General features: G+C 43.9%; 5 protein-coding genes and 1 long non-coding RNA gene across 16 annotated transcripts in view; 2 read left to right on the top strand and 4 right to left on the bottom strand.

Moving 5' to 3' along the window:
- Positions 1-15,484: 15,484 nt before the first annotated feature.
- LOC147248427 (uncharacterized) lies at positions 15,485-17,135 on the bottom strand. Its single transcript, XR_015119495.1, has 3 exons — positions 17,105-17,135; positions 16,049-16,146; positions 15,485-15,517 (listed from the first exon to the last, which is right to left on the bottom strand). It is a non-coding gene; the product is annotated as an uncharacterized LOC147248427 (long non-coding RNA).
- Positions 17,136-48,183: 31,048 nt separating this feature from the next.
- Positions 48,184-64,441, bottom strand: macroh2a1 (macroH2A.1 histone). Of its 4 annotated transcripts, none has more exons than XM_086226142.1 (9): positions 64,268-64,441; positions 62,497-62,705; positions 61,033-61,139; positions 60,683-60,874; positions 59,764-59,871; positions 55,689-55,779; positions 52,949-53,038; positions 49,898-50,072; positions 48,184-49,376 (listed from the first exon to the last, which is right to left on the bottom strand). In XM_086226142.1, the coding sequence occupies exons 2-9, from the start codon at positions 62,666-62,668 to the stop codon at positions 49,211-49,213; spliced, it is 1,101 nt and encodes a 366-aa protein (XP_086082268.1). In that variant the 5' UTR covers positions 62,669-62,705; positions 64,268-64,441; the 3' UTR covers positions 48,184-49,210. The 4 variants fall into 4 exon arrangements, with proteins under 4 accessions (XP_086082268.1, XP_086082265.1, XP_086082266.1 ...); XM_086226139.1 differs by lacking the exon at positions 55,689-55,779 and adding an exon at positions 57,266-57,365 and having other exon boundaries at positions 64,268-64,440; XM_086226140.1 differs by lacking the exons at positions 55,689-55,779; positions 64,268-64,441 and adding exons at positions 57,266-57,365; positions 63,715-64,160.
- A 3,036-nt stretch (positions 64,442-67,477) lies between these two features.
- faxdc2 (fatty acid hydroxylase domain containing 2) lies at positions 67,478-77,021 on the top strand. Its single transcript, XM_086226143.1, has 9 exons — positions 67,478-67,568; positions 68,855-68,892; positions 70,303-70,400; positions 70,948-71,051; positions 72,107-72,228; positions 74,320-74,525; positions 74,703-74,808; positions 74,905-75,071; positions 75,339-77,021. The coding sequence occupies exons 1-9, from the start codon at positions 67,547-67,549 to the stop codon at positions 75,493-75,495; spliced, it is 1,020 nt and encodes a 339-aa protein (XP_086082269.1). The 5' UTR covers positions 67,478-67,546; the 3' UTR covers positions 75,496-77,021.
- Positions 77,022-77,901: 880 nt separating this feature from the next.
- larp1 (La ribonucleoprotein 1, translational regulator) lies at positions 77,902-123,007 on the bottom strand. 5 transcript variants are annotated; one of them, XM_086226134.1, is made up of 21 exons: positions 122,368-123,007; positions 106,419-106,483; positions 103,143-103,208; positions 99,669-99,740; positions 95,545-95,695; positions 93,996-94,130; positions 93,624-93,776; positions 89,366-89,528; positions 87,772-87,916; positions 87,177-87,345; positions 86,724-86,905; positions 86,095-86,199; positions 85,383-85,709; positions 83,546-83,669; positions 83,189-83,394; positions 82,924-83,030; positions 82,092-82,249; positions 81,842-81,986; positions 81,570-81,679; positions 81,304-81,431; positions 77,902-80,719 (listed from the first exon to the last, which is right to left on the bottom strand). In XM_086226134.1, the coding sequence occupies exons 1-21, from the start codon at positions 122,744-122,746 to the stop codon at positions 80,501-80,503; spliced, it is 3,309 nt and encodes a 1,102-aa protein (XP_086082260.1). In that variant the 5' UTR covers positions 122,747-123,007; the 3' UTR covers positions 77,902-80,500. The 5 variants fall into 5 exon arrangements, with proteins under 5 accessions (XP_086082260.1, XP_086082262.1, XP_086082261.1 ...); XM_086226136.1 differs by having other exon boundaries at positions 86,095-86,184; XM_086226135.1 differs by having other exon boundaries at positions 86,739-86,905.
- An 11,173-nt stretch (positions 123,008-134,180) lies between these two features.
- LOC147248423 (15-hydroxyprostaglandin dehydrogenase [NAD(+)]-like) lies at positions 134,181-140,123 on the top strand. Its single transcript, XM_086226959.1, has 7 exons — positions 134,181-134,388; positions 135,884-136,007; positions 136,974-137,080; positions 137,621-137,717; positions 138,445-138,521; positions 138,899-139,056; positions 139,806-140,123. The coding sequence occupies exons 1-7, from the start codon at positions 134,296-134,298 to the stop codon at positions 139,924-139,926; spliced, it is 777 nt and encodes a 258-aa protein (XP_086083085.1). The 5' UTR covers positions 134,181-134,295; the 3' UTR covers positions 139,927-140,123.
- A 594-nt stretch (positions 140,124-140,717) lies between these two features.
- LOC147248422 (15-hydroxyprostaglandin dehydrogenase [NAD(+)]-like) overlaps positions 140,718-143,842 on the bottom strand; it is a 4,054-nt gene continuing 929 nt past the window's right edge. For 2 of the 4 annotated variants that reach the window (XM_086226962.1, XM_086226961.1), the window contains 7 exons: positions 143,633-143,842; positions 143,117-143,240; positions 142,434-142,540; positions 142,006-142,102; positions 141,553-141,629; positions 141,207-141,364; positions 140,718-140,918 (listed from right to left, as the gene is read on the bottom strand). The exon at positions 143,633-143,842 is cut by the window's right edge and continues 23 nt beyond it. In XM_086226962.1, coding sequence (XP_086083088.1) covers positions 140,792-140,918; positions 141,207-141,364; positions 141,553-141,629; positions 142,006-142,102; positions 142,434-142,540; positions 143,117-143,240; positions 143,633-143,725 — 783 coding nt within the window. In that variant the 5' untranslated portion in view covers positions 143,726-143,842 and the 3' untranslated portion in view covers positions 140,718-140,791. The remainder of the gene's footprint in view (positions 140,919-141,206; positions 141,365-141,552; positions 141,630-142,005; positions 142,103-142,433; positions 142,541-143,116; positions 143,241-143,632) is intronic. The other 2 variants (XM_086226963.1, XM_086226964.1) reach the window with 2 other exon arrangements.

Here is a 143,842-nt window from a genome sequence, read left to right as displayed (position 1 = left end):
ACTCAATCACACTGGTACATGAGCTAAAACTACCATGTTTATCATCTTGGTTAAGCATGTTGACATGCTAAAGCTAATTAGCATGTGACTCCAATGCTAATCTGTTTTGCAGGTGTCTTAAGGTGACCAAACCAAGCTGGGTGCCCCCCTCCACCACCACCCCCCCAAAATTTTTTTTAAAATAAATACAATTTTGTACAATTTCAGAACAATTTAGATGGACATTGACATCATCACGTTCTGGCCTGCTCGTTATTGTCCAACCCTGTATGAAAGTGTGAACGTCACACATCTGAATCGGACAGATCTCTCTTTATGCGTGTAAATCACTCTGTCATTGCCGAGCGTCGTAGGCCTCAACACCAGCAGCTCCCCCAGGATGCTAACAGTTAGCTGTTAGAGGCTTGGTTCTTCCTTTGAGATCTACCCAGCACCTGAAGTCCTGCCTGGTCCGTGGTGTTCTGTAAGGCGTGCTGGGTAGATCGGCGGAGTGCTGAAATAGCTAATAGTTCTGTGTCGTAAAGACAACGGTGCATGAATGAGTGCATACATGTTAGTATAGCAGTCCGTTAACATCTTAGACTTTTCACTCAAACTCCAAATGAGAACTTTATTGGTTTTCCATCGATTTAAAAAAAAAAAAAAAAAAAAAAAAAGGCTGAGAACCTCTAAAGTTAGAGGGGTTTATGCTCAGAGCACCATGAATATCGGCTCAGTTTTTTATTGCAGTGTAGTTGCTGGACTCTGTCGTTCTGGGCTGAAGTGGAAGACTGAACAACCTGCCGTCCCTGGGGCTCGCCGAAGCCACCCTGTCGAACTAGAAAGACGCCAAAAAAATTGGATTGAATTCAGCTGCAAAGTCTCCTTTGACCCCAGTGAACCTCTTGAACATGAACAACCGTGTAAATGAAGTCCTGTTGCCACTTGATCATTCAGGAGATGCTCGTCGGTCACAGAGGGGTTAAACTGAGAGCTCCTGTCAATCAAAGCAGAGAAAGATGAACATCTCTGTCAAAAACATCACCCCCCCTCCCCCCACCACCACCACCGTGTTACACCGCTCTCATTTTGACATCTGTGTTAAACAAGGTCTCTGACAAATCCTCCCTCTGCAGGCTAAGAGCTGCTATCTGGGGAAATCACAGCTGCCGGCGGATGTGATGGCGGGAATGCATGTGTCATACATATCCATGATGCCACTGCTCCGCCGCCGCCACGAGAATGCGTGCGTGCATGTGTATGTTAGCAGCATCTCATATGCGTTGGTGCACCAACTCCTGGGGGTAATTGACAGACTCGGGCTCCCTTGTTTAGACCGGTCTCCGGGGGGGCAGTTAGGCTGCCTTCGCTCGGAGCTGCGGACCTCCACTCATGGAGAATGCATAAAGGGATCTCTGGTGTATCTGAGGATTAGCTGCGTGGTAAAGGGCAAGAGGGCAAACAAGGCCAACGCAGGTGAACTTACTTGTCATGCTGTAAGTGCGACTTGGAAACCTGCTCTGACATCCACACGCCGGAGAAGATTGGAACTACAGATGGATAACAAGGCGTAAAAATATATATGCATCGGTCGGGACGCTCTCTGGGTTTTTAATTCTTCTCATAATTTTTGGGGAATTCACTGCAGTTTTTGATGAGTACATTTAGTTTGGGAAGAGATTAGCAGGGAAAAGGATGAACGTACTTCCAGTTCTAAGACGGTTGACTTTGGTCACCATTTGAATGAAACGAGTCAAACAAACGTATTTATTTTCCTATTTTTTCATGCTTTTCTCCCCTCGTGCTTTAGGATTTATCTGCTGCTGAATGATAACAGGAGATTTAATGGTCCCACGACTCTGAAATTGGGATGAACGGAATATTTTCTATTTATGTGAGGGAATTGTTTTAAAGCACTCCTGATTGAGTTGCTCAACACGAGCGATTATCTGATGTCGCTCGTTATGAAAAGGAAACAAACAGCCGCCTCCGTCAGATAACGAGATGACTCATCACGTGTTTTTGAGCTTATGGGATATGGAAAAAAACAAACGGGGAGCGTCTCGGTCATTTAATCCCCAATTTAAGGCCCCAAGATTTATTGTCGGGCTGTCAGAGAGGATTCATTTCTATAAATAAATAACCAAAATGTCAGCCAGTCGGCCTCTTTATTTATTATATCATGCTGTTATATGATTTGTGTTTTTATTACTGAGGTCTTATTAAATATTCTTGCTTGCCCGTGTATTTCAACATGTATTTGTATAACCATTGTTGCAGTATTTGCACTGTTTTTTTTCTAAAGACACATAAAAACATGTTCGTCTGCTCTCTCTCCTTTATTTTTCAAAGACCAGACCTCACACAGCTCCTCCGACAATTAAATTAATCATCACAAAACCTCACCTGACCCCCCCGAAAGAGCAGAAGAGTGGCGCGTTATCACGAGAAGTCACTCATGACTATATTAAAGGGCTATCCGCCGATGGCTTCTTGTCAGCGGCGTTAACCGAGCGTGAGAGATCACGCAGGAGATATTTCTTGTCTCGGTTTCAGCCTGGCAGTCACGCTCGGCTGCAGCAACACTTCTCAAGCAGAACGCATTCTCATTTGATGAGCTGATGACGATCCAACACGGCGTGGGTCCGCAGACAAGACTGACAGATGAGTGAGTCATCACCTGAAGGCAGATGCTCTCATAACTGCAGGTGATCGTCTGTTTTCTTTGAATTTAAAGCGATTTTAAAACATGTTTATTCCCCCCCCCCCCCCCCTTATTCTCTACAGGTGCGGCTGAAGTCCTCCATTACAAACACAAGCTTGTGCAAACATAATGCATTCAGACAAAAGTGTCTCACTCTTTGCTTTTCATTTCCCGATCACAATCAAAACATGACTTGAACCCTTGGAGACGTATCCGTTTTGAGTTGTACACATTTGACCTGTAATAGCATTTAATTTGGCGTCACAGGAAAATTCTTCTTCGGTCTAAATCACTGAGAAAGCATGCAAGAACGTTCAGTTACACCTCGTAGACTCGGACGTCGACCCTGAAGGCCTGGCAGGTTGTTGAAACCACAATAGTTGAAGTATCTTGTCTTATTTTTCTCTGTTGAAGTGATAAATCAAACTACTTTCTTCTTTTACTGCAACGTTGTCAATAATCGTGCAGCAAGACGAGCTCATGGTTTCCAGTCTTCTAAACTCACCAAAACCATCCGATGGTTATCAGGCTTCGTTTCACTGTTCTGTGCTTATTAGAAATACTTGACATTTTATGAGAAACACACATTGAAGAAGTTCAACCCACCAACGCAGGTTCAAGCCGAATTGCTTCTTTAGAACCCATGACAAAACACGACGGACTTGTACACAATGTGCTTTTTTTTATTTTCCTCCTCAATGTTCACATCGAATGTGTGATGGGTGACGATGAAAGACTCGACGTACACCGTTTTTTTTTTTCTTTTTTGGGGGGGGAGAAAAAAACAAATGAATCAACCAACATTTGGCCGGTGAGCTAAAAATGTCCAACCCGGACAGATATACATCCCTTTTGATAATTCCAAGAGCATTGCTACCTTCTGTTAATATTCACAGGAAGCTCCTGAAATGATTCAACGGTCACACGTAAGCACATATGCAGCTGATACTGAAACTCCCGTCTCTCTGAGAGCTCAATACGGGGTTTGAGGCTGAGCTCTGGGTCCAGCTCAGCAGGCGCTGGGACCAGGAATGCGTAGGCGCTGCTCTGCTCGCTAGGTTTGCCCTGGCACTTGACGGATGGCCTTTTCCTGCAGCAAACAAAGACATAATCTCTCCTGGCTCGGCACATCCTTAACCTTTGTTATTTGATTGTACATTCTGGCACAGTAATGATCAACATGGAGCAGCATTTTATTTGTTTATTAATTTTTTTTTTTTTTTTTTGGTCAGAGGCTGCCAAACCCCCAGGTGTGGTTTCCCGGTGTGGATGTTTGCTCGCCACGTTGGATAGTCGACAATCTGAATGTCTGATTGATGGCTGGCGTGTTTGTCGTCTGAGTGGATTGAATGTTTGTCAGAAGGTCTTTCTGTACAACCGGTTGGTTGAATCACTGGTTGACGATGTGGTCTTGTGTAAATTATGTTGTTTTTATTGACCTTTTTTAGGGAGGGGGTGGTTTAATGTTTGATCACATGATAGCGGCCACGTTGCTATGAACACATTCGTATTTACAATGGCAGCCTGCGAAAGATGAAGGGGGTCGGAGGTAAAAGGAAATGCCATAAAACGGCAAGCATCCAGATATTTCCAACACGTCTCCCCCAAACCTCGGCCATGCGTTTGACTGTAACCAACGGTGCTCGTTGGAGAAGAGTCGGCTGCGACGGTCATGTGACAGTGGTCACCTTTCGCTTGACCCTCCTCAGCTGCAAAGAAAGGCTTCACTCTATCCATACAGCAGATTTTTGGGGGCGAGGGATCGGCCATTGAACACGACAGAATACCAATACTTAGGATTCCTACATCAAAATATTGAATTCAAGAGTTTTTTTGTTTTATACCTCATACTGAAAATGCAGTTGGAGCTCAGGAGAGGCCTGATGAAGGGCAGTTTATTGAATGCAGGGGATTTCAATGTATAGATTTCTTTAACCAGTTTTTACAGTAAATATTACAAATATGTAGCCTTTCAGACATCATCTGATTTACTCTTTTTCTTGACTATGATAGGTAGAGTTTGGCCCACAGTCTCGATTACAGCTGATAAACAGCCTTTTAATGGCACGATAACATCTGTTGGGGGCTCTTTTGTCTCTCTGGATGGATGACGGACAGCATCGTCACAACAATGCAGCTTCTTCCAGACAAACCGCTCATGCGTGAGACTTAAAAACATAATCTGAAATTGGACCCTGTGATGGGAACCACATCTGGCCGTACACAAGAAAGCCAAACCATAAGCAGCCAAGCAAAATAATACACACACTTAGTAATTTGTAATCTCTGTCAACATACAAAGGAGCCAGGCACTGGATCAAGATAATAGCTTATGATCTGGATGTGTATCGGCTTGTTTATGCCGTCCAACGTGCTGAGAGAGAGAGAGAGGTAGGAGAAGGAAAGACAGATGATGTTTAAAAAGTATAATCCTTAGGTTTGTGATGGGGGTTCGTAGCCCTGCTGTCTGTCACAGCTCAGGCTCTAACTATGTATGGCAGCTTCATTGAGGCTCGGCTGCAGGCATGTCAGAGACTTGAGTGATCATGTAGCGTCACTGACAGTGACACACACAGACTAAATATGACTAAAGAGTGCGGCAAGAGTTCGTTTTTATTAACGTCCCAAATCTAAACATAGAACAGAGCAGGAATGAGGAAATAAGTTATCTTTTTTTAACCTCTCAACTCCAGGTCAGTGAGTTTTTGATGGTTAATGCGGGGAAAAAAAAAAAACAAACGTGGCGAACACACGCTTGAGGGAGATGATTTATAATTCTTTGAAAAGAACCTTGCTGAACGAGACTACGGGGTCAAGAAAGGGCCGTGAACGTCATCACGCTGAACACGTAGAGGAAGATGATGAGGTCACCCGTCAGTGGTGTAGTTCGCTCCTTCTTACGCCTCCGTCAATCCCAGTGTCTGAAAAGATTTTTATAATCCAGTTTAAACTCCCACTGGCTTTTGGTCAAGGAACCCCCCACCGCGATGCTAAGTTGCAGGTTGACCAACAAAAACAAGTCATTCCTGCGACATGCTGTTGTTGGAAGATTGTCTTGAGCATGCAACAAAGGGTGAGTCATAAAAAGAGTGTCAAATAAGCTTCAACAGTTATTCACCCATGCACAGGACAAGTGTGCTGTACGCATGCCTGAATGTAACTTTATGAAACCAAATAATATAACAGCTCTTGGAGGATCCATGATATTCAGCACTCAGGAAGTCAGTGTTAAAACTAGTTTATATCTACCACCTTTGCGAGTGTCTGCCTCCACAATTCTGCCGTGTGCCGGCGGGTAAAAACATTCTACACAGCAAAGCAGAAGAGAGACTCGCTATCGGATCAGTAAGCCTGACTTTCATGGATCATCAGCTGCTTCTTTAGTTGATCCAACATCAGTCAAGACGTTCATGGGTGGGTTGCTGTCAATCACCACTGTGTAGCTTTAGCACAGGAGAGAAGCTAATGCTACGGCAGTAAGGTAATGGTTTACAGGTTAAACTCCTGGGCACAGAATCTTACGTAACCTGCAACTGTATTTTTAATTTAAGTACTACATTTGTACTTCATTTTCAGTCACTGTTGCGTCAGATATCATCAAAGGATGCTGCCAAACATTGGCAAGTATAGAACAGGTACATAAAGGTCGTTGAAGCTAACGCTTTAAAGTATCAATGAAGAAAGGAGATCCCAACTCTATAATTATAAGAGTATGTAATTATGATGTGCATTCTGGTCTTTAACGAGCCTGTGTCCTCAAACATGCCAGCACTGTTCTCAGACATTTTTATTATTGCTATTGAGCAACCGCTCATTCATTAATCTCACTACCCTCGACCCAAGTGTTTGCACAGGATGAAGGTGTGTGTAGCCTGTGTGTTATTTCCTGTCCTATTGTGTGTCGGCCTACAGTGACGGTGGGAACCTTGCAAACGTTGTGTTGTCCTTAAACAGGAGGTATTGTCTGTGTTTCTGTGGGTCTGGCTGGCGGACGTTCTCGATACAAACTAGTTCCTTCTTGCCCTGCGGCTACATCTGAGGTTCGGAGTGTGTGTGTGTGTGTGTGTGTGTGTGTGTGTGTGTGTGTGTGTGTGTGTGTGTGTGTGTGTTATGCCCGGCTTTAAAGTGTCAATCCAAGTTAAATCCATAGATAAAAGGTGGGGGATGCCCCTCCCTGTATTTTAATAACATTTGTGGTGAAAGAGTCAGGAAACTCAGATGCTAATGTGGCGTACAGTCACGCCCACCTGGTCAGGTAGACCATACAGCTCCCTCACTGGGCTGCTTAATAAATCATTTACATCGCAGGGAGAGAGTGAGAGGTGCGACGCTATGGAGAGCCGAGACAATACCAAATACAGACAAGTCCAGCGATGCTGGTGACTTCATTGCTTTGAAGTCTTTTTAGGGTCTCAAGGAGGGGAAGCTGCGATGGCTGTTTGACAAGGGAGAAGGTAGTTGTCATGGTAACCTGGGTATATACTATATTGTTGTAGGTTGAGGGGAGAGGCCGGAGGCAGACAGGTTAATCCTCTCCAAGCAACCAATTACAGGCTTCCATCTCCTATTTTCATCCCCAGTGTCATCTCGTTGACTCACCCTTCGACTCCCGTCCATCCTCTGTCTGTCTCCCACAACACGGCCCAGTATTCCTGGGAGTAATACCCTCATTGGATGAGTCCTCTTCTATCCAAGCAGTAGGTCTTCTTTTCCTACCTGTAACTGCACTGACGTCATCGTCCAGTTATACCGTATCAACTCTTACATGCTGACACCAAATAACATAAAATTTGGCTGAAGTCTTGTAGAAATGTCGTTCAAAGTACAGAGGGAACAGATGACGCCGTGGATGTGAATCCATCAGTAACGATTAAGCGCTCTGTTTTCCTGTCTAAAATTTTGTTGTAGTTTGCTGCACACATAAAAACCTGCAATCCAAGTCATAGAAAAGTATATTATATCCAAACTAAAAGCACAGGAATGGGAATGATCCCGGAGTATCTGATCTGATCTGACTTGAGAGGCAGGTACGATGTCGTGAACGTTTTGCTGGTAGGCATTTATGCGGTGTCATGTAATTCACTTTCTCATGCGCGCATGTGAATGGAATCGAGCTTTCAAATCCTCTTTTGTTCCGTCGGCCCTCGTGCGTGGCTTCATTTCACGAAACAACGTGGGGCAGAAAACACGGAGGAGCAGAGGAGATAGTTGGCGAGGCTTTGATGTGTGCAGCGGCAGCAGCTCTAATCCCTTAATGGGAGGATGCTGAGTCATCCTGACACTCGTCGCACTGGAAACCATCTGTCACACACATGCAGCAGTGTGAGTGGGAAATCAGGTTTGAACCAGATTATGATTGAAAGTCAAGCGAAGAGAGCGAAAGGGCGGAGAAAGAGGAATTTGTCGGTTCTGTTTATCAGCCCTCTGCTCGCGAGCAGCTACCTCAGCAGCCACACATTTACTGAACTACGCTGTACTGTTGAATTGGAAAACAGATGTGTATTTGTGTATGTGGGGGCGGGGGGGGGGGGGTCGCACTCTGTTGCTTACCTCTCAAACGGACATCACGTCTTCGGGGTGAATTTGATGCAGATTAAGATGAGATGATTCCTTTGTTCGCTGTTTCAGACGCCAATGTCCGTCAAACCATGTGACCGCAAGTTGGTGCGGGCATGAGCTGAGAATAGTTAAAGGATAAATGCTTTAATCCAATAAGTTTTAGTTCACTTATTCACTTAGCTTTAATAACATGCAGGGAAGGCAACAATCTCCTTAAAATCCTCTTTGTGTGCCACTAATAAGTTCGTCCGCCACATATTTGAATTCTGGAGATGTGGTTTGCATCATCAGTGCCCCGCCTGGTGAGGTTTGGGCAGCAAAAGCATTGAGGTTAAAATGGGAAAACAAAAAAAACAAAAAAAGATATTGGTCTTCTTAAATGTTTATGAAGTAATCTGTCTGAAACTTCCTGCCATTTCTGTCTCCTTCTGTATCAAACCAGCATTTCTGAACCTGACACGGGTCAAAATGTCGTCTCCAGATCGTCATCATCAGCTCCCTACGACAAAATGAAGCCTTTGGCAGATTCTTGCTGATTGATTGTACTAAAAGACAATGTTGGCCTGACTGTCTTCTATCCACTGATGCTGAGACACCCCCCCCCCCCCCCCGGGGGCCCCAGTCTTAGCTGAAAGTGCTAACTGTGGCTACAGGGACCCCAATTAAGCCCCTGTTTGTAGAGTGAGAGCACCTCAGGTAGACCCTCGCCATGGAGACACCCTCCCCTCCCGTCACTGCCCAGATCCCTGTGCAGGGATTAAAGGTGGCTGGTTTTTGTTCTTGTGTGTGAGGGTGTATGGGGTGGGGGTGTGTGTGTGTGTGTGTGTGTGTTTGCATAACTACATGTCCTCTGCCTATGAGTGCGGTATCTCTTTTTTTTTTTTTTTGCACGTTTTCCCTCGCGTGTGGCGTTCTCTCATCGACTTATCTCAAGTCATTAGTGGGGCGATCAGCTCCTGTCCTGTTCCGTCTGCTTACGATCGTAAAGCTGTGCGGGCGAGTGTGAGACGACGGTATTAGAGCACCGCCACATCCGTAGCGCTAACAAGTATTTCATGTGTGACGCTGACCTCAACACGTAGGAAGAGGTTTCTGTCTCCCACCTTACAACTGCACCGGTGTTTGGTGACGCCAGCTTCCTCCGGGGTTGGATCATTGGAGCATCCAACAGCTATAAAATGATCACATCTGCAGTGATTTAGTCCAGGGCGATTTGAAATATACTCCCAACTGGTTTGAGTTTTCAAAAAACAAGGTTCTACTACTTCTACTACTACTACAAAGAAAATGAAAATCCCGCACTTCAAGAGATAAATTCCGGTTAAATTTTCAGAAGGAAAATGTTTTTTCCGACCTTCCATCATCTGGTTGAAGCTGAAAATGACCTCTCGCTCTGATTGTGTTACAGTAGAAAGCACAAGTACAGAGGAGCGACTGTGACTTCATAAATTTTGAAATATAACTCACCCTCTTTTGTTTTCAAGCGACTCACAGCAGGGATCATTTGCGGGGGGGGGGGGGGCGGATATATAGTAATACAGTTTTATGTTCAAACTCTAAACAACTCGGATTGAAAGTTGCCTGTTTTAAGACTTTTCTCTCCTCTTCAAATGTTTTATGAAAATATCTTCTTCTTCTCTCCTGGTTTCAATCAAGCCAGAGTCAAGTGGGCGGAGCCTCGTGACATGAAACACACACTCGTGCTTGTTAGGCTCTGGCAGAGAAGAGAAATAAACTGAGGTAGCAAAGCAGGGAGGAAAGGGGGGGGGGGGGGGCATCCCAGAGGTAACTTGTAAATTGCACTGGAATGCCGATGTAGCCAATCAGTTCGTAGGAGATGGAGCCAAAGTGGGAGGGGCGGGAATCCAGCAATGATGATGATGCTAATGCAGCCAATTAGGGCAGGGCCAGCCACTCTCCATTTTTTTTGCCCCCCCTCCACAACGTCAATAGCAACATTTATCCCTCAATAAAACAGACGTGATCTCAGGAGCCGGGGCCCGATCAGGACTTTCCCTCGCTCCAAATTTGAGTTGATTGAACAGCGGCGGGCCTGGAAGCTCTCCCAGGGGGTGATTGCTCAGCTTGTGTTACATCTTTCAAAGGGAGATCCCAGTACTTTAGGAGTTTTCTTGCAACAAGTCGGAGTTCCGTACGACACAAAACATGCGGAAGATGCGTAGATGCATGTATGCACACACACACACACACACACGAGAGACACACAACCTCTCAGACTGCAGGATTAACCGCAGGAGGAAGGACACCACAACAGCCTGACATCAGGAATTCAAATCTCTTTGAGTAGAAGAGGGGAGCTTATTGCCGCTGTCTGTTGTGAGTCCAGTGTCTTAGTGGTAACACCCCCGAGTGCCGCTCCGCTCAAACGGGAGTTTTACCGCCTGGGCTGAGGGAATTCACTTCACGCTGGAAGCTGCTTTCACTGATGAGAGGGTCTGTGGTGGGAACGTCGAAAATACTGCGTGTTCCAACAATCACAGTGTCCACCACCGAGGAGGCCACGTTTTCGTCTGGTGAGGCCAGTTTCCGGCAAACACGTTGGAGGGGTGTCACGGACCAGAGAGTAACCCGCTACATTTTAGAGCGGATCTGTTTTTTTTCTGTTGTTTTTGGCTGAGTTGCCTCGGAAGAGGTTTGCACTCTCCTCCGAGCCTTCCGGTTCTCTGCTGCTTTTTGCTGAAAATCCGCGCTGAAGAGGCGGGGCTATGATTTGTGACATCACAAGCAGTCTGGACACTGATCCTGGCTCAGTATTCAGCGTACAAAAACTATGACACAGAGACAGCCAGAATTGACCCGGTGAGGTGGGAGACACCTCGTGTTCGGCAGTCAAACTTGAAACACGCTTGCGTAGGTAGACTCTGGAATGTGTATGGAGGACGACTTTCAATGAGGTCGTGCTTCTTTTTAACGTCTTAATTCAAAACCGGAGGATAACGATTAGGCGTGCGTGGACTCCCCCCCCCCCCCCCCCCCCCGCACTTCTTCTTCTTCTTCCTCGCCACAGATGTCGGTGACGAGCATCAGCAGCCTGACTTGTCACTCGCGAGGGTTGAATTCAGTGCTCGGTTGCGGCCTGTCTGTTCTGCAAATGTCGCAGCTTATTTGGATGCTGCCGCTAATGTTTTGATCCACACGACAATAGTCCCGTAAGCCTCGTAAGGCTGCTGAATTAGAAGTGACAGCACGCATTCCATCATGCTGTCAGCTTTGATTGAGACTTCGGGAGAGTGTTTACTCCCGTGTTTACTCCACAGATTCAAACGCTGCCTCTCTCAGGTGACCAGGACCAGCAAGCCCCTCTGACCAGTAACTGCGGGGCCTCCAGACGTTTTAGTAGCCGGTCCTACTGCCTGTTTCTCCCATTCCATGTCCTGTCATTTTCCATCCCTGTGAAATCCTGCTTTATTTTTCCTCTTAATTTTGAATCTAAACTGAAATGCACAAAAACGTAGACATAATGTTCACCACGTCACCGTTGCAACCTCAAGCACTTTTCAGTTCTCCTGAGAATTGAAAAAAGTCCAGCATTATCTGTTCAGAGCGCTGCAGGCCTGTTTATACAGAAGAAATCTCATCTGGTGGGAAACTAAATGAAAAAACGTCTTTCATTTCTCCAGTGTGGGCTGAAAAATGGCAGCATCTGTGGACTCCTTTTGTTTTACTTAATAACAAGAAAAACTCTCGCCGAAATTCAAACAGACTGGCTATTGACCTGAACTACTAATGAGAGAACAATAAAACAAATGAGTAAATCACATTAAATAAGTGCGGTTGCAATTGTTGACAACAAAAAAAAAAACTGGCTGAGCTTGTTTTTGTGGAGAAGTCCCAACCCCCGGGTCTGTAGGCTCTAACTTTTATAGAGAGTATTGAGGTGACGTCAGTGCTGCGTCATAACCGCACTCCAGCAGCGATCTGCACCTCTCCCCTGACGTCAGCGGCGCCGTTGTCTCCCTGACTCAATGCTCCATCGCTGGATTAGACTTCAATTTGCCGCATCAGCTGCCTGCCTCCCCCGCAGCTCTGCGGCAGCCGTGGTCTCCGACGCCTCGCCGTCCAGGAGTCACGGACCACCAACAGTCAGCAGGTAGCTCGCTGGGAATTATCTACGGCGGCAGCTTTTCTCACCTGTTAAGTCTCAACCTCGTAGCCTCCCCTGATGAAAAGGACCAAAAGAAGGCAGAAGGAAGAAGTGGCCCCAGGCAAAGCAACTGCTTCTGGGGCCCTTTGGCCTATACCACCCTGAGAGACTGGATTTATGAAATGGCTTTTTTTTTGTTTGCTTGTTTCTGAACAATGACACATAGTCTTCAAAGCGCTCAAACATCCTGACATCTTTCAAGCTCACAGTGTAACCATCAGGATTTACTTGATTTGAGGCTCGAAAGGCTTTATTTTTATTTACAAAATCTCCTATAAAGGCTAAGAAGTCAGAAAATCATCCTGTAAAGAGCTTCCAGTGTCCCATGTGACTTTTTCTTTCTCCAAAAACGGCTCATTGACAATGATGCTGAATTACATCAACGTGTAATAATTGCTCTAATTGATGAGGAATTAGAGATTATTAATGGGTTCAGGGTGAAGCTTATAAAGAGCCACAGCTCATCCTAACCAGAGTCTAATGGAAGGCCCTGCAGCACTGACCCCACATCTGCTGCACAAGACGCCACAGCTTCAGTGTGTGTGTGTGTGTGTGTGTGTGTGTGTGTGTGTGTGTGTGTGTGTGTGTGTGTGTGTGTGTGTGTGTGTGTTGCCCAGGAGAGAGGCGGGGGACAACCTACCAGGGTTTTTAAGACAACAATTACTACATTATAAATCGGTCTTCCTTCCTGTTCCGAACTAAATGTGCTTTCTTGCTGCAGCATGGATTTACACTCCGTAGCATTTGAAATGTGCCCTTTTCATTTTTCCTTTGATTTAAAAAAAAAAAGATTTCTTTGTTAATCTTAATGTTTTGTGTCTTTATAGCACATTATTTCCCCTAAAATCATTTCCCACATGGGAATTTTCATCACTCTTTGCTCAGTGAGTCACAGTTCTGTCCCCTGTTGTCTTTTTCAAGCCTAAAAGGATCATAAGATTTTATAAAAGTAATTTATTTTGAATTTTTAAAAAAAATTATAAAGGGAAATGAAAAAGTAGCAGCAATTTTCCTTTTATTTATTCATGTTTTGTTTTTTTTTTAAAAAGGGGGAGATTTACCTCCTGTAATTTGAAGAGAGAGAGCATCCTGCTTGTGGATTGAATGAGTGGCCCTGATTGGGTATTTTATGCACACACACACACACACACACACACACACACACACACACACACACAAAAGATTGTTTACTTAATTCACCTCAGACATGTTTATCACATAATAAGTCAAACAGAACCAAATATCAACCTCAACACAATAGACAAAGAACCTCACAAACAGAGTTGGCGGACGAGGGTTACAGTTTGGGAGAGAATCAGTTGCACACACACACACACACACACACACACACACACACACACACACACACACACACACTCACACAGATGATTCATGTCTATCAGACGTCCCCCGGTGGAGACAGTGGTCTAAAGCCTGGAAATGGATCCGTGTCCATCAGATCAGGTGACGTTTGCAGCCTCTGATAGTTGATCACTCACTCCTGACATGTTTCACTCTTTTTATCTTCCTCCTTCTCCTGGCGTTCTCCGTGGGTTCCCACCGGATCCTCTCTCCTCAGCTCCCGTGAGAAGCCCCGCATGTCCCACATGGATCATTTACACGTTTCTACTCTTTTAAAATTGTTTTCTACTTCTTTCAGGAGGGTTTTTTTTTTGTGTCCTGATCTGATCTGTAACGTTTTTTGTGTCCAAGTGTGGCTTTTAGAATATTGGTTGTTGCCCATGAGGACCCGTCGGGACATTTGTCCTGGTGCTGCTGGGACGTGTCTGGCGAGGACGGTGTGCTTTTATCAGGGTTGTGTTTCTGTGGTCGATGATCTGACCTCTGCAGGCTGGAGACAGTTTCAGTCTCCCCAGGAATCTTCGTCTCAAAGAGGCTCAAGTGTGGAACAATAAGGTTGTTAAGTCCCCTTCCTCCTGGGAGAGAGTAGACACACGCACACGCACACGCACACACACACACACACACACACACCTCGCTCCCACATTCATCTGCAAAAGCGTAGAGAGCAACTTAAAACTTTACCATCATTTATTAGGTGGAATATTTCCTCGACACGAGCTCAGACATTCCCATTAATTTTGTAACCCGGAAACTAAATACAGTCTCTGAAGGCCTCATTCACTCACGTTCCAATAAAATAAATACAAAAAAATGGTTAATGTGTCATAACACAAATATATATTTTTCTTATAAAATCATATCTGAACATTTTCTATTTTACTCCGTGGATTTTGAAACCTGCTTAAATCGAGCCTAACTTCAATATAATAATAATAATAATAATAATAATAATAAAAATAATAATAATAATATTGTTATTAAAGTACGTTACCAGATGATGAAGTGTTCAATTATGATTGTTCAATTTCCATCATCTCGTCTCTTTTATATTTTAATCCTCCGACTTCGTTTTCAGTCTAAATTTAGTCTCGACTTTAGCGACTTCTCTGCTTATAAACTGCTCTTTGAGTCTTTTAGTTTTCGTTTTGTCTGTTCTTTTGTTGTTGTTGTTGTTGTTTTTTAAATAAAAGTCGATTTCAACGGCTTGAACAGATCATGAAGGCCGATGTGTAAATCCCAGCGAGCTCAAACGAAGAGAATTTTTTTTTCACATCGTTTCTCTTTTTATTTTAATGCGGAGTTTCTTTCATATTTTATTTTTTCAAATTCAACTTATTAAAAATGCGGCACGGGTTCCAAAATAAAAGCGAAGGTTTGCTTCTAAACTGAATCAAATGTGCACGATTCATTCCGTATTCAACACCGATAGAGGTTTTAATTATGAATGATGCGTTAAAGTCAGAGATCCCGCAGCTCCCGCACTTTCTCTCAGATGTCTCTTAAATATTTACAGATTTAATCAGAATCAGAATACTTCATTCATTCCCAAGGGAAATTCTTTATCATTATTATTGGGTTGTTGTTGTTTTTTTCCTTTTCCCGGTAAATTCCAGTTCTCTCCTTGGTCCTTCCCACCGCGCGCCGGGTTCTGGGTCCTGGGTTCTGGACTGAGGCCTGGAGGTCAGTTCTGGAGCTCTGGAGTCCTGGAGTTAGTCCAGTAAAGCGTCCCCTCGACTCCATCAGCTCTGTGACCGACAAGGAACAATATCACCCTCGGAATAACGGAGATTTTTATCGACCCCCCCCCCCCCAACTGCTCTTTTACATTTTTTTTTTAAATGGAAAAGAAGAAAATTTCAGTTGGCTAAAAGGTGTTCAGTTTACAGAGGATTGGAATAAATAATAATAAATAAATGTATATATATATACACACACACTCACATACATACATATATATGTATGTATGTGTGTGTGTGTGTGTGTGTATATATAAATATAAATATACATATATATACATATATATGTGTATATATGTGTATATATATGTATATATATGTATATATGTATATATATATGTATATATGTATATATATGTATATATATATGTATATATATATGTATATATATGTATATATATATGTATATATATGTATATATATATGTATATATATATGTATATATATATGTATATATATATGTATATATATATATATATATATATATATATATGTATATATATATATATGTATAAGGCATAGTGGACAGAACTTGTGTACACGTAAGTGTCCGTCCATCAGCGTCTCGGTGTCCCTCCTCCGGGTCCGGGGGCTGTGTTTGAACCACTGCCCTCTCATCCAGTGGCTCATGGGTTTTCCTGAGAGAACACGCACGTGTGAAACTTGGATCCATGGTTTTGTGTTTTTTTTTTTTTTTTTTTTTTTAAATCCTCCTGCTGCTGGGTTTTATTTTGTTTTTCCTCGCTAAATCGAAGAATTGGAGTTCCAGTAATTTGTTGTTTCCTGCAGCGTCGCGGCTGCGGAGGAGAATCTTAATTTAATCCCATTTTAATTTACGCGGTGCCTCTGAGGAGCCAACACACCAGTGTCAGTCTTAACGTGCCTCTGCACGATGGGGAATTGGAATAAAGACCCCTCATACGTAGAGCACCTGTTAATACACTGGTTTTGTTTTGTTTTTGTAAAAGAAAATAAATAAAAATCCGTTTTCATTTTACATTTTTATGTTCATCAAAATCCCAAGAAGATTTGTTGTTGTCGTCGTGGGACTGAAGTTCCTCAGGAGACTTGTGCACAGTTTCTACTATGAATTTCACTTTTTCTTTCGAGTTGTACTACTTATATTTCTCTCCGTATGTTGTTTTATTTTTAATTGTTAACAAAAAAAACAACAACTGAGATTTACTGCTAAAGGGCTTAAAAATCCTACTTCAAAAAAAGCAGCATTTTAGTTTCTTTCGGTCATACTTTCCTGGAGTTTTATATCTTCAACATCACCAAAGTTCAGACACTACATTTGCTGAACAGATTAAAACCCAATAAGAGCCTAAATTCACATCTGCACACCGTAAACCTCCGTGATGTGTCGCAAACAAAATTCCCACACATTCAGTTGTGCTTTTAGACGTCAAGGCCTCCAAAAATATCACACCTCACGTGTATTATTCCTTAAATACATGAGACACACAATGTTGGATTTGTTTTTCTTTACCCCCCCCCCTCAAAAAAAATGGAAAAGTCTATAAATGTGGAAGTAGGCAAGTCAAACTGTTCCAAAAAAAAAAAAAAAGTAGGAGCAGGTAGAGGTAATGATACCTGTAATTTAGGTGGTCAAAATATTACAGACCCTGGCGCGCAGTCTCCGCTTCACCTTGAGGGGCGAAGGCGTGATGTCACTGCGGCGTCTGCCTGCTGTTAGTCATGCGGAGGCCTCCCGTCCTGCCTCCAGCTCTGGCAGACACACAGGCACTTTCTCAGGGCTGCAGCTCCACTCTGCTGTGCCGTGATAATGATAAGGCCTTAAATCCCTCTGTAGATTTGACCTTTGTCCTCCCTCTATTTTTAAACTGTCTTGTGCGTTCAAGAGTTGCGATCTTGCCAGCGCTGGGAGGATTAGGTGTATGTTTGGGCAGAGGTGACTCCAGGAGCCCCCCCTGTGTTTGGTTTGGCAACCCCACATCCACCGCGCAGCTGCCGGCAAAAGCCCTCTTGATCTACCAGATACCTAAAATCATTATGTGCAAAAGTAAAGAATAAGAAACAAAAAGAAAGGAACTGTTTGCTTTTGATGGAGGGAGAAGGTTTGAAGTCGGTCGCTCAGGCATGTGACAGATGTCCTTTAAAACTCGAGATGTTTGCGTTAAACTGCTATCAGAGGCCCGAGATCATGTCACCGCGCACCAAACGATATTTTTCAGGAATGATTAGAAGCACGAAGCCTGCAAAATGGCACGAAAACGCCTGCAGCGATTTCTTTTATTATGGGACATCCGGAGTTAAACAGCCATCCTTACACGTAAATTAGTACAGAACAAACCTAAATCAGATTATTAAGTGAAAGCTGCAAATAGAAACCCCGCATTAAAAGTCGAACCAAGGTGCAGTGTTGGTCCGTTCATCGCGAACGTGGCGCGGGAGCAGCGTTTTGTGACGTCAAGCTTCTCGTCTGCGGTCATCAATGAAAATGACCCGCAGTCCAACACGAATGTGGAATTACAACTCAGAGCCAACAAGCAAGAAAGTTTCGTGTTCCGCACAGAAAAGTTCTCGTCGGACTGCAGGCCGCTTGAGCGCACGTGAAGAATCCGTTCACACACGGCGACGATTGCACACTGGACGGTAACACACTTGTACGTGCAGGGTAGCACTCTCGATGTTGACGTCATGATTATCTGATTGGAATCTCAAAGTCAGGGACAGGACGGAAAGCCAAAGCAGGGCATCGCGATGACTTCAGAAGGGACGGCGAACCCTCGTGAGCTGTGGACCGTCAGGAGGCGTCGCTCGGCCTCACGGGAGCTCGCCGTCAAAGTTCAGAACCTTCTGATGTCAAACATTCCTCATTCTCTCACCTCCAAATCAAAACCCGTAAACGAACCAGTTCTGATTCACTTTGTCACAACAGCCAGGAGTCGGCGTGATGCGTTTGAGAGCCGTCCGTCATTCTAAAGAACACAAACTTCTCTCTTTCTCTCTCTCTCTCTCTCTATCTCTCTCTCTCTTTCTCTCTCTATGTCTCTCTCCCTCTGATTAATTGTGATGAATGGGAGCTCATTCATAACCCACAGCGCTGCTGGCCCTGTCACTGCAGGAGCTGCTGCATGAGGAGGCAGTGACTCAATGTTTTCACAGCAGAAAGAGGCCAACTACTGCCCCCTGTTGGCTGCAGACATCCACTGAGAAAACAGGAAGAGGGTTTTTTTTGGGGGGGGGGGGCCGGTTTGGGCTGCAAGGTTTCTCAAGAAAGTAAAATCTAGAACATGATGGTGACATTTTCTGTACAGATAAACAGGAAGACACGAACCAGCGCGCATAGACCATTAATTAGAAATAGGATATTTATCTCCTGTCAATTCTTGTGGTGATATGAAAAACACATGAAAAATGTAGCTGCAAGCAGCGATCAGGGGGTTTAAGCCCATATGGGAATGTTAATAATTTAAGGCTGTCAGGGGTCAAGAGCTACAAGGGAATGTTGGGAATGTTGAGAGCAGAGTTTCTGGCAATCACAGCGACAGACATAATGATATGGAAACCATCCACGCAGGAAATATTCTTTTTATCATTATAAGTGAGTTGATAACAGTGTTGTTGTGATGGGCTCTTGGCTGTCGTAGGAGTCAGCACGTCCAGGGGTCGACGTCTCCTCGCGCGCGCTAAGAGCATCTGAGATGATGTAAATAGTAGCAATACTACGCTGATGTGTCTCCAGAGTACTGCACTGTGCTTGGACAATACTCTCCAAAGTAGACTCAAAACTCTTGAGTCTCACTTCCATGACTCGTCTCCCGTAGAAGAATGAATTCTCTGAGGATACAAAAACAAAACAAAACAAAAAAAATTTTGGTAACTGTTTTGTTGATGAAAACTACACCGAAAATTGTTTGATTTTGTCAAATAAAACCAGACTTCAATTAACAACAATCAAATCTCGAAAGCTGGACTTTGACAGATCCGGACTGGAGATTTGTAAACAAGCTGATTGAGTGGGACGTCTCTAACGTCGTTAGCTCCAGCTACGCTAAGCCCTGTATCAGTCTGCAGGGCAGCTCTGTTGGCTCGCTAGCGGGCGTTGTTAGCGGGCTGATGATGTGGTCTGTTTCAACTGTTTCTAATATCGTCGGGGCTTTTATTTTGCAGCTTAAATGTTGTAGTGATTGCCAGACAAATGTGATTCGCACAAAAAATGATTCAAACAATTAACAGATTCATCTTTTCAAAATAATAATAATAATAATAATAATAAAAAAAAGGAACATGACAACAGTTTTCATCAGAGGCATTTAATTATGACACTGACCAAAAACCAGCCGGTCTCTTCACAGCTGTATTAGCACAGTAACCCTCTAAGGTTCCTGTAAATGTCTCTAGAACTCTAGAACAACACACGCCCAAAGTGAACTGAGTGCTTCTTGTCGCACCGATGCTTTTGGTGTCTTACGAAAGGGAGCAACACAATCGCTCTTTGTGTGTGTGTGTGTGTGTGTGTGTGTGTGTGTGTGTGTGTGTGTGTGTGTGTGTCCCTCCAGACGACTTCAGCTACAACGTATTAGCATGTGAAACAACTGGACTGCGTTGGTTGATCATGTGATCACACGTTGAGGTGATTTGACCGACTGATAGTTTATCAACAATGGGTTGCAAACTTTGGCAAGCGCGTCTGTGGTAGAGCAACCGACGGACCGCCCTCTTGCCCTCCAACCGGGGTTTCTTTACCTTTTGCCTTCATCTGGTTGTGTTGGCTCTTGTCAGACGATGACATCATCTGTCAATCAAACCATGGTGGGCTACTTTTCCTTTATCTTTGGTCAGAAAAGTTTCAGGTTCTGGAAGAGTTGTGGTGACCTCACTGTTTATGCTAATCCAGGGTTCGTTTAGAGGCAGAGGTGGCAGGTTGAAGGTGGGAGGTGCGTCTTTCCTGGACCGGTTCCATCTACGGAAAGCACTGATATCTGTTGTGAAGTTCTATTGTTTAAGTACGGAACGTAAGGAATAGTTCAACAGTTCGGAACGGCGCTTGTCGGCCCTCCTGCCAGGAATTAGATGAGGAATTTGAAACTGCTCCTCTATGTGTGCATTGATTGTGGCGCTCTAGCCAGCAGCTGCTGAGCTCCGGGGAAACATCCAGCTTGGCTCTGCAAAGGAAAATGTAGATTTGACTGAACACGGGATGCTGACGGAGAAAGAACCTGAGGCACCGACCGCTTCTTATCACGGCCGCCGCTGGGACACTTCCGGGTCATTTCACTCGGTTAGGAACCTTTGCAGCTACAAAGGGAAGACGAGCCACACACAGAGTGTTTATGAAGGCTTCCGCAAGGTGACTTTGCTCAAATTTGATCGAGAACAGAAAAACAGACATTTGTTTACATGAACATGTTTGGGGTTAATGTTTCTACCTCTTTCTTTTCCTCCTCCTGTTGTTTCCGCCACACTCTCTCACTGCCTCCCTCTCTCTCTCTCTCTCTCTCTCTCTCTCTCTCTCTCTCTCTCTCTCTCTCTCTCTCTCTCTCTCACACACACACACGCACACACACTGCACCACACGGTTCCACAAGATCTGAGGCCAGATATTTGATTTACAGCGGCGGGGTCAAAGAGAATGCATTAGGGCCTTTTGCAGGAGAGGTGCAGGGAACAGCAGAGAGTTATGAAGTGGATGGAAGGATGCTGACTCTCGGCCCTTCATAACAATCAGTGGAAGAGTTAGATGCACTGGCCCTGACCTCCTCCTCAGTAACACCATGATCTATACACTCCAGCTCCTATATACACCACACCCCGCCAAACACGACAACTCCCATGTCCTCCCTGTAGGAATCTGCCTAAAAGCTCACGTTTTACTCTCCCCTTTCCCCGCTTTTACAAGCTAAAAGTCTTTAATCTCATGAATAATTGTCACCTTACAGTGTGATGCACATCTGAGGTCTGTTATTCAGAGTATAACCCTGGCAGAGGCTGCGATACTCCCATTTTAATGAGTTAGCTAAAGGTCTTGTGAGTTTTTATGTCCACCACCACGGCTCTTTATCTTTGTTTGAGCTGGTTACACAGTAAAAAGATCCCTTTGTGTGTTTAACACACATTCAGTTTGTGAAATAATCAAGAATAACACCCAGGTTAAGGCCTAACGCAGGCTACAGATTGAGGCAGTTGCAGAAATGGAACCAGGAATGTTTCATCTTCCATCTGTGCGACTCTAAAAACTGCCCTCCCATGCTCTTGGCTGTTGTTTAAACTTCCCTGTTTGATTTTTCTCCACTTCAAGTGGAGTTTAAAACATCACGAGCGACGGCAGTTAATTGAAAAGCTTCCGCACAAACTCGTTAAATGTGTCGTAGGCAAATTAGAAATGAGCCTTTTTACATGAAATGATTCTTTTATGTGATATCCTCTTAAAGGAGACCTCTCATTATCAGAGGGAAAAAGGGGAGATTTCAGCCTGCAGAAGGATTTGCAGGCGTAAACGTTACAGCTTCAGGTTGTCTGTCTTTCTTTTTTATATTCAAAATGGATACATTGTTATTGTCTATTCAATCAAAACACGCACCTGAAGAGAAAAAAAACGTTTTTCCGAAGTTGGGCGGCCATAATATTCTCTAACTTGGGTGTAATATGAGAATCTGCAATAATTATTAAGAGCGTGAGCCTGATATTACTGGTGGCAGCTCCTCTCTTTAATTATTGAAAGCTTTGTTATCCCACCTTCTCTGTCTCACCCTCCATCTTTGTATCTCTCTTCCTCCAGCGGCATCAAGCTCAGCTGAGCCCTCCTGATATTTTACAAAGCTATAATATGATAGCGTGTAAATAAACACAGGAATTGCCCTTTAAAAACTAAATTAAATATAACAGTTTTAGTTAAAAAAATAAATAAAACAGAAAAAAAGAAGGAAATACTCCTGATGATTCCGGAATGTAATATACAACATTTATTTTATTTAGCTTTAAATAAAGAAGAATTTTTTAAAAAGTCAGCCTGCTCCTGCAAAATAATGTCCTTCCCTCTCTCTCTCTCAATGTTCTCATCACTTTTTATAACTCTTGGATGACAAACACAGACCCACTACAAGCCTAAAGTACTACACACACACACACACTCACACACACACATGCACAGACACACACGTTTGTGTCTGGACAGTGTCAGGCAACACTTCAAAGTGCAGGATCCCCCTTTTTACAAGCCATATTAGGCCCACATCAAAGTGCTCTCAGCGCTCGGACCAGAGTTTTCTGGTCAAACCAACGTCTTAGAGCGCGGTGATGAAGTACCGCGACACGGCGCGTCGTGTCCACCCTGATACCAGAATGTCTGCACAGAGATGCATGGTGTCAGCGCAGGGCAGGCAGGGGCACAGTGGCTTTGACCTTTGACCTGCCCGCATGTGTTCGTAGCGATGCAATGAATTAAACTGCGTCGTGTTTGTTCCACAGTGTGAGGGCCTGTAGACGCAGTGGAATGTAGACGTGAAGGTTGGACTTCTCCTAGAAGACCTCTTGGTGCTTCAACACGCCACAGTTTAAGAAAACTCAAATAAAATGAAGAGAGGTTTTGACGACAAATGGACAGGGTTTAGAAACTGTACCCACAAGGCACTACAGAAACACTGCATATTCCATTAGATGACAACAGAAGTGTTTCCAGAGGGCAGTTAAAAGTGTTACACATCTGGAGTCGTTTTAGGTTTTTTTTTTTTAGTTTTTATTTTATTTTATTTTTTTCAAATTTGGCATTTAACGTGTTAAAATTCACCAAAAAACATAAACGTATCTATCGTTTTCTAACACCGACAGGCAGCCCTCTGGAACAGTCTCATGAGCTCAGCAAATCATGGCTAAACATCCAAAAAAAACAAGCAGTTTGCAGGTGTGTTCATCGCTTTAACGTTCCCCTGGAAACGCGCCTGTGCTCATCTGAGGGACTTTTCAGTGGGTTCCTGGAACCTGTTTCGTCACCGTGCACTCAAGAAAAAATCCAAACGATATCTGACGTGAGGTCATCGTCATACCAATGTCCGGTAAAGCGAGCGATGAGAGTGCCTGCGCGGTTGAGAAAGAAAATTGCAACATGTCAAGATCTAGTTCTTTTGGACACATAAAAGAGAAAGAGACTTGGGTCAATTATGAATAAACGAATCACATCGGCTGCAAACCTTGAGGTTTCTCTACAGTTTCCTGTTTTTTGGTCCCTAAAACAACAGTTATCCAGTACAATCGTCCACTTCTCTATCAACCCCCTCGTGAGTTTATAAATGTTAGGACAGGTTTGCTGTTGTTAGCCGTCAGTCGCTATAGCTTAAAGCTAAATATACATAGCTGGTTCTATCTGCACTCAGAAGTGACACCTGATGTCTTTTTGACCTCAAGGCTCCTATTTTTGAGTACTTGAAAGACAAAATAAGCTCTTTTTTTTTTTTTGGATGAACAATCACTTGAGTTTCTTGTTTAAGTATTTGGATTAGTTTTCTCATGTAGTTTCTAGCTTTACAGAATAAAACTGAGAGTAGCAGTGTCAGCGATCCGTGCTTGAGGAGCTGCTGCAGCTGTCGTCTGGTCAACGTGGTCCGACTGTCGCCAAACGGCGGAAGCGACTCTGCCCAGTGAGCTGACGCGTTCATTTTGGCAGCAGCTCTTTAAGACCACGAGGACTCCACACTACATCGCACTGTCAAATCTACCTCAGGCCTAAGAAGATGATGCTTATTCGCCGTAGTGGCCTTATAGTTAATTTCCTGTCTTGGTGTCACTGAAACTTGTGTGTGTGTGTTCGCACAAGGTGTCAAACAACAATGAGGTATATTTCAGGACGATTGCGTGTGTGTGTGTGTGTGTGTGTGTGTGTGTGTGTGTGTCTCTCTCTCTCTCTCTCTCTCTCTCTCTCTCTCTCTCTCTTCCTCCTGGCGATGATCCCCCGATGAAAAGCACTTCAAAGCGTCACGCAGAGCTGCGCTGAGCCGTTGTTGCTTTAGCGCGTTTCATGCCTGAACTCTCATACAGTGCCGAAATCCCGCTTGAAACACTGGGACGTGTCAACAGAGAGAATGGCGTTGTCAGAGCGCCCAGAAACCCCATACATCACGGCCGCGCTCTGTAGCCATGGTAGCAAGCAAATAAATAATGGGGGTCATTACGTAGAATCACGCTGACAAAGAGTTGCTATCTGTCTTTTTGACAACAGTTGAGTCCTTTAATAAACAGAGCAGCACCCGCAGCAGCCCACTATACTGTAGGCTTTGTTCAAAAACCATTTTGCCCTCCTCAGCAGGGGATTCTTTGGAGGAGTGTACACAAGGAAGCTGGTCACCACCTTAAGTTGTAAGGGCGTGAGTGGAACAGCCACAGCTCATGCTGCTGGACATAATTGTCCTTAAATGTGTTGACACACTCTTTTATTGCCATTTTTCAAGCTTGGCTGCTAAATACTGCATCATTATTGGACTGAAGCAACATTAGCTTGACGTCACCGCAGCCCGGCGGGAAATGACAGCAAACTTTGTCCACAGTTCAAAAAAATGTCGGATGACATTTTTTTTCTGCCGTGTTTCACTCGCCACTCCTCGTCCTGCTGAACTCACACAGGCCACCTATTCAGCTGCATTTGTTGACTCTTTGTTTTAGCTTGTTTTTCCAATGAGCAGCATTTTAAAGGGGAACTCCCATCCCAGAAGTTGATTTTACCTGAATCGAGGTCAATAATTCATCAGTTGCCGTCTGTCATCCGACAGGTTGAACCGCCCTCGCACCTGACGGCACCCTCCACCGGGTCACGAAGTTGAAACCACGACTTCTGTACATCCGTTCAAGAAAACAATTCTGTAATATGCGTGTTGTCGTTTCATAATGCAGAACATGCTCCCGCGCGACATTGCTGAAACGTGACACACCAGCTAGAGAACTACCGCCCGTGTTCAGAGCATTTGGTTTCTATTCCCTTTAAATTTCTTCTTACGAGAAGGTTTGGTACATACAGTATGTGTCATTTGTCAGATGTACACATTTCTGAGGGTCTTTTTATGCAACAGTTGTCTTTCGCGTGTTTTAATAGCAGAAAATCAACTGGGCCGATATTTATAATGTGTTCTGAAACTTTCCCATTTGTCGCTCAATCTCACGATGCTCGTTTTTTTGTTTTTAATTCTAAACAATCTTTAAAAGGCGGGAGACCACAGACAACGTAGATTTAACTGTTGGCATTCATGCTGAATCATGTCAGAGCGACGATTCCAGGGACTCGGGATCTCACTCAAATACAGCAAGCAAGCAGTGAGATGCCGATCAGGGCCGCTCACACGTGCTTAAAACGCCGATAATATTCAGCGAGGAAGTATTCTTTTGCAGCTCGGTTTGACATAATTTCTTGAATTAATAGAAATGTAATCCGGGCTCAAACTCTGTAGTTACTGGAAGGCGCAACTAAACGAGCAGCAGTTACTGTGTGGCTGTCAAAGAGATGCTGGCTCAGCAGGGTAAAACAAAAGGCCCACACCTCTGACGTCCCTCAGGGCAAACACCATCCATCTGCTGCTAACAATGCCGGTTTGTACAGAAATAGATTTGCCGAGTTATTGAGAAATAGTTTGTGAAAATGTGAAAAAGCTCTGAAATAACTCCATCCATTAAACACGCTGCTGATATTTCTGATGTCTCTCTGACAGGGAACAAAAGCCATCCTCATTTTTACATTTCATACACACCCCCCCCCTTCTTTTTTTGGGGGGTGGGTATGAAAAATGAGTCACTCCAAGGCGTTTTCACTGCAGAGTAAACTGGGCTGAAACTCCCATTCATCAAACAGGTATGCGTGTGTTGTCTTTGCTCACAGGAGGGATGCGGCGAAAAAAGGCTGGTGAGTTATTTTAGCAGTGTTTGGGCTTCCCTCCAAGCCTTCATACCATCTCTGGGCCGTCCTATCTCCCACACAGAGGCCCGGGGCGGCGGGGAGGGGGGGGGGTTGGCCCACAATCCCTGCAGGATTAACACAAAGTCCTCTAATGGAGCCCGAGGTGGAGAGACCCTGCGCACGGCAACAAAGTTTAAAGATGGCCACTTAAGCTTTGGGTTCTTACAGTAGGTCAGGTACTCTGGTCTGGCTCCTGGTGTTCAGCAGCGTGGGCTGTGTTTGTGGCCCCTGGTGGCCTAATAATTAAGCGATTGTTAAAAGCGAGGCTGTCGAGGGCTGGTAGCGTGTCACTGGCTCGTCGGTCGCTTGTTATTTAATTCAGCGTTTTTCGACTCTGTGGCTGTAATCGTGTCTCACCCTACCCCTCACACCCTCCTTTACCTTTCTCAGTATTTTCAAACACAGAACTTTTGCTACTTGTGGTCTCATCAGATTCTACCTGTCATAAATTTCAAGCCACTCATCAACCAGCTTCCCAAAACCAGCTCGGCGCAGGCCAGCTATGAGGAAATGGTCACCCGCTGCTCTTTGAACAGGGATTCCTATCTGCTCTGAAGGAGACAGACGCAACAAAGAGGTACAGAGAGATAAATCCTCCCAGATTCATTCACCCAAACTATCTCCAAGTCATTGGGCATTAACAAGGATCTAATGGGCAAATTGCCATTAGTAATGGTTGTTATCAGTGGGGCTTAGGTGGCCTCAGCCAGCGTCATGTGTGTTCGTGCGTGTGTGTGTGTTCGTGCGTGCGTGTGTGTGTGTGTGTGTGTGTGTGTGTGTGTGTGTGTTCCTCGCCCTGAGGAGAGGCTCTTGGGTAATCCTGTGTTGACCAGAGGGCTTCGTGGTCCATTACAGGTCACAGTTCTAGACTGAGGATAAACAAATTCCTAACTAACGAGGGAGGAGGAGGAGGAGGAGGAGGAGGAGGAGGAGGCCAGCCTTCCCCCCCCCCCTTCTCCTCCTCCTCCTCCTAACTTGTGTTTGGACGTAACAAATTACTTACAAATTATATTTGTTGTATTCATATTTGCCTCTTGTGTGTAACTACTTCACCTGACTGTGAGCCTATGAGGAGGAATTTTTTGGGATCGATTTAACAAACAAATCAATACAGGAAACCGATATAAGTCCGAATAAAGATTAAATTAAGAATAAAAATCTCATCACAAAATTATAAAAATGACAATTTATTAGAAATGATGGGAAAATCCAATCTTGAATATTTATTAATTTTGCTACAATTAATACATATGAAAACTGATAACATTTTGAATAAAAGTATGAAATAAAATGATTAAATATTTATTACATTTTTCATATTTTAAAAATAGCTTAAGTAAATTGCTCTTTTTTTTTAAAATAAGCCTTTATTTCTATTCTGCTGTTTTTGTCTTCATTCAAATAACTCTTGTTCTGTATTTATTTATTTCTATGTTATATCGTATGTTTTATTCATTCTTGGCCTCATTTTGTCACCGAGGACCAGATGAGAAATTAATTAAAATGCTGACCGTTCTTGTGTTTTCCTGGTTAATTTTAAAATTAATGTTTATTATTTTTTATTTTTTTATTTTTCGATGAATACAGTAATATTTCCTGAGCAAAATACACTTAAACGCTTGTGCAGGAGCGGAGGCCGTTTTCAGGGCTTTCCTTTCTCCTGCCTGATACGTGATGTGCTCGCTGGCTCTCCCTCTCTCTCATCCAGCTCTGGACTCATGCACAGACCTGCACTCGCTGACTGGGCTGCTTCACGCCACATTCACGCAAGATCAGAGTAAACGGAACTATTTGCTGAGCTGATGCCACCCAAGAGATCTTAAGAGGGGAAAAAAAATTTCAAAAAAAAGAAAAAGCTGAATCAATGTAGTTTCCGTCTGAGAAATGTTGACGGGTGCCATAAAAGATGGATGATCTTTTCTTTCCTGCAAATCGAGCACTCACTTCGACTTGTTTGTAGATGGTCAGTGACTGGTGGCTGACACAGGTTTGCATGTTTAGGGGCTTTCCTGTAATCGCCTCCAAACCAGGACAGTTCCACGATGCGGTCTGTGCTTCACTTGAAATAAAATGGGTCCACAAAGAGAGTCACCTCAGCAGCAGAGGTGGTTGAGTCATTTTTAGATTCAGGCTCGTCCTGCATGTCTACGTCTTTGTTCGAAGCCTGACGTTTCTCTTCAGGTGTTTTGTTTGTCTTCGCACCTCATTTTGATTTAGCTGTAGCATTTTGATGAAAGTCATATTTTACTCATTAACTTATTGCTCATTTTAGTCTAGTTTTTGTCAACACAATTTACTCGAAAGCAGGAGGTTCATGGCTTCTGAGGTCTTCATTCAGGCTCGTGAGAGGTTGCAGGTTTTGAGTGAGTTTCCCTCTGAATAACAGTTTGATTTTCTTGACTTTCCATATTTTGAATTGAATTGATTGTTCTGCTTTTCATTTTTGAGGAATCTGCCCTCTCAGCGGCTCGCCGCGGCATCAGGAGGTGATTGTACTGAAAGCTTTTAGCGCGTATTCCAAATGCTCTTTAAGCCCACTCAGTACACATGTTGACACCTCCTCTGGTCCTGCGCTCCACGCCTGATTTACACAAGCAGCTGCTGACAGTGGATTGTTTCCTCCACACTAGCATGCAGATCAGATAAGGACAACATTCCCGCCCTGGCTAAGGCTCTGGGAAACAGTAACTTACAAATCCATCCACTTAGACTGTGACAGCAATGGGATGTTGCAGCGTTACACAACATTTGTCGACTCATCTTCAGCTGACAATGTGTCATTACAACATTACGGCCTCTTGAAAGGCTTCAGGAGGCAATGGGGATGCAGGCTATTTTGGGAATGTTGGTTTTGTAGAAGTTAGAAGGAAAGGAAAAGTTCAAATCTCTGATTTCAGACGGTTAATTGAAAGACATTCCAGTTATAAGCTCCTGTATTCATGCTATTAAAGGCTTGTTTTGTATTTTGATGACTTCTCTTAATACCTAGAACTTTCTAAATTTATCTTAGCGACCTTAAGAAATGTGATCATTTCCCTTAATCCTGAGTTTTCCACCCAAAGAAAACACACATTTGGAATGTCCAGTTCTCTGCTGTCGTGTTTTAGGTTTTCATTCACATTTTTCGGTGTGTTTGGAGCAGGATTTACCCGCGTGATCACGTCACGTGACTCAATACAGCGATACCTCATGTTTATGTCAAACTGAAAAACTCCGTTACGGGTCAGAGAGGTGATATTTTGCTGAAAAATATGATTAACATTTTTAATTTGGTATTGAAAGGCAAAAATCAAAGGTACCGAAAAAGAGCCGAGACTCTTGAGTGTTCCCCCGACAGCTGTTAACAGTTTACATCCTTTGTAGATCACGTGATTTGAGTTAAATCAGTTTATTCGCAGATTGAAGGAGGAGATAGCTTCAATGCCGGGGAGCAGCAAAACACAAACTCAAACATTCTGATCCCATTCGCCCGTGAAAATATTGGCTTGCTGGCTGGCATCTCTCACTGGAAAGTCAATATTCTGCATGAGGACATCAGAATGTGTCATCAGGACTGTTCTCAGAGCAGCTTCAGGAGCCCCCTCCCCTCAGACCCCTCCAGCGTTGGAACCGCGGCAGGTGAAGCATCTGCGTCTACTTTCTGTTAAACAAGGTGACATTCGGTGATTGGCGGCGGTGAGTAAAGTGCACTTTTCACACCCAAATATTCATTTAACGATGTACCTGATATTTACGCTCTCATAGGCTGCATGAGGAACAAACACTCGTAAAACAAATCCCCTCTGTCACTCCTGAACAATGACGCATAACTCCAGCTCCTGTCTTTGAGTCGTAGACAGCGCGGTAGCCGGACGCCCTGGAGCGGCGTCTCCCTCTGACGCCACTCATGTCATACTAACATGCCACTCATGTCAGCTCCATTTTAACACCTTGGGGAGGATGTGGGTGTAAAGACAGCGGTCCGGCTGACAGACAACCTCCTGTGACCTGACTTTCACCGCCAGCCTTCCGGTAGAGGCTGTGACATCATGACCTGGATGAGTGAGCATCCCCACACAAACAGGTATTAAATAATATTTCAGTTAAACCCAGACAAATGCCCTCTGACAGTATTTCCATACAATAATGCAACATTTTACGTCTTTCATATCTGAGTCTACAGTTTTTGGCAGGTTGCATGTGCGTAGGCGATCGTAATTTGACCCCGCTCTTCTCTGGAAGTCAAGTGTGGAATTGTTGGTTTTGAAAATGCAGGCTTTGTTGTATCCTTCATGACAAGCAAACACACGGGACTTCATCACCGTGCAAGCACGAGAGCAAGTTACACGGCACGCCACGATGAGAGAAAACATCATCGTCTGCCGACAGGGAGACACACACACACACACACACACACATTTTTGGAAGTTCTTTACATGATGAACCTCTTTTTCTCATGAGATTAATGATTAAAGAACTCCTTCCTTGACATTTAGGTCATTAAACTGATCAATAACCAACCCGTGTAACCTCCCCGCTGACACAAAGATGGAGTCGGTAATGATCGCCGCACATTCGACGGCACAAGCGTTTGCGACGACAGCTTTCTGTCTGATAAGCAAATAACTTTGGGATCGGGCCGCTGCAGTTCCTGTCGCAACACAACGCCGAGAGGTAACCATTCACCAAGAGTCAAACACCAAGACCCCTGGACAAACACAACACACACAGGTATGTATATAAAATTACACGCTGGAATGTCTTTAGAGAGACGGAGAGCAGGTGAACGCAGGTCAATCCTATAATGACTGAGTGACAGATGAAGAGAGGAGGGGAGGAAGTTTTGAGTCTGGAAGGAAAAACTGATATCAAGTTTTAGCTGAGCAGGACTTCAAATCAGTTTTGTGATACTTCCACTGTTTTCGGTAAACGTGCAAGTTCAATAAGAGGACTTAATACACATCACCATCACAGGGTTTATCTCCACCATGACTGGGGGGAAAAGCAGCAAAAAATGTTGTAATTTATTGCATTGCTACCTTAAGAAGCATTTCCACCTTTACTGTTCTTCACATTATGTTTTTCCTTTTTTACTGTAAAAACACTTTTCAGTTGCACACAAACAGGCCACTCAAACAGGCAAGATGGAGGTTTTCAGTCTCCTGACACCAATCTGAAAGGACGATCTTCGCCTTCATTAAGATTTCAAGTATTTACTTGCGAGTGATTCTAACACTGCGGGTGAATTGAAGATGGGCTTAAACCTGCGTACCAGTAAGTGTCTCTGTCAGCGGAACATCACCCACACGTTGTCGCATCACGACGTCGATATCGTCGCTGCGTTTTCATTGTCGCCGTCGGTTCCTCAGACATGTGTAACCAATAAAATGTCAGCATAGTCCCAGATGAATACATCTGCTTAAGGAATCTCCAGATTCTTCCCTCGCGTGTGTGTGTGTGTGTGTGTGTGTGTTCAAAGTGTCAGTGATTACTCTGGTGTAATCAAATGGTGAAGTTACCGCAGTGTTTAGGGTCCGCGTCCCACTCCTCTCCTCACTGTCTCTCTCTCTCTGTGGGCCGAGAGGGATGAAACAAAGCTCATAATATCTCTCATTGAGGAAGGGAATGCACCTTAACAAGGTAACTCTAGAGGCCGCCTCAGCTCAGCCGATGTGGACCAGCTGTGCAGGCTAATCTGTTACCTTACAGGGGATTTGGGGCGACTATGTCAAGTTTAATTGAGCATTAATTACAAATAGCGCAATTTCCAAAAGGGATGGATCTGGCGCCTGATTACGGGGTCCCTGATTTGGATTCAGCGCAGCTCCTCTTTGTATCTTCGGTCACTCAAACTCATTCTTCCTGTGAGTCGGTCTCTGGTTTCACTGGGTATGTTTAACTCCTGCTCTTTTCCTTTTTTTTTTTCTTAAGACAAAAATCTGCAGTTTTGAGTGTTTATTTGGAGTATTCAAGTAGAAATGACCCTTCAGTTTCCAAGGAGTACTGCTAGTTTTCCTCTGTAAACGACCAACAAATCACGCACCGAAGCGCCACTTCAGGAACAAAGAGAGATGCTGACGGTGACGTTATTGCAGCTTTGCCAATTCTGTCTTTTTATATTCTCCAGTACGAAACATGTAACTACACCTGGAGCACACAGAACCATCCACCCCTGGGGTCAGAGAGGACAAACCTGATTAACATCCACTACTGGGACAGTTTTCCTTCCCATCCGCAAACTCAGAGACGTCAATAAGGTGCACATGTAACTGGAGGATTATTCATGATGATAGGTCAAGCAATTTTAACTTTCAGTAGGGAGTTGGACGTAACATCCATCCATCCATCCATCCATCCATCCATCCATCCATCCATCCATCCATTTTCTACTGGTTATTCTGTTAAGGGTCACGGGGGGGGGGGGGGGGGCTGGAGCCTATCCCAGCAACCTTCGGGCGAGAGGCGGGGTTCATCCTGGATGGGTCGCCAGGTCGCCTGGATGTAACCATCACTCTGAAAATTAGAAATAGTCATTGTTTTTCCAGTTTATTTCTGTTATTATCTGTGTATAAGTTTTGTGTTTGTCTACCAGTAGAAAAATATACGCTGGGTTGATTTATCACGGTGCTGCGCCGTAGAGGTACTGCATCAGTTATCTGCTGGATAATGGATAATGCACACACACACACACACACACAGATATTATTTGACTGGGCTTCATTCAGCTCTTATCACGTTTCAGCTGAAGTGTTTGTTTCACATACAGCACTTGACCTGGACCTCTGCTGTATTATGTGTTTATATTTCTATGTGTGTGCGTGTGCGTGTGTGTGTGTGTGTGTTATGTGTGTAAGCGGTATATGTTTGTCTGTAGTACTTGTAGAATTATATTAGCGTTGGTCATGAGAACATGTCAGCTGATCCTCACTGAGACGCAGATCTCCATTAATCCGACACGTTCGCCCTTTAAACTTAGAATTGCTGCAGTTTGGTGTAAAGAATTCAGTTTTATTGGCTAAAGAGACTAAAATGTTGTCATTCCATGTGCTAACAAAGCCTTCCGAGCATCTATGTCAGGATTTTATCCGTTTCCTGCCACATGCAGATGATCGGAAACACCTTCTGACTACTCGCTGCTGAATTCTGACAGCACTCGGAAGCACTTAAAGACCTGGCTCACACACAGCTCGTGCATCTCCCGCCACGGTCAGCCTCGACTCCATAAAATACAAAAATGACAAACATTCGGCACTGCACTTGACATCTTTTTAACGCTGTAACAGGCTTGGATGGTTGACTGGGAGAAGACCGCCACCACCATCACCACGGAGAAAAAAAACTGCCCAGCGAATGGCCATTTCAGGCTCACACAATCCTAAAACTGGCATGGTGAGTTGGGACCACCACACCTCCCACCTCCACCCTCCTGACTCAATTCAAGCCAATCCATCCATGCAACGTCCGACTTCAGAAAGAAGTAAACAAGTGAATTGAAGCCATCAAGAGGTGTTAGAATCAAAAATAAAAATTGAATGCATAAAGGACTGAAAAAGGGTGAAAAAGGTCAGAGAGGCTGATGAAGCAAAATGTGTTTGAAAATAACGTTCCGGATGCTCATGCTACAGTGCAGCGTGCTAACTGCCGCAGTGCTAATATTAAGAGTCCGGCAGCACCAGGCGAAGAGGAAGACTCCTTCGAATCACAAGGAGAATAAGGCAAAAAGTCTCGCTGAAGGATTTCTGGGTTAAAAATAAATTGCAGTCTGATTCTAAATAACCTACAAGTCATGTTCCTTTCAGTAAATGCAAAAAAAAAAAACCTAAAAACATTGACCTTGTGAAAAACTGAATTATTATTATTATTTCCTCACACATGCATGTGGATTGAAATTAAAGTCTGAACCTAAACCAGAAGAAACTTTTGACACAACCGCTTATTTTTCTTCATTCTGCAGTTTTAAAATATCACTCAGGTAAAACATTCGATTGAATGAACCGACCTGACCTGAGAAGAGAAGGGAGGAAATGAGAATATGATGAATGGAAAGCTGGAGGGTGGAGGGACAAAAGCAGCGTTGGTTTATCTTGACCAGCTCTGAGTGGTGACCCCCTCAGTCAAATATACATGTCTGACCCCGGCGCTTTCATCTCCACTTGCAGAGAGAGCTGGAGCCGCGCTGCTGGCCAAGAATATACAGTGAAAAACAAGCTAGTCTCAGCTCCAGCAGCCGGGGATGGCCGACTGACACGAGAGGGGGAAATGAGAGGGTGTCATAGTGTAAACACGACTCAATCCTTTGAGGCCATGATGTACTCTTTGTGAGGACCCACAGTCAAACTGGGTGTAGCGTGTTGGTGTTTTGCCTGCTTTCAGCTGAGTGGGAGGTTCAGCGTTTATAACTTTGAATGGCTCAGACAGAAGCAGGGGTTGGATCTTCCCTGTAGACTGGTGGAAGTGTAATAAAAATCACATCTGAGGAAGAGGAAATGGAAAAATAAGGCTCAACAGGCATTTACGCATTGTTGCGTAAATGCACTGTTCAACTAAGTCCATTGTTTTCTGCAGCTAAAAGCAGACATCGATCATATTGGGCTTCATGCTTGTCTACAAAGTTGTTCATGACCACAAGACACAAAAAAAAAAAAAAAATCTTCAGTCGTCACTGAGGCTCCTTTTCGATCTCTGGATGTCCAGGGAGCAAAAAATCAAGTGAAACGTCACTCAAAATACTCCTCTGAGTTGATCTAACAAGGTCACGAAACTCTCCAGTCGTCTGCAGATTGAAAAGAAGGACTCAGACCTCTTCTACCTGCGTGTGCGTGCTTGCTCGCTGACGTCTCGTCGGGACTTAGCTGGAGTTTGTGGGGGAGCTACGTGGAGGAAAAATGGCAAAGCGGTCAACTTTTGAGGGGTGGATGTACTCATTACATCATATTTTTGCTATAAAGGACTAGAAAATCTAGTCGGACTTGTGTTGATAGTAGTGTACTGAGGTACCAGTCCACTGGAGGAATACAATGAAGTACTAGTAACATGTAATAAACTACATTTTTGGAGTACTGAACCCAGCACTGGTAGTACTTTAATTCAGATTGATCACTCATCTTGATCCAACTCTCTTTGTTCATGTCATGAACCACAATCATTTCAACTGGACTTCCTGAGACTAATATCCTGGGTTTTTACTGGCTGTCATTAACAGTAATTTACTGTTTAACAAGGAAGTGAACGAACTGCACGCTTCAAAATAACACATCCAGTCCCCAGTCAGGAAATATTAGTTCCTTAATATGTGTTTTTATTCTTTGCTCTTCTATTTCTAGACAAGAAATCACTCCTCTTGTCAGACAGTTGTCTTATTTTATTTGCGGCGGCAGGCCTGTGGTTCGGAGTTTTAGTTTCAGACTAATGATCCCGATTCATCTTCAGACTGAGGCTGAGAAACAAAGTCCCAGAGAGAGAGAGAAGAAGGAAAAAAAACCCAAGACAAATGACATACATGACATCCATGTTGGCTCAGAGTCATTTGGCCATGTCTGCCGTGCCATCTGTTTCGTTCTCCTCTCCCATCATCCCTCTGTGTCATGTTGTAGAACGCGGACGTAAAGATGATCTGAGCTTTGTCAGCCTTGTGGGGAAAATAATTGCTCCATCACGGTCTAGACATCGTTGACGTTTCCCAACCGTTCACATGTGGTCTCCTCAGCCGCCATGTGTTTCTGCTCGTCAACATTGTCAGTCTTCATTCGCTCGGGGTCTTTTTCTCCTGACGACACACTACTCCAACCCCACCCCCCCACCCCCGCCGCCATTGATTGTGTTCAATGAACGCATGCAAAGTGGACGATGCTTTGAAGTGGCAAAAACTACTGGTGAGAAGCTGCTGACGTGAATCTGCTCGCTGCTCCGTCACGATGTACAGACACTTGTGACTTTTGTGACTGACTCTTCTCTGTGTTGCTCATATTTCAGACATGGTTGTTGACACTGTAGACCCCCCCCCCACACACACACACACACACACACACACACCAGAAGACTTTTTCCTGCACTCTCCTTGTCCAATATCCTCACATTATCCATGTTTATATGGGTGGCATGGCTCAGGGGTAGAGTGGCCGTCTAGCAACTGAAAGGTCGCTGGTTCGATCCTCAACCCCGGTAACCATGTAACCAAGTGTCCTTGAGCAAGACTGAACCCATAATTGCTCCTGATGTGTAGGTTGGCAGCCTTCACCATCAGTGTGTGAGTGTGTGTGTGTGTGAATGGGTGAATGAGATGACACTGTAGAGCGCTTGGAGTGCTGCTAAGGTAGAAAAGCGCTCTGCAAAACTGAGTCCTTTTACCATTTATATGTCGTCTCTGTATTTATGTTAATATAGTGTCTGTATTTCCTGATGTTTTACTTCATTTTTAATTTTTACTTGCTCCTGTCGTATTGTAAATTTCCCCATCATGGGACCGACAAAGGATTATCCTCTTTTTCAAATCCAGGAGCCACATTTGCCTTCATCAGCCACCAAGACAAGATGGAGGTGCTTCCTTCTATTTTTGAATCCCTGATAACACCATCACATTATTTTCACATTGGTATACTTGTAGGAGCGTACAGTAGTATGATAAATCTAAAAATGTGGGTATTTATTGTGGGTATAAAAACACAATATCAATAGTCTAGAGTTAAAATCGTTAGAAAGATCAAGCCAAGATGCGCCAGTGCTGTGTTCAGTAGCCGATTATTTATGACAGTCTTATCAATGATGATGGTCGGTGGCGTTTCCACTCTGGAGTTTCATCGCTCTGAGGCGTCGATGCTCAGCACCTCCAGATCAACACACTGACATCAGCTCCCGCGTGCCGGTCAGCGTCTCTTATTTGTGTGTTTGTGTTGTCGGGCTGCTAACAGGGGCGATGGCCGTCAGCTCTCTGGTTTCAGATTGATTCAGCTGCATGTTTCTGAGGATTAGAGCCAGTAGCCAGCCAGTCTAGACTGGGCTCCAGTTACACTGGACACACACAATGACTGGGACACATGGACACCAACAGACAGGACAATACGCTCGATGGGTTGAAGACGGTGGGGTGGAGGTGTGTACCAGTGGCTCAGCGCACTTTTGACTATGAGATTCTTGTGTGGAGGCGATGTGTGTAAGATTTAGCCTCGGTAATAATTCAACTCAGAGGAAAAAAACGTATCAAATCTCTGTTTAAAAACTGCATAAATGTGAGTATCACAATAAAGTTTAGGCTCCCACTCAGGGATAGTTTTAACATGCAAGGACTTTTCTAAATGCCTTATTTTATCAAAATTTACAACATCCACAAGAGCGACATACCAAACACACCATGAATCTGCTGTTAATGTGTTTTTTTCCCCGTTGTTTTTTACATTCATTGATTGATTCGCATCATATTTTTCCTACAACACCCATTAGTGTGGGTTTTATTTTATATTTACTCTCTCAACCGTCAATCCCCCTTTAAGTATTAATTTTAACGTCTACTCATGTGAAGCGCTCCCTATTTACTCTGCTGAAACCTAAATCCAATTTTCTCAAGATCATTGTTTTAGCTTTTCCTTTAATATGGACAGACAGAAGAGACTCAAACAAAAAGACAACAAGAAGCCAAGAAGCACACACATTGATAGGAGGACACACACACACACACACACACACACACACACACACACACACACACACACACACACACACATACACACACTTTGCAGGAGCTCCTCTGTCAGGGTCTGGGGAGCCGGCAGCGAAAGGCCCAGATCCCCTCGGTAAGCTGCTAATTGTGTCTCATTGTTCTGCTGGACTTTGAACTCAAAGGGGAATAGATGACACCCAGGCCTGCTGTCTGAGCTCGCCACACACACACACACACACACACTGCATGTGTTTGTGTGTGTGTGTGTGTGTGGGTGTGTGTGTGTGTGTGTGTGTGTGTGTGAGAGGCAGGTTAAGACTTAAGGTCCCGTCTTCCTGAAGGTATAAAGGGAAAAGGCTTAAAGCATCAAGACCATGACACCCAAAACACACAGACAAAGACGTACATGTGTGGCCATAAAAAGACACACAGACAAACTCTGCCACCTTACATCTCCAGAAACACATTTTCTACCCACAGATTCAGTCTCCTTTCTGTGCCCAAGACCACCGGGACGGTTCTACCTGTCTGTCTTCCTGGGAAGATTAATCCAGAGATAATCTGTCTTTAGGGGAGTTCACCCCCCTCACGCTGGTGCATGTCTGTCTAATGCGTGTGTGCCACATGCAACATGCATGAAGACCCAGAGATGGAGAGGTAGTTACTCTTAACCAAGTATAACGCTTTAAAAGAAATTACGGTGACTGTAGATTCCATTGATACCAGGGTCTGGGTTGTCGGCGTGGTAGCGGTGAAACAATCTCATCCGTGTGTTCTGCGTTTTTTTTTTGCACAAAACAAAGATGGCGGACAGTTCCTGTTGCTTCCTGCTACACGTCAAGTGGTTAAAAACATTCAAACTTTACTGGTAATTCAAGTATAGTCGTTCAACTGAAGGAGTAACTGGGCTACCAGGTGGATGAGCTTGCGTTTCCCATCAGCTCATGTGTTTGTTAAATTTTATTGATATGAATGTTCCGGCGTCGGATCCGTCCCACTCATTTGATCCATGTGGCGATAAAACTGTTTTGAATGGAATAATATTGTTCTATCACAGTTAAGCTGAAGTGGCTTTAATCGCGCATCATCTCCTGTTTGATCAGAAGCGGTCGTAGCAGTGGTGGTCAAACACTTCCACATCACCACCGACTGCAGCTTCAGAAATGACGACTGACACCAATGAACGGCTTTTCCGAACGCCGATCGTCTGCGTGTGTCTTCTCCTCTTCAGGCAGCTGCTGTGGGGTTTGAGGACATCAGCCGGGGGAGGACGGTGGCGTCAGAGGGGCTGCGTGGCTCCAGCCAGCCTGAGTGGATTTAGGGTCACACCCTCGCTCTTGAAATTAACACCAAACAAATGCTGAGAAATACCTCATCTGCAAAAGGTCCTCGACTTTTTCACCGCTGGATGTGGTAAACCATAAATGTTCTACACTTCGAGGTGTGGAAACAGAAATGAATATGTAAAAATATATATATTTATGAGGACAAGATCTGATAAACAGTCAAATGGTCATTTATCAGCTCAGCCATCACATTGAGAGTCGCACAATTACAGTCGTATAGATTTGTAAGTGTTAGTAAGTAAGTAATGACGTATTTTGTGTCAAGGTAAATTTACTGTGAAAAGGCAGACGGAGGGAGAACTGCGTGTCGACTGGCTGCTATTTATCAAGTGAGGCAGTTATTGTTTATTTATTTAATGACAGAATATTTGGTTTTCACAATTGACACACCTAATAAAAGATGTCTTAACTATTGAAACATGTGTCAATGTTGTTTTGAGTAATTTATCAAACCACAAACGGTGGGAATCATGTTTTGCCTGTGAGACATTTCTAAACAGTTTGTCATTGTTGTCAGTGTTTTATATCGCGGCCACGCCCGGTTACACACCCTCTTAAATACCTGGACACGACAGGTGGAAGCATCGAAGACACACTCACCTTTCTCAGTGTGCAGGCTTCTACATGAATGCACACAGACACACACACACACACACACACACACACACACACACACACACACACACACACACACACACTATGCTATTGCAGCATTCACACAAACACTGAGATGAACCTGAGTCATGATGCCAAAGCTCGCCCTGAGGTGCACCCTCATCTTACCTCCACCTTTCTTCCACCCCCCCCCTTTCCTCTCTTCTTGGGTGGGTGGCGACCAGGCATCACCTGTCTCTTTCTAAAGGTGTCAAAGAACTGAGGCGTGAGACCTGTCACTCCTCTGAAGAAGGTTGGGATCCCAATTAGCCGGAGGTCGAACTCCCAGCGCTCGGCACAGGTAAGACAGGGATGAAGAACAGCCCTGACAGGAAGCTGGGAGACTCTGGCAGCCAGTCACCTTGATGGAAACTACATTTGTGTTGAAACGGTGCCCAGCTGTACCTTCTTCTCTTCTGGCTCATTGTCTTTTCTTCCACCACTTTTTTTTTTTGCTGTTATCTCTCCCATGTTTCTCCTTTGCTGCCTCTTTCTTCTCCTTTTCCCTCCTTCTGGCCATCCCTCTGCGCTTTGATACCCTTCATTTAGCGTGTCAGCAGCGATGACACATGCTCCCATTCATCCGCCAAACATTGCCAGAAGTATATTCCAAATCAAGCACGAACAAGCACACCCTTTTGCTTCCCATTCAAAATTTTCTGCCCAATAAAGCCTCCAGACATTCATCCAGCTGAATATCTGGGCCTTTCAAAAGGATTCCTTCTTGGAGATCCCTCATACAAAGCCAGAGGAGAGTTTAATTTGCATGGTGTGTTCTCAGCGAGATCCCACCCTGTCAAGGATGAAGGATCCTTTATCTCTCGGGGTGTCTTGAGTGGCTCTCGCGTCTGGTTGCAGCATGCAGAGGCTCAAAGCCCAGAGACGGCGAGTGGCCGTGGAGTCCGTAGCGATGGCTCGGACAGTTCCTCCTCTATCTGGCAAGGAATCCTCCCAGGCTCATCTGGGAGCTGCCGTGAATCACCTTGAGCTTAATGATTTGCAGATATACAGAGAGAAGGAGGGCTGGAACCTCCAGGGCCGGAGTTTATCTCCTGGACCTGACCCTTTGATCTGGCCCACAGATTAACCCTGCAGACAAAGAGATAGAGGCTCTGTGCATGTGTGTGATGTTTCAGCCTTGAATAACCTCGCTATAACCCCAAGACCTCGGCGAGTCCAATAAAAGCAATTTACAGCCGTCCAGTGAAGCATTACCTGACCCTGCTGTCCTGTTCCCAGGACGACTAATTCACCATCATGCTCTCTCTGTTTACTTCTACATCCTTTAAATGCTCGGTGGCTAATTTTGTTGCTATTTCAACACCGTATTGTATTTTGATTTAATCAGCCGCCCCCAACTCACCCGGTGAGACCATCCATATCCCCTGAGCTCTGCAGTGAGGTACGGATCACCTCCTATCTAGAACGACCCTGAGAGCCAAAAGTACACGCTGCTTCAGCCAATCAGCGTAACAAATCTTCAGCTTTCTTTCAAATCTTCAACTGCTTATCTGAAGTCAGGTAGTGGACATAGCAACTCCAGCAGGGGACCCCAATTTTCCTTTTCCCTGGCTGCATCAACCAGCTCTGATTGGGGGATCCTGAGGCTTTCTCAGGCCAGCATGGAGATACAATCCCTCCACCTGGTCCTGGGTCTGCCCTGCAGCCTCCTCCCAGCTGGGCAGGTCTGGAACATCTCTCCAGGGAGGCGCCCAGGAGGCATCTGACTAGATGCCCGAACCACCTCAACTTGCTCATTTTGAGGCAAGGGAACAGTGGTCTCACTGGATTAGCACGCGCACACACACACACACACACACACACACACACACACACACACACACACACACACACACACACACACACACACACACACAAGCTCTTAAAGAGATGGTTTGTATCATTATTTAGCCTGAACAAGCTAGCATCAATCTGCCTTGTCCTGTAATACCACTTTGCTCCTTAGGAGGCAACGTTGAGGCACGACAGAAGCAGCGGCTGCACCAATGAGCAGCCTTTCGTCAGGCCATTAAGGCTTTTTAATCTTTTTGGATTAAAAGTTCTTACAGTTAACAAATCTATTGCAGTTTTGTTTTCATCGTCCCCAGCAAACTTGGCAAGAGCGAGACACAGGCAACCCGGTTGCTCAGATCAGCAGTCGGAACACACGTTACAGGCCTGCCGTCCCCCTCGGCCATAAGACCGGTCGCTCTGTTAAAGCCCCTCACACTGTGAAAGGGCATCACGGATCAGGATAGTTGATCCACCGGGTGACACATCCCCATCCCTGTCCACAGGAGCAGCAGTTACACCCCTCCTCTCCTTCTTTGACTCCTTGCAGTGACTGACAGCAGCCCTGCCGTTTTATTATGGCCGAACGAAAGCCATATTTTAAACCATATTCACCATTGGCCTCAGTGGGCAGGGGTGCTGGTGGGTGGATGAAGGAGGGTTATGGAAGAGGAGAGCAGGAAGGGAGGGAAAAGCTCCCCAGATGAAAATCCTAAATCAGTATGCCCTGCTGCTGCAGCTGAGGCCTAGGCGGGGATTGCATTTAATTTATTCTCCTAAGCCTGGGAATCAGGCCATCAAAAGGAACCAAACTATCAGGTTTCCTGCACTAAATGGCCCAACAGTTGAATGTGGCCAGCTTAGGATCTGATTTAACCCTTTCGAGGTGGCAGGCGAGTGTCAGAGACAGCAGCCGTCCCTGTCTGGACTAATTTATGTCCAGAAGCCCTCCAGCTCAGTGAGGAGGACTTGTGGACCGAAGGGGACATGGTGGGGACAAGTGGCAGTCCCTCCCAATGTTGCATATCCCTCTTTTAGCCTCTTTTAATGGTTGTGGGATCAGGGAATTAAGGGAAACTGGCCCATGTAGTTTGTAGGGATGTAGCTTAGCTCCTTATTAGCAACCTGATGACACAAGACACAGGTCAGTATAAAAAGGACCTGGAACTGCAGAGAGGCCAGCAAGACCTTTAAAATCCACTCTGGCTGCCCCGTGAACATCCCTGCCCTGAGAGGTGGACGCTGTTTATGCAGATGAACCGGACGTGTGCGAGAAACATAACCAGCCTCCTCGCAGAAAAACAAAACAAAACAAAACTAGAAGAATCGGATGCCTTTGCTACTGAGATCTGACATCAGCGTGCACCAACAGTGGGAAAAACACATTCACAAATGAAACGCCCATGATAAGCAACATCCTTCTGAGTTCAACCCATCACTTTTGGTAAAAATCTGTTTGGGAAAATTGTGTGTTCAAGGCCTTCAGAGTTTGCTGGCATCCAAGGTTAAAAAACATGGCTGAACGTGATCCTGGTTTCACAGGATGAGCCAATATCAACATTCTGTCGAGTGATAGGGTTTCAAAATTAAGAATAAAAAGAAATTGTATATTATGCACCAAGACTTGCAATTACATCCACATTTTAGAAATTTAGCCCAGATGTTCTCCAAACAGGGACAGACAGACATGTAAATTGAGTGTTACAAGGGGGATTCTACCGATGAAGTTTTCAATTAAAGGATGGTTGCAGTACAAGATACTTCAAATCGGGTTGAAATTAGGGGGAAAAAAAATAAAGTAAAAGAGAACAGGTGAAAGGTGAAGAACATTTATGGGCGATTTTTACAGCCTCGGACACAATCTGAACTGTCCTCACGTGGTTACGCCAGATTTATCCAATAATCTCAATCTAACACAATAAAGACTCCTCGTCGAGAGCCCAGACTGCACAGTCTCTCAAAATAAGAGATTTCAGTCACACGAGGTCAAACCCTACCCTTTTCGCTTACGTGTAAATCCGTCTTCTCGGTTCTTGGAAATTATCGAGTTTCTTGTTGCGACTTTGTCCTCGACCACATGAATTTTAGGCTCTGACCCAAAACAACCAAACACCACTGTTCTACCATCGCTGAGAAGCGCGGAACACCAACCACACTCACAAATACACTTCACACAGGCTTTATTTCCTGCTCAACTTGAAAACCAGTTTCACCACAGAGGGGTTTCGGAGGTTTCTATCAACTTATCCTCACATGAGGAGTCATCTGGTTTCCCAGGGGTCTCCAGGGGTCACGCTGGAGGTTAAAGGAGACAGGCTGGATTTCATTTGAAAACCAAAATACACGCATGTGGTGACAGTTCTCATGGATCGTGTACAGTACGTTGTCAGAGTTTTAATTCTATCGAGCGATCGTCTTGAAAACCGTTTTGTTTTTTTTTTTGTAAAAGAAAAAGCTTAAAATCATAATCTGTTAAAATAATTAACTAAATGAAAGGCATCTGCGGTATCAGTTGAGGTTTTCAGCCTCACAGCTAAAATTCTTCTCTAAAATCGTCACCCTTCTTTCTTGTCGTTGGCAGATTTCTGAATTGTACGTGAAATAATGAAAAACATTTTGAGACAACTCCAGTCTTTTGTGTTCAAAGCCAGTTGGAAGCAGACTGTTGTTGTTATCATGCACCCGTCATGATTCACGGCCATAAAGACCTTAATATTACTCTCCTCTTATGAACACACTGCAAAGCGAGGCAGATCTCTGATGACCAGCTCCTTACCCCTCATCTCTTCTCCTCCTTGATCTTCCCCCACTGTTTGCTTTATTTTATTTTTTGTTTTTTCTCCCCCTCCCCCTGTAATATTTTCGTGCAAAGAATAAAATTTCATCTGCGCGGGCTCTGGGAAAGGCGGCCCTCGGATTGGCCCTTGCCCGTACAGATGCTTTGAATTTACGGGGGCTTTTCTGTCGGCAAGGAGAAGCAGGAAGGGATGGATGATGGGATGGGGTGAAAGAGATGGGAGGGGTGGAAGGGGGTGAAACCTGCCTGTATTTCCTGGGGATTAGGCGTCAGATGGGCGCCCTCAGAGGAGGTCTCAGGTCCCGGCCTCCCTGGATGGCTGGGAAACTGACCCCCATCTGACTCCATGGTCCTCCTTGAGCCCTGCCAGCATGTAGCCCCAGGACAGGACCACGGCCTGGGCTCTGTGGGCTCTGTCCAACAACCACGCAGACTCGTTCATCTCCACGGCAGGCTGAACCTCCTGTGTTCGGACCTTATACACGGACATATGTTCAACTCAAAGCTCCGTCTTTAAGCGCTACCATGCTAACACATCAGCAAACAACTAGTTTCTGTGGGAAAAAATATTGACACGAGTCTTGGTTAACTTCGGTAATGCTCGTGCGTGTTTGTGCACGTGAGTCCCTCCCTGTGATAGCACAGCACTGAAATCTTCAACTTAAACCAGCAAACTTTGGCCTACAACACGTTTTACTAGATGTTTAGGTAACTGACAGCTAGCAAGCTAAGAATAGCATCACATGGACTGAGGTGAGGACAGGTGAGACCTACACCAACCTTTGTTTGGCGCTCTCGTGGCAACCATCTATCATACCTTCAGTTAAACTGCAGCACTCTTTCTGAATTAATTCTCCCAATAATCTAAATCTTTTGCTATCTGAGTAAAAAAATTTTAAAAAAAATCCCAATATGGTGGTTTGTGCTTCCAGAGTTGTTGTGTTCAGGAATCCACACTGACTGAATAACCATCCATCACCCCCCCTGTCATTATTTTTACAGTGGAAATAAATCCAGTTCGTTAATCCCACAAGTACAAACATTTGCAGTAACTAAAATACTTAATATTTAATCAGTAAGAAAACATTTCTTCATGTCTGAGCACAGTAAGAGTCAGGAGCTCTCAGCCCTGAGAATGTAGGCTTTTAGCCCAGCACGCATGTTACCTCAAAATTATTTGTGAATAAACACAAGATTTGTACAATGTTGCATTTTGAAAAATTAGCCTGAATGAGCTTTTTTAACACAGATAAACCAACTTAAAAAGAGGTGATTAATCGTGACGAAGGTTAAACATGAATACAAGCAGCAAACTTGACATTAGCACAAAATTAGCATCACTTCGCTTTAAAATAAACCCAAAACAACGCCGCCGCTGTCACGTGGCTCATCAGCTCAACACCCACCGTAGTGGCGTAGCTTCTCCCCATGTGAGGTAAATGATTCCAAAACCAAAAATATAACAAACAAACCCAGCTAAATTAACCAGAATTGTCTTAACTACCATCTTTAATTAATACCTCCAACTTTCAGGGTTGGTGATCGTTTATTTATGTACACAAAAGGCCTCACATGGATCAAACCTGGCTGGCATTGATTGACAGGAATGCAAAATAGACCACAACGCCTCAGCTACACCAGCAGCTGTCAACAATATCTTTATATCAAGAGTGAAACGTGTCTTTATACCCGCACAGCGATCACATGACCCTCTACGGCTCCCTTCAGCTCCACAGGGCTTTCTAGTGTCCTTCAGCTCACTGTTTTGATTTCCCAACCTGCAACTTCTGAAGCGAAAAGGCGAAGGAACACTGGACCGAGAGTCATCAGGTGAACCCAGAATTAAAGCAGCATGTCATCTGAATGTGTGACAAGGCAACACTGCGGGATTAAACCTGTACAATGTCAGCGTCACAGGGACATGGAGGTGTGTTTGCAGGTTATTTCAACTGTCCCGCATGGACAAAAACCCCATGTGGGAAATACAAAAAAAAAACAACAAAACAGGAGTCATAAGTGGGTTTAAATTTGGTTTAAAATTGTCTTCATGTTTGAAAGAACATTAACAAATGCAGTGTCAGACTTTTTACACAGTCACTACAACAAGTTATGGAACAATGAGGACGAATTAGGGTCATTTTTATTTTTGAGCTTTTGAAATTTCAAAAGTAATTTCACAGCTTTCACGTGGGGGGGGGGGGGGGCGGTGTGTGTGTGTGGGGGGGGTCATCTGAATTTTTAAAAATACCAAAACAATTTTTCAGATTTTCCTTGTAAAAAGTTTTACGCACATTTGCATGTGTGAAAATGTTTTATAGCCTGTAAAAGTGTTTCCACCCCCCCCCCCCTATTTTTGATAAATAATTGTGAATAACATTTCACAAGCACAATGATTCTTGTTTGATGACATACAAGAGCTATCAGGGAAGTATTGGATGACATGTAGTTACAGATCTGCGATCAACGACACGCGATTCTTGGCTGGGAGAAAAAGGAGTCTTCGATCTCTCGAATGTGACGTTCTCACAGATTTAACTGACATGCATGTGTGCTCCTAGCTTGTCAAAGCCTTGATCATGAGCATCATTTCAAAATTGACTCATTCTCTCTGTTGCTTCTTGTCAGGAACGCGTCACGATGACTGAAACCACAGCTGAGCAAAGTCCTGACACACTACTGGATTTTTCCTTTGTGAATCACAGCTGTCCATTTTCTCTGCTAGGTGTAGCAAATAGGAGAGCAGTGAAGGACACCTGGAGTTTGCGTGTGCAGGTTCCTGCGAAACTGGATCAGGTGAGAAGATGGTGCACAAGACAAAATATGGTCAGAGTCCTTGAGCAGCCGTGGCACACTGCTGGCGTGGAAGCATCTCTCTTTATGCTCCACTCAGGGATTTGGGTAACGTGTGACCCTGAATCTGATCAAATATATATAAAAAAAAAAAATTCTTAGATTATTCTCATGCTGAAAATCTTCGTCAAACCACTTGGTCCTTTTGAGTACAGCTGGGGAGTGAACCCACACGCTCAGCTAGACACTGAACGTGGCTCAGCGTCAAGCCAAACAAATGTAGCGTGTCATTCTTCTGCCATTTGTTCTGCAACATTTCAAATTAGCTTCTTCTTGCCACAGTGGAGGTGGATTTATTAGTACGTTCAAGATCAACTTATTTCCAAGAAGGACAATGAAGATTTGGCTCACAATTTATCTCCACATGCGCAATTTAATTAAAAAAAATATATCTTATGGGCATTTAAGTTACTGGCAGCATTCAAAATGTATTCACAATATATGAAATGACCCCCAAGAGATGAAAAATGGCATTTTCCAGAGTATTTTATTACTGGAGTGTGTACAGACCTTTGTAGAATCATCAATTGTAGCAATTCTTTAGAAAGCATTTTACTTTTTTTTTTTTTTCCATACGAAAGTTAGGCTGTTGAAAAGTCTGAATGCAGCACAGCAGTCCAGTTCCTTGTGTATGTCCATCAACTCAAATCAGGCTGCATCTGAGTTAAGAGGCCTGCCGCTGCACAGGAAATGGTTGAGATGAGAGAGAGAAAAAAAAAAATTAAAGTAAATCCAATTCTTGATTACGGGGAGCCATCTAGTGGTGGCTGGATGCAAGAGCAACACAAAGCAACAGCATGATGCCTCCACTCCCTGCAAAAAAGAAAGAAAAAAGGAGCCAAAACACACACAGGAAGAAAAACAATCTCTTACATTGAAGTCTTCCAAATCAACTGTGCCTTTTAGAATCAATCTAGAATAGCAAATAAAATACTATGATACAGACCAATATACCATTAACTTTCCACAAATACTCCATCTATATAAACACTGATAGAAACACACCTTAGAAACCATCACTGCGCTGCAAAAACCTTCACTTATATTCCAGTTTATGTCTGATACACTTGACTGGAAACAGTTCTGTTTACAGTATAAATTATTTCTTAATGTTGACTGAGATTCTTTTTTTTTTTTTTTTTTTTAAACTGAAGGTCTCTGCAGGACACAAAGGGAACAAATGCAACACACAACGATAAACACAAAAACCAGAACCCGTTACCCGTTATCCTGTCATGTTTGAAGAGCAAACCGGACGTTTCTTCGCGCTTTCTAGTTTGATGATACAGTATTCCCCAGATGCTGGCTGAGCCAATCAAAGACACTCAGGGTCAAAAGGAAGAAGAGCTGCGTTTACTGCCGTTCATGCACGAACCCACGTTGATTAGACTTCTCGTTAAGCCTTGTAATTGAAGCATCTTGTATACACCCTGAAAATTAAATCTTACAGTGAGTCTTCTCACTCGTTCAATATGTTTTGCGGAGCACCGTTTGTATTGTTAAAAGACTGCAAAATGAACAGTGCACATTTAAACACCAGAGGTTACCAGTAAATAAGAAATTAAAAACAATCGAGGAAAAATACAACGTAATGCAAAAACTGATTCCCGGCCTTAAGAAAGATTATTCTTTTTTCTTCATTTTCAACGAATCGTTAGTAAACACCATCTGATTTCCTTGCAGGGAAAACAGTGGCGGGGGGGGGGGGGTGAGGAGGCTCCCAGCTCTTCTAGCTGGTCTCCAGCTTGGCCATTTCCTGCACGTAGATCCCGATGCTCTCGCTGTCGAACAGCACAAAGTAGACGGTCTTGATGGTGGATGACATGGTGGCCACGAAGTAGCTGGAGATGGCCTTCAGGATCAGCTGGGCTGCCGTCTGCTTGGGAAAACCATTCCTGCCAGGAGAGCACACAAATTTGGTGAGTTTGGCTCAACATGAAACTGACTTGTTGTTGACATGACCGAGGCTGTTGCGTTCATGCTGGGAGGGCTAGCAGTGTAGCTTAGATGCTACTGTTTACTATACTAGCAGGATTAGCCAAGTCTCCTCGGAGAACATAAGGTTTTAGCACCTTTAACGACATGAAGCTAAAGATTATTGACTTTATTCACTCTCATCATCTCCATGAAATTTGGTTCCATTGCATTTGAAAAGTCTTTAAAAGCAATAAGATTGTTTTCTTCCACATTCAAGTTAGCAGAGGGCAACTGGAAGTAGCTGGCTGTGCCAACAGAGCATGCTCAGTGTGCTCCGTGTGCTCAGCGGCGCTGTCAGGTTGGTTTGGTCCAGTACGTTTTCAACTATGTTTTGTTCAAGAATCAAATAAGTGACTCGTGACATCATTAATATGAAAATACTTTAAAAGGATGGCATGATACGCTGTGTGTGTGTCTGTATGTGTTTTTTTCCCCCCACCTTCCACTTCCAATGGAGGGGAAAGCCACAGACTTGAGTTTCTTCTCGTCGGCCAGAGCCAGACAGTTTTTCACCGTCTTTTCCAGCATCTCCTCACACTTGTCGGAGCCCCAGCCCGGACTGTTGCAGTGGATGACGTACTTGGCGGGCAGACCATAGCCGGCGGTCAACACAGCTGAGGGACAGACAGAAAAGGAGGGCATTTGAAAGGTGACAAGAAGTTATGTTCTGTCTTTGTTGCAATACTACAGAAAGACGAGAGACCGCGATGTCTGAAGTCAAAGTCGGATGCAACAATCGGAAGAAATCAAGAAAACTTCGGAAAATATCTTGACAAAATAAATTTAGCATACATGTGAACTTGCACCACACCGAAAATATGATAGAACTAAAATGAATGAGTGAGGACATACACAGCTGCTGCTTACATTATTTAGTGAAATCAGAAATTGCAGTAAAAATATATTTAAAGAACAGTCGACAACTTCATCGCTGGCTGCTTTGACCTGCCCAGTTTCTGCGCCTCACATCCACCATCCACTGTCAAATCAACTCCAATAATCCGTTCAGTCAAGTGAAAAGCCGAAAATTGAGTTTGGGACTTGAGATGCAAAAAGAGCACTTTGCTTTGTGGAAAATATAAATAGCAAATGTAAAAGAGCTGAACTGGTTTGACCTGGTGAGATCGGCCGGAGAAATTACAAGAGAGGAGGAACAGAGAAAGAAAAGAAAGAAGACAAAGAGTCTGTTTTCTTGAGTAGAAGTAGTTTCGTTCAAACCAGCAGCTGTAGACGGCGTGACGCAGCCAAAGTCTCGATGCTGTGAAGTGAGAAAGCCTCCAGTCAGAGTTTATTAGCCTGCTGTGAGTGTGTGACTGAAGCGGAGTCAAAGCTGAGGATGAGCTGATTTCCAGATGGTCCACAGAGATGAAGAGAGCCAGGCTCGCTGCATGTGCAATCTGTGGCTGGATGTACTAACGATGTGTACGCACAAAAACCAGCTGTACGCCTTCTCCCCCACACATGTACTGGTGTGTATAAAGGAAGAATGGCTCGTACCTCACACACACACACTTCACACACTGCATACACGTTTTCAAGCAAGTCAATTCTAATGTGACGTGGAAGAACAAGGCGAGAGAACTGAGTAGATTTCACGGAGCTTTCGTTTCATTGTCATCTTACAATTTCACAATAAACCTGAGGACAACGTGTGTGTGTGTGTGTGTGTGTGTGTGTTTGTGTATACATGCACTCTTACTGGTTCAGCTCCTGACTCATCCACATGTATCTAAGCAGTAAACAAAGCCAAGTTCTCATCCACCAGGATTCTTCTGCACACATTTCATCAAGAATCACCTTCGGCTGGCCTCTTATTGTGAGGGAATGTCTATGGATTCTAAAGATGAATTTCTGTTGTTTGCTGGCCAAAGCATTTAGGAAAAAAAAAAGAAAAAGAAATATATATGTTTTAAACATCCTGAAGAACTTGTCTGATAAATGTTCTGAACCAGGCCTGGCCATGATAACCATTTGGTCCCCAGAATCCCGAACAGGCCCTGCTGGCTGGGCGTTCAGTCACCTGGTAATCTATTTACGAGCTCCACACACAGGCTGGGATTAGAGCTCTGAGCTCACTTGGCTGGATGTGAGCGGCACAAGTAGTGAAGTTGGGGAGGGTTTGAAAAAGTGAGTGAGAGTGATGGATAATGAGAGACGGATGGAGAACAAGAGAGCGAACAGAGGGAGGCTGAGGAGACAAATGGAGTCAGAGATAAAATAAACTGTGAAGGCTTAAACAACATGGCTCTCTGAAGACTGATGCCTTTCCTGCAAGCTTGACCGCCAAAACACATACTCCACAAAATCCCTTTTACCACCTCCATGACACAACTATCCCAGTAATCTCAGTTCCTATAAAAAGGTGAAACTGGCACTGGGGAGTTTCAATGCAGCATTTAAAGAATGTGAAATTAAACCCCCTTTGACTCTCCACCGGTTTAATGATAAATAAAGGAAGGTGACATTTAAGAGATTGCTTCTCCAATTGGAGTGTGTGAAACTTAGTGGTCGTATCTGAAAGCACTTCATCTTAACTGCAGTGAACTGACGTCATTTGCTGAATGTGAAGCAGAGAACAAGAGGATCCAGCGTGCGGAGAGATTTAGCGCTGACATCACTGTCATGGGAGCTGGGTGGTGCTTGAATGGATCAATAGGCACTTTGCTAACTGTTTGATAGCAACATTAAAATTTCAAGGATAAACAGATGTGAAACCGAGGCAGAAATGATTATTGTTGTTGTTGTTTTTTTTTAAATTTTGCTTTGTGGTAAATTACTGTTCATATGAGTGCCAGTATTTATCGAGCATCAAAATTTTATCAAAACAAAATAGGAAAAGTATCCAGATTGATTACGTCGGTGCTCAGAACTTGAGGTCTGTGCACAACTCCACAGCAAGTTCTAACCATGTTAGCCTCGAGTAAATAATCGCAGGTCAAACCTCAGCTCTACATGTCTGGACCCCGTTGGTCAGTGACGGAAAATGTGTCCAATTTGTCACCGGGCGTCTGCTGCATGACTTCCTGGATATTCGGCTGTTGACTGGCTCGCTGTGGAAAAGAAAATTTGCTGAAATCTGGCTTCACTGTTGGTTTGACCCGTAATCAGCTGCTTTTGACCTACAGTTTACTCGCCACGTGGCCGGCCTCTGATGTGCATCACTTCACGCTAATTCATTCTGAACTACAAAGCACTAAGAGGGCACACAGCTCCACCACAGAGGCTACGAGGGTACAGATTCATCAACACTCCTCCGTTATCTTTCCAGATGTCCCATAAACACACCAACAGACACACCAGAGGATAACGTTACGTCCTGGAGGGAGGTAAAGAGCAGCAGCTGATGGAGAACTCAATGGCACATTCCATCATCCAGCTGCTAGTGATGTCCCGTTCTCCTGCCCAAAACAACTGGCTGCTGATACGATTCCCATTGATGGTAACAAGGTAATCTGTTGGTTATCAAGATCCTCACAACCTCTGTACTTACCACCGGCCACGTCCAGAGGGCCGTTTTTCTTCTTCAGCTCCTGCAGCGCTTCAGCAAACTCTTTCCCTCCTTTCTTCTCCAGAGCAGAGCCTGTGAGATCAGAAGAAGGGGAAGAGGGTGAAGCCATGTACCACAGACAGGCAGAAAGAAGAGGTGACGCTCATGCAGACAGACAGGCAAGCAGGCACACGCGGAGGCAGACGGATGGACAGGTAGGCAGGCTGACAACGATGCTGTCAATCACGTCACCCGGCCTCTCTCTGAAGCTCTGAGCTCATATCTCTCACGCAGCGCCTTTTCTGTGAGATTCTTTCACAAATTAAGATTCACAGCCGCTACTTGCCTGGCTCAAACTGAGTCAATTAATCTGAAACTATTTGATGCTACTGTTAGAGATTGACTTAGAGCTAAAGAGAGAAGCCACAAAAGGAAGGAGGGAGGTGAGTCTGGTCCAGAGATATCAATATTCTGGCTGCAAAATCATTAGAAAAACAGGCAGAGAGAGAAATATCATTGTGTTAATGATAGCCTTGAAAGAAACTTTGAAGGTCATTTAACAGCTAACACAAGCAAGCAGTTAAAGAATCGGGTTATTTTAGCCATTTATGATTAGAGTTCAGTCACTCAATAAACATCATAAGCTGTATGCTTCCAGAAATAAATGTCTCACTCAGAAACTGAACTGACAGCACGATCGTGGGGACGCCAGTAGCTGGAAACGTCAGCCAACGTTACAGTCAAACGTGGAGCAAAGCAACAACAAGCAGCAGCAGCAGCAGCAGCAGCAGCAGCGGTTCAGGGTTACACACACATACTGTTGTGGTGTGTATGCATTACATGATCCACTCAACCTCCCTGTGTAGATCACAGTATACCTTACATGACTAGCAGCACTTGGTTATATCATGACTATTGATGACAACACTCTGAGGGGCTGTACACATGCAAGTATTTTTACGAGTATACTGATTTTCTTCAGTGGCTCTAAAGGTGAAGCTCTTGTGCACATCGTTGTGAGGAGGCCGTTCATACTGGACTATGTGGTTTGCAGGATGGCTCTGTTTATGCCCCCATGTGAGAGTAAGCTTGAAGAGACTTGAAGGTTGCACGACAACATAATGGATGACGTGAGGGAGGATTGTGGAGCCTTCCTCTCAAAGCAGGATCATCAGGTTGTTGGGTGTTTACCCTGCAACACTGGGCGAGATGGTGAGGGTGTGGCCACTCGGGTAGAGACAATGGAGGGTAGACGAGGAGGACTGCTATGAGTACGAAGGCTTACGTGGCACCAAACACGGCCTAGCAGAGGATTTACCACCTTAGTAGGTCATCATCATGGGTGCACGTAAAGAATTACCACGACTCACACTGCTGTCATTAACTACTCCTCCTGGGTACTTTTGGGATTCTTTTTTTCCCCTTTTAAGTCTAATTTTAGTTTAATTTTCAATTCTTATCCATTACAACATTTAGTCTAAATTGTTACTTTTAAAATCTAAATTTTCACAATTTAGCCTGATATCACCACACAAAGTCACACCTGCCACAGCAAAAACATGAGCTAGCAGATTTGCCTGAATCCCAGGTGGAGTACAATTCGGCTCATACGCAAATCTTTCATCTACTATTTTATGACCAATGACTTAAAAAGGGAAAAAATGACAAAAAGGCAGAGGATGAGTTCTAATAGATGTACCTGGAAGTGTGTTTGCAGTGGATTGGGACAGACCTTAATTATGTGAACTGCTTTTAACAGACAGGAGTCCTGATTTTTCTGGTTATTGCTTCAGTTTTATAAGAGAGAAATGTGCTTTTCTCCATAGATCTTCCTCTCAATTTACTGCATTTTACTGCAGTACTCAAAGATTTCCAGGACTCTGTTCCCCTCAGTTGTTGCCTCAGCCTCTTAAGCTTTAGCTTTTTATAGTAGCACTGACGCGTATATGAAGCATTTTCAACTAAATAGCCTGCCATGAATACACGTTTGCTCAACGATGGACCACCAGAAAAAACACTGGATGGTGCTGCAGGAAAATGTGAACCCAGTTGAACTTTTCTCAACGGACGTATATGAATGAGCCGTCTTTCCTCGCAGTGCTGTTATCGGTCTGAACATTTTATCTGAGTAAAACTGCACGGCTCTATTGGCTTCAGTCCATGTTGGTGATTCGCAGGGTTCCAGGTTATCAAGTCAAGTTTGTACAATCTGCTTTGAGAGAAAAAGCCTGGTTGGGAGCATGAACCTCTCTGAAAACATTTCTTTGCTGGTGCATTTAAGTGCAGGAATCTCAGACATCTAAGAAAAGAGACTCTGCTGCCAACCAACAGCCTCTTTTCATGTTTTGAACTGCCAAAAATCAAATTATCCTTTTCACATTTAGTTTGTCTTCTGGGTTAGTTTTATTGAAACCACTGCCTGTATACCCAACATGCTTTGGCAGCTGACATTTAAATTCTGGAAACAAAAGTTTCCCTGAACGTTTCAAGCCACGCCAAGTTAATTTTCTCTGGAAAAACAGGTCTTCCACTCATTGTTTCAACAAATTGCATGAATGCTACATTGAAGCATGTGGAGTAAAAGAATAGGGAGTTCTATGCAGAAAAATAAACGGAAATAAATAAAATAAAGCGGAACTGTGATGCTGCTGCGATCTTTGTCCACAGACCAATCAGAGAGACAGAGGGAGCGACAGAAAGCAGACAGGCAGAGGTGGTCTTGGGGCATCAATGGTTCCTTTACCTACTTCACCACCTGTATAGAGGGAGGAGTTGGTCGGGTGAACGACAGCGTCGCTCTCCACGATGGAAATGTCGGCTTGGACAACTTGCAACTACAGACGACAACAACGACAAACAAGCAAACAACATGGTGGTAAAAACACAGTGAATGATCAGGAATAACAAGATGGGCCAAAGAAGGGTTAAAGAGAGGAAAAACAAAGAAGTGGGTGCACTCCTTATTGGCTGATGGCATCACAGGAAACAACTGAACATGGTGGGTCACATGATGTAATTAGGAAGCAGGACTACACATTTAGTCAGATTCACTTGGAGAAACAGCACAGAATGCAGTTATTTTTTAAAAGTGACAACATGAATTTATTTCTGACTAACTGTGTCATCCTAATTTCACGGTTGCACTCCAGGCGCATCACCTTGCAGTCAGGCTGCAGTGAGCAGCTGCTAGCGGTTCATGTGGTGGTGGACTTCAGTTTCAAGTTTGCTTTGCATTTTACACAAACCCACCTTTTTGGTGCAGAGCCAAACTGTAAAACAGAGCTCATTTGGGAAGGAGGAGACGGGTTAAATGCTCCTGTTGGGAGCGAAGTCACAAAGATGCAAATGTGGTTGACCGCTGATAAAAATGATCTTGCGAGTCATCCCTCCTCAGCGCTCTAGTGCAGCTCAATTAAATAATTGATTATCAAGCAACCACCTGAAAGGAGGCCAACCTGGAATGAACCTGAGCACATCCACAGTTTATGATGAGGAGCAAGCAGGGTCACTGCTGAGGGGCTTTGATCAAATCATTGAATGCTCCACAGGCATTTTTCACTTACTTCTGGGAACTATATTTTATTTATGATATTCTATTGATCGTCAGTCTTTCGGCTCTGCCAATGAGCAGCGATTGAAAGTCAAACTTGTCATCGTGTATTCGCACTGCGAGCAGCACCGCCAACAAGTTGTTTTATCTGCAGCAGAGCTGACCAGCAGGATCGGTGAACGAGGAAAGGTGGCGTAAGAGGACGTGCTGCTGCATTTTACTGGACTTTACTTTAAATTGTGTGATAGAGCTTTAATGTTCAGAGATGAAGGAGAGGTTCACTGTCCAGTATCCAAGCATCAACAACTGCTATTTGTTCATCCCAAGTTCTGCATTAAACCCAAGCCTTATTTTCATTTAGAACAAAAAAATATTTGGGGGTTTTCAAAGGCAGCAGAGAAAATACCAATGTTATGACTGTTCAGCAACTACTTAAAAAAACAAATAAATCTATTATGAAATGTAACTTTTGCGCATCAAAACTTTAACTGACTAAAAAGCAAAGTACACATGTATAAAAGCCAGGTTCTGTAACAAGTGAGCTGCAGTTGAGGCGTACAAACTGTGATGAGATCCATGAACCTACCAGTGACCCGCAGTGTGAACACAGACCCGGTCGATGAAGAATCTTTTTTATTTGATTCACTGAGGATTAATTTAGCAGAAGTTGTTGAGCTGTTGAAGATTCAAGGATTTTTTTCTTTCTTATTTTTTAAATTAAATCTCAAAACCCCTCTAGGACCAGGGAGGGAGGGTGGGGGGGAGCTCACCTAGATCATCTTTAAGTTCAAGTTCAGCATTGGTGGGGTTGATGACCCCCTCCACGTCAAAGCCAGCCAAGTTACTGACCTCACTATGGATGAGGTTGAGCTGCGGAGGGGAGGGGGCAGGAGAGAGCCAGGAGGGAGGCATGCAGAGGAGGAGGGAGAGCGAGAAGGAAGAGGGGAGGAAGCAAAGCCATTAAAACCAGATTCACACCACAGCTTAGAAAGATACCTTGACTTTTTGATAAACTCAAAACAATCAGCATATCTGCAGTTACATTATACCAACATCGCATGTACCGTATGTTTGTTGATGCAGGGCAACGCCTCGCTGTCGAAACGCTAAGTCAACAATTTGTTATGCAGGTTTCCGAAGTAAAATTATCCAAAGAAAGAGCAGGGCTTCAAATACGATTTACAAAACCAGACTGCAGTAAAGGGGAGGCCTAGTTTGATCTTTTACATTCTTATTTTACCGATTGTAAAGATCATTTCTCCGTTGTGGTCGGTGTGGCCCAGTCATTTACAACAGATAAGTTTGCAACTCTATAATAAGAAAGTAGTTAATCCAGGACTCTTCCACTTCTGTTTATGCACATTTACTTGTGTCCCTTAATAACTGGAACTGTCTGTGACGCAGCAAAGAGCAAATAACATAAAACTAACAAGTCAAAATGTCAAGGTATCCTTGAAATATTACGACTCTCAAATGGACGTCCTGTTAGTATCTCACTTCATGACTCAACAGTGATCCTGTAGCTCGCAACCTCAGATTATTCATTCATTACATCATCTTAAAATGAGCGCTACTGAAAGCAGCAGCTGAATAAGACACGAAGGGAAATGATCAGGCAGGAAAACTGCACTTCTAATAATAATAATAATAATAATAATAATAATAATAATTACGTTTGAGTAGATTGAATTTTCCATTTGTGGGTTCATTAACTCGATCAGGTTTGATTAATTATCAACGGAGTTCAACAGAGAGCAGAAAGATTATGACAGCAGGCTAATGCTGCTGCCACTGAGGAAAGTATAATATAATAATCTCAAAGTCAGATTCAACTCGATCAAACTTGAATTTGCATCAGTGTAATACATGTGGAAATAAAGGACCCTGTGGTTTTTAGGAAAAATATAACTGAACCCAGTCAGCGTTTGTCTCAACTCCCTTGCAGTTCCGAAACGAATGAAAATTTAAAAAACAAAAAATTACATCTACATTTGTACTCATTATCTAAGCTGACAGGAAGAAAAGCAGTTCACCCCAGCAGGAGAAGAATCTCTGCTGTTTTGCTTTAAAAATGTAATCAAAGAAGTGTGTGTGTGTGTGTGTGTGTGTGTGTGTGTGTGTGTGTGTGTGTGTGTGTGTGTGTGTGTGTGTGTGTGTGTGCTGCACTTCACTCCACAACTGTTCATCCAATCAGCTTCACACTCAGCAGGTGTATCGCTGCAGGTCAAACATTTGCTGAAGTTGATTCTATTTCTTCACTTTTCTTTGAAATGTGTGTAAACGCAACACAGACAAGCAGGTTTTGTAGTAGTGACATAAAACATACAACAGAGGGAGAATAAGTATCCTGCTTTCTATCATATGTGTGTGTGCCTACACATCATAACATAATATATCAGTTATCAGCTTATACATGGTAGACCAAAGTATGCATCCACACACAAGCTGAGACAGGAAATCGAACATTTAGGGGGTTTTTGCATTACAAAGAGACCATAAAAGGTTGTAAAGACTCACAATCTTATGGTGACTCCATTTAAGCGATTCAACTTCCTCTAATGAACCCAAAGGGAAGTCAAAGTATGGCAGATGAGGGTGCAGCTGTACAGTACTGACACATCAATGAAACCAGGACCTGAGCAGCAATGAGCCACGGGATCGAGGTCCTGCTGGACTACATGATGTGCAAGACAGCTGAGTTTCAAGGTCTGAAACAGACCATCCCATTTGTCTCACAGCTCCTCTCAATATAGAGAATTAGAGCCAGAGAGTCAGTGACAGTTCTTCTCCCGACTATCAGACTCAAATCTGAAAATTGTGATGTTGTAACATGAACATAAAAACATTTGATAAGTTTTTGGTGTAACTTTCAAAATTGACCTCAACATATTATCTCTTCTAAAAGGTTAAAATCAACTCCAGATCTAAACTCCACAGCAGTCAGAGCTGAGGGCGGGACTCTAATATGAAGTCTGATGAGCGAAGCAGACGCGCAGCGTGAAATTACCACTGCCACTTCAACAACGTTTCATAGTGTTGCCTGTTAGTTGTTGATTTTTTTTTTTATTAATTATTTCGCAAAATATTACACAGCTGCACTTCAGTGAAACAGACCAGTTTACTACATCCTCTTTGACCAATTTGACCTTTCAATTCAGTTATAAAGACGGTATGGAGAGACATCTTAGCTTGAAAGTTCGAAAGAGAACGTCGTAAATATTCCATGCTGAGCACTGTTAGTAGAACAGCGAGTCCACAGAAAACTGACCTTCTGACCCAGGAACAGACTCTTGGTTGAGAGCACGGTGAAGCTGTCTGCTGGGGATCCCTCTGTGGTGCTGTCTGCTGACACCGCCTTGCTCACCTCACCCTGCTTCTGTTGAAGACATCACATGAAAATACTGTTTTCTCTTCTCCCCATCGACAGGCAGCTCAGCTCTGGTCGGCTCCAGGGTATCAGCCTCAAGCTGTCCGTCCCAGCAGCAGTTGGCCTCCTTTACCTCTTTCATAGCTTAACTGGTTCTGCATTTTTAGTTTTTTTAGTTTTAAAATTGTGATGGTTGGTTTATTTTCTCCCCACTATAAAATAATGAAACACAGAATAACAAACCCCCAAATGAAATAAATCAGATATTTAGACCCACACTTTGTTGTCATTTTCTTGTTTCCAGATTTCATTTGATTTCCACGTACGACAAACTGCTGCTGGATCAGACGTCAACATTTATCTACTTATTACTCTTATTCGACTCAATTGTCACTTTTTTTTGGGGGGGGGGGGGGACTAATTTCTGTGTTGCCACATAAAAGCGATCCCACTTATAAAAACCAGAATCAACATTTAAAAAAAAAAAAAAAAAAAAAAAAAGCAGCTTCCCAAGTGTGATTGATCATGCTGATAGTGGGCGATGAAGTGACTGGAGTTCTGGGATGAGATGATGTCATCAGCCCAGAAACAGACTGGAGGTCTGAAACCGTTTGGTTTTGTTGATGTCTCGTGGATCATTTTCACGCTTGCTGTGACATTTTGGGTAATTTTACACCAACATACTGTGTTAAATATGCAATTAGACTGAAAAATCTGTTTTTCTTTGCACTGACAGAATAATGAATGTATCCAGATGTACACCATTGCCATGGAATTCAATGACATGTGTCCAATAATCAGACCGTGAACCAGGCTGTACCTTGGCCTTCCCTCCGGCCTTCTTCCCGCCCGCTTTCTTTGCCGCTGGCTTCTTGACCGTCTTAGGTTTCTTCTCAGGAGCCGGAGAGACCGGCGTCTCCGGTTTGCCCTTCGCTCCTCTTTTCTTCGCCAGCAGCTCAGGGTGGATGTTGGGCAGAACTCCACCTGCTGCAATGGTCACACCTTTCAGCAACTGAGACAGGAAGACAAAGCTGTCATGGTCTCACACTGACAGGAATGAAGGAGATCAGCCTGTATCTACTAGAAAATACTGTCAATGATGCAAAAGAATTTTGTATCTGTGACGTTTATATAAATGTAACGGTTTCCTGGATACACGCAGCAGCTGACCTGGTTCAACTCCTCATCGTTGGCGATGGCCAGCAGGATGTGTCGTGGTGTGACGCGACCCTTCTTATTGTCTCTGGCTGCATTACCTGCCAGTTCCAGGATCTCAGCTGCATGGATGGAGAAAAATACCAGGGAAAATTCATCATTAAGTGTAGGATTGCTTGAGTGGTTTTGGTCTCTGAAGGTTTAGCTACAGAAACTAACATTCTTTTGGTGCTTTAAATGAATGTCTCCTCTGAATGTATAACGTCCTTTTGGCTACATTTTAGCTGAACCTTGTTGCCATGTATATAAACGAGGAGATTTGGTTCCTGTGAGCGTTAAAGAGCTTCCTCGTCAACATCTACAAGCACTTCTCTGATTTCAGGTCCATCTCAGCACGCTTGAGGGAAAGATTCACTCATTTTCAGTTGCTAACTTCATCAAGTAGCAAAAAGGACGAATAGAAGATGCTGGACGCGAAGAGACACGATGACGACAATTACATTAAAATAGCAACTTCAGTAAGAATAACATAAACTTCCTATCAAAACTACGTAAAAGATTTAAAATTAATGGGTAACTAAATCATGATTAGAAAGAATTGAGATAAACAAAAAATTTCCCTCGGGACAACAATCAAGTTTGACATTTATCTGTGAGAAAGTATTTGTTTCAAAACCAAGCATTCAGAAAAATTAAGCTGCCACATGGTGGACACATTCAAATGTTCACAATGAAATATTAGAGTAGCCATTTGTTTTTACAGCCTTCAATTTGAATTTATGATGTAAATATACCTTTTCATATCTATAGTCAAAGTAATTCTTGCACTCAGGCTCCGTAGAGTCACAGACTCTTGCATGAGACAGAAGTAGCTCAAAAACTAACAGAACAAGAATCCAGATGTGCAGGGCAGTCCAGCTGTAGCACAAGTTCAGCATCCCTAAGATCCACCATTCGAATGATCAGGTATGTTGTATATGCTTATATACATTCACATGTATCCATGCATCCATTAAGCTAAACTTCTTCCCCAGAGGTGTCTGTGCTCTCTCGCCCTGCAGGTCACCAGGGGCTGTCGGCGCCGGATTGATCACTTCTTGTCCTGAACCAACTACTCACTGGCCTTGGCCCTGTGTTTCTCTCTCCTCTCCACCCCTCCCTCTGTCCTCTTACCCCCCCCCCCCACCTCACTCTCTCTTCTCCGCCCCCACCCCCCCTTCTCTCTCCTTCTCCCTCTCAACCCCAACCGGTCGAAGCCGATGGCCGCCCACTCTGAGCCTGGTTCTGCCTGAGGTTTCTTCCTGTTAAGAGGGAGTTTTTTTCTGGCCAACGTCACTCATGTGGGAATGTTGGGTCTCTTTCATCTCAGTTAAAGAGTGAGGTTCTATACCCTCTGGCGCGATGTAAATAAGGATTGATCGATTGATATGTTTTCTACTTCAACCGCGCTCTCCTCCACTCAGCAAATAAAAAACTCACCAGTCAGATACTCGAGGACAGCGGCCAGGTAGACAGGCGCTCCCACACCGATGCGGTATTTGGGCAGGCCCCTCTTGATGTAGCGCAGCATGCGCCCCACAGGGAAGATGACCCCGGCCTTGGTGGACCGGGACGTCTTAGTCAGCTTCTTCTTTCCTCCTCGGCTAGACATGATTCTGAGTCGGCGAGACCGCTACCAGTGTCAGGCTCTGCAGGGTCACATCAACCAGGATCCATCAGAAAATCTTCATTTTACTTACTTTCATTTTTTTCCAGTTTTGAAAACCCTGATTTCTACTACTACTACTTTGGGTCATTTTGACACATTAAAATCTGTTCTACACCAGGAGGCATGTCCCCAACAAGAGATCTAGCTTCTACCTACTAACAAGATCATATTATCTATGTTGTTAAAGGAAACTGCCATCAATTATGATCAAAATAATAATAATAATAATCATAAATACTATATTTACACAAGACACAAAGTCATTTCGATGCATCTAAACAAAGGTTGGCTAAATCTTCCAGGCAAACTCGTGATTCATGTTGTGGCTGTGTTGCTAAGCTTTAATGAAGAAGGTTGCAGGTTTATGACCAGTACATCACAACATCTCTCTTTATATTTGAAAACAAAAATGATTGTGGGAACTGGAATGGGCTCTTGGATTTAAAGTCTTGGAGTTTCCACCTTAAAACAATAACTTGATATCAAAAGGCTGGCCCAAGCCTCTGGTAACAGACACTGAATACTTTGCCACGAGGTAAAAGAGAGAAACAGGGTCGTTGTCAAACATAATACAAAGTGTTTGTATTTGTACTCCGGCTAACCAAAGGTGATCCAGGAGGTGCTGCTTCGCCTCATGACCCCCAGTCATTAGACATGTTGGTGCAGTACAATCACTTACAGAACCAAATCGGTATTTGTGTGTGTTCTAACCTCTTGTGACCAAAACAGCAGCTCGAACGGAAGAATCGTCACCAGACCAGTGCTGCTAACTCTTTAATTAATGACGTATTATATCTTAACATCCAGGGAATAGTCAGCTATGGTATTATGTAAATAAATCTAACACAAATAGTGCGGTTATACGTTAAAGAAACATCCCTGTTAAGACCGTGTAGGCGGCTGCTTTAACGGCGTGTAAAAATGACTGTAAGTAAACCATTTGTCGGATGAACACATCAACTGTGATTCGTTCTGTCAGCGACACTTACTTAGCCACACCGGGCTCCGGTACTAACTGACCCTGCTCCTGAGCAAAGATGTCAGACAACACGTTAAGAGACAGCCCTGCTTGTTCTCCAGCAGCGGATGTAGACGGACTCTGCTGCGCGGCCAGGTGGAGGTGCGTCTAAACCGCCGCACCAACGTTCATCCCTCGCGACCGAATAAAACCAACCGCCGGTTGGCTCGAGCGGGTTTGTTTGGGGTTTTATTTACACGCTGCGTCAAAGGAGAGAAAGGAAGAAGGAAAAAAAAAGAAGAAGAAGCGAGCTGTCAGTCAAACCGAGGGCATTTCCTGCTCAGGTCAGAGAGCTCTCCGGGTGGAAATAACCCCGGTAGAACGGCGGCAGCTGCCCGCTCCACTGTCCCTCCCCTTCCCTGCATGTCAGCCCCGGCAACACGGCCTTCGCTCTCGGCCTCAATGCCAGGGAAAAAAAAGAAAAAAAATACACGATGTGGCAACGTAAACGGCTCAGTCCGGTGAGTGGCAACACGGCTAAGGTCGACAAGCAACGATAGGAAAACGGTGGTGGTAAGACTTACAAAGCAGGGCAGGGCGGAAAATATCTCCGGGTCTCCGCTGACAAGCCTGGGCAGTGTCCTCGTCTCCCACAATCCACAGCGAGCTGAGATATCGGAGCAGCCTGCCAGTGCTGCCCGCCCGCCTGGAGAGAAGAAGAAGCAGCAGCTTTCAAACCTGCTGAACGCAAATCTGCTGCTGCTCGGATGATCTTTAACCCTTCACACTTTGACTTCATCCGTGAAAACACGTGGTTGGAGCTGTAATGTTTTGCAAATCAGAATTTTTTTTTAAATTTTTATTTATTTATTTTTTTGGTCACTGAAAATAGTTTTACTGTTTCAACAGGGGCGTCACTGCAAATTCCAGACACCCTGTGACAGGATTCATTTCATGTGCCTCAAACCCATCATCCTTTGAGGCCTCAATTAGTGAATTGTTTCCTCGGAGGGGAAAAAATACATAAATATCTGATCCATAAGAAAACAAACATCTCCACAAAAACAGAAGCATAAACACAATGAAATGTGTTCTAAGTTTTCAACCCAGCCTCCATGGAGCATGCTGGAGGAACCCCAGGCAGGCACGGGCGGATAGCTTTGACCTCCTCACTGTGAGGTCACACTGAGCCACGCTACCAGATACGCATCAGCTTTGCTTTGCTCCTTCTCCCACACCTTTGAGCAGGTCCAACACCCTAAAGCCCCAGTTCACTGCAAACATTCGCAGCAACTCAAGTTGAAACAACGTGGTTTGAAAACTGCTGGTTTACACGGCAGCAGTTAGATGAGCCAGTGTGTCGTTAATCATTGGTGGTTTTGACGAGCTGGGCTTCAGGCGGCTTGAGCCGGTTTGATTTGAGGCTGATTAGTTCAAACCGCTGCAACTTCCCCTGCAACTGTTGTGTCTCATTGGACTAAATTGGGAGTAAAAGTAAAATATACACCAAAGATTTGCAGCAGTTGTGTAAACTAGCAGGTTTCAGATTGGTTTGTTGCAAGTAAATGCAAAAAGTTCAAGTTTTGTGGCTGATTTATTTTGTGTAAACAAGGCTTTTTAAACTGCAGTTACACCACCAAGAGAGATTTTACAGATTTTCCCATGGGTGCTTGCTAACAGCTAACTGTTGGTACGTAATTCTGGAGTTGCAATTTGTCCTTTTAGTTTAGTGTAATTGTTTGTTGTTGTCAATATCCACTGGTGTCTTATGGGACAAAATGACAAATGATTACAGTGGTTAGCATATAATGTTTGAGTTGCAGTTAGAGACTAATGTTAAGTGTTAGCCGGTGCTAACAGCTAGTTGTATAAGGTGAATTATGTGATGAAATAACATTAATTGCTATTCCAATATGATATAATGATATTTGCATATATACTGAAATATGATGTATTCACGTTTACATAATCAACCTCATATATATATACATATATATATATATAGGGGCCAAAGCTAAAGACAGCACCATGCTTCGTGCATACCATGTTCACCATCTTGCGCGCTAATTAAAACAAAATGAACAGTTAGGCAACAGCTAATGGATGCTAAATGGATGGTAATGCTATCAGTTTGCCAGTAAATTTCTTGAACAAATATACTTTTTTTTTAAAACTGAAAAGGCAGATATGGAGAATTTCAGCTGCTCAACATATTTGATATGTTTATGTGATGCTAGAATGAGTTGATTTAATTTATTGGTCTGACAAAAAACTTAAAAAAAAAAAACCCAACAACATTTAAACACATTCGATCAAGTGAAGTTGTGCTTTCCAAGGTCAGACAGTCAGGATCTGCCTCTTGGAGGAGGTGGAAAGTTCACTTCTTTTTTTTTTCCAGGGACAGAAATGTTAAATAGCACCAGCTTGTCAAATAAAGTTGCAGTAGATTTTTCTCAGTAATTACTGAATAATTTAAGTGTCACGTGGTGTCATTTCTATTTTAAATGCAAATGTCATCCCTCGGGGGCCGGAGCAACAGTAGACACAAATGTGAGTCGTGAAGCTCCACAAACAAGCTTTGACGTTATTAAATGGGTCATGATATATTTAAATCAGCTCAGGCTCAGGGTGAGGGGGCCTGCCGTGACACATCTGAGCAACACAACACAAGACGTTGGTGCAGTGGCGGCTTGTCACCGCTAGAGGTCAGACCTGAGTTGTGCCTCAATGTCAGAAAAGTATTTGCACTATCAATATTGGCCTTCATCATTGACAAAGACGTATTCATACATATTTATCTATCACCAGACTGATTTTATCTTCATGTAATGACCAGAGAGGTTCTGCCCAGTACAGTAAATGTGCAGCACATATTGTGACAGGTGTCCATAAACGTATAAATTAAAAATAACCGAGTTTCAGACAAAGAAAAATAAGATGAATCATCTGCTTAATATGATGCTTCAATCATCTCACGACACTTTCACATGTAAGGTACATGTTAGACCCTCTGTACGATGATAACGTTGGAACCACATGTTGCACCAGCCAGGTCAGGAAGGTTATCAGAGTCAAGAAATAGCAGAGGGGAGGTGTCAGTGGCATGGAGACGGCAGAGGTTAGCGTGTGAAAGTGCAGCGATTGTAGTTGGTATTGTAAATATTACCAAACTGCAAGATGGAGTTACAGCTCAGATGCAAAGAAGATACAAATAAAAACAAAGAAAATGCTTTACTGAACTTTACAGACATGACAGTCCTCCTAAACTAGAATAAGTAAACTGGAGCTTTGTAGATGCTCATTGATTAAATAAAATAGAGAGAGTAGAGATTTGAAGACAACACTGAGTGTTATTTCTAATTTCTCATTGGGGGAACTCTTCAGCTTCAGGTTAAATGTTTTATTAATGATTAAAAGTACCGCAGCAGAGGATTTTCATCTCTCATAAACAGGGATCTATCTTTCAATTATGTAACAGACATTAGTTCATAAGGGGAGCCCATGGGTTGAATTTCTGAGAAAAACTGATTTCTGTCAGATTATAATTTACATAACTGATATGAGGTGAACTACCCTGTGTTTTCGTCTCAATTTTCTCTCAATAATCTGATAAAACACCAGCAGTGACAACCTCCGGGGCCAGATGTCAACCTTCACCTGTGCACATGTAGATTTGACGAAACAACACAAGTTTAGATGAGAGCAGAAGAACGGAGTGGCCCGCTACTTCCGGGTTCAGCTCAAGTCAGCTGACCAAGAAGGAGCCAATCAAAAGTCTCACACGGTGGTAAACAAACGCTCTGTTGTGTGATTCTGTCAAAACTCGCCAGCTGGGCCAGGGAGACACACAGCGGAGGGGCACGATGGTGGAGACAAAGAGCAGCGGTAAGTTGGAGCCGAGTTTGACACGCCGATGGAGCCGCTGGTCGCTCACTTCAGTGTTTCAGTCGTTGTCTGGAAATACATGGATACACGGAGGTTTACTAGCAGTCAAAGTTTGCTCAGTCATAGATTTGCAAGTGAAGTACAGCGAGGTCATGACAATATAGTGACGTATATCTTTCAACATTGGTCAGAAATATTGAGAAGTTAAACTAACTTTCAATTATGCATCGAGTTTAATAACACAAGTTGGTTGCGATCATCATCATCATCATCATTATTGTCATCGTTGTTTTAGTTTAGGTAAAACTATTTCTCTTAACCTTGTGTATTTTCCTCAAGCAATAAAATAGTTCAATTAGTTGATGACGTGCCAAACGGGAATGACGGCACTCCTCTAATTTTCATCTCAGTCTTCAGCCGAAACTAAGCAACAGATTTCTTTTTTTGAAATAACGTTCATAAACACGTATTCTGAACATGAAACTGAGCTGAAGGAAGATTTAGCCTTCTATCGTGTTGTTGTTGAGCTAACATGCGGCCTTTTCCTGTTAACCACCCTAAAATGGTTAAATGCCATGTAATTTATAATGTGAATATTTAGTTTTCTTGCACTTTCCGAAACGTTGTTTTTTTTCTCTCTGCTGAGCCACAAAGTGAGAGAGCGAGAGAGTGGAAGTAGGACAGCCTTTTATCCCCAAGAATTTAACTGAAAGTGCACACTGTTGAGGGTGGATTATAATGGGATTATGTACTATGTAATCCTCCATTTGTAACTTTTGCACCAAACCACAGTAAACGATCTCTGTCCCGTGGAAAGACCAGAAATTCACGTGCTACCGTCGACATGAATGCGTTTCTGACTGGCGCGTCTTTCAAAAAACACCTAACGAGTGGGGAGTCGAAAGACATCGGCAGTAAGACGAGATTCAAACCACACACGGGTTTAATATGAAGTAGGATACTGCAAGAGATCCTCTGCAGTCAGGTTCAGTTTGGGTTGAATCACCTGGAGGATGTAATCCGTGGAGTTGAGCTGTGCTGGGCCGCCGCTCCTGTCTCCACGCCAGGTGACGTAGATAAACTGGGCGACAGAGACACACCTCAGTCTTGAATTACAGGTAAATGATGAACTCGAGCCTTCTCGTGAGGGGTTAACGTATGAAACGTGACGCTTATTTTAATAAACCACTCAGTACATTTCAAAAAAGGGATTTTCGAAACTTTCGACAACAAAATACTTTGCTTACTTATGAAATAATACAATAAAATTGTTTGTGTGTTTGCAGACGTGAGCAGAGCCGCCTCAGCAGACGGCAGCAGACAGGTGAGACACCCCCACAGCTCCACAGCCACACTACCTCAGCCCCGTTGCAGCGTTGCACCATGGCTTTTTTTCTTTTCTTCTGGTCACAGCTGTCAGGTTTTATTTGTTTGATTACTGCTCCTGCCTTTTTTTAATTGGATGGGATGGAAGAACCGACTCATCCTTGTTCTCACGTGTTAAGCCATGAGAATGTAAGAGCTGCATAAGTCACCCAGTTGGTATTTCGGCTCATATTTGTGGCGTTTATATCATCATATTTGACTTTATCTATGTTTCTTAATGTTTGGGGACTTTCCTGTAGAAATCTTCTGACTTGTCGTGACTTGGAACCAAAATAATCCTCCATACGGCTTTGGCTGCAGCGCAGAGTGGCCTTTTGTTCTTTGACACAGGCTCAACTTGACAGGTAGCATTTTTTCCCCCTCAGGGAAACCTGTGGGGCGGTGAACAGTACACGACCAAGAGAGCGGTGAAAGTGATTTAACTGTAACCACGTGTCCCTCTGGAGATGGATGAAGACTTGGCTTCTTAGAGGTTAGATAATAACTGACCCATCCAGTAGATAAATGATCCTACAGCGTATTTACACGCGTGTGTCCATGAATGCGTTTGTGTGTGGGAGCAACGTGGCTCCTGCTGGCCGAGCGGAGGGCAGCAGCCGGGGTGAGAGCTGCTGTTCTTGGAGGTCTGGTAAACTGGACATCAATCCCTGCTTTTAATTCCCGCTGAGTGAACCAATTCTCTCACTGGCTCAGATTTTGCTTTCACCGAATACGCCGTGCATTCGCTGCACGCTGGGGTACGATTAAAATGTACGAGGTGAGAGAGACAAAACCAGTATCGCATCTCGTCCTATCAAACCCGTGCGGATCGGTCCTGATTCCTTATCGTGACTTTATTTTATTTTCAAAACCGCACGATTTCTGTTAAGAATTTCTGCAGACGAGAATAATAGAGAGGAAGAGAAGAGAAAAGAACGAGAAGAGAAACGCCAGCGAAAGCGACCTCCGTGGTGGAGGTGACAGAGCCGCGTGTCTAAGTGTCTTTGTTGACCCCCGTAAAGATGCACGTAATGATTTTATGTTTCGTAACTGCTGTTGATTTTGTTTGTCCTTGATGGTGTTTAATGTCTCTGCACTCTGGCGATGCTGCCAACCCACAGAAACATTTGCCCTTTAAAGGGTTCTTTGCCTGCATGCAAGTAGACTTGAGAGGAAAAGCGGCTTCAGAGCTGCGGGGATCTTAGTGGAGAGACTTTCTCACTGGTCTCATTGATCAGTGTTGCACTGGAGACATTCCTGCACCGTAGGACGTTCCTGGGTGAAACACTGATGTATTCGGAGAAGAAACCCGACATCATGAGATCAGTGGCGGAACTGAGATGTGGATTGTTGATTTTTCTCGGTGCAGGAGGGCCCTGGAGGACTCTGGGACTCGGTGAAGAAAGCAGCGTTCGTCATCGGGTCTGGGATCTTGTTCCTGGCTGCGTTTGGCAACTCGCTGACATGGTAAGATCCCCTTACAGGTTATTCGCATACAGCAAAACAAAGACCGGGCCTGAGATGAACCTGAGGACGCGAGAGCAACGCCTGTGACATTAAAGCTGACAATGTGGACGATGTGAGGTGACAAACACAGCGTCCCCATGCCTTCACGTGAGGGTTTGAGCAGCCGTTCATGTTAGACAGTTCCACTGGGATTGTTATGTGGTTGCAGGTGTGAAAGCTTGGATATTGGAACTGGGCCTGCGCTGCAATATTTCAGGAGAGAGAGACGTGAAATGTGTACCACTGTGACCGAGCTGACAAGAGTCTACGTCAGGTCATCCACGAGTTCAGACATGTTTAACGATCCAACTAACTAAGGAGTGAGACATAGCAGAACCCTCTTCTACCTACCTGCATAATGTGACCAGCAGCAGAAATGACATTTTCCTCTAAAAGGAGTCTAGACTGTTGCATCCCTCATGAGTACGTGACGTGTTTTCAAGCAACAAGAGAAAAGCGGAAGTTTCAAGCTTGTGGACTTGAAGCCTGACATTGTTTCCTCCTCCAGGCATCTGCAGAGGTTCTGGGGAGCTTCAGGAGATTTCTGGCAGAACTTGTGGACTAAGTTTTTCCTGATGTTTGAGGGTCATCACACGGCTTTGTTCTACTTCGGTGAGGAACAACTGCTTGTTTCTTTTCTGCAACATGGGCGTCATCCATGAAATGTACCCACACACAAATGCACTCTTATGCAATATTATTTTTTCCAGCCCTGAGTTTAGTCTTACAGGCAAAAGGCCAAGCCTCACGGCTATTAATAAGCACCTGACGTCTTTTATGGACCTGCATGGGAACATTTCATGAATGTTGCTCACTGACCTTTAAAGGAGCAAGAAGCGTAACCGTGTCACTTGCAGCAGTCTGTTTCTTCCTCCGCAGCCTCCTATTTCATACAGCCTCTGTCGCTGTAGAACCAGCAGGGCAGGTGGGGAGTGCAGACACCCCCCAGGATCATAGCCCACCCCTCTGGAAACGCACAAATGAAACCATCACTAATACAGTGTATCTGTAAAAGTGTTGAAGATGAGTCAGAATCGTTTGTGCGTGACTGAATCCTCATTGTTTCAGAGCACATTGGTGGCAGTTGCTGCTGCCGAGCTCCCATCAATATCTCATATAATAAATCGGACACTTTAGTGGGTAACTTGCTGTTAATGTTTGGGATGCGTAATTTACATCTGACTTGGCCAATAGCCAACATTTACAGGCGCCTGCTCAATCTTTACATGATGTTTATGTTTTGTACATAAAAATCAAATCCAAGCATCAATTAGAAACATTTAAAAAGAACCAGTCCATGGTTGGGTGGTGCCCAGGAACTCTTCGAATCAGCAAAGTGCAGCTGAGCTCCATGAATCTTGTTGTGACTCGTGTGTCAGCCAGGTACCATTACAAGGCAGAGTACATTTAGCTTCCAGTAGAACAGGTTGGGCTTTTTTTTCCCTTTTTTCTCTCCAGATGCAATTGTGTTCAATAAAGCACAGGGCAAACCACATAAAACCTCTCCTCAAGTTGCTGATCTGCTGGGAGGATAAAACGGATGTTTAATGGCGTTATGTAACGTCTCCACAGCTCAGGCCTCGGTGGTGATGTTCCTTACAGCTGACAAAAACAGAGGACTTCCCTCAACTCTACCAAAGTTGACAGTGGCCCGGTTTCTCTTACAGGGACGATGTTGGTCCCCACTGTGACGTTCTGGGGGACAAACGCTCTGCTGCTGTTTGTGGACATCACCGGTAAACCCTCCTTCATCACGCGCTACCGCGTCCAAGTGGACAAGAATAATCCGGTAGGCTCGTCCAACACCAGCGCCCGTTCAGATTTATTTTTCAGTTCTGTAGTTTTAATTAGTGGTATTATTGATAGTAGATTATTAATTATTTCAACCAACTAGATAGTAATAGCAATACTAGTACTACCGTGATTCTCTCAACTTCTGTTACTGCAACTGGGTGTAATTTATTTCCAGATACCAACGCCACTGTGAACCAAAACACTTGATGATGCCATTTAACCTCTGATGGAGGTCGTCAGTGTTGAGCTACGAGTCCCACTGCTTCTAAACCCTGGTTTTTACTGAATCCCTTAAATACGAAGAACTCGTAACTGTAAACGCAGTAATTATTGAGGCAAAAGTGACACGAGGAATAAAGAAAACATTAATTCAATCAGAACAACAAAGTTCTCACGTAAATTTCATAGAATATGGCGTTTGAGTATGTGGTGAGGATGCGTACTGAGCATGCTCGACGGGCTTCACCCTTTGCTACCTTGAAGGTGGGTGAATAATCTAATCACCTGGTGAAATGCTCATAATAATCTATGCCCCGTGTTCAAGCCTGTCCAAGTGTCAGTGGGGTTTTTATTCTGCCTGGCTGCATTTACTGACCTGCAGGAGAAAACGCTTGAGATCACGATCGTCCGCTCCATCTGACCAAAGTCCTCTGACCGTGTTTGATTAGCAGACGATGTCGGACACTGTACAGATAAAGACAGGGAACAGCGTCAGAGGTTAACCTTCAGATGTAATCAGATTATTGATTATATTTTATTCTAAACTGGTGCACAGTGCACAGGAGGCTCATTGTTGCAGATGGAAGGAAAATATCCTCACTTTTATCTCCAATTATCAGGTAATAGTGCACAATAAGGGTTTTTCTGTCAGTACGCTGTTAGCTTGCGATCCCATTCTCTACAGATGGTCACATGCATTCCTGCAACAAGACTCAAGAAACGTGATGAATTCCCTTTGTCACAGACAGAGATAATCATCGGATGTCAGTCATAAACTTTTGAGTTCCATCCCTTATGACATGATAAAGACTGAGACTAACAGTACGAACCGGAGGTCATCACCTCAAACGAAGACAGGACGTACTGCTGAGCAGCGATAATGAAGGCGTCGCTCCTCACACACCAGAAACACAAGCAACAGAACTTCTGCTGCAGACGATCCCTCACAACACACTCACATCTCACCGTCAACTCTCCGTTAATCGTCACTTATCATTTGAAATGCAATTTTCCATATCAGGATATGAGGTTTGGGTCATAAGATGAATAATAATCAGAATAATCACAATCAGGGTGGTACTTGAATGACGCTTTTCATACAAAATGTGCAGCTTAAAATGTTTAACAACAAAGCAAAAAGAACATTTAAAAAACGCGTTAAAAGAATGTTAAAAAAGAATAAAACACAGATGCATTTCATAGTACGTGAGGTAAAGTTCCCTCAGTAACTACAGTAGAATAATGGATGATAACAAAATATCACTGTGCTGTCACTGTGCAATAGTTCATCCGAAACACACACACACACACACACACACACACACACACACACACACACACACACACACACACACACACACGGGGGTTGTGATGTGTTTATGTTTATGACCAGAGTTCAAAGGTAAAAAGGCAAATATCTCAATCTCAACTTCTGATATTGATATTAACACAATGAACACACAGTACACGTGTGTGTGTGATTATATATATGTGTATATATATGTATATATGTATATATATATATGTATATATGTGTATATATGTATATATGTGTATATATATACATATGTACATATGTATATATATATATGTGTATATATGTATACATATGTGTATATATGTATACATATGTGTATATATGTATACATATATATGTATACATACATATACATGTATATATGTATATATGTGTGTGTGTGTATATATACACACACATATATATGTATGTATGTATATATATATATATATTCAGTGTATATATGTTGCTGCAGTACTTGGTGCTGCGAGGTTCTCAAGACTTCACGGTAGTCCATGACGTGCTCTGCTTGGTCCTGCGTTTTGACCCTCTGAACCTTCCTGTGTCCAGGTGGATCCGGTGAAACTGCGCCAGGCGTTGAAGACGGTCCTCTTCAACCACGCTTTCATCTCTGGGCCCATGGTGGTGATCGCCTACCACCTGACGAGCTGGAGAGGAGACCCCTGCAGCCCCCAGCTGCCCACGTTCCATTGGGCCCTGACGGAGCTGGCATTCTTCGCCATCTTGGAGGAAGTGATGTTTTACTATTCACACAGGTAGGAACAGGTGGGAGGAACCATGTCGGTCTGATGTCATCCCTTGTACACCGGGAGCACAAGGCTGCTTCTGTTCATCTGATCATTTTGAATCCCCTCACATCAGGACGCTTGAACATGATGAACAAAATAGGAATTTGTGAATGGACGTTTCATCTTCATCGTCTTCTCTCTCAGGCTGTTCCATCATCCTCGCTTCTATAAAAGATTCCACAAACAGCACCACGAGTGGACCGCTCCCATCGGAGTGGTGTCCATCTACGCTCATCCGCTGGAACACATGGTGAGGGAACCTCTCAAAAGAGGAGTGTCATGCGGTTCTTCTAATGGAGTCTCACTCGTCTTTAAAACGTTTCTTCTTCATCTCCTTCGCCGTTAGATCTCCAACATGCTGCCTGTAGCGCTGGGGCCGGTGCTGCTGGGCTCCCACCTGACCACCACCTCCATGTGGTACTGTGTGGCTCTGGTCAGCACCACCATCTCCCACTGTGGGTACCACCTCCCCTTCCTGCCCTCCCCCGAATTCCACGACTTTCACCACCTCAGGTGAGTCGGCAGGTCTCTCTTGAGAGAGAGCGAGCACCTGAAACAGGACTCCCGGGTCCTCGTTCGTCCTTCTAAGTCCAGGTGTTGGTTCCTACTCAATACTTGGATCTGTAGTGGAGGTCTGAAGTACCTCAGACTTGTTAGCTCACCTCAGAACGTCTCGAACATTAAACAATTCGGGAGGGGCTGAGTTTGGTTGTTTCAGGTGGTCTCTATGAAGCCGTCTTGTACTCGTGGGTCATCTGAACTTGTCCCTCCTGGTTCCAGGTTCAACCAGTGCTTCGGGGTCTTCGGCGTGCTGGACAGGCTTCACGGCACAGACACCAAATTCAGACAGACCAAACAGTATGAACGCCACACCCTCCTGACCAGCCTGACCCCGCTGAACGAGAGCATCCCCGACTCACCCAAGAAGAGCCAGTGATGACCCCTGACGCCTCGACAGGTTTGGGATCACGTGAGGAGGAGACGCGGCCGATCTCCATGATGTAATTCAAGAGAACCTGTTAAACAGTTGTTGACTAATCCCAATAGAAAATCAGTTTGTTGCACTTTACCAGATCCACACTTTTGATGCAGTTTTATAAGTTCAGCCTCCATTTCGGCGCTTTGACGTGCCATGATGTCCTTCGCTTGCGAGTGTGTGAATCAAAGCGTGAAAGCGGTGTTGAGTGAGAGTTTGACGTTAGGTAGAAAAGAAACGCAGAGTTGTTGAGGTGTTCCGATGACCGGAAATGGAATTCAGAGGTGGGAACCACATGTCACACACTCACATCTCCACACACCTGCATCATTTCACTGTGACGACGCTGCGGCCGTCAGCCTGGACCGGATCAGCGGTCCCCGCGCGGCACAGTGGACCATCTGGGCTCCGGGACGCTGTGGAGACGTTTGTATTCGGCTCATTATTTTGTCATTCTGTCCTACTCACTGGCAGTTGGTGGACGTTTCAATACGGATTCAAATCCACGTTAACAAAATGAATGTGACACAGAACAAATATTTGCTGTTTTTTCAGCTATTTGAGGTTTTTCACACTCGTGAAGCAGTGTAGCAGAACGCGGCTCAACTCAACTCTCGATGCGGATGTTGTCATTTTCCTATTCAAAGCAGATTCACAACTTATCGACTGATAAATCTTTCCATTTAGTCCCTGAATATTGAAGCAACTGACGCACTACCCAGACCTCCTGATCACATCCCTGTTTATGGATGATGAACAGAGCTGCATGATTTTGAATCGCACTGCGGTTATTCAGAGGGAATATTCATATGTAATTTTTTTTTTTTTTTTTTTTACATAATTCTCATTTTTACAGAGAAATAAACCATTGACATTACAACTGTGTGAATTTTGTCACGCGTGTGGAAGACGACGTGTGGACAGGACGTCTCTGTAGCACCAGAATATTCGATGTGAAAGCTTTAACAGCCGTTTTGTTAACCTTTCACAAATATCTCACCTTCCCTGGATGCGGGATCGCACCGGGCCGTGTTGTGGTAAATTGCACGGCCTTAATTGAGAGCATAACTTGGTGCGACAGTCTGCTGCACATCCAGTCGTGCCCGAGGGTTTATCACCGTGTTATTACTCACACTGAAACATTTAGTGTTTGTAAGTCCTGACCCTCCTGAGGTTTGATTCAGTTTGGTGTCACAGCAGTCAGAAGAATTTCTGGAAGCTGGAAACGTCTCCGACAATCTTTGAGACAAAGTCAGTCGTGCCGATTGGCGGTCGATTGCGGCGTTACCGGCGCGGCGCCTCCGGTCGAGACTCTTCCGATGCCTTCACGTGATTGGTCGTCTACACCAGAGAGAGAAAACACAGGAGCACTTTAAATTTCCATGGCACTTTTAGAGCGGAAACACTGTTGAATGTGACCTGTACAAAAGTATAATGACTGCTGGAAAAATGTTTAATTCAATAAATAAACAGCTTCTCTTCTTAAATATTGAAATACTTGCATTATTCAGTTGAACACACACACAGACACACTCACAAATAAACACTCCACAGTCGATGTTTGAGGTTTTTTTGTCCGTTTTGTGTTTTTTTTCTTTATTAAGGAAAAGCATAATTACTACAAATTACAAATAACACTAATAGCGAATCACATCAGCCTACAAAGCAGATAATGAATATTAAATGTTATAATACAAGATCTCATTCAAGTATTTTACATTTTTCCATTTTATATATTTTTTTGTTCCTTTTTTAGTCATTTTCACGTTTTTTTTCCTCATGACAAGCCTAAGATATTGTAATGTAATGAACTATTGTAACGGTTCATGTACAGTTGTTTTGTATTCATATGGCTTTATGAAATGTCCTTCTTTTCAGTCTCCAGACATCATAACCAGCCATATTCCTCTGAGCCACATCACAAAACCCCTCGTTGGGTTCTTTCTGAATTTTTCTTCTCCTCCTCTGCTTGCTCGCCTCGCCTCTCCTCTCCTCTCCTCTCCCCCCCCCCAATCATTCAGTGTTCGGCCATCTTGCCAGGTCCAAGTAGAACTGACAATCAGAGGGTTTCGGCTCCCCGTTGAGTTTGTTTGGACAACTAGCAGCAGTTTGATGCTGATAGAGAAGGCTGAAAACTCCCACAACACCTGAAATCCTCAAAGAGTCCGGTGACAGGTGGTGATCACATTAGAGGGAGGAATTATAGGACTGTCCCCAGGAAGAAGGCCCCCTAGTGGCTGCCTGCCATGTCTGAAGCCCCACACACACACACACACACACACACACACACACACACACACACCAGCTCACGCAAGAAAGCGTTCACTGTTTTTTTTTGTTGTTTTTTTTTTAGGAAAAAGCGTGGAGTTTCTCCTTGTCTATTATTTTTTATTTGTAGTCTTTAAACCTCCAGTAAACACTTTGAAGCCTCTAAAAATGGATCCAAATCTCCCTGAAGATCAACCAAGAAGACATTAAGGAACAAAAAGGAGTCCAGCTTTGCTTTACTTTTTTTTTTTTCTCTCTCCAACAATTCTGGATTTTAAGTGAGAAACTTGGGGGGAGGGGGTGGGGGGGGCAAAAGCAGACATTGAAAACATGGCATTCACCTGCTGGAACACTAAGAAACGGATTATTATGGGAAAAGAATTGAGGCTTTAAAGTAAAGCAGGCACAGGTGCTCGACGGAGCCTGAATCAAAACTCTAGATCCTTTACAACGTTTCAAGCATGACAGTTGAGTAGCTCGCCACTCCGAAGCTACAACTTTGCAACAAATACGATGAATGAAAAACAGGTAACTGAGCATCCATGTACGCATTAAGACTTTTTATGAACTTCTTGTGCAATTCAAACTCCAAAATTAATTATCTTTTTTTTTTTTAAGTTTTCCTATCAATGCTTTGCTGTCTAAATAAAAGCTGGAGGCTTGAAAATGATTAATTTGTTGTTGGAGAAGCTAATCCTTCTTTAGTAAAAGTTTGCAAAAAAAAAAAAGATCCTATTGACTGCGATTTCAACATGAAATATTAGACAAGAGATTTTGTTTTTGCAGTCACTTCCCGTCGACTCCCTGATGTCAACTTTCCCTTTTGCCATGTGAACCAAGTTCCCATTTCTTAAATCCGCAGATATTTTGAAGGCCTGACAAACAAAAAAAACCTCCATCATTCTAACAATGCTAGAAACACTGCAAATTAAAATTAAGAAGCATAATAAGATAATCATGAGACCATTTTTTTAAAAAAAAAGGTACGTACACATGTAAGGCAAATATATAATCTGTACTATACAAGAGGAGCAGGGAGCTGTAATTATTTCTCTTCATCTGTCAAATTCACATTTACATTTATGGAGGAAAAAGAAATCTTCTCTTTGATATCGTTGAGATTCGATTATCCACGTTCAGCTGACTGGAGCAAGCGTGACTGAACACACGACGCAATTCATTTCATCAACGAGGCAAGACATTGAGCTGTGTGTGTGTGTGTGTGTATGTGTGTGTTTTCTTCAGCTTGCTGCTACATCAGTACCTCTGTGTGTGTGTGTGTGTTTCTGCACCAGACCGTGCCGATGTGTGTATCTCCTGTATGTAAAACAGGAAGAGGTGGCGAGCAGCTGAGGCCCGATTGGCCCTGCTGAGCGGCGGCCCAGCAGAGCAAACTTGCGTTTAGACAGCAAAGCCGGTTAGTGAGTGTCGGAGCCTGGTCGATCCCGCCGCTCCACCCAGAGCACCCGCGAAAGAAGTAACCATCGGTTCTTCAAGTAATCCAGATTGATGATTCCAGTCCTGCAGCGTCACTGATGGATGGATGGATGCAGCTCATTAGACAGGGAGGCTGAGTGGGACAAAAAGAGTCAGGAAGCACCCACAGGGGGACCACAGAGGAGGGCTGAGACCCCTCCGATCCCGGTTCTGTGACCCGATGGAAGTGTTGAATGACAAAGACAAATTTCCGAGTGTTTCAGCACAGAAAGTCACGGCTTGAAACAAACAGGGAGGAATCGCAGGACTTGTAACAGACCAGATGTCACTTGGAAGACAGCTCAGAGAAGGCGAGAGGAGAGTGAGGGGGATGGAGAACAGTTTGGCAGACGCAGCACCGCCTAGTGGCCTCTGCTGGAAATACAAGGGGACTTCAATGCGGTAGAATTGACTATACGCTGGCGGGCACAAGTTAGAAGCAGTAAAACCATTAAAATAAGGCAACTTTCAACGATGAGTCCATACTGAGGGGGCGGAGTCTTTTTTGCTCTTTCAATCATTTGGTTCTTTAGTATCTTCCCCCTCCATGTACAGCCATAAAGGAAATCAAATATCTGTCATTTTTAGCCCCTTCACTGAAAGCACGCGGGGCCCTGCGGATGGAAGGGTCAGTCGCTCGGTTCAAACCACTTTGGTCCGGTCGGATGTCGGCACACCCTCCAGCGGGCTGCCAGCAGGGCGTTCAGATGCTCCGTCAAATTATTTCCATGTCTTCAATGTCACAATATGACGAAGAAATAATAATCAGATATCTGAGATCTGGGCGAGGAATCAAATACCTTTCAGCCAGCAGGACAGTGACGCTCACAGACGGGTCCCAGTGACGGGGGAGGGGATGGGGGGGCCAAAAAAAAAAAAAAAAATCCAGGATAGTAAAAATAACCAGTAGAATCATCCACCCAGTGGACTGGCAATGGTTTGTAAAGAGAGAAAAAGAACGTGTTTGACACCTCATCCAGTGCTTGCCTCATTAAGACAAAAGAAAAATGCAGATTTTCTCCAAAATGTGAAACAAATTAATCAACCATGCCATTTTGGTTATTTTCCCCCTGATTTCCCAAATGAAGCTCTTGTAGAAAAAAGTATTCTCATGCTTGACTGAAGGGTGGGATGCTCCCCCCTCCTCCCCCCTCATGTGGCGCAGAGAGAACCGGCGACTTGCTGACATGTTTGATCTGTGTGGGCTGGCGTGTTCCTGGAGTTACTTCAGTGTTTTGGCATCTGGTGCAAGGTCAGCAGCGGGGGCTTTCTGGCTGGTGGGTTTGGCATCATCCTTAGCTGCAGGGCCCTGGGCGGCGGGGGCCAGGCTGAGACCTGAGCCGGCCTGGCTGTGTGGCCGGCTGGAGGGCAGCGAAGGGTGTCGGCGACGGCCGTCTCCACTGGACGAGTGTCTTTTGCGGCCTCCCTCCTCCATTGGTGGCTGGAAGCAGAAAAGGCCATGGACAGGATTAGATGGCAGCCACATGAAGGGAAACACTCGTTTGAGTTTGTATCTGCACGACCAGCGCCGGCCGACTACTTCCTCCTATGCTCACATATAAAAGAACAAAATATGAAGATGTAAGCACCAGAGCTGAGCTACAGGCAACTTTTAATTCAGGCCTTCGTTCCATCTGATAGTTCCGTCAATGAGAGCTTGAATGACATCAAAAACGACTTCATTAATAATCTCTGGCATCAGTTTTGGTTTTTTGGGGACTGTGGCTCCACAGTGCTGTGTGCTCATGTTTCTCATGTTTTTTGTTTCTTTATTCCTTTACCAATTTATTCTTCATCATCCTCTCCTGTAAAGCCGCATGGTTACATTCATGCTCTGCTAGCACAGTAGCTGCTTTGTTAGCATTACATGTTTATAAAGCAGAGAGCAATTCAGAGCTCAATAAAACCGAACTTTAGTTGACTTTGGTGTATTCCCACGCAGTTCTTGGCACCAGTAGCAGTTCTCAGCCTGCAAAAGTTTCTGGGAAAATCTGGTTTCTGTCACGCCAAGAATGTTGTACTTACATCAATTCTAAAATCTTCGAGACGTTTGAACTTGCTCAGGTACTCCTGCAGCTTGGGGTCGATCTCTAAGGCCTTGGCTTTGGAGTATTTGAGGAAGGCCCAGAACTTCTCCAGTCCATAAAGTTGTCCTGTGAACGAGACACAGACAAAACAAACATGGCTGTATGTGGTTTTATCCTGCTGACAAGATGCAGTCGGCATCACCATTCGTTTCCGCCTCCAAGCAGAGACGCTGCGTGATTTAACGGACAGCGCCGGTCTCTCACCAGCCTCGTAGTCTTTCATGGTCTCCTCCTGGAAGTCCTTGAAGATGTCCGGCCTGAACTTCTTCTCCAGACCATAACTGTAGTACCTGAAGAGGCACTCCAAACCGTACCTGCAACACAGCAAAGACGAGGTTTGGACACCATTTAGATATAAAACTACATATATAGTGTTGTCATACCGCTCATCTTAGAAAATCTAACATATCACTGATGCATCCATCAGAGATACTGCATGTTTTGTGCAGCCATGAACAAGGATCCCTCCAAATCACCTGTATCCTTCTTTACCGTCCTCCACCACCAGCTGTCTGAACTCCTCATACATCTTCCTGTTGAAGTGATCTCGCAGGAAAAATGACCAGAAGCGGAAGAGAGTGTTCATCTCCTGTGATTGGCCGATGCCTAGCCGCTTCCGCTCTGCGATTGGTCGAGAGGGCATAAGATTTAAAACACAAGTTCAGTCGTCACGAGAAGAAAAAAAAATCCATATTTGGGTAAAGTATAAGAGGAGAAGGTGTGTACCGTTTAGGCAGCGCCGGCGGTACTTGTGGTAAACGTGTTGTGTGAAGCCGTTCTCCTTGAGCAGCTCGTGGGATGGATGCTGGAACTTGGGGAGGGACTGCGGCGTGCAGCCGATGTTACCCAAGGCGGGAGTGCCCTCGGATGGGCTGGCGTTCGAGCTGAGAGGGAGGAAGAGAGGAGGATGAGGGCAAACATCCAGTGAAACCACATCCTTCTACTTTAACTGGAGAGCCTCTTAAGCCTTCTCATTCCAACAGGGGCTGCCACAAAGTTCTTTAAGAACTTCACTGGGAATCTGGAACCAACGCTCGCAGCCTGTAATGTGCTGAGCAGTTTCACCTTTGCATGAAACCTGAAAAGAAGTGAAAAATCCCTTTTGGCGAGCCCCAAAGTTGCCAAACACACGAGACGGACATGTGGTCACAAATCTCCTGAGAAGCCTGATGACAGTGCAGAAGGGAATTTCTAATTTTGTTGCAAGCTAAGCAGCTCAACATTCTTGTGTTACACTCCACTTGCCTCAAATACTGAGGCGGAGAGTACTTTGTTGTGACAGGTGGTTCAACAGGTTCAACTGTCACACACTTCACACAAATCTGTATTTCACGACAAGTTGTAGGATTTTAGCTCTGCTTGTACTTGGGTGTGCAGAACGCTGCAATGTGTCAGGAGTCATTTTTTAGTAGACACTGTGAGCTGCAAAGTCCAGACAGGTTAATTCATTTTTACACTTGTTGGTTGAGGGGAGTCACCCAGTAATACGTGGTGTTTATGGTCACCCTCCAGCACTGGACTTCAGCAGCCTGATGAGTGAGGGTGCGGCGAGTCTCACCTAACAGAGGCGGTACGGGAGCGATGCTCTCTGGAATCCATCACCCAGCCAACGTGACACTCCATGGGTGGGTTGGAGCTGTGTCGGGTCTTCCTCTTCCTGGGTGTCTGACAGGTTACGAGGAAATTTGAGGTTTGTAAAAGGTGGCAGGGTGTCTACTGGATTAGTGGTGTGATGTTTAACCCTGATAAATATTAAAATCAGACTCTTTCATCAAAATAAGTTTGATTTCACATTTAAGTCGCCCCCAGCAGCGTCATCTTACCTTGGCGTCAACAGGCCGACTTTCCTTCACGACTGGGTAGAAGCGTGGCGTCATGGTGGGGTCCTTCCGGTGAGGGGTGCGAGGTGTGCGGGGAGTCCGGGCACTGCGGTAGTTGGGGGAGTCAGGCACGGTAGTCGGGAGCGATCGTGCTATCGAGGAGGGCTCAGGAGCACCGAAGAGTTTGTTTGCCAAAGCATCGGTGGGGACTGAGGAGGGGCGAGGAGAGCAAGTGAGTGGGGGTCGCCAGCCCAACGAGAGCTGGTCGCACTCAGCTTTTTCTCAACTGCTGGTATTTTATTTTTAAAAATACAGATTTGTTAAGTAGATCCGATAGAAGATCTGTGTTCATGTCCTTACTCTGTTGAGGACGGGGAGGGCCTGGGGGGACTTCCTGGTTGGGGTCGACAGGGGGTTCGGGGGTCAGGCAGTCAAACTGTTCACGGCTGATCAAGTGGACCTTCTTGAAGTTCTCCACCTCTTGCTGTAAAAAACAAAAAGATCCATCGTTAAAATGACGAGAAGGAAAACGAAGAAAAGACTGCAATGAATTCCACTCAAATTAGGATTTTAAACCAACACCCGTACTGAAACTCGTGATCTAAAAGAGTGAAAACAGGCACTCAAAGGAAGCAGTAAAGGAACCAGGAATATGAACGCCCAGATCATCAACAGACCTCATCTGCAGGAGTCTGGAGATGGAGATGCAGCAGCAAAACATGGCTGCCAAAAACACTCGTTTCACTCTCATGTCTCCTAGTGATCTGACTTGACACGAGGGTGCTGACCAGCTGGGTTACAACAACACACACGCTGGCATTTTCCACAATAGTTACTGCTCGTCCTTCAACCGCAGCTCTGGTTTAAATCACAACAAAGCTAAATGCCCAATTCCTGCTTCACCACCACCATCAAGTGGGACTCACACTCGTCCCGTCACTGCTCCGAGCATCTTCAGACCTTTGAGCGTCCATCTTTGCCTCCCCCTGCAGCCCGTCAGCTCAAACCCCCTCAGGCCGCAGCCTTGTATGCGGGGTTTATTTATAAACAAGCGTCCTGTGTTCCACACGCCGCTGGATGTGTGCCGGCGAGCACGTGAAGGTCTCACAAAGAGTTCAACAATGCTACAATAGGCAGCAATGAAAACAGAAACACAACAAAACTTTCTGTTCTGTGCCGTGTTTCCAAATCCAGAAACAGCTCCAACTGAAGAAGAATAAATCTAGTCATCATCTGGCCTTGGACAGAAGCACCTCCAATATGAGGGCGACACAACGTGGAAGCCGTCAGAAGAGGCGACCATAAAACACGCATCACGACTGACTAGCAGCCCTCAGAAAGGCGCCCGAGCAGGCGGATCATGGCTCACACAGGAGGACCTTCTAGCTGACTGTTACATCATTTGCTAACAAAAAATTCCTAAAAGGTTTTTTTTTTGTGAACAAAAAATTCCTAAAAGGTTTTTTTTTTTTGTTAAAAAAAAATCCTAAAAGGTTTTTTTTTTGTTACTGTTGTATTTTGGTGATTAAAAGATTTTTTTTTAAGTAAAAAACAAAACAAAAAAATTTCTGAAACACTACGAACAGACCAGTGAACTATTAAACCCCGTTTGTGCTTTCTATCACTTTGTTTTGGACTTTCTATTTGCCAGAACACTTTTCTGCCAACCAGGCTCACAAAGGTGGCGTGTGACTTCACACTGACTACATAACTGCCCCCCTACCCCGCCCCCACTAGTATGTTTTAAACAGATCTTACTTCAAACCATACTGAACTGAATCGGACGAAACTTAAATACCCTTTATTTCTCGCTGCACCAGGAAGTGGCAGAAAGCGTCACTCATCCTGTATTGAATGAATTTTGATGCATGAGATTAGAAACTGTTGATAGAAATCATGAGGGAAAAAAAAACAAAAACGCTGGTGCCTTCCATCCTTCACGCGGATCATAACATCACAACTGCTTGGCAGAAAGTCCAAAACCAGGACTGAAAATCTTCCTGTCCAGTGCAGTATTCTCTTAACACTAAAAGCTCAGACTGTATTGAAGTAAAAGTATTAGGATTTAAGAGAAAATATATGAGCAATTGTTCCACGAGAAGTTTTGAGGTTTGAGGTGAGAACACTCCGATCATTCGTAACTTTCTGGTTTACGAGCGTGAACGGCCTCACCTTCATTGGAGACTAATGACCTCACCTTGATGGTGGCGTACTCTGGCTCGTACGTGTCATCCCACAGGTCCTGCTCATAGTAGAAGAGCCCGTCGTTGATCACCTTGGCCAGCTCGCTGGTCAGCTTGGCCCGTGACGTGTGGTGCCCCGTGCGGTCGCCCCCCGGATGCTTCCTCAGGTAAGGCGGCGTCTGTGTCACAATCAGGATCTTGTTGACGTCGTGGTCGTCGATCTCGCCGTCCGTGTCCTCGTCAGACCAGTCGGTGAAGGTGTTGCGTCGCCCGTCCATCTGCTCCATCTCTTCGTCGAACATGAAATCGAGTTCCTCCGGTTCGTCCTGCTCGCCTCCGTCCTGATCACAGTTATTGGAATGTGGTAACTGATCATGTGTTGGACATATTTGACCTCTGTATCAAAAAACACAACAAACAAACAAAAAACAAACAAACAAAAAAACACACCTGCACCTCTAAACTGCAAGAAAAAAATCTCATGCAAAAAAATAAATACATAAAGCCAATTATTCTCGGGTTCCAGCTTCTATATTGACAGCGTTTCCCTACCAAAACCACTAGAAATTCAGTATCTTTTTAGAGCAATTCAACACCATTTCATAGATCAAATGATTAACTGCTTAAGTAATCCACAAAAGACAAAGAATCCAAAGAAAGAACACAGATTTACTTTTAGTCTATTTTGACAATCGCCAGACAGTTCCACCACCTTTTCTTTTTTACCTTATTTGCAGGAGTTGTAGGTGAGGGCGAGGAGCCAGACAGGGGCACCGGTGAGCGAACCAGCTCGTCCTTCTCCCTCTGGTGCTGCTGCTGCAATGAGGGGGCCTACGTCAGTCAAAGATGGACCACACAGGAGGACATGGGAGGAGGTGGATGGATGGATGAAGAGTTACGAATGTGAGAAAAAGGGAAAACTGAATTCACCGAAGAAAAACAATGCAGTAAATCAAAAGGACAAATGTGAAAAACAGAAATTTCGGTGCTTCTGGCTGGACGATAGATTTCTTCGGTCGAATCAGAAAGCTTTTTTTTTCTTTTTTTTTTTTTACTCACAGCTCATTTTGTTATTTAGTAATTAAGTAACGTTAAAATGTAGGACTGAAGTGGTTGTCTATCAATGAATCCACTTGACCAATTGTAGTTGATTGTAGTTACTGGAGTTGAAGTTTTACCTTCAACCTTTTGATGAAAGGGGGATGATTCTGAACCGATTTGGTTCTGTTCTAGCTTTTATCTTAAGTTTTAAGGGTCTCGAGGTGTCAGGAGGGCCCACAGTATTGATGATCAACAGCAACGAGGCAAAAACCAACTTGCATAAATGTTCAGCAACGGTAAAAACTGAACGTCACCTTCTCTGCACTCACTTTGGGTCTGGCCGGGGAGGGTCTCGGCCTCTTCTTGACCTCAATCCAGGACTCAGAGTCCAGGTCGGGGAGGCTTGCAGAGAGGCCCTTAGGCATCGTCTTGAGGTTGGAGGTGTCTGATTCAGTCTTGGTCAGGTGTTGAACCGGTGTGGTGGCCCTGGGAGACCCTGCAGAAGACGACACAAACGGCGTCACAACAGTTGTATTTTGTTAAGCTTTTTTTTACCCCAATTATGAGATTTCAAACCACAAACACATGCGGCATCACAGGCCAGTCAGCCTGAAGAAGAGAGTCTATCTGATCTACTGGGCCCTACGACCTAATAAACCAAATCTGCCAGAGCATTAGAATCATTTGTATTCATATTCAGTCCAAGTCAGGTAGTTTTTGAGAAAAACCTGTTGGTAATCCTGAGTTTAGTCGTTCCGAAAGCTTACCTCTGGACTCCTCGATGATCTGTCTGGGAACAAACTCGGGACAGTTTATGAGTTGGGAGAAGTCAGTGTGGTTCGGCACGGTCAAGCCCGGCAGCGGCCACTTCTCTGGCTCCACCTTCCGACGGATCTTCATGTCAATCACTTCCACTTCCTTACTGTCCTTCAAAGCCTGATGGGAGAGACGATGGGTCAGTTAGCCAGCAAGATGTCAGAAATCCAGAGCTACAAGGATGTAAAGTGCAGCGTTTATGGAGCTCTACAACGGTGCAGTCTGTTTGCCCACCTGGCATCAGGATTACAGAAGACGACTGATGCTAATAAACCTTCTTCAAGTTCTACTGGTTTTTCTGTTTGTTTCGATGCTGAGATCAGAGTTGTGAAAGTCCTCTCCATTGATTTGTAGTCAGAGAAGAGACATGAAGAGCTCATCACTTCTGCAGCATGTCTGCAGGCTTCTTACCAGCTGATGCCACAGGGAAAATCTGCCCATCGCCTTTCAAGGCTCCCCAATTACATCTTGATTGTTGCATACAGAAACCAAAGCCAACGAAGCTGCCAATTAGTCATGTGCCATGTGTGTGAACAGTTAGCTTACTTCCAGAATGAGGTTGATGTCAGTGGTGAGCGCCTGCACTCTGTGGAAGCTGGCGATGAGTCCGATGGGCAGGAAGCCTTCCTGGTCCATCTTCCTTCGCAGGAAGAAGTCGCGCTCCAGATTGTCCAGGCTGAAGTAGTACTCGCTAGGAAGGGCAGGAACAGGGAAACATCCGGTCAACATCATCCTGACTCAAGCGTAATTAGTGCAGGTTCTAATAAGGAACGCACAACTGACCAGTAGAAGTTGCACATGTAAACCATAACTTTCTACCTCACAAGTTGTGAGGAGCACCGGCATGAGCACAACAGCGGCCTTTAATTAAAAGCAGAGCCCAGCAGCATCCGTGTGCACCCGTGCTACTTATGATTAATGTTTTGTCGTCATTTGCTGGGGACGTTTGTCTTCACACTGATGTATAAACTGAACCACGATGAAGCTGAAACAGTCCCCCAAAAACCGCAATAAAAACCAAACCGTGGGTTTGCTAAACCACTGCACCATAAGTTTTCTTGTGTCATACATGGGAAGAACTAAGCTGTTAGTGAAAGAAACAAAAGCAGAAATTACAACAAATGAGTCGCAGTAAGTCAGGTTGATCAAACATAACATAAAAAAAAAAACCTGTCAAAAACCTTCCAGGCATGACTGCATGAGAGAAGACTTGATGAACACGCTGGAAACAGACACGACTGTGTCTCGTGTGACAAAACTGCTTCCAAGGAACTCCAAATAGAGAACAGAGTATTTGACAGGATTTCAAAGTTTCTGAGTAACTCAATACAGATTTGAAGTGAAGGGAGCACCGGGTGCACACGAGGAAACACTTAAGAGTCCTGCAGTTAGGTGCCAAAAACCCGCCGTCACAACAACCCTCGCTGAAGTCATGTGACAACTTTTAACTGCTGAGCCTTCACACGCACATTTGTTGTGGGACTGTCCAGAAATATACACAATATAAGGAACTACATTTTCCCCAGAGTGTACAGGAATAAGACACTTAAATTTAATGTATTTAAGACTTTTCCCAAATCATTTTAAACAAAAATTAAAGAGATTGAAAGAAAAAAAACAACAACACTTTTTCTTATTCAAGTATCTCAAGTAATGCAAAGGTGAGAGTTTTATAGGTGAGGTTTTAGGAAAGTGGCTGCTAAGTGTGAGTTAGGTTCATTTATAGCTACCGCACAAAGTCAAAGAAGATCATTCGATCAGTGACAGTTTAAAATGATTTGAAACATTAGAAAGGGGAACTTTGATGCAGAAGAGCTTGAGAAAAGGAATTAAACGATGGATTCAAAAAGATGCGTTTTTTCTTCCTTATTGTAATATTTGATCAGATGCAGTATGTATGAAGAAAGCTTACGATCCCCCGTATGTGAGCTGAAGCAAAGCCAGCGGCCATTTGCCACATTTTAATCTCTTTTTGCTTCAGTGCTCAGATCAGAGTTGTGAACTTTCTCTCCATTGATGTTTAGTCAGAGAAGAGACATGAAGAGCTCATCACTTCTGCAGCAAGTCTGAAGGTTACAAACACTCGCGCTACAACCGCCTCACAGTTCAGAGTGTCGTCCTTGTCTTAGTGCTGACTTACATCTGCCTCTTGATGTAGTCCTTCAGGAGGTCCTGGTCTACGGAGTAAAGGTCGCTGCTGCTCATGTTGTCGTAGTAGTAGGTCACAGAGTTGCTGAACTTTTGGCCATAGGGTCCATCCTTCATGTCGTAGGACTTGAAGCCGTAGTGGTACTCGTAGTGGCCTGGACAGGACAGGGAAAGCTTATTAGATGGGCACCCTTGGGGAAGCTCTTCCAGCTTTAATTTTGTGAGAGATATGTTGGTAAATCCAACATGATGCAGGAAAAGGTTAAGTTCAAGAAGGGTGGTGGAAAGGAATCAGTAAAAAAGAGCGAGGGGGAGCACACAAAATGAGAGGGAAGAACCAAGAGGAGGGAGAGAGAGAGAGAATTCTGCCAAAACCAACAGGCCTTCATGGAAAACTGCCTCTTTCGCAGGATCCAAGGCCTTTTCTCATTCCAACACACTCCAGTTATTGCACATTTGCGTTTTTCTAAAGCCTCAGTGGGGCCAGATCAAGGTCACCAATAATAGAGTTTGCCAGCGGAGATCGCCCAAACAAACGGAACCACACAGGATACGAGATGCTGCAGGTCTGACACTGTTTTGTAAAACATGCTGGATTTCATTTAAATAAAGCCTCTCTGTGCTGTACTAAGAAGCAGACGGGTTTTGGTTTTTGCGATCCACTCTGCAAACACACTGAACACACTGCGAAAACCCTGCTCGGTTTGCTCCACTTCAAATGTGTTTTATACAAGCAAAATGGCGGCTTCCTCGCAGTGTTTTAAGCGGTAAGGTTATGAAACTGTAGCGAAAGCAAGAACAAAACTACTACATGAATTTGCAGACCCTAAGAGGGTCTGTTGTTCCTGCAGCATAGCTCTCTTGTATTTAGATCACAGCGTGAAAAACACTGCAGTGACATTAAAATATGCTCGCAGTTGCTCTGAGGAGATCTTTTGATAGCTTTCATGAGGGAAATCAGCTCACCAAACCGCTCCGCTGACAAAAATGTTGGATCCGTCTGACAAATGATTGAATGATTGGGTTACCGCCAGCGAGGAGGTTATGTTTTAATTCACATCAGTTGGCTTATCTGTCTGTTTGTCTGTCATTCAGCGGGATGAGGAAAACTACTTGGACAATTACCATGGGCCACTAAAGAAGCGGTTACATTTTGGTCAGATCCTCTTTACACAGTGAAACATGTCACTTTTTTTTTTTTTCTGTCTTGCTTCTGTCAGCAGGGTTACAAACAATTTACAAGACCAATTGTCATCTAACTCAGAGGAGGGGTGGTGCACGGGCCAAGGACGGTTCCTGTAACATTTTTCAGGCAGATCAGCTTAACACATTGAAAAACATTTGGCGGATGTGAATGGCCACAAGCGAGTATCCTTCTAGTGTTAGAATGAGTCAGGTGTCACTAATGCAGTCAGTGTTTCGCTACTGGTTTAGAACCGAGTGCTCCCAGTGCTTTCTGCATTGATTTTGCTTTTTGCTTCAGTGCCGAGATCAGAGTTATAAAAGTCCTCTCCATCTTGAGTCAGAGAAGAGACATGAGGAGCTCATCACTTCTTTAGCACATCTGCAGGTTACACGCCTTGTCTTGTCTACACGCCGCTTTGTCTTAATGTGTTGAGGAACATGTCGACTTAATGGGAAATTCTCGTTTTCCATCTTCCCCAGAGCCAGACTACAAGATACATCCTCCGTTTGCCTCGGTGCTGCACTAGGGAGACCTACGGAGACCGGCCGACTGCTAGCTAGCATAGCACAATTAAGGGGAGCGGTCGGAGCTTAATCCCTTTTTTCAGAAAGCCATGACAGTAATGGATGAAAAGTGATTGACTTTTGATAATTAATACACAAACAGATCAGATTCTGGATCTATATTTGTCCAGAGGGAATCATTCTCATTCTCCCTCACCAAGTCAGCCATGATTAATAGCAGCATTCGCTCCCTGTCGTCATCAACAAACATTTTATTTTGTGTATTCGAGTCACAGTGAGGAAAGCAGTTCCTTCTGTGTCCGATTATAAAACAACAAGATCTCCTCCTTTCGAATTGTTTTTTCCAAGAGAACGATATGCACAGTCCTGGTTATGAATGAAGGAGAAGACTGTTTTGGAGAAATGGTCTGTGAGCACACTGCTAACAGTTCCCACCCACTACTGTTCATTGTGCTAAGCTAACTCTGGCTCAGCTGGTCTTTGTAGTTCTCAGCTCCATAATCCAGCACAGAGAAGGATATGCCTCTTCTTGTGGCTCCTCTGGCTCTGAAGAGGATGGAGAGTAAGGGTATTTCCAAAAGAACTGATGTGGTTATTCAAACAGCATTCGACTTCATTCTACAAATATATGTATTATAAGATAGTGTTCATGAATCCAACGATATATGAGCGTCTATCCTGTTTATAGTATATTTCAATGCACATATACAGTGCGGCAAAAAAGTATTTTGCAGCCACCGATCCTGCAAGTTGTCCCACTTCAAAAGATGAGAGGTCTGTAATGTTCATCATTGGTACACTTCAGCAGTGAGAGACAGAATGCAAAAAAACAAAAATCCAGGAAATCCCATTGTATGATTTTAAAAGAACTTATTTGTGTAATGGGGTGAATCTTTGATCAAAGACTTCTTTTCCGCACCAATACTTTGTTATGTAACCCTGGTTGGCAATGACAGAGGTCAAATGTTTCCTGTAGGTCTCCACCAGCTCTGCACTCACTGTAGCTGGTAGTTTGGCCCATTCTTCCGTGCAGATCTTCTCAAGGGCTGGGATGTTTTGGGGTTGTCGCTAGGCAACACAGACTTTCAACTCCTTCCACAGATTCTCTATTGATTGAGGTCCAGAGACTGGCTAGGCCACTCCAGAACCTTGAAATGCCTTTTACGCAGCCACTCCTTCGTTGCCCGGGCGGGTGTGTTTGGGATCATTGTCATGCTGGAAGATCCAGCCATGTTTCATCCTCAATGCTCTCACTGATGGAAGGAGGTGTTTGCCCAAATTCTCACGATACACGGCCCCATTCATCCTTTCCTTAATACGCATCAATCGTCCTGTCCCTTGGCAGAAAAGCAGCCCCAAAGTGTAATGTTTCCACCCCCATGCTTCACAGTGGGTTTGGTGTTCTTGGGATGCAACTCAGAATTCTTCCCCGTCCAAACACAGCGAGTGGCATTTATACCAAAGAGTTCCATTTTGATCTCATCTGACCACATGACATTCTCCCAATCCTCCTCTGGATCATCCAGATGGTCCCTGGCAAATTTAGCACGTGCTGGCTTAAGCAGGGGGACCTTTTGAGCACTGCAGGACTTTAGTCCATGACGACGTAGTGTGTTACTGATGGTAACCTTTGTTACTGTGGTCCCAGCTCTCTTCAGGTCATTGATCAGTTCCCCCCGTGTAGTTCTGGGCTGTTTCCTCTCTGTTCTCAAGATCATTTGTACCCCACGAGGTGAGATCTTGCATGGAGCCCCAGGTGGAGGGAGATTGTCAGTGACATTGTATTTATTCCTTTCACTAATAGTTGCTCCAACAGTTGATCTCTTCTCACCAAGCTGCTTGTCTATTGTAGATTGGCTCTTCCCAGTCTTGTGCAGGTGTACAATCTTGTCCCTGGTGTCCTTGGACAGCTCTTTGGTCTTGGCCATGGTGGAGAGGTGTCAGTCTGACTGTTCAGGGTGTGGACAGGTGTCTTTTATACAGATTGCAAGTTCAAACAGGTGCCATTAAAACAGGTAACGAGTGGAGGAGAGAAGAGCTTCTTAATGAAGTAGTAACAGGTCTGTGAGGGCCAGAATTCTTGCTTGTTTGTAGATCCTAAAAACTTATTTTCAACACCATTATACAAATAAATTCTTTGACAATCATAAAAATGTCATTTCCTGGATTTTTTTTTTTACATTCTGTCTCTGTTGACTCAGTTGAAGTGTACCCATGATGAATGTTACAGACCTCTCATCTTTTTAAGTGGGACAACTTGCAGAATCGGTGGCTGCCAAATACTTTTTTGCCCCACTGTACATATAAGCACAGCTCAAAGACACATTCTAGTACAGTTATTGTTGTTGTTGTTGCGGTCACCAAGTTCCTTGTGGTGAAGTCTAGCCTGAGCCTTTGTGTGCCAGTGTTGTTTTGGGAAATAAAATTAAGATGATCACACAAGAAAGACACCAACACCATTCAATTTAAAGAAAAACAAGGACAGAAAATTGGTGGGAAAGCGTTTAAGCGCATCAATTTACACGTAAAAATCAAAATACCTCTCCCGCTGCCTCGGCCTCGTCCCCGACCTCTTCCTCTACCACGCCCACGACCTCTGAAGCCTCCACGGAACGGTGCCCCCTCACTCTTCACGCTGGACACTTCGTCGTGGTCGTCACGCCACTCGCGCTCGTACTTTTGACTGTGCCAGTCTGCAGGGAGACCAACGAGAGCATTCCCTTAGGTACAAACCATGGAACATCATATTTGATGCAGCCTTGATACTTCGAGGCAGTGGAAGGGAGATTCCTGCTGAATCATGAAGGCCTTCACACAAACATCACTTTAAATGTCGTGGCGACTACGTTTGACCCTGAACGCACGCTGACTCACAGTGGTGTTAATGATGCGTGATGATGTCAGCGACTCACCTCTGAGGTCGTTCCTGGCGTTGGAAGGAAGACGGGGGTTTTCATTTTGTCTGCTGTTGTTCCTGGAGGCTGAGCGCTCCCTGGGACCCTCAGACTTCACTTCAATCATGAGAGGAACCCACTTCTGCTTGTTCCCTGTTTACAACAGCACACAGGCACTCTGGTTAGCAAAGATAACCATATATTTATTAGTTTAACCACAAATCCAGCTTTTAATTCCTCATGGAATCTAAACACGAAGCCCAATTTTAATGCTGCTTCGAAATGTACCGCAATTATAGTGTATATTTGGTTTTTAAACAGCCATGTAGACTCTTTGTTTTGGGGATGTAGTTTATCACTAACCCCCACTCCTGCAGTACCTCCACCTGCCAGCAGGCTGCATCAACGATCTGCTGTCAACATCATCTGCGTGGGTGAGTGTGTGACATTCACTGCTTGCACTTGGAGGAAATGACAGCCACTTTTGAGCAACGTGGCTCTGGGTTTATCGACTAACCGGAGAGTAAAGGAAGGCGAAAGAACGGGAGGGTTGAAAGGATGTGGAGGGAGAGAGGTAGCAGAGAGGCAGGAAGTTCCCCAGCAGCCAACCACTCCCTCTTTCACAGACGATTAACACGTGGTGGCGGTCAGAAAACATGGCTGGGCTGGCTGGTGCAGGTTTTTACTGCTGCCAGGAGTGACCCCAGTCATCACAAGCCTCTGTAGTCATTTGTCAGAGGCTCAAATTTAAACAGAAGCTTGCCTGCAATGACAAATACCTTCCACTAGAACACATCTGCTCACATGACTTGATTATTACAGCAGGGTCCACGTGCTTATCCTACACCGACATTACAGGCACATTTAGAGAGAACCTATCTCAATTCTCAAGTGTTTGACATAATCTGATGAACAGAGCAGCACAGTGAGAGACTGGCCTTCTGACATCGGATGGGGTCACAAGATCAGGATGTTCATGCTCGGTTACTGTGGACGTTCCGAAAGCTAGCACAATGAAAGTCATGGTTCTGGACATCAACAGCTAATGATCTGTGCAGTTACATGCTACAATCACACAGCATTGTTTGTTTAAATAGTTATTCAGTTCAGTCCAAGAAATTACTTTTCTATACTCACTTAAATGTATTTTAGATCATTTATTGCTATTTTGGCGCTGGAAATTTTTTTTTTTTTTAAAAATCAGGAAATGTGTTATTATTGGGTATGAATAGTAATTATAATACTTCTCTGTAATAAATCTCCCTAAAGCAAAGCAGCCAAGGCAGATGGCTACCAGGTTTTAAGAGAGACTAAGAGGAGGAATGTAAAGCAGAAGTTGGGTTTTTTTGTACATTTAAGTGTAGAAATCAATGTGAGTCAACTAAGTATCCTGCTTCAGAATCTCCTCAGAGCACATAGAGAGCTGATGTTGGAGCTAATAAAGACCCAATGAGGTTTATCATAAATCATGCAAGCATATTTGAATGCTACTATTAGCATGTTCCCATTTTTAACACATGACGGCTTTTTTGCAAGCCAAGATCATAAATCTAAGATCCATGCTGACCTTTTTTCTTCTGTCCGTTCTTCTGGGAGTCGTCGTCACCGTTCTTCTCCTCTCCAGAGTCGTCGGACTTGGTCTTCAGGTTCTCCTTGCTCTCCTCGTTGCTCTCCCTCTTCTCCTTTGACTCCTTCTTAGCTGTTGTCCTCTTGTGGGCCTGGTGAGGACACAGGTTCATATAGACGGATGTTTAACATTTCTGTCAGTCGCGGGAGGGTTAATTCACACTAGAGCAGAACTTCAGAGGACTATGTCAGGAAGAACATGGCCTAAATGAGAGGCGCAGACACGATACTAGACTCTTACTGACATCTAAGTTCAGAAACGTAGAATCTCAGTTGATTTTCTTTTTTCTCCCAGATAAACACACAATAATGCGGTCAGGTAATGATGTTCACTAAACCCTCGCTCAAGCAGCAACTGCCCGACGGCAGCTTAGGAAACATAACCAGCAGCTGTACCCGGTTTTGTTGTTGCAGAGTCGCGGACATCTTTTCATGTGGGACATGTAGCTTTAGCTTTGATACCAAGCATGTGGCCATCCCTTACCAACATGGCATCAACAGCACACACACCACAAAACAACCCTTGTCTTCTTTCTTCTCAGCACCAAGAGTAGTTACACAGTTATATAATGAAATTATTCATTCATTCATTCTTCATTAAATATATATATATATATATATTTGAATCTAGTTCCTAGAATAGTTTGTATCTAGTAAATATATGCAACAATGTATTCAATTCAGCCAAAAACAAACTATTTAAGTGGTTTATCATGTCAGGGTCATTATGTTACGAGCCTGCAGCAGGGCAACCTGAGTTGACTGTTTGGGAGCTTTTGCTGGTTATCTTTGCCAACAGCGCTGATATCTTCGTTTATTCAAACCAAACAGACTTGAGCAGCTCCTCTGGGCTACAGCTGCTATCAGCAACACACACAGTATCTGCACTGTTTGACACTCCTGAGTGGTTTGTGAATCATGCAAATCATTTGTCTCAAGCTGACAATGTAACTATAAGTAATTACAACCTTCCATGCCCCAAACCATCTTTCTCTCTCTCTCTCTCTCTCTCTCACACACACACCTCAAACATCCACTTCAAACATGCACTGTACATTTCAGCTGTGTTAATAGTTCATCTCAAACATTCTGCAAGGAGGCACAAGCACTGGAAAAACCTGTTGCACGTTTTATACACAACAAATGTGGAAAAATCTCAAATTTAGCATCAATGTAGAACGTCTCTGCCTTGCTGTTGGTTTGGCTTCTAACGTTGTGTAATGGCATGTAAGGTTTTCAAGGGTCTGAGGAATTTGGCACTAAATTTCTTTTCGTTTCGTACAATTTATTTGTAGTATTCACACTACTAGTGATGGTGTTCTATTGCACACAGAACTGCATTTTTCTTGTTGTAAAGCCCTTTGGTCTGTTGTTCTTAAAAGCGTTTTATAAAGAAGCTGAGTGAACTGTGGCAAAAATGTTGGTTTTTTTTTAAATTATTTTTTCCAATCTGACATTGATTAGCAATGAAGGAAACTGAAATGATGTGACATCAGCAAAAAGGCCCAGGGATTCCCCCCCCCCCCCCTTTCACTTTGGTTTTCACTTGTGGCCAGTGAATAACATTTAAATACCATTAACTTATTTTGTTGTTTTAATTTTCTCAATTTGCTTTAATCTCATCATAAAAGTTTTTTTTTTTTTAACTTTACACAGAATTTTCTGAAACTCAGCAGGCGTTGGCAATTTTGTACCATCTGAACTCAAATGTGAAGGATTTATCAGCACGAGCTGCATGCAGGCTTCTGATAACTACCCAAATGACTCAAGCACCTAAAAATATATGGATGGAGCTTTAATCCAGAAGGTTGTGACCATCCATCCATTTTCTTCCACTTATCTGAGGTCGGGTCGCAGGGGCAGCAGACGAAGCAGAGAGACCCAGACTTCCCTCACCCCGGCGACTTCATCTACCTCTTCACGGGGGATCTCAAGGCGTTCGCAGACTAGCTGAGAGACATAGTTTCTCCAATGCGTCCTGGGTCTTCCCAAGGCCTCCTACCATTTGGACGTGCCCTGAATACATCCCCAGGGAGGCATCTGGGAGGCTTCCTGACCAGATGCCAGAGCCACCTTATCTGACTCCTCTCAATGTGGAGGAGCAGCGGCTCTACTCCGAGCTCCCCCTGGATGGCGGAGCATCTCACCCCATCTCTAAGGGAGAGCCCAGCCACCCTCCAATGGAAACTCATTTTGGACGTTTGTACCCGCGATCTTGTCCTTTCGGTCATTACCCAAAGCTCATGACCATAGGTGAGAGAAGGAACGTAGATCAACTGATAAATTGAGGAGGTTTGCCTTTTGCCTCTGCTCCCTCTTCACCGCGGTGGACCCATGTAGAGTGCACATCCTTGTAGATGCCTCACCAATCTGCCTGTCAATTTCATGATCCATCTTTACCCTCACTCATGAATAAGACCCCAAGGTACATCAACTCCTCCACTTAGGGCAGGGTCTCATCCCTGACCCAAGGATGGCACTCCCCCCTTTTCAGGGCATGGATCATGGACTCGGACTTGGAGGTGCTGATTCTCATCCCGGCCGCTTCACACTTGACTGCAAACCGATCCAGTGAGAGCTGAAGGTCACAGCCTGATGAAGCCAGCAGGACCACATCGTCAGAGACCCGATCCTGCAGCCAACACACTGGATCCCCTCAACACCCTGCTTCAACTAGAGATTTCATCCATAAAAGATATGAACAGAATCGGTGACAAAGGGCAGCCCTGGCGGAGTCCAACCCTAACCAGAAACAAGTCTGACTTACTGCCAGCAATGCGAACCAAGCTCTGGTACCTGTCACGCAGGGAGCGAACCGCCCAAATCAAGAGGTCTGATACCCCCTAATCCCAGAGCACCTCCACAGGATTCCCCGAGGGACACAGTCGAATGTCTTCTCCAAGTCCACAAAACACAAGTAGACTGGTTGGGCAAACTCCCATGCACCCTTGAGGACCCTGCCGCGAGTGCAGAGCTGGCCTACGGTTCCACAACCGGGACAAAAATCACACTACTCCTCCTGGATCTGAGGTTCGACTATCCGACGCACTCTCCCCTCCAGAACCTCGTTATGCTGTACGGGACTTTGTTTCTCTCCAACTTATTGCATGCGTCATGTGTAAATCATGATGTTACAGAGTGCTACAGTTGCAGGCCCAAGTGTTCAGTGACATTTGACAGGCTCATTATTTCACCTCACCACACCAGAGAGACCATGAGAGAAACGCAGCTAATGCTAGCCATCACAAAATTGAGCATGCAGGAGTGCTAACTGTATATAAATGTGCTTCATTGTGTTCCTGCGCGGGTAAGAATACTGGTATCGAATGACCTGACAGCTTTTACCATGATGCGTGATGTTAACAAGTTATTGATATCAGCACGCTTGAGTCATGTCAGCTTTTCAGCTAGCATTAGCATGTTGGTCCACAACATTTGATCACAGTTAGGGGTTAAAGATGTTTGTTTCTCTGTAACTCAAAAATGCCTCTTACTCATACTTTCATCTACAAAGTCATTTTTCCTGGGGAACTCGGATCTGGAGGCATCTTGGTAGACCAGAAATATACATTCGGCTGGTTAGAATGGTCCTTGATGCGTGCTTGACAACCTCCTGAGACTGAACTGACCCATTTTGAATGCATCATTCAAGAGTTTTTAAAAGCAGGACACTGGTCCTCCCAAACGTTGACTGGTAAGAGGATAATTTCAATGACTCATGTTTGACAGCGTCAAGAAAAGGGGAAAATGCCTTAATCAACTTTTATGGTTGCAGTGTGACAGTCAGTTGAAAGCCCAATCCCAAGCAAAGCCGCATCAAATGTGCTGGAGTTCACCACACGGAGACTAAAGGCCAAGCCGTTCCCACAAGAATGTTTAGATCATGCAGAACACGTGCTGATTATCATAAATATTTTCTTAAACAACCTTGAGGCAAATTCAAATTTCAGACTGAAGAAAATTGTGCAAAGAAAATTGTACTTCTGTCTTTAGTTGTTTAACTCATTACTGGTATGTCAGCAGATAGGCAGGCTGCAGGTTTCATGGGCTGCAGGTGGAACTTACAGTGAATCTCCACGAGTCTCTGACCTGCCTGACAGTCGGCGGGCAGGACACGGTCCGTGTCACTGCCTCGATCTGAACAGAGGGAGGGGAAGAGGAGTTTAGAGAAGACAATGAGGTGGACCAAGATGTACACAAACACAAACACAAACAAACACACACACACAAACATCCATTCTGTATGTAGAAAATGTACAAATGGGTTCACAAACACAGAGGTTGCTTGACATTCTACAGCTGAGTGATGTTTGGGGAGTCTCAGCGCCAGACTGAGGCATCAGTCAGTCTGGGGTGTTGATCAATAAGCTGTCAGAGTTATAATGTGGTCCTGCAGGACAGCAACAAAACCCCAACTCTTAAACCTGTTAAAGCCACAACCTGGTGGGTGGAGAAAAAAAAATGCGTTGATCTTCCATCATTTTATCAGTAGCATTACAGAAATCTTCTACTTTTGGGTGACAAAGAAACAGGTGATGATGAGGATGAGGATGACAAATCAACTGAATGGCCAGACACAAGGCAGTAACGGGGGGGGGGGGTGATGGGTAACTTGCCATCATTGCTGCAAAAATGCAACAACACATGCGAGATGCTCTCAGATACGGCAGGGCTGGACACGGACACGCTGGTATTTGGTGTTTTTAAATGGAGGATTGCTGGGGGGGGGGGGGGGGGGTTATTTTGTGGTTTTTTTTTGTTCCTGTGCTCATGAATGGACCGCCGCCACTAATTTGACGACACCAGTTGATGATAACAATTAGTTTGAAAGACGAGAAAAGTTGATGACATGCAACTATGATTACTTATTGAATTATTGGCAGCCCAAAGCTGAAGACCACAAACTTAAAATTATAGGTTCGGATTTTTCTGAGTCATCTTCACAATAGATAATAGGAGGGGGTGTCAACTTTCTCTCTCTCTTTTTTTTATATGAACATTTCATCAGAACCAAGTCATGTTTCGATATCCATTTATAGATTTGAACTGTCTCATATTATCTTTTTTGCCATATGGGGGTAATGGAAACAAGTGGCTAACAGTTGCTGATTGACACATTCAGCCAAAATGAAGCACCGGCATCCATTTGGAGTCCTGAATCTCTCCTCAAATTAGTGTAAGAACACTCACTCTCCTTTAACTCCTGAGGGGAAAATGAGTCTCTTTCTGTATGCGGAACTAAGTTTACCACCTCGTTGCAAAGTCTTGGTGTACCAGTGAGGTTTGTAGAGCCTTTCTTGTAAAAACATTTGCCTGGCTGGGCCACATATGACACCGTGAGAGTGGAGACGGTGAAACAAAAGAGCAAAGTTGCAGCTAGAGAGCTGCACAATGAGCTGGAGCTTACTATGAATTCTGGCGGAGCAGCAGAGTGGCTGAGACAATCCTCTGCAGGTTCATCAATACGTACCTTCAAAAGGTCATTTGACACATGGCTGTAATAAAAAATGATTGCAGTTTTACAGACACACCTGCCACACAGGTCCCTGTAGTGTGTTTAACTTGCTCAAAGTAATTTTGGTCAAGATATCAAATTTTCATGTCCTTGCTGACCCCCAGAGGGAAAGCTAAAAGGAAAAATTCATTCAAGCTCGGTTCGACAGTAAAAAAGCATACAATGAGACAATTTATTGCCTGAAGTTTGAGGTTTAACTTTCACCACAGCACCCTATTCTTAAAACACAACCCTGCAATCAAAAACCCCTCCTTTATCATGTTTCAGCTCTCAGTGTGCAGAATCTAAGGAATCCAGTGACTGATTTACAGCTTTAAGTGTTACGTGATGGACAGTGAGCTCCAGTCCCCTAAGAATAGCAGCAGCTACGGTAGATGGGTGGGTTATTAAAGGGGATCCCTAAAAGGACATCCCCTCCCAGGCCTTGGCCACTGTCTCCAAACTCAGCCCCTCCCTCTGGCTGTGCTGGTTATTCCAGGCTCTGATGATATGACCCACATTTTCCTGCAGTGGGACACACGCTGTCCCTCCTGTTCCATCTGATCTGGGTGCCTAAATTAGGGGAGGTTAGTAGGGTTGCTCTGCTGGTGATACGCTATCATCCAGGGATCAGAAATAGCAAACGCCTCCGAGGGGGAACTCACTACTGCTGCTACTGCAGAGGGACACAAATTTGATGCATCCCCCCCGCCGGACCAGCAGCAGTAGGGAACAGTTAAGTAAAGAAGGGAGGGGTTCGTATGTTCGATGTATGGTTAAATGAGGTGAGCTGTCTACAGTAGCACGTCAGTGCAACAGGTGCTGGTGTTCAGGGCTGAGATAACTTGTTCTGCTGCTCTTCAAATCGTCTGAATGCACGTCATTGGAACTGAGGCTGGAAAATTTCAAATATCACCATGAAATCCTGGCTACGTTTCCTACGACAGTTCTTCCGAAATTTTAGGTTTAACGATGGAAATGAGGCATCATCTACACATGAGGATTGCATGGGGAAAAAAAACAATTTACTAGCAATTTATGTAAAGACTAATTTCAAAGTGGAACCATTTCTGCTTGATTCCGATTTGAAAGTCTTTGTTATATTTGTTCTCACAGAGTCCAAGAGCTCCTGGCAATATGGTCAGCCTGGACTAGCCCAGCAGACTGCTTCGTCTGGACGTGCGGTTAAACCACCCCGTAATTACAGCCACAACCACTAAAATACCTATTGCAGGAAACGACACACACATCGACAACACAACTGCAGCTACTGAGCTGAAACGTCTTCAACCAGCAGGAAACAAGACGGTTTGCAAAATGTGATTTTTCTAACTGGTTCTGCTAGCTTGTATTTGAGGTCTACAAAGTGTGCACCTACCAAAATGTGATTGTAGTGGAGATTTTCACAATAAAACAGATGATTCACATTGGTATCTATGAGTTAATCTCTGCTGTGTGGAGGGGAACAGTGGCGCTACATTAGCCAGCTCTACTTTAACTGCACCTATGTGAGTATGTAATTACAGCAAGATAGGTTGTTTGGTTTTTTTCCAAACTACACCCTTGAAAATGTGATTTTGATGTAAAAAACATTCACAAAAGAAGTTGTTTTTTTTTTTTTTTTAAATGACAGACAAACTCCACTCTAGCGATCTCAAACAGCCTGCAGACTCACTGGTCAAACTGGTACCCATCAGAGGTCACTTTTCAAAGTGTGGGAAAAACAAACAAACAAACATACATTTATAGCACTGAATTACAATCAGCTGCCCATGTTGTCAAACTTCCCTTGCAGAAACCAAATTAGAGCCGCAATCTGCATTCTGACATGTAGACTAAAATATTAAAGAGCCAGTCTGACATTTAGAATGAAAAAAGAGAACTTCCTCAATTTCATGAAAGCCTTCAACACAAAGACATCATGGGGTCCTCGCTACCCTCAGTGTGTCCTCACTATCCTCGTGTGCGCTCTGTGTCCTAAATGTGTCCTGTATACATTTACCGACTCTTTTCACACATTTTTCAGGTAAACCCTCAACACCTACCTGCATGTCTTTAGTTGCGATCTCTCCTGGAGTCGGCCAGCTGTTGGTGTCACCAAAATCTCCAACCTGAGCAACAAACAGAAACAAAAACAGAAACAGCTGAATGAGTAGGACAGAGTGTGCGTGGAACCAGGTGGAGGAGACTATAAAGACAGGTGACAAAGACCACGCGTCCAGTGTAGGATATCAATGGTGACACTGAGGCTCTTGCAGCTGAACTGCATCTAAAAACTACAGCGGGGAAATGATCAGGATGTAAACAGCTCCTCTCTGATTCACAACTTCAAATCGATATATTGTTAATATAATAGTTTGTCATGTCTGTCAGAAACTATGTAGCAAAGTCATTGATCCCAGTTACTGATAAAAGATGCACCAGATACAACCAATAGCTCCATGTCATCTGCAATCCCTTAGCAGGTCAGACAATTGGTTGGTTGATTGGCAAATTCTAGCAAAATCTTTACTTTATTCACTTAAAACAAACACATAACTAAGAAAAACACATAAATTACAACAACTTTTGAGTTCAGTATGATCATTCCAGGGTGGCACGGTGGTGCAGTGGTCAGCACTGTTGCCTCACAGCAAGAAGGTTCCGGGTTCGAGCCCCGACTCCAGCAGGGGATCTTTCTGTGTGAGTCTCCATGTTCTCCCTGTGCCTGTGTGGGTTCTCTCTGGTACTCCAGCTTCCTCCCACAGTCCAAAGACATTAAGAGGGGACGAGGCTGATTGATACTGTAAATTGACCGTAGGTGTGACTGTGAGTGTGAATGGTTGTCTGTCTCTATGTGTTGGCCCTATGATGGACTGGCGACCTGTCCAGGGTGAACTCCGCCTCTCGCCTGAAGGCAGCTGGGATAGGCTCCAGCCCCCCCAGGATAAGTGGTGTCATTCCAGGGATTTTACTGCATCAATCCGACCAATGCTGCTAACTGTTCATTCATCACACTGTGACAAAACCGAGACATTGTGATGCAAACTGGAAGCACGATTTGCTGATGCTAATTGTTAGCATGGACCCACCTGCACTTACATAATATGCAGATCAGGCAGCACTTTTGTCATGCTAATGATCAGCATTACGTCAATGGTGCTAACTGCTGGCACCATTCACTTTTTTATTCAACGCGTGATGGCACACGCCTTAATGAACTCGGTTGTTGGAATTTCCAAGGTTCCAGGCAGACTTGGCAAAAGCAGCAACAGAAATCAAAAACTGTTGATATTTTGATGAGTTTTTTTCACTTTTTCTTCTTCTTTTTTTTTTCTTTAACAAGCATTTAAACCAAACGAATGTCCTATTTAGTCAAACACACATCGAATATCTGTAGGACATCCTGGAATGATACTACTTCTGTTGCACCCTGTGGGTGAACTCTTAACAACTTCATACAATACCTGCTCTGTTCAAAGTATCACTAGGATACAGGACCACTCAATTAAAACACAAACAACTTGTCACATCTACAAAGGTCACACAGCACCCCAAGCACGACGGCGTGTGCTCTGCAGACTCATGTCACTGTCACAGTAAAAATCAGAACGTTATCTCTTTTTAATCTGATGTGTTCTTTTCTAGGTTTCCTGCTGGGAGGAACCATCTCTGCCATTTCTTCAAATCTTTGGCCATATGTTGCCTGTAATTTGTCAATCTCAGTCCTTTGTTTCCGCAACACTGCACTTTACACAAGGGTGTCATAAAGTTTGCGGTCAAGGTGTGGTTAACAACGCTGGAGTACTACAGCAGCGTCCGGCGTTAAAGGTGGGGAGTTGTGAATGAAACGCTTTGAGGGGAGCTTGTCTGTGTTACCTGCTGTGCTGTTGGCTCACCAGGAAATCACATTTGCATGCAGGAAATGTGGAGGGAGGACCCTACACACAGCTTAAGGCACGGCAGATAAATACCAGGGCTCCGACCACACGTCTTCACCCCAATGAAGATCTTCTGCTTGCCCTGAATTCACTGTCTACAAATAGGGCATCCCCACATCAAATAGGGCTTTGCTTTCTCAAGTTAGCAGAAATAAACACTTCCTTTCAAATCAATGTCAATGTTATTAAAAAAAAAAAAATTCAGAATTAGCAAAGCGACTACACGCCCTAACATAATCATCTTCTCATCAGAGGACGAACGATACTGATGAGAGTTTGGGACTGCAACGAAGCTGGCAGCATGTACTTGTGCTACAATTATCTTGGAAAAAGTCATCATTTGCTCTGGGAACAAATACTTGTGTCACCCCTCTAAAAGTGTTAAACTGAACACATAATTAAACCATAAAGACTCAAGACGTAAGAACAGAACATTGCACTTCACTGGATATATTCAAACAAACAATTAAACTACTCTTAAAAAGGTACAGCTCATTCATATGGTATTTCAAATTTCTTCATCTGTATTTTTTTGAAATTAAAAAACAAACAGAAGTGCCGATGCTTTACTTTTCATCCATAGTCAGCATCAGCCTGGATCTGGAGACATCCTCAGAAACAGGAGCCGTAATCATGATTCGACTTCACTGTTAAGAAAATTTTATGCAAAATCTGGTCATGTTGCTAATAAAGGAGATGAGAATTAAACATCTGGTCAGTTTTTAACTTAAGATTCAAAGGGGACTTCCAACTCTTTAAGCTGCTGTAAAAAAAAAAAGAAAAAAAAAGAAAGAAGAAGAAGCAGCTTTTATGTGAGCCTTCTTTAATTTTGCTTTTCTGTCAACTAGTTAAAAGACGTGCATCAGAATATGGTGGTGGAAACGTGACGACTTGTGAATATTGATCATGTTGTGACCATTTCAGACAGATGCTATGACTGCACTACAATCATCTGGCTGTCAATACGCTGACTCCCCTTGAAAGTTTTTATGAGATCCAGTTACGGCCTTGTGGGCTCCGGGATGCTAGCCTCATACCTGAAGCGAGGCGGAGGTACGAGAGATACTTCTCCTTCGTGTTTCAAAACACTGATCATGTTTCTGGCATTACATGCAAAAAAAACAAAAACAAGACTTGTTTCGCTTGTGGCGACGTTCCATTGTCATCATCAACTAGAGCGTGAGAGGCCAAGTGCGAGCTCTCTTCTGAATCGGTAACAACCAATGCACAACCTCGTCGAGCCTTTAATGCTGGAGCTCATCCGAACCAGAAATAAGGTGTTCCTGGGCCAGTTCAATGGCAGGTTTCAGTAACCGTCCCTGACTGAGACTTACATAAAGTCCCGATGTGAACAGTACAGAGTGTGGAAGAACAGTTTCAATTGGTTTCAAAGAATATTACCTTTCCTCCACGTCTGGCTTTGGGTGGATTCCCTGCTCTCACCACCTTGGCGGGGCCAGAAGACTCTGTGGAAACATGTTAAGATGGCCGTTGTTACAAGCAGCTCCGCATAAATCAACAGAGTGAAGACAGCAGGTGAGAATAACATACTGAGAAACAGAAAAGAAAAAAAAAATTCCCATTTTAAATTAACTGGTTCTTTTTTCCTGCTAAATTGTAAAAGCCTACGGGGAAGCAACTTGCCGAGCAAACAGTTGGTCAAACTCAGAGGAGCTGGTTTTTCCTCTCGCAGGTCATTCCTTCACACGCTGCGATTCGCTTCTCACTTTAATCAAGTATAGTCATTCATGAATTCACTCATTTTTCTGACACTTGTCTGATCAAACCTTTGGCACACAGACACATTAGATACATTCTACATAAGAAGACTGATTAATTGTAAAAAAATGTATGTAAACTCTCCTAAATAACAAGGAGAGGCAGTCCAATGCTGTTAGGTGCACTCGAACTTAATTTCTCATTGTTGTAGATGTTTACGTAGTCAATATGTTTCCAAGAGATCCACCACAGAGACTTTGTGACACAACAATGCAGATTACGGTTCTTCTTGTGCTTTACAATGCTGCCTCTGAGAATTCCTTCACTCGGGGACGAGGTTGTCACGCATGGTGTCAACCTGCCCTGAAATGGTCAGGGGAACAAGTCTGTGGAGACGCCAGGGATCAAACCAGCAGCCACATGACCTGCTGTGACATCCCTTTCCCTCTAAACACTGGCTAAAGCGGATGCAGCAGGAGAACACTGGCGCTGTAGAGGCCCAGCACACGGACCAAAACAAACCACTGGGATATACGATATGCTGACTGGTGGAGCTCATTGATTCAACGTATGACAACAGGGAGGGCGACGGTCAGAGCAGGTCAGTAAGCTGCAGCATCATAGACGAGAAACTCCAGACACGCACCAGTGACTCCTGACACATGAATGACAAGCCATTCAAGCATCAACTCCATCGATCAAATAATTGTGTCATCTATTAACAAGTGTGTTTTATAGAGATCCCAGTTTCCAGGAGCACACAGTGAGAGATTGGGGGTTTTTTTCGATGCTGATTTGACGAAAAAACAAAAAATCAACACTATGAATCTAGTTTGATCCTTCTAGGAAAGTCTTGACGCCTCTTTAAAAGAGATCTTGATCCGAGCCTGTCACATGAAAAACTAAATAAGAGTTTCAATATTACCTTCAATAGTGACAAAAAAAAAAAAACAGTACTGGATCACCAGTACAATCTGATGAAAACTATTAAAAAACGGGTTAGAAACATCAGCAGAGTGTTTGTTTACGCTCGTTTGTGGCCGTAAGCAGGGTCTGATCATGTTTTTTGGGTTTTCCTTGTGGTGGAGTATCCCAAAACCTTTTGCTTATTCCAAGTCTGTCAACGCCTGCTCCTTCCTGGGCGTGCATCCATTATAACTCCCATTGTTGCAAACACATCTTTCTGGTCAGGGTTCTGTAATTATTCTATAATGTCTTACAAACCGCTGCATAGTGGCAAGCATTAACAGTATCACTATTTTCAATTTTTTTATGTCATGTCTTCAGCCTCGCCATCTTTTGGCTGCTCTTTAACTGAATGCCTGCAGCCGAGCTCGCTCACATGTTGAGAGTTTCTCCATCAGCTTATGTTCTTCACATTCCTGAGACGAGACACCGAACGAAGAAAACCCTAACAACTAAAGGTCAGGCTGCTTCAAGATGCTGTCGCTGCTGAAAAGAAGCTGCCAGAACATGAATTCTGTAAATGGACATGACAGCGAGGCTTCAAGTACATTATCGTATCTGATTAAGTTTGAAGGCTCCTAAAAAAAAAACAATTCGGACGTGAACTTGGGCATGAATCTATTTCCTCCATACTTTACGAGGAACCTCAACCTTTTTAAAAGTCCTGCTGAGAAGCCCAGTGAAGGGAACACAGAGCAGCGACTACTGAAACATCAGCATCAATACTGCATGTTTGTAGTACATGCAGTCTTTCAACAGTTCAAGCAAAAACTGTCACCAAGCAGAGGTCACGTTACCAGAGAGCATGACTGTACAACCACAGAGCCCAGAGAAGGAGAACTAAGACTTACACAGGAGCACATGGCGGTACAGGTCTACCATGAAGGGGCCTTGTTCCCCTTTTTACAAAGCAAATGACTCCAGGAAACTCCAAGTGGCAGCGATGCTTGACATCCAGAGGGCAACAGTTTAATATCTGTATCCTTTACACATGCGCACTCAACTTCTTCATTTGTCTCAGTTAAATATAGACTTTCTCCTGTGACAACGGACCTGCAGAGTCCGGCTTCCTGCAGCGGTGAATGAAATCCGTAAAGTCAGATTCTGGTTTACATCGAGTGATGGAGTGTCACTCGAGTCCTGAATTGTATTTCCATTTTGCATTTCATTCATTTCCGAATGAAATTATAGTTTTAATGACTCAACACTTCTGCATATGTCATCTTGTGTTGACGGAGCAGTTGTGTTGGGTTTTCAATGCTCCATATAGAATAAAGAGGCTACTGTAAAGTCATTCAACACTGAAATAGTTGCTTTAGAAAGCTGGCAGCTTATCTTCAAAAACCTCACCAACATTATGCTGTTAAATATAAGCTTCTTAAAACGGCGGGTGAGAGCCAGCGCTCTAACGATGTTGCTTCAACAGTCTGCTGCTTATCCTAATCATGGCTGTCGACATCATGTGAAATGAACGTATCGGTAAATTTATTTATTTTATTTTTTTTAAAAGTAAAGAAAAAAAAAATCGCCAATGACAGACGGGAACAGAGGAGTTCTCACGATGACAAACAGCAGCTGGAGAGTCTGACATAATTTGAACCGCGTCAGACTGATTCAACCCAGAATCAGGATCCTGATTTGTGGAGGATTTACGAGGCAGATAAAGGGGAGAAAGTGACACGTGTTTGAGGTTTTTTTTTACAAAACCGTGGCCTATTTTAACAGAGATTCTACAATGCTACCGCTATTAAGTCTCCATCAATATCCAGATTGTTTACTGAATCAAAGGAAATCTGCATGAAGCCTTCCAGTATAAACGGAGCCTGATACGTTGTGATATTAGTGGTAAAACACAATAATTTCATGTATTAGTCCACCATCCCAGATCTTCTTTTTACAAATTTCTGTTTTATGGCATGACAATACATGTGAGGTTTGACATACTGTTTGTGTGTGTGTTATGTGTAATAAAAGTGCAACATTCATTGGCTAGTAAGAAGCAGCTGGACCACAACCAGAGTTCAGATGTTGGTAAACGGCAAATATGTCTTTTGTTAATATGACACTTCCTACCAAAGCTGGCGGAGGAAGTACAGATCCAGTGTCAAGCGGTACACTTCTATGCAAAAGGCTGCACAGTCAAAAACAAAACTTGTTTTTATAACATAAAACATTCCCAAATCTTTATTAGTTTGACAAGGAAAATACCCGCAAAATATAAACACACCCTGACTCAATTCTCACTTCCGCATGCGCAAGAAGTATGAATAACACTTGAAAATGTAAAAAATCCAGGAAAACTTTTCATGATCAACATGGAAAAAAACAAAACCTTCAACTGATGTACGATTTCCTACGATGTAAACAACCAGCAGAGATGACGATGTCTCTGTCAGAGATAAATATCAAGGAAATAACCATTCCTTCACCTCCACTAGAGGAGGGAGTACGCCACACATGTGCGAGTCACAGACAAATCTTACCCGTCAAGACTCAAGGCTCAAAACAAGTCCCTGCGATCCCAGCCGGCAAGGTAAGTCAAGTCGCTGCAGGTCAAGCGTCTCAAGTCGAACTATGGTGAACGCACCATGAATTTGGAGAGAAGCCTTAAATAACTCATGATCTGCTTTGTACTTCATGTTTGACCAGCAAAAAAATGAGCTAAATGACAAATTGACAGATTCAATGTGTGTGTGTGTGTGTGTGTGTGTGTGTGTGGTACAGATCAAGTCTGACATCAGGGTGTTCATGTCACCATGTTTAAGCAGCAGACCATGCATCCATACTGCTATTCTGTTTTTTTCCTTCAAGAAATATGCTAGTATTTAAGAAGGAAAAAAAAGAAGAAAAAAAAAGGGTCAAGTCTTGACTCCCGGTCTGGTCTGACTTTATGAATGCTGCTTGCAACAGGTGGCTCCTTAATAAATTTTTTTTTTTTTTTTTTTTTTAAATCAAGTCTTTCATCATTATTATACAAGCAGTTGTCAATCGTCAAAATTCCAACTCTAATCTGCCTGGAGCTGACTCATGTGACAGGCCCCTGACAGACAAGCATCTTAATAGAACTCTTTACAGCACGAGTGTGAAGATGGAGCCACATTTCTCACAACGCCACCATGTAGTAGAACCCTGGACATCAACTCCATGCTAAATTTAAGTCGAGGAAGTGGTGTGAATTCCTCAAGCGTTTATCCATTCTTATCTGATTAGTATGCACACAAGGTGAACAGCAGCAGGCTGCAAGTTGGTCACTTTGTCACAAGGCTCTTAAAAGCGCATGACGGTGCACGTCTCTTTTTTTTTAAAGCCCACCACAGAAAGTCAGAAACCTGACAAAACTCTAAGGTTTATGAAGTCTCAATGCACTGTCAGTGACTCAGGGCTCTCTGAAGCAGATTCTGTCCACAGGAAAATGGTTTCCTTTTTAACCTTGACTTTTTGTTCATTACTTCATTTGCATTAGTTTCAGCAAGGAATAAGAGACGGACAGATAATTAACTCAGTTACATGCAGGGTATAAGTTAGTTTTGCTCACTAACCCTGCTGCAGTTCCTTCAAAACTACTTCAGGCATTCAACCGATGATAAAGAACACCACACATGAGCCAAATATGTGAAAACTTTAACTTGATCTTCGACAAGATTTTTTTTAAATCAACCACAGCAATGAGTTGACAAAGTGATTGTTCAATAAAAGCGTGCAAGTTTGTGGTGTTCAGCTCTCCATCAGCTGAGCTGTGCACTCAATTCAACCACTGCGGGCGTGTCAGTGTCGCTGCGAGCCCCTCACAGAGCTGCTCCGTGTTCAGGGCATATCAGATGATCGCTTAAGGTCAGAGGAGAGCCTCCTGGGGTCAAGATGTCAGCCCGGCTGAAAACCAGTTGCTCCTCCGGCTTTCACACATTCAACATGCTACCCAGATCAAATCTACTTTGTCGTCGTCTTTGGAAAAAGATCGTATTTGAGTGCCATTTGTTTGTCCCAATCCTACTGACAGTTAAGCACTGAAAATGCTTCTTAAAATTTGACAACCGAGTTGAAATTATGATCAATGAATTGACCGCAACTGTACAAAGGCATCTTGCATTTTTGCTTGAGATCAGATTAATCAATTATGAGACTTTTTGCATAATCTAACTTCTGATCAATAAATTCACTCATAGATCCTTTGTCGCGGAACATCTACTCCAGCAGCAAACAAGCCCTGGTTAGAGTTAATCATGAATGTTCTTACTCTGGATAGGAACTTTTTTCTTTTTACGAAATGAAATCTACATAGCAGGTCTATTCTAAATAAGAAAGATAGTTTTTAACTTTGTCCACAATCAGTTTATTTTATCTCAACAACATCTTAATCTGTCCTTCTTATCAGTTACTCATGCCACTGATATCTTTGCACCTCCTTAGATATTCCTCGGGAGAAAGATGCCCCTGAATATAATCTTTATTTAATTAGTCACTATTTGCACAGAACAGTGCTACAAGCACAAGAGCACCTTGAGAACAGTCAAACTGGTCAGGGAGGGGAGAAGGCCGGGTGTTATCAAAGCATGCTCAACTACAAGAATTCTGATAAAATTGTTGGAATAACCTCAAGTAGTGTTAAAAAAATATATACATATGGACGAGTGGAACGAAATCCAGCCCAGTGTGTGGATCTGCATCATCATTACTGTGACGGATCCGGGAGTAAGGTCAGTCCTGGCTCCTGGTATCCCATCTCCACTTTATTCCCCTAAAAAGGTAGCCTCCTCTCAGTCACAAGTCCACCATCACCCTCTCTTCTCCGTCAGCCGCTCTCATTACACCTCACTGACGTCCTCATCCGCTGGGTTTATTACGTCTTTCCTCACTGCACTCAAGAGCCAGTTGTTGCAGCCTGCTGCCCGAGGCAACCATTAACATTTGCTTCCACCAACCTTGTCAGCTCAATCTACCCATTATCTCTCAATATTGAAAGTTCATTTTTTTCGGTATTAAAGCCTCCATATCTGATCATTGAGAAGTTCTAAGAAGAAGCTCTACTGACACGCTTGAACAAAACACCAGCCTCAGGGATTGTTAATGTATATTATTGCATAGACATCACTTTGTATCATGGCCTGAATGTTTTGCTCTTTGCCAGCCCCCCCTCTTCTTTCCACTTACCTACCATTATCTCTAACTGCACCACCCCTCTCTACTCTCTCAAAAACACACAACTGAGCACACACCTCAGGTGGGGTCCAAAGACAAATTCCCATGGGCGTGACGGCAAACACCAGCAGCAATAGCTTCTCCAGAGCCCACAGGGTATCACTGCCGAAGCCTATAAATAAACCTTGTGCCACGTCGCCTCTACAGTCTTAAATAAACACAGTGGTAGGGGGGATAGTGACCCGGTACTCAGCCAGACTCGGGGGCTACACGTTAGCAAGGCAGAGTAGATCATTTCATGGTCATATTTGCTGAGCGGATATTGTATTTTAAAACCATGCTGGGTTTCCTCAATTACCGTAGCAGGTTGGGGGGTTGGGAGGGGATGTGGATGGTAATCCAGCACCACAACACAGAGACAAGACAATTCAACATCGCACCCATAGAGTCAAAGGGAGTATCGCTACAAACACAACATTTCAACCTCAAGATGGAGATGATTTCTTTCTGAATGTGGTAAATGTCAAAGGCATGATTAGATGCTGGATATAAGGATCCCTCAACTTCAAGGAAAGGCACTTAGATCACCTGAAATGTTTTACTGGAACACTCATTACAGGGAAAGATAAATCAAATCGATGGGATTGCCTCAACATCACTTTATAATGCTTTATTCCCTCAGTCCATCTCTCGAGGAACATTAGTCAGCGGGAAATGTAACGTATCTGATGGCTGCCTGCATTCTGATGGTCTTACATGCACACAGGAGCCCAGCGATGACAAGGGGGTGGGAGGGGGGGGCCTGTCTGCAACAGCCAAATATGGAGGAAAGAGCCAACTGCAGACCGTCTGCCTGCCTCACACACGTCAGAGACCCTCCCCGACGTCACATGATCAGTGTAATGACATCAGCCTTGCAGAGGAAAGCGCTCAGACAGCAGAGGGCTGGGTCAGGTGGTGTCTCGCTGCATACAATGAGCCACAACCCATGCAGAAACACAAACCTGTTTTGGGGGTGGGGGGTGGGCAGCACGACACACAGCGAAAGCTTGACACCAGCGTAATAAATCTCTCCTGACATCACGGGCTGTGTAAGTGTTCAGCTCTGCCTTCAAACTGATGCATGAGTCCTAACATCTATTCTGGGATGCTGGTTGCATAAGCTCATTTCAGCTGCAGTGTCACTGTGACCATTGAGAAATCATGACAGGTTTTTCTTTCCGGTGGGTGGGGGTGGATGAGTGCTGGGGGTGGTGGTGGTGGTGGGGGTTCACATTAGGTTTAGGCAATTGCAACCATTCACATCCATCCCACAAAAGAGCGTGGCAAGGTAAGGCTGCTAACACATTGATGGAGGTCTTGACAAAAACCACTGAGAGTCTTTTGCCTGCAGCTTTTCAGTTCACTATGGCTGTTATTTTTACCCCTTTCACACTGGACCAAAAACAAAAACAACACCCCCCCCCCCCCAAAAAAAAACCCCACCCAAACCACCAACATCTGCCTTTTGTTTTCAATGGGAAAGAGAAGAACTGGCTTTTACTCCCCTAACAGTAGTTACGGGCATTAGTTGGCTCCTATAAGCAGGGATAGAAACAAGTTACCCGGGACGGAGTTTGCACCACGACGCTCAGATCGTCATCGTCTTGGAGCACTGTTGACTATTTTTAGCAGCTTTATTAGCGTTTACCATAAATGACAGCAAAACTAATGCTGTTAAACTATTTGGTAAGGAAGTCAAATCACAATGAAATTGTACAAAATTGAAAACAGAATAAACATTTGGTATCATTAAGTCTACTTGCTTGGCAAGCAAGCGATATACAAACTTTAATATTAAAAAATATTCACGCAGTACCGTTCAAATGCTTTATGGTTATTCATCTTATTTATTCATTTCATCTCAGTGTGAGAGTTCTTGTGTTTTGCTGTCACTTCTTGGGGATCATCTCCTTTAACTGCAAAAACCAAAATCGAACGGATTTATAACTCAACATACAACATAATACGAACAGAACTGTGAGCTTGCTGAACTGTTGCACCTCTAGTTCACGTTCTTCTTTTGAACCGTTTCTACTTGAAAATAGCACCAAATATCGTTGCTTCTTGCTGGGTCAAGTGTCGACCTACTTCCGTTGAGGAACAGCACTGCTGGAGATTTTCAATGAGCTCAGCAAAAATACACATTGCAGTCTCAGGCTTTCTATCAGGTGGACAATGGCTCACCTGCAACCCCATTCAGAGTGCAGGTCATTAAACCAACACACTGAGTCACTGCTGCCAAATGGCTTGCTTTGGAATTTTGCGCAGAGTTTAAAAACACTTTTTTTTTTCCTCCTCTGTTCTCACACATCTTTTCATAAAAAGTTCTTTACTTGAAGCCTGACGTTCTGGAGGCTCAGTGGTGTTCCACGCACCACTAGCAGGACAATCTGATGCAAACAGTCCACACCCTGCTGTGCCTCCAGTGGAATGAGCCTCTATCACCGTGACCAGACACAATTGGGAGACAGATAAAGCAGCTCGAGCTGAATGACTTAGGACAAGGGGCTCATCTAAAAACAGCTGATAGTGGGTGTGTTCGGTGTGGACGCAGAGGTGGAGTAGGCTAAAACACAGTAAGTCAAACACAGTACACTGCTCAATTTTAAAAGAGGCATGAAAACAATTTGCTGTCAACGCTTTTCATGGCAGTTTTATGAGACACGTTTGTCCACAGGAAACTTGGAACAGCACGTCTCTGTGGCTGGCAGACAACCAACCAGCCGACATCTGTTGGGAGTCAGAGAACCAATCTGACCAAATTACTATTTCATTGTTGGAAATTCATCTGACAAAAATCAATAAACAATATTCTCTGCATCAACATTTAAAAACACTTGATCACGGGGAACATTAGAGGCTTCTCAATTTTTTATTTCAACTCAGACATAGACCTCACCTCCACGGGGCAACTGATGCCATCATTCGCAAATGTTTTGTTTATTCCGAACAAACAAAAAACCCAAAGCCTCTGAGCATATTTACACACTCTGGATTTATAACTTAGGCTGAAGTACATGTGCGTGCAGAACCTACATGTCATGCGCTGCCCTGAAATGTAACCGGCAAGTCTGGCAACGCAACCACAACATGTGACAGGTTTGCCCACTGCTGAAGGTAACTCAGTTTATTAGCTGCAACTCCAAACCAACTTTCAGCCATCATTGTTTGGGATACATTAAAGAACTCAGCGTGGGAGCATAGATGCCTCGCTGCCAATTCCACACATGCTACGCATGTATAAATGCCCACAACAACATAGGGCCCTTGGATTGGCACACAGAACTCATCCCTCTTTACATAGCAGTGTCTTTCATTACAACAGTGCACTGATGAATGAGGTGCAAGATATGAAGTGACAAATGTGCATCTCAAAAATGAAAAAGTAATTATCCCAACCTCCTGGATCAATGACACACGCATGGAATCCAGAGGCAAAGAGACAGAGCGCTGGTTCATAAAGGAAACGATGACAGTGTGGGTCAAACTCGAGGCATCAACTTGTCTTAACCTCCAAACATGAAGACACAACACAATTTCCGCTGGGGTTAATGGCCATCCAGCAGATGCAGTCGTGGTGGCAGTCTGTCAGGCAAGAGTAGACCCTTTCACACATCAGCACTCTTACCGGGTTCATGACCTTTGCAGGGTCCCAACACCTCATAAAACCCAACTACAAACAGCTCCTGAGTGTCTGATGGCAGAGGGTGGGGGTCTGCCTCTTTACAGTGGCAACAAAGAAGGCAGGAGGAACAAATGGAGACAAGTCAGGCGTCCCTGCTAATTCTGAACCAAGGTCCTTTGAGCAAAGGTCACACCTGAGATGCAGGACAGCTTTGCTTCTCAGTTAACATTCTCAGCTTCACAAATCACGACGACTCCTCTCCTCTAAGCAGACTCACACCACTGCAACCTGTTAAAGGATTCTTTTTCTATAAGAATTTAATATTATACCTTGTGCATTTTCTCAAAATATAATAGACAACAAGATCACATGATATTTAGATTCTTTTTTTACACAAATCCATCAAAAAAAGATAAGAGTATACATGCAATATGCACATACTCTGCAGACATTTCAGCAACAAAGCTGTGTGCTGAACATTCACACTGCAAGAAGAGGTGGGACATTGGAGCTGGAATATTGGAATCAATTTCCAATACTGACGTTACTCACAGATCAGCTGACTCCACTGACATACTGGATGTCAGACTGGTAGCGCCAACTACCACCAAAATACCACCTACAATAATGAGTTAAAAGTTCAAGGAAAGTATAGCAATCAGTGTCTGTATCAGCAGATGTTTTTCAGAATCGAAACGAAACTCAAAAAATTGTGGATCCGCGCATCTAAGACTGCAAGCAGGAGTTTCCCTTAAGGAGTGGATACATCTGCCAAACTTATTTCAACAAGCCTCCGTATATCATAATAAATAAAAGAGTCAATGTATTATCTCACCATGCATGTTTTTACATTAGAAAGTTGACACTGCGGAGCAGGAGACAGCATCAAGGAAATAAGCTGAAATGAACTCTATTGCAAACAAAAAAAAAAAGAAATAAACAAAAAAAGCAGTCAATTATTCTAGAGCTAACTTTATGAACCTGACAACCAGCTGCTCTATTTCTTGACCAACTAAGTTCTTTTGAAGTTTCCCGGAGGAATGCTGGCAGCTCCAAGGTTGACAAGTAAAAACTAGAAATATAAATTAATTACCGTTTTACCACCAGGTCCTTGTCTGGCAGGTCCAGACAGAGCACTGGGCTGAAGTTGGCTTGCTTTCAAAAGCAAATTACGGAGAAGCTTTACCTTAATTGTACCAACTGCCTGAGACGGTTGGGTCATAGATGGGGAGTAGATACACAATCTTGAGTGTGAAAAGAAAAGCTCCCAAAAAAAAATTTTTTTTTTTCGAAGCTCCCCTGCTTGTCCGTTTCTGCTTGAGAAATCATTTTCATCAAGTCTTTCAATTGGCGGGCTGATGAAACCACATTAAAACTTTATCCTGGAGGTTTCTCATCACTGGTAGCATTGTGAAACAAAGTCTTCATTAACAGTCCTGTGTGTGTGTGTGTGTGTGTGTGTGTGTGTGTGTGTTTCAATGCCATGCCAGTATCACATTAACACACTGGTCTTTGGCTGTAACACACTGAGAAAAAAAAGCAATGTGCCAACAAAAGCAAGGAGGAAGAAGACTGTGAGCTAGCAAGAACAGTGTGGTCACAGCTTTAAAATATTAAAAACAAAAACAAAAGCAAAAAGCAGCTTTGTGAATTGTGTATGAGGAAGGAAATGCACTCCACACACTCAGAATGCTTCAAGGACACAAAAACACATTGTATCGGGTGATTCACGCAGAACATGAAACGCAACTTCTGACCTACCTGGGGGTATGCCATGGACGGTACTGAATCTGGTTTTTGGTGACTGTATGCAGAATGCAGCCACAAATCATCAAGCATTCAGGCTTCTAGTTGGCAATCTTTTGTTTGACCTAGCAACCAGTGTTGGGTAGCAACCCACTTAAGTAATACTACACTCCTGGGAACAAGTAGTATAACAAATTACAGGTAAAATAACTAGTGACAACTTTACTTTTATTTCCAGCATCCTATCACACTGCACACTTAGCAGTATACTAGCTTATACAGAAGACTGTGCATCTTGTCTGCTGCAGCAACTGCGACAGGCAGCAGGTGGACGCAGCTAACATGGGTGCAGCTGGGGAAGGAGAGCCCAGGACACAGAACTTTGGCAGACTGTGGTCAACAGCTAAGGTGTATCGGTGGAGGCTAGTTTGACTTTGTCAGGAGGGGAAGAGGACAATTCAACCAACACTTTCTACTTCTTTCTTCTTTTTTAATGTTTCCCAGCCTCTGTGACATTTTCAGGGTCTTGTCACAACCTTATGGAGACTGATTGTTGTGAAATATAACTGCGTAATGCTTGCGGTATGAAAACTCTTTACAACCCCCCCCCCAAAAAACCCCAAAACAAAACAAACAAACATCCTGAAACATCTACACCAACAGCACAACTTGTGACACTCGCTGATATAATTTTACACCCAACCAAAGATGATCCTTGCGCAGGTGTGGGGGGCAGGTGAGGTGCACGTGCTTTCATCCAGCCTGAAGCCAGATTAAAAACTAAAGATTAGTGAACTGAAGGACTGTTGCCGGGGCCTGACGAGTAGTAAAATGTAAGAGGTGCTTCCACAGGGAGAAGAACATTTTGACATTCACAACAAGCCGATTCAATCTAACACATTGCTTTCACTATTGAGGGCTGTACTTTAGGTTTTGTTTCTTTAATTCACATGGCGTGAATCTCATTTATCAATTCACAGTAGATCCAGGTCAAACGGCAGACTGATTGTGAAATTGTTCTGCTCATTCTTAATTTCTTAATCTGCGTCAATCCCTTCTCTTGCCACATATTAGTCACTCAGATTTACATGCTCCCGCTGTGATTCTTAAACAAGCTCTCTGGGTTGTGCAAGTACATTTTCAGTCTCCCGGCTGCGGTGCTTATCCACGAAAGGAGACCTGTGTCTCATTCAAGGACACGCCGAGTACACACACGGGACTGATAAGGGTACACTCTACCTGTTCTAAAGACAAACCTCCTTGTTTTTTTGATGAGTGAGCAATATAGAAATAAACTAGATCTTTGAGATTCGCCGTAAAACTTTAGGTGACAGCAGCACAGCGAGACCTTCAGTGTCCAACTGTGGTTTGTCTGATATCAGGGGATGTCCCAACACAACCATCACACAACTTCAGTCGCACCAGTGAGTGACTCAGAGTTCCGACAGTGAGGTCAGCTAAATGGTGACACGAATGACCACTTGCGCTACTTTTAACCAATCAGCTACTTAACATTTTTTTTTTGGACAACTTGCCTTATTAAGCCATCAGCCTGTCCATGCCGGTTGTTTGATACACCAATGGGGAAAGTTCATAGTCCATTTACCATCATAAGAACAACAATGATAAACTTTAGAGACAACAAAATACTGATGGAGCACAAGCAGCCATTCATTCAACGATGGCATGCTAAAAGACTGAAAGACGATGCTGAGAATCAGGACATGTTTGCCTCACCGGCTCATAGGAGGAATAATGACAAACAAAGGAAAACAAATAATGAAAACCAGAAATTGGGTATTTCAATTATCTGTCTGCCAAAAATTACACAATCTGTCCTTAACAGAGAAAGTGAGATGTCTTCTCCTGACAGGAACATGTCAGTTTCAGAAGTCACAAACTCTAAACACACATTTAAGGACCAGACCACACAAATAAGAGCAGAAAGCCACCTTCATCAGAACGTCCCTCACTTTGACATATTCAACAAAACAGTGAATTTACAGGCATTTGCTCTTCCCTAGCATGGAAGCTGGTGAACCACTTTATCATTCAGATTATGCTAATAGAAGGTTTGTCCACAAGTCAGTCAGACAGACAGACAGACACAGAAAGTGTAACTCCTGAACAAAAACTGCTTTGAGAGCTACAGCAAAGAAAAGAATCAGAATGTCTGGCCTGAACCACAATTCCGCTTCCAATTAGCATTTAACCACTTTAGGTATTTGAATGCAATTTGAAAATAAGGGCAGTGCTGCCTGGTTATCTCAGCCTTTGGCTTACAGCCAGACTTACTTACTGATGTGTCCTTAGGAGCACATCCACCCAATCCACTCAGGCTGGCCCACATTCGGGGGTACAGGTAGAACCCCGGAGGCAAAGTGTGCTTGTTAAATACAGAAGCATCACGAACGGCTGCTGTCAGATCCGTTATACTTTGGTTGAGTAACAATGTAACACAAGCGTTTACTCACACATACACTCACACATTTGTCTCCCAAGACACATATTAGGGTAAAAACATAACTGTTTTTTGGGTTTGTTGTTTTTGTTGTGTTGTCTCACATTTTGGTCTAGGTTACAACAATCCACCATATCAACCTGCATGTATTATATTGCACAACATTTTTTTTTAAGCACAGATTATTGTGGGATCATGCAGAAGCCACGATGACTTGCATAGTGCTTGCCCAGCCTACCTGCTAGCTCACATGCTAACATTATGTAGCTGGATGAGCAAGCAGTTGAGGTATTTCTGCACTGACAACATACACACGACGTGACAACCGGGTCGCAGTCCACAGGAGAATCGGTCTTCTACAGAACAACATGAGTTCAAACGCGATCTCTCGGGTTTGCCTGAGAAACGGTGTATTTAGCCAGCCGGCTAGCTAGCGCCCATGCCTTTCTCTCGGGGAACACGTGGAGAGAACACGTGATGTCTCATAACAAACCTGCTCACTTTTAGAGATTAAACGAGCAGCTGTTTCATATTGGGCCGTGTCTCAATGTGGTAATCTACTTTGGAAAGACATGAAAAGCTGACAGGTTTTGACACGGGCTGTCTGGTAGCTTATTTAGCCAACCTGCGGCTAAGCTAACAACTGAATGGGAAGGGCTTTGACGACGCACTAGGCCAGAGAGGAGTCTGTGTGCTATTGTTAGCCTGCTAAGCAGCTAACAGTCGTGGCTTCCCCCCCACCCTTACCACTCGGCGCAATGCGAGACATGGGCGGATATCGCGTTTATCTCCTGTGTTGGCAAAATGTCGAAACACATCTCAAAAACAGACCGGCGAATGGGTGCTAATCGTCGGTTTAAGCATTTAGCGTGTGTCGGGGGGGGGGGGGGGTCGTGTCGGCTAAGTTAGGAGGTTCACTATTTGGATCGGCAGGAGGGACTCGGACATGGAGGGTACAACACGGTCGCGGAGCTTAAAAAAAAAGACATTTAAAAAAAAGTCATTTACGCCGTGGAAACCACAAAAGTCACCGCGGCAAAGTGACGCTGCTAAATTGAGGATGCTCGCATCCGCCGCCAACGTCAATTCATCCACTAAACTTCCCAACTGATCCCGTTTGGAGCGATGACACGAGCTTTGCACGATTAACTCAACGTGTCCACCAACGTGCAAAAGCAAAGCTCTATTTCTTTTCTCTCTCTCTTTCTTTTCAGACACCCCTCACCATTGAAATTATGACCGTAACCGTCTGAGACACGAGAATTTAGAAGCAAAATCGCACAAACGGTGGCATAAAAAGTGTTTTTTTTTTAAAAAAAAAGTTTCGGTTTCGTTTGAGGGATTTTAAAGCATTTAAACGATTTCGATCGTGTCACTTCTTGTGCAATCAGACACCCATGGGTGCACTTTGCCACCCATGAACTCCAGGAATAGCCTTCACCGGGGAGGACAAGCTTTCACTCCAAATATATCCAGCTTGTGCAGGGAGCAACAAGAGGGCGAGCACTGGCCTTGTTTATGGACCGACTTTTGGTTTCAACGAAAGAAAACAAGAAAAAAACAGGGGCTACCTGACAGCTGTCCGTGGTGTGACCACACCTGGGTGGACACACATGAACGCAACACTGAAATAAACAAGTAGAGAGGGTACAAACCGTGGTGTGCTTGTCCGTTCACGCTGACCACGGTCACGGCGTTCATTTTTCTAGTCCACGGGTTCACCTTGGGCGGGGGAGCTTCGGTAAACTCCTTTCTGCCTTTATCGCTATCCTCGTTTTGCTTGTCTTCGCTGTCACAACACTCCTTGCCCTCCGCCGTTGCCTGCTTCGGGGACTGCTCCTGCCTATCAGGGGTTCCTCCCTGCCCGGGGCGTCTACTGTCGCTGCTCCCCTGGACGGCGACACCCGTCTGCCTCTTGGCCCCGTCACCCCGAGCGACCTCCTCTTCCTCCGGCTCACCGCGGGCCACTTTGCCGTGCTCCTCCGCTTTGGCAAGCGGGTTGCCGGGCAGGAGAGCCTCCACCTGAGTGGCCATTTCCCACCACCGTCTTTCTTCCCCCTTCAGGATTACCAGTCCTCCCTCCCCCCGGCCCGAATTCGCCTTCAACTCCCGAGAAATGTGAAGTTGTTGGGCGGAGAGTGCCGCTCCTCTGTCGCTCTTAGACCAGGCGAGCTTCAGTCTAAGACGCAGAGTCGTCGGTGTGGGATTAAAACATGTATAAAAATAAAGAAAACGTGTCCGAGGGGCCTCACGGGATTACAAACCTACCTCCACCACTAGCAGCAATATGGATGATCCCCACCACGCGATAGAAGGGTGCGCGCACGTAAGGTGTAGAAGGGGAGTAGCCACGTATAGCCGGGAGCGCGCGTTTGCGTCGAATTACGTTGCTGCTGCATTCAAGCGCCACCTCCTCATCAACCCGTGACACTCTACCTTGTAGGAAGTCGCTTGTATGTACACAAAGTATCAGGAGTAAATATTAGGGTTGAGTCAACCGTTTAATCCAGTCTAATGAAGATTAAACTGCGTTGCTTTTTTTAAGTTAATCGTTTAACTTCTTTAAAATTCTGCAGCGACACCAGACAAACACCCTACTTAAGCTTTCAATAAAGACTTAATTATTACAAATTATGGCAGCTACCAACCGTCACCCTGGTAAACCAAAGCAAATTAACCAAAAGTAATTCATATTTTCCATGCAATGTCACCTCCAGCTTCTAAATGTTACATCAGTTTGGTTAACAGATCGTGCAAAATTGTGGTAATTGTAGTTAAAGCCTCAACAATCAATTATAAGGTCAATAAAATATAAAACATTTGCTGACAGTCTGCCTGAATGGTATTGTGTGTATTCAATTTTTAGACAAAAATTGGATAATAACTGATTTATTAACATGAAAGCAGCAGTTGGATAAAGGTGGAGCTATTTTGAAAACGTCAGCACAATTTAATGACATCACATTTTACATATGTTTTTTAACTGTAGTTTTATTTTGTTTAAGTGACCTACTAGTAAGTACAGCTAGTAAATAGAAAGGTCTTTACATACAGAATAGTATGCACGGGAAATACAAATATTTAAAGTAAGAATAAGTAGTGGTATTTATATTGAGTTTCTTTATTCAAATTGGAGAGATCATTAAGGGAATGCAAAATCAAATTTAAAAAATTAAAGTGCAAAAATCAAGTCAAATACAAATCACAAGAGCAGCAAAACATAAAACAAGTCAGTTACAAAGAGCAGTTGAGAGGTCTAAAACCATACATTTAAAGTTACTAAATATGTATTTGTTTGATATTTTGAAATGATACTTAATCACACAAAAAACGAGGATCAATACGACACAGGTTATTTGTAAAGCCAGCCGTCTACTCTTTTCAGGTGGTGTTTGATGGAATAATTAACCTTTTTTTCGTGTTGAGCCCTGCAAGTAATAATCATGAATGCTGCTTCTCTGTGTCCATCATGTAAACACTGATGACCCACAGCACTAAAACTAGACGACTCCATGACACCGGCAGCTGTTTTGAATTTGTCCTTCCTCTGATTGTAGTTCCTTGACTCTCAGGGACTACTTACATTTTCCCCAACTCCCCCTGAACGCAGCGCGGATCATCGGTGACGTCGGTCACCGCAGATCACTTTTATCTCATTAAATCTGCCATCAGAAACATAATTATTCAACACCATCAGCTCGTTAAACCTTTTAGAACTGACGTGACGTTTTGTGTGTCACGCACTCGTGATTTTTCCTTTTTCTTTTTTTCCGCCTCTATCTATCTATCGTTTGTTAAAAAAAAAAAAAAAAAGTCGATGGGGGAATGAACTTAAACGCCTCTTACTTGTTCCTGCACCCCACACACGTGTCGCTACCGGAGCAGCACGTGTGCGCTCACGCCCTCGGTCCAGCTTTCCAGAGAGTTTTTTTTTTTAATTTAGCATCCCCCCCCCCCCCCCGTTTTTTTTTCTTACACAATAACAAACTGAGAGTTGTTGCTGTTATGGAAGATGGAGTGTGTGTGTGTGTGTGTGTGTGTGTGTGTGTGTGTGTGTGTGTGTGTGTGTCAGACGAGTGTTGGGAGTGAATGTGTTGTGATGAGGCGCTTGGCTCATTTAAGGACCTCACTTATTTAGTGTGGTTGATTATATAATAAGCATATGAGTTAGACTTGTGTGTCATTTGATAGGAGGTGTGTGTGTGTGTGTGTGTGTGTGTGTGTGTGTGTGTGTGTGTGTGTGTGTAAAGGAGCATATTTATGTTTGACAAAGAATGCTGCTACTGTGGAATGCGGAGGAATGAGTGGCTTCCCTCGTCTACTCCTGGTTTACTTTACAAAAAGACTTTCAAAAACCAATTAGCTATTTTCTTCATCACCCAGCTTGATCATCCTTGCTGCTAAACTGTCAGTTTCATCATCTGACAGGAAAGTTTGTTTTGCTAAATTATTAAAACGCAGCCTCCAAAAACATAAAACCGATGAAATATGCGCAGGAGTGCAAACAAATGTGGGAACGCCACTAAAAACCATGTTAGCAAACAACTTAACGTAACATAACACTCCCTGGATGTCTGGAGTTTCCGACGCGTCTCGGTCATTCATTATGTTTCCATGCCGTTTGCAGAGCTTTGCGGGAACTCTGACTTTCGGCACGAACAGCCACAGACTGGCTCTCGTTCTTCTCTTGCTGTCAGGGGCAATTTCCCTGCAACTGGTGCTTTTAAATCGATAACACAGGTTGGGTTGTTGTGTGTTGTCCAAAACTCTTTGAAAGCAGAGGAAGTCATGTTTGTGCATGCACAGTGGAGGGTTGTTTGGCCCGTCAGAGGGGCGAAGCGACCTCAGGGCAACCGTTCACAGCTATCTGGAAGTGTTAATGGCCCAGTGTGCCTCTGACAAACCTGCTAATATAAAAAGTGTTGAATCATCTGTGGTGGCCAAAGTGTTTGTACTCGCTGTGGACGGAAACCCTGTTTTTCACACTCGGTCACAACCGAGATGCCTTACATTACAAAAAAAAATTAGCAGATGAACAAAATCACCATCGGTGACAGAAGATAATTAGCGAATAATATCAGGAATGGAAGAGACGAGGAATGCGTCGCAGTCGGAGAGCACAAACCACTGCCGAGGTGAACGGAATTCCTTCAGATTTGAAGAAACACCCTAAATGGGGGCGATATCATGTACACGTGAGGTCACCGTTACCCCGACTTTTGACCTTTGACCACCAAAATCCTTCCAGTTCATCGTTGTCTCCCTTTGGATGTTTGTGCCAAATTTGAAGAAATTCCCTGAACATGTTTTGGGGATGTTGAGTTAAAAAGAATGAGATGGGTGGACAACATGATGCCGTTCATTCAATTCTTTAAAAAAACAACAACAACAACAAAACCCAAACACAATAACAACACTTGAAATGAGGCCTTGAAGCGGAAACAACCCACACGTTGCCTCAGGTCAACCGGGTGTAACTGACCAGCCCCGGAACATAACAGGCGCTTCCTTGGCCCGCTCCTCCACCGAGACTTAGCGCTGGTGAAATTTGGCTTCGTTTTTAGTGCACAAGCCTGCCAGACGGACAAAGCCACGCGGTTTCCTCAGCGAAGGTAAAACTCGTGTCAGTTCTAACTTTTGAGAATTAGGCACGAGAAAACATGCCGACGATCAACATGCGAGCTTCGCTAATGACTCACGGGCTTCTTTGCAGGTTCATGAATAATCCCTGAAATATGCAGCCGCGCCGACGGAGACCTGCGTGTGGCTTCCCTCTGCTTGCTGTAAATGGCTGCATTATTATGAAGGGCGCAGTGTTTGTGTGACAGGTGTGTCAGGCGTCGCAGAGAAGTGGGATGCGTGGAGGGCGTGTCCATCACCTGCGCTGCTCTGATTTCACCGTGTGAATATAAATTTGAATCGCTATTGTTAACCTTTCTATTAACTTTTCACACCCTGCAAAACACCAAACCCTCCGTAAACCCCAGCGTAAGTCAGTCTGAGTTCTCCTGTATCGTGGTAGTTATCCATCACGTGAGAATACATGTTTAGAAACACATTTAAAATAAAACGAAATATGTGAAATAAGATTGCATAAACTCTCAGATGAGTGGGTGTGGTTAAAAAGCCTGACCCAGCTGTTCTCCTCTCACGGATGGAAATCCTCCAGTGAACGCAAACTCACATTTTAGTCACGTGACCATAAGACTCCAAGTCCTCAAGGTATTTCTGCTTTAATGCAATATAATCCAAGTGTGTGTGTACATATATGTGTGTGTGTTTGTGTGTGTGTGTTTTGACATCAGCCCTGCATGAAATGTTCACTACATTTTGACGGGTTTGCAACTGATCTGCTCCTCCCAAGATAAAACTAAAAAGACAACACTAAAACTGTCGGGCACATTCAGAACAATTAAAATTTTGCAAACATTTTTTTTTTTTTAAAAATGAAATAAAATTTTAAAAAAGCTAATCAAGGAGTCTGAAATGTAACAGGGAAAGCTACAGTTGTGTTGTAGCGCCTGATCGCAAGGCTGCAACAACAGATATGTTTTTATTCACACAGGTAAATGTTTTAATTAATTATTGGACGGATTTTTATATTCAAACCCATCAAAGATGACGTATTGTGCGTTTGATATGCCAGTACGATGTTCTTCTTGATGAAATGATGATAAATGACGAAGTGTTGCACAGATTGTTCAAGTTTTCAGAGCCTCTGAATTCAGGCTCCTGTGTGGGGACACCAAGGCGCCACAAGGGTTGTGCTGAGTGATGGTGAGTGACTTTCTGAGTGGGGTTCACCAGAGTGACCTTGAATTCCTCAAGTGTTTTCCTGGATATCAGAAAAATGGCCGCACTACTTTGGGTTGACTTCGCAACAGTTGCACGCTAACGCAACCAAGATGGTGAACACGGTAAACAGTCTGTGTGCTAAGCATAATGGGCCCTTTTCACAGCAGCCATTCTGACTTGTCAAAGCAGAAAAAAAAAGCACACGTGTAAACATTAACAATAGCTCCATTCAATTAATTGTCCCAGTGAGCCTGAGCGAACACACACAATACCACAGGCCCTGCGTCTGACCACCAAAACTGAATTCAAGCCTTCATTAATGTTGGTAATTACACCTGTGCTTTTGCGGCTGAGACAAGTCAAAGTGTCCACGGTGAAAAGAGCCAACTGAGCAGCTCTGACATCATAAAGTTCAAAGCACCAGTGCCTCAGCGCAGCGTCACTGAGCTGATGGCATGGCTCTCACTCGCCTTCTTCTTCTTTGTTGAGGTTTGATGGCTGCACCTCTAAGCTGAGAGAGAGAGAGAGACAGACAGACAGACAGACAGACAGACAGACAGAGAGAGCATCATAGGTGAATCTGTTCTTTCAAAAAACAGATAGCAAAAGCACACCAAAGTCTTTGTAAGGTGCTGGTACGAATAGCAAGATTCATGAATGAGTAGAATTTGTGCTAGCCATGTTGTCTTTGTCAGCTGGGAAACACCCCATTGAAGACATCCTGTATTGGGGATTAAAAGATTTTTGAAAACAAAGTAGAGAGTTTTCTGACCACAATGGCTTCACACATTGATGGTGGTAGTTGGACCTGTCGGTGGAGCAAGGTGAGATAGGCTGGTGAAGGTTTGAGGATAGAACGGGGCGTCATCTGCATAGCTGTGGATAACTGGAGCGAAGGAAAAGAGTAGATGGGCAAGAGGCCCCTCGGTAGAAGACCGTGACACTTAATCCTCTTTACCACCGGCCAGTAGTCACGCTAACATGCTAACATTTGGCTTTTGTTGACAGTGAGAAAGAGTTTAGTCGGCCTTCAACCCTCAGGTCAAATTACCCTGAAGACACACCTATTTATTGGCTCCTATTGCCATCGATGCCATCAGAAAGCCCAGGTGATGTTATCAGAAAGCCCAGGTGATGTCATCAGAAAGCCCAGGTGAATGTTCAGTGGCCCGCTTCAGCTGGTAACACCTGTCCCGTTTTGTCATCTTAAATTCAATCTGTCTGCAAACCTGCAGCACTCTAACACCTTTGAGTGTAAGACAAACAGACGGCAGCAAACTGCTTTCCGAGCTGCCTTCTGCTATTCGGTGTGTTTACCCTGCTTTGTTGGGTGTTTGGGATGTCGAACATGATGCCCTGGAGAAACAAAACAAAACAACCCCCCATCCCAGAACAACAATCCATCTACTCACAGTGGAAAACGGGTCATTCTGCCTTTTAAGGCAGGTTTACTCAGTGGGGGGAAAAAAAAGAAACACAAATGTGCATGTACTTCGGTTTGAAATGGTCGGAGTCTACTAAGCAGCTGATATGGTGAACGAGAGATTCAAGGGTTCCTCACTCTGGGTTGATTCCTAATTTTTGTTGTTGTTGTGACAATTAAACAGCAAAGAGGTGTCTTCTATGTCAAATTATAGATGTCTGTTTCTTTGCAGGCATGTTATTCTGCCCAGAAGTTAAATGTCAAATACGGACTTTGAAATGCTCAATATGTGTTTTGGCATTGGAGCAGCAGTGTGTGTGTGTGTGTGTGTGTGTGTGTGTGTGAAGTCATGATACATCAGTTTTAGATTAGTTGTGACAAAACCTTTGAATCCCTCTGCATCCTTCTCACCTCTCTCTGCCAGGCTGCCGTTTGGCTCGGCCACTAACTGTGTAACACACTGCTAAGACACACACACACACACACACACACACACACACACACACACACACACACACACACACACACACACATTTCTTCATTTACTGAGAAGTCAGACTGATTCCTACTGTGTTTTTAGTGCTGTTGATTAAATATACAAAGAATTAAAGGACGTGTTGCGTCACATGAACATTTTCATTTTAAGTACTCTGAGATCCCTTTGAACGAATGTTACCTCGACCTTTTCAGGCGTAATAAATAAAAGACATCTGTATTTACGTTACGGCATCATCTTTCACGGTATTTTTGCGGTGCTGATGTTTTGGTGTCATGCTGTCCTACTGAGATGTGAGTATCTTTGTAGGAAGCTTCATCTCGGGGACCGGTGTTGCGAACTCACTCAGGCTGCAATTTCTGTGGCGTGTGGCGTTGGTCGTGTCCAAAACTAAAACAATAAATTAATGAATGTCTTCAAAATGACTGCACGTGTCATTTCAAATCATCCTGGAAATAAAGTTCTGTACTCATGCTGGGGTTCTCTTTCTTAATTCTCCGCACAGCTGTTGGTTTCAGTCCAGTTTAGTTCTTCTTACAGTGAGAAACAAATCCAAGTCAGTGAGGGCTGCTTTTGGACAAACCTTCTGCAGCAGTCACATGGCGAGGGACCATTTTGAAAGCACTCCTTTGTTGGTGCATTCAAATGCTCGTGGGAGGTTTTGACATCTGTGTTAAATAACCAAGTTGTGAAAAGAATGATGAGAATTTGGTTGTTCGTTAAACATCCACGCTGGAAGATTTGACCATGGTACAGTTCTTATTCAACACTCTAAACTCAGTACTCATAACCTCCACCATTAACTGTATTTAAACAAACATGAACGCACTGTGTGTGTGTGTGTGTGTCTGTGTGTGTGTGTGTGTGTGTGCCACTTAAATAGCCCAGTGCTGGTTTTGGATTAGTCGTCCTCTGTTGTGTTCTGCGACTCCTCGTCTTGTGGGTTGGGACCACACCAGAGTTTGTTTTTGTGCTGAAGCGCTAAGCTCCTCTGAGGAGATGAACAGGGAGGTGTATCGCTGTCAACAAGCATGCTTGAGCACTGACTTGTGACACCAGTCACACATTCTCAGACCACATACACACCCTAATTTGCAGACGTAGTTTCCTGTAGGCCCGTGTAGATGCCCAACTCCGCACACCTTCACACACTCACACACACACACACCCCTGCCTGTCCACCAGGGCCCCTCACTGTAAACAGGCTGATATCCCGATCAATGGCGGCATCCTATTCTTTGTGGCCGATGACACTGGTGACATGTAAAGCTCTCTGGCATTGTCCGGCTCTCTGGAGCTCTTTAGCAGTGTAATCACCAGTGAAATGGCAATGGGCCACTGGGATGAAAACACAAGTCAGCAGCTGGTCAGCAAATCACAGTTGAAAGCTGTTAAATGGTGGATTTGCCCCGTAAGCAGGACGAGCTCGGGGGGCCTACGCGGACCCGGTCTGGGAGTTTGGAGGAGGAGTTGTTGTTTTTTTTTTTTTTTTTTCCACAAGCATGAATACTGACGAGATTCATGGCGTGAACGGACGCGTCTCCGTCCTTTTTTTTCACACGCATCAGCAGAAAGGAGGACCAGATTCTTACTAGAGACGATGGACTTACCCACCGCTTCACTTTCTGTTTCAACTGGTACAAGAACCGTGAACCGATGTTACACTTTACTGGGATTTTGTTCGCTAGTTTGATATTTGAGCGTTCACACGCGTTAAATCCCACACTCCACTAGACTAAAATATCTAGTGAATACTTCTTCTTCTTTTTTTCTTTTCTTTTTTTTTTTTTTAGATTTGAACAAAAACATTCAGGAATTAAGACAAAAAAAATATTCACGAGACTTGAAAACGTACATTTTTCCTCCACTCCTTATTTTTACTTGAGAAAAAAACTTGACATAAAGAAAGATTTAAAATTCCTCTAAGACCTCCAAATGGTTAAAATTCTAGAAGAGCAGGATATTCCAGAGGTACAGATATATTTCAACTGCGACGACCACAAACGTCTCTACTGTGAAACCACTTGCTTTCATACTGCCAATGATTTATATGACAATTGACAATATGACAGTTATTTGCAAACAAAGGAAACAAAGGATGGATAATTATTTTTATGGTTCTTTTGGCCACTATATTGTATTATGTCCAAACCCGCATAATTACACGTCTTGATCATTTAAAGAACGATGCTTCTTATTCAAATCATTTGCTCCTGCATTGAGGCTGCGTCACAAGGACGTCATCCTCATCTTCATCTCCCTCTTCTTGAAAATTAAAACTGGGGGCCTTTCAGAAGGAGAAACCATGGCGAATCTCTGAGAAAGTTACCGTGAAAATTGGGTTTTTGTTTAAAAGGTTAGAAGATAAGGAGCTCACATGTCGAACAGGAGCTCTCCTCCTTCAGTGCCCATGTGTTTAAACTTGTATCTGAGGGACTATGATGTAATGGACTCTGGGAAAGAGGCAATATGTGGCAAGTCCACACTCCACCTGGTGGCAGCTCAGGACATGGAGCTCAGCCGGCCCCCTTCCCCTTGCGTTCACGAGAATAAAACACACGTTGCACTCGCTTATTCTGACAGATTGATATATTGTAACCACATCCTGCTACTAAGTTTGTGTGTTTCTAAGTGTTGGTGACCTCTGACCTTTTTTCTGAAAGGGCCGAACAAAAAGAAATGCGTGACATGTTCAGCAGCCATCTCCATCATGACTTGGCAATGTGGTCATTTCTGATTCCGGCAATTGTGACCAAACTCTGCCACGCCGTGTTTCCCTTGGCGAGTACAGGTACAGTTACAGCAGCATGTGCAGTCTTGCCAAATATGCTTGTCAAGAACCCTTTGAGCAACACGCGTCCTCAGCACACGGATCACGGGCAGAAAACACGCTGATCACATGATCATGTCATCTATATAACCTATCGGCACAAAGTATTTGAAGGGACGAAAGCTGATTAATGCTTAATCAAACAGATAGGAAGGAGTCGCAGCTGCTACGTTGTCCCATCTCAAGATCAGATCATTACTCAAAAAGAAAAAAAAAATTACTGATGAGTCACTGGCACAATTTACACTCGCAGTTTTCCCTCCCGCCAAGGAGGTAATGTGATCGCTGACGCTGGAGTGTCTGTTAGCAGCAGATTTAAAGGGATAGTTCACCCACACCCCCCTACCAAAAAAAAAAAAAAAGAAAGAAAATTCAGTTTTTATCTACTCGTGGAGGGTTTGGTGAAGTTTTTTTTTTTTTTTTTTACACATAAACACTGCAGCAGTTTAAAAACATGACATCATGGCTAGCAGCTACTAGCTACAGTGAACAGTGAGGCTAAAAACTTGGCATCCGTAACGATTTTCATAACAACCTCAGGACACTTGGAGAGCTTCAGTCTGGAGGCATTTTAGGGTTCTTTTTTTTTTTGTACTGTAACCTTTTAAACTTGGTTACCACTGAAGTCAGTCGTTTCTGCAATGCCATGGACTCTAAAACACCACCTGACCTGCCATCAGCGAGAGGGCGAGGAGACAATTTTCATTTCGAGGTGAACGATCCATTTAACTCAAAATGTTTTGGGGGTGGATTTTAATACAATTTGGAAGGACGACAGAACTCAGGTTGAGGAACTGCTGACTAAATCTTGGAACCGATCTGCAATTTGATCTGATGATGTCATAAAACCTTGGCACAGATGTGTACTTCCTCAGTACACATTTGATAGGCCGGGTAGCTTTTCCTAAGAAAGTTGAGTAACCATAACTCAGTACTCAGTCATTCAAGTTCCTAAACTTGTTCATACTCCAGACAATATCTGAGTAAAACTGGCATGAAGCACACCGCCATCATGCTGTCAGCCTCTTCCGGGCTTGACTGATAGAACACGTCCTTGGTGCCAAAACAGCTGACAGGAAATAGAAAATCGTTATGCGCAGGTTTATCCACAGAGTGATTGGCGCAAGTTGAAAATTGAACCAAATAAATGGACTCATGAATACTGCAGATTGCAATTAGCAAAGTACAGGACAGATACAGATGTGATGCTCTGTTTTTCCCCCCCCTGTTGTCTCTTTAAACTGCTTGGGTAATGTAAACATCAGTTTCCCATGAGGTCCTTTAAAACTGAAATTAAACTGAGAGAGATTTGTGACGTACTACCTGTATTCTACATGTATGGTTTGGTAACATGTTTGAACCTCATGCCACAAAAGGCCAAATGAATTCAAAGTGTGTGTGTGTCCTCTCTGTTGGTGACATGATAACCTGTTGGCTTCACAATATCAATTCTCATAGCCCTCTACCTCCATCTAGTGGCCAAAGATAAAACTGGTTGAGGGGCCGATTTTAACCAAACTCCATTCAAATTCTGCATCTCTTTTGTGCCACTCAACATCAGTACACTATTGAAATACAATTCATACATCAACAGACTGGTATGGAGCTAATCTTAAATTCGGCGCAAGTACAAAGCACCAAAGTGCCTCCTATCAATGAAAGTTTCGTAAATTGTGTTCGTGGTTCCATTTAGTTCACGGGTCTTCAGGGTTAAATCGGACAAACGCACAAACACTCAATACTTACAACTCCCCATTGATTTAGGATTATTTCTTCAGTCTTGTTTTTTTATTCTCAGCCTTATTTGTTCCGTTAAGGTTCCTTTACTTTGTTCTAAACCTCCTCTGTGAGACATAAATGCTCTTTGGGGTCAACCAACAGATGAACCCTTCCTCCTCTTGCCAACATGTTTGGATCCGCAGATTCAGCTCCTGGTGGGCGGTGTCAGTTTACACCACATACTTACCTCGATTCAACATGTTTCTCCGTCAGTTATTCCACATCTGACCAGCTACTGTTGTTCCACACGAGCATCAACAATGGAATTAAATGGAAAAGTAGCGGTAGTGACCGGAGCTGCGATGGGAATAGGACGAGCGATCACCGAGGTTCTTTTGGAAAACGGTGCCAAGGTAAAGAAAAAGAGTGATATTGGCAGTGGATGTTCATTGTCAGCGTTCAGTGGAGAAAAGTTATTATTTCCTCCTAGCTAAAGATGAATGTGCTTTTCATGTATAACTCTTAAAGCTACAGTTTCTTATTTCCCTCGTGGATTATTTTTTAATCTCTTATAAAAAGGTGGTGCATTGTTATGTGACAATCAGCCCAGCCCAGATTAAATGAGTGCAGTGGAAGTGTCCTGTCACTTTTGTGGTATTTACCTTTTTAAAAAAATGTTTTTTTTTTTAAAGATTTACCTGAATCACCAAACTCCAACCCTATTCTGCTTCAATCTAATCCTAATCTAATCTAACCTGAGCGCTGTCTCACAAACCCGTGGATTTGTCCAGTTGCTACATTTGGTTTCTGCAGTCCTGGTTGTGTCACTGCCATTGCCAAACACTTTAGTGTTTGTGTCATGTTGTGTTTTTCCTATTTGTTGTTAACCCTGGCAGGCCTTTCCGTTTATACAGTAGCAGTATAGTGGCTGACTGGTGGATTGGAATGTGTGTGTGCAAGTGTGTGTTCTTACTTGATTTCTGCGCACTACCCCCCCCCCCATTACTACAGAAAACAAATTGCAAGTTGTAGATTTACTCCGTATTACAAGGCAACTGTCAGTGCTCGGTTCGGTGCCTTAAAAGTATCCAGGTTCAATAGCCAGCGCTAAGGAGAGTACAGCAGTGAATAGAAGTTCTGATGTCACAGGTCACATGATGGCAATTGAAGGATTCAGTCATTTTTAGAGTTTGAAATATAAAGTATGACATCCATTCGACCCAGTTAACAGCTTCACAGGCTTTTTTCTTGCTATTTTCCGGTTGGAGTTGCGCACTGTTTTCTTTGCTGTGTGAGGTCTTCCGTGGTCATTCAACTCTTGGTGATAAGAAGGTTTACGATGGCAACTAATGATTGTCCCGAGCCTGGATCTGGTTCACGCCAGTTGTTAGGTAACCATTCTTAGATTTGCTTTTTAAGGCATGCTGAGGGCACAAAGCACTGATGTCAGCCTCTAACATGTTTCCGTCTCAGTTATTTGAGCATCAGCAGGTTTAGAAACACATTTGCATGGACAGACACAAGCTCCAGTGTCCATTCACAGAACTAGAGGACACTAAACCAAACCTAATGGGAAAAAAGCCATTTTTAGCCATGTTGAACAGATCTGTCCCCACATTTAAAGACTGCTCCCTCGGCCCATGTTGCATCCCTCTGCTAGCTTGGGGAGAATCAGCCTCATAGTTGTTGTGTAATCCTGCTGACAGCCAAACAAAGAAGCAAACAAACAACAACAAACACATTACTTCCTCGCAGAGGTTATACGTTTGAGACAGAAACAGACGTGTGAACAAAAAGTGAACGCAGTAAACCTGATGATGGAAGACTTCCTTGCATGGTTGTTGTATTAGCTTGTACTTGTACCAGGCTGGAGGAGAGTAATCATATCTGACGGTTGCTGGTCTGCAGGTGGCGCTCCTGGATGTGAATCAAGCTGCAGGAAAGAGTTTACTGGAAACTCTCAGCAAACAATACGGACAAGAGAGAGTTCTGTTCCTCAGCTGTGACGTGCAGTCAGAGGAGCAGATTAGAGGTGGCTCACGCACACACACACACACACACACACACACACGCGCGCGCGCACATATACACACATGCACATACACGCATGCACACAGGCATGCACATGCACAAACGTGGTAGTGGGAAGTACTGAGGGAAGGAAAACAGCTGGAATTATCATTATTAACAGGCCTAAAAACAAACTGTCCCTCGAGGGCCTCAATTAGGCTCCATGATTTCTTTTCAAAACAAAAGTAGGCAGTTCCCTAGGAGGCTCTCAAACCCGGAGTTGTTTTTACTGTTGTTATCCGATCAGATATCATTTGATGCCAGCCGGGGAACCACACCCCATGCGGTTTTTAGATGCAGGGATACAGATACATGAAGTATAGTTAGTTGTAGTAGCCTGTCGTATGAGAAAATCCTTGAAATATTACCAATAGGAGGAACGACAGAAGCCCAGAAGTTTGTTTAACTGATTCTTGGACAGAAGTGAAATCGATACGTCATTTATTTTATTGCATGCATTCTTTCTTGTCGATATCACCCCCCCCCCCCCCCCACACACACACACACACGCACACACAATACAACTCAACCACTGACCCTGGTTGAAGATGCTAGCCGGGGCTAACGTAGCCTCAGACCTCTGGCTTGCTGGGAAACTCCCATCTTGGCTCTCTTAAGTGTTGCACCGCCAGCAGACTTGTTTTATTTTCAAACTTCCTCAGCTCCAACTAATGATACTTCAAGCGAGGAGCACCAGAGAGATACTGATATTCACATTCTGAATAAAAACAACAGCAGTACTTTCAGTGGATGCTAGGATTATACTGTCTTTAGTGCAAGTGCTTTTGACCATAAATTTGATTTGCATTAAGATAATAATGTTTATTCTGCCTTTGTTGCAATAAATCATGAATAATCACAATGATGCCACGTTTAAAACAGTTCTGGAATAAAAAAAAGTTATCTGATGTTATTTTCTACACTCAAGCTGCCTTTCAGAAAGCCGCGGACGTCCTCGGAGGAATAGACATCCTGTGCAACAATGCCGGCATCTTGCATGAGACCGATTGGGAGAAAACAATCTCCATAAATCTTGTAAGAAGGCGAAACGGCCACAACATCTTTCCTGCCATAACGAGTTCTCATTAAGTTTACTTGTGCTGGGTTCAAACTGTAGTGCAAACTAACAGTTAACAGGTTTCGCATGGCACTTCTTCTGCTTCATTGCCCAACAAATGGTGGGTAGAGTGCTGAGGATCTGTAACCACGGAGGAGTACAATTCCTCCCATAAACATCACTCAAGTAAAATTAAAAGGATTATTTCAGAGACCAACTCAGGTATAAATAAGTAGCGCCTCCTCATAAAAGACTCAAAGACCAAATGATTTTCCATCCACTTAAGTCCAGATTGCTGACAGGTAAAATACTGCAACTATGAAAGCCCCTCCCACCAAGCCACCATCTCTGGGCCAAACTAGTTGAAACAATGCAAATGGCTCAAAAAAGAACACTCGAGTAAACAGTTGAAGTACAGGGCAAGTACTTGTTTCTTAAACGTGGCTGCAGGTGTCACCGAAGTCCTAACAGACGCAGAAGTGACGTTAGCTGTCAACTGTAACCCGTCTGTGTGGCAGGTGGGAGTTATCAAGGGGACGTATCTGGCTCTGGAGCACATGAACAAGCTGACCGGAGGCCGGGGAGGCGTCATCATCAACACAGCGTCAATGGCAGGTAAAGACAACAGCAGGGAGGGTTAAGTACAGAGATACCACCTTTTATTCAGAGAAGAATATACTCATCATTCTTTAAACGCAGGCTCTGAGCTCATATACGTGGAAGCCAAAAAGAGCTTGCTCGCCCTCTGGTGGCTGCCTGCAGTATCAGTCATAAATCCTGCCCACCTCATGTAAGCAGATAGGAAATTATAGGACAATTGAAAAAGACACGAAATAAATGTTTCCCGAAGGTGGTGTCAGGCACTTTGGGTAGATCTTCTCACACTGGTCTGATAGGTTAGGTTTTAGTTATGTGGTGCAATACAAGGGGATGTTGTACAGGAAACTGACCACATGCATGAGAATCAGGTAGGACCTCCGTACCACAGTTCTACTCAGTCCATCATCAGGTTTGATCACACGGGGAGAATTCGTGCCTGAAGTAGCAGATGAAGCATGCAGCTGACAGCACGAATACACGTAAGCTGTCAAGGTTAGAAAAATATACTTTCTCACTATTACATAAATGAAAAGAATGCTGTGAAAAGCATTATTTGGTTTAAAAATAATTTAGATGCTTGTAGACCGAAAGACTCGGCAGGTACTCTGAGAAATCTTCAATATAGCAACGGAGACGACGAATCTCAGCACACAGAGCAGATATTTCTGCATCCCTGCATCCATCGGGATTTTGACTTCACACTTTAATCCTATTTTTGCCTGCTGTTACACCTGTCTTACAGGTATTGGTCCTCTACCAAGCTGCCCGGTCTACACAGCCACCAAGAGCGGCGTGGTTGGCTTCACTCGAGCCATGGCAGTGAGAACGGTTTCCATCAGATAGAATCGATCATATCATTTGAGTAAAAATATTTGCAGCAGATCTGAATGTAGCGATTACATGATGTCATTCATGATAAAGGTAGCCATTGTCAGGTTGATGTTATGCTTTCTGCCCTCTTGTGGCCACGTAAGAATCAGTCGATGGATGGATGAAACGCCATAAAGGTTACAGTGGGTTTTTTTTCCTTGTAGTTTCTGTACCTCTGGAACATTGATTTCTAATTGTGTGTGTGTGTGTGTGCGTGTGTGTGTGTGTGTTTGTCTGTGTGTGTGTGTGTGTGTGTGTGTGTGTGTGTGTGTGTGTGTGTGTGTGTGTGTGTGTGTGTGTGTGTGTTGTGTGCGCGCATCTACCAGGCTGCCTCCGCCATGTCCGGCTATGGTGTCCGGTTCAATGCCATTTGCCCTGGATTTGTCCAAACAGACCTCTTCTCCAACATTCCAACCAAACTGGGACAGTTCTCCCACCTGGCAGAAGCGACCCAGCAATTAGTAGACAAGATTGGCATCTTACCGTGAGTCTGGCATGCGGCGGCCTTTTGCTCATAGAAAACCTTCCATTAAGGCCGCCACTGATGAGTATCTGCATCTTCCATTAAGCTGCTGATTATTTTCACAGTGAGTCCATGAAAGTCCAAAACAGCTTAAAAATGGGATTTCCAGATGAGCTCAAATTGCTTGTTTCATCACCCTAAGAATCCAAACCCCATTTTCTCTTGTAAATGACAAAAAAAAAAAAGAAGAAAAGAAGCAAATCCTTATGTCCAAGAGTCTGGAACCAGCAAATCTTTGACATTTTAGAACAAAAAAAAGACAAGCAATCAGTTTTTTTTTTTAAATAGTTGCAAATTAGTTTTCTTCTCATCATCTAGTTTGGTGTAACCGTTTTCTCAAAGCTGAGGCGAGCATCTATGCCTCCCAACTCCTGTTTCCACTTTCATCTCCGTCTTTGCTACTTTAACACCACACACACATCTCACTGAATCGTTTACATACACAACAGTACTGTGTGTTGACACACCAATGGAGAAGATGTAAGATGTATGCCTGGAAACCATCGGTGCTAAAACCTTTTGTACACTTCTGGAGGCAAACATTGTTGTGATGAGCTGAGAATGAACCAATCAAGGCTAAATGGCGTATTTTCATATGAAAAGGTGTTATTTATTTATTTATTTATTTATTTACCTACCTCCTGACAACGCCCTGCTCCGTTTGTATGATTGGGATCATTCACTGAAGTCACTCTACCTTCTCATTCCAGTGTCTGTCAGGTAGGTGAGTCCGTCCTGGAGTTGGTGACGGACGAGGCGAAGAATGGCGAGGCCCTGGTGGTGTTCCCCAAACAGAAGGATTACGTGACATTTCCATCTTTCAACCCGTAGTCCTGCGAGATGACGGAACACAACACGGATTTACAGGATAAACCATCCAACCCAAACCTGCCGTCACAACCGAGCTACTTCTCAGTGCTTTCATGTGCTAACTCGTGTAACCACAGCGACCAAGCGCTTAATTCTTTGTGGGAATATATTATTTTCCCGTGTTTTCTGAGCACAATATATTTGCTTCCTCGACTGATGTTTTTTCGTGGTACTTGTATTTGCAGACTTTTACAGATGTGCACAAAGGTCAAACATCCCAATACGTAACAACGTAACTGGCAGAGCAGCTTTCGTGGCAATTCTGTGAAAAATAAAGAACCCCCCCCCCCCCCCCCCAAAATAATGATTCCAAGAGCTGATGCTCGTCTTCGTTCAGGTTATTTTCTGCGGATGCACGTGCCCACGCACACGCACACACGGCAAAAAGAAACACAAACACACAATAAAACACATCAATGCAGACAAATGAAAGATAAATCTCATAATGTGAGGAAGGGAAAGCTGTGAGCTGGAGGCAATATTCAATGATCCCGTTCTGCTAACCAAGGAATGCTTGGAAGGGATTTCTTCAAATTTGTTATAAACATCCACTGGGACCCAAGGAAGAAATGATAAAGCTGGGGGTCAAAGGTCAAGGTCACTGTGACAGACACACAACTGCTGCATGCTATTAACAAGGTTCTAGAAATCGCCGCTTGTAATAAAGGCGACTAAGCTTTCCCACGTTTCTCATGGTCTTCGTTATCATGTCAGGTAAAAATCACATTGTAGGAGACGGTTGAGTTGTTTACTCTGACTTTATTAGCACTCAAGCACACTGTCTTTTTGTAGACTTCCCAGGGCTGCGTTCCGTGTGACGGGGACGTTACTGCTGTTGGGTCAGATTGGGAAACGCCATGTATCTCTTGTACTTAGAGGTGACCAGGAGGGCCTCGCCGTTCTTTGTCTCGTCTGTCACCAGCTCCAGGAAGCTCTTGGCAACCACAGACGCACTGAAATGAGACAGCAGAGAAATTGTAACACGCTAAACTTAGCATATCATGATAGCGCACTTTTAACGTGTGTAACAGAGGGGGTTTCCGTATTTATCTGACTGTGAACGGCTTCTTTTTCTTTGTGTTTAAATTACTGGTGATCTGATTAGAATAGAAATAGTTTAAAAAAAATGTTACAATGCAAATAAAAACCTATAGTGAGACTATAAAAACACAACTAATACGGTGGAATCAAATTAAAGTAACAAAGACAACAACAACAACATACAACGAGACAGTACTCACTCTAACTGCCCCCCTGTCCCTTGATATTTTTGGATTTCATTGGCCAGGTGAGAGAATTGTCCAAACTTGTCGAAGTCTGTGGGGATGAGGTCAGTTTTGACAAAACCTGGACACAGCGCGTTGAAGCGGACGTGGTAGCCTGAGGCCGAAGACGCAGCCTACAAATACACAACACCTGAAGTGCGTACACATGCTCAGCGAGATCCTGGTTTGTTTGTTTTTCGTCTAATCTTGGAGCAAACCAGCCTCAGGGACTCTAAAGTGCATGCAGCACACTCAGTAAAAGGAAAGTAAGCTGTTATTTCATTTTCATGAGACTTCATCGTCATAAGAAGGCCTTCCTCACCGCCATGGCTCGAGTGAAGCCCACCACCGCGTGTTTGGAGGCTGTATAGACAGGACAGCTCTTCATAGGGATAAAACCTGCAGAACAACAGAGGAAGCAGACTTCGGCATGTTGGGGTTCACCGTTTAGTTCTCCTGATATTCCAGTAATAATAATGATGATGATAACGATGGCACCTGTGTGCCGTGACTGTGAGAGTCTGCCTCCTCTCAGAGTCGGTAGAACCAACGCAGGGAATAATTAACTGAACCGGAATGAAAAGCTGTCGATGTCGAAACAAAGAACCATGTTTTCAGAACTAGAGGAACCAGTTGTGCAGCAGGTAACCAGAGTAATCATCCACATCCCATCAGTGGTGGAAGAGAGAGCAAATGTCTCACCATCCTTGACTTTATGGAAAATATTATTTCATTTTTTTTAGCGCAGCATAGCACAATGCATTATGGGCCGTACCTGCCAAAGATGCTGTGTGGACAATGACTCCTCCCCGGCCTCCAGACAGTTTATTCATGTGCTCCAGAGCCAGGTAGCTCACCTTGATCACAGCCACCTACGGCACAGAGGTTAAACTACAGCCTCTGTCTGGCCTCTGCTGGGGAACAGCTAATAGTTTATCACTGCAAGATGTTGTTTTTTTTTTTTTTATAAACATTGTAAGGTTTCAATATATACAGTATTTCCATCATATTTAAGATTAATATTCTACTAAAATATAAAAAATTAAGATCAGTGGTTGAGAGATTGACATCTGTGCACATGGTTGGTTCTGAGTGTGCAGGAGGGGATAAAAGGACTGAGAGTTCTGCCCAGGTCGGTGTGCTTCTATGTGCGTATCACCTTCTAGTTACGAAGTGAACAGTCTGAACAGAATGAGATCTCACAAGATTTACGGAGACCATTTCCTCCCACGCCTTCTCATTCATGATGCCGGCGTTGTTGCACAGGATGTCGATTCCTCCGAAGGTTTCCACAGTTTTCTGAAAGGCAGCTTGAGACAGCAAAAATGAACACAAGGAGTTGTGAAGATTTTGTGTCACATTCCAGGCAAGTACTTTGTCTTAAAGAGTGCAGGTAGTGCTTTGCTCACGTGTGCCACCTGTAACTCCAGAATTATTCCCTACCCCCGAGAAACTGGGAATTCTCATAATACAAATGAGGTTTTTGCACTGTTGACAAAGTGTTGTTTTCTGTCTGATGATTACCTGACAAGGAGACTCCCACGTTTGTCTTTCAAGTGTGTGTACGTGTGTGTGTTCTTGCACTTGCTACATATTAAGGACGAGAATATGCTTTCAACCGACAGAGGGAGGACATTTTTGGAAAGTGAGGGCTTTTTAGCTGGTCCTCACTTCTTCAAAGGGCCGTTTGAGGGTCAAGACTTGGTTTTAGGGTCGAGGTTAGAATGAGGTTCTGGTTAGGTGAGGGTTCATGCAGTCAGTTGAGATGGTTAGGTTTAGGGTGAAGGGCTAGGGAATGGGTTACGGTAATGAAAGTCCTCACAAAGATATAAGTACAAGGATGTAAGTGTATGTGTGTGTGTGTGTGTGTGTGTATGTGTTGTCACCTTTGTTCTGCTGCTCTGACGCCACATCACAGCTCATGAACACAGTTCTCTCCCCTCCATACTGTTGGTCCAGAGCTTCCTTCAAACTTCTCCCTGCACTCTCGTTCACGTCCAGCAGGACGACCTGTGCAAGTGAAGGTTCGTCAGAGAGCCAAATAGGTGAACGCCGCACTGAATTGTAATCATGACTGAGATTTATACCCGTGTGGACTTGAGCTCAGTGTAACTAGTTAGAGGTTCAAACAGGGACACGAAAACTCGACAGTTGCTGTATCACTTGATACGCATCATATGGAAATACAATAACCAGCGAAACACTGACATATTAACAACTCATCCGTTATCTGAATGTCACACCGGCGCGCAACTATAAAACAGATAATCTCACACTGATGAATGTTAGTGTGCGAAAAAAAAACACATTCATGATGAAACTGCTGCCTTTCTGCTTCCTGCAAACCCACAAAACCTACAATAATAATACACTGACAACTATATACATATATATATATTTACCTTGGCTCCATTTTGAAGCAGTATCTCTGTGATTGCTTTTCCTATTCCCATCGCTGCTCCTGTCACCACAGCTGTTTTACCACTTAAAGCCATTTCCAATGTCCAGTTGGAGGAGAGATACTCAGCTCCCTGCAGGTGATCTCCAGGTATCGGTGTGTGCTGTTGCACTGCTGCAGGAGTCCAGCACTAACATGGACTCAACTGTAGTTT

Source organism: Aulostomus chinensis, chromosome 15 (genome assembly GCF_037954235.1).
Source record: "Aulostomus chinensis isolate RoL2024-O1b breed Wild chromosome 15, RoL_Achi_v1.0, whole genome shotgun sequence".
NCBI classification, from domain to species: Eukaryota; Metazoa; Chordata; class Actinopteri; order Syngnathiformes; family Aulostomidae; genus Aulostomus; species Aulostomus chinensis.
This window is presented reverse-complemented; position numbering and strand designations above follow the sequence as displayed.

Coding starts and splice junctions, on each gene's coding strand:
- macroh2a1 (XM_086226139.1), bottom strand. CDS start 62,668: ATGTCTAGCCGAGGAGGAAAGAAGAAGCTGACTAAGACGTCCCGGTCC. Junction 61,140..62,496: donor TGTCCTCGAGTATCTGACTG/GTGAGTTTTTTA, acceptor CCATCCATGCAG/CTGAGATCCTGGAACTGGCA. Junction 57,366..59,763: donor GTCTGTTCCTGGGTCAGAAG/GTCAGTTTTCTG, acceptor TCCCCTCCGCAG/CTCAACCTCATCCATAGTGA.
- faxdc2 (XM_086226143.1), top strand. CDS start 67,547: ATGGTGGAGACAAAGAGCAGCG. Junction 67,569..68,854: donor GGTGGAGACAAAGAGCAGCG/GTAAGTTGGAGC, acceptor GTGTGTTTGCAG/ACGTGAGCAGAGCCGCCTCA. Junction 72,229..74,319: donor AAGTGGACAAGAATAATCCG/GTAGGCTCGTCC, acceptor TCCTGTGTCCAG/GTGGATCCGGTGAAACTGCG.
- larp1 (XM_086226134.1), bottom strand. CDS start 122,746: ATGGCCACTCAGGTGGAGGCTCTCCTGCCCGGCAACCCGCTTGCCAAA. Junction 99,741..103,142: donor TCGCAACTAAAGACATGCAG/GTAGGTGTTGAG, acceptor CCCTCTGTTCAG/ATCGAGGCAGTGACACGGAC. Junction 82,250..82,923: donor TCCCGTACCGCCTCTGTTAG/GTGAGACTCGCC, acceptor CCTCCCTCTCAG/CTCGAACGCCAGCCCATCCG.
- LOC147248423 (XM_086226959.1), top strand. CDS start 134,296: ATGGAATTAAATGGAAAAGTAGCGGTAGTGACCGGAGCTGCGATGGGA. Junction 134,389..135,883: donor TTTTGGAAAACGGTGCCAAG/GTAAAGAAAAAG, acceptor GCTGGTCTGCAG/GTGGCGCTCCTGGATGTGAA. Junction 136,008..136,973: donor GTCAGAGGAGCAGATTAGAG/GTGGCTCACGCA, acceptor TCTACACTCAAG/CTGCCTTTCAGAAAGCCGCG.